Source organism: Xenopus laevis, chromosome 2S (genome assembly GCF_017654675.1).
Source record: "Xenopus laevis strain J_2021 chromosome 2S, Xenopus_laevis_v10.1, whole genome shotgun sequence".
Lineage (NCBI taxonomy): Eukaryota > Metazoa > Chordata > Amphibia > Anura > Pipidae > Xenopus > Xenopus laevis.
This window is the reverse complement of record NC_054374.1, coordinates 66,085,720-66,229,898: the sequence shown is the minus strand read 5'-3', so window position 1 is coordinate 66,229,898 and position 144,179 is coordinate 66,085,720. Positions and strand designations below refer to the sequence as shown.

Genomic DNA, 144,179 nt, shown 5'->3' with positions numbered 1-144,179 from the left:
GCCATCACAGTTAAAACTTTTGACTTTTGGCAATTAAGTTAAGAAACACACTATTTAGCAGCCTCTTTACATTAGGACAATATTCTCATAAAATGAATTTAACAATTAGTGGAGCCATTTATAACATCCTTGTAAAGTTAATCAAGAGGGAAATGTTAATTTTATGAATATCTTAATTGTACTTGCCACACAAATATATTAGGATGAGGACAGATTAATGTGCAACTTGTACAGGGGGAACATTAGTGCCTTAAGTCATTAGCAATACCAGCTAACACCTGGCTGCTGTAGGTTTGATCAATAACACAGCTTGCAAATGTGTGTTCCTTAGATTATAAATAAAAAGCAACAAGTGGGAATGTATGCAGCAGAAACCACACAGGCGTATTAATGATACAGAACTGTTACCTGTTTAATAAACTACAAAACATACAACGACAAAAATATTTTAATAACAACTTCACTGCAACTTCCATGTGATATGGGCACTAACAGATTTGCTTTGGTAAAATGCATGCAAGTTGCACTAAGCAACTCTAAGCAACGTTTCAATTGGTCTTCATTATTAATTCTTTTTATAGTGTAACTTCATCTTGGCCACCCCCCTGTGCCATAGTAAATACACCAGTAATTTCCTACTATCTACAGGTCCTGAATCCCCTTTGCTAAATGAAAGGATACTGGGAATTTATCACAATGGCAGCGCCTCCACCTAATGGGATCAGGGGATACACCTACAGGTGTACCCACTAGGAACAAATGATTAACCACACAATTGCAGTAAAACAAATAGAACTTTATATAACTGGAAAAGAGCAGAGTAAAATACAATCACATATAAATAACCCCTGTCCTGGGGAACTTGCAGTCCAACCCTGGCACAGTCCTTACTAGGCAAAGTACAACACTCCACTCTTGGTGGACAAAGAGAGTCAAAGTCCCTTTTTCTCCAAGAGCTTTTAAACTTTCCCCAGGTAGCGCTACCTGCCCAAAACCCTCCAGGGTTGAGCTCACTCAGGCTTGGGGCCCCATACCCCAAGCCCTCCAGGGCCTCTCAAACTCTTTAGGCGCCTTACATCTTAGCTACAGTCCCTGCACTCCCGACTGGAGTGAAATCAGGAAGTAGACTGGGACTGAGCACATGGCAGCTCAGCTATTTGAAGAAATTGCTCAACATTGACACCTTCTGGCGATATCCGGAATCTACCAAAGCACACTGCACAGGGACAAAGTACTCACTCCCCCTCCCTTATCCAATTTAGGTCCAACCATTAACTTGCCAAAGCAGGGGATTTACAACCATGTGGGATTTCAACACCATAGGGGGACTTAACCCTATGGATCCCTACAATAGTTTTCAAATTATTTGTGTTCTTATGACTCTTTACAGCTTTCAAATTGGGGTAACTGACCTAAAAACAAATGTTCTGTAAGGCTGCAAATGTATCGTTATTGCTATTTTTATAACTCATCTTTCTATTCAGGTCTATTCATATTCTAGTTCCTTATTCAAATCAATGCATTGTTGCTAGGGTAGTAAGGACAATAGCAACCAGATTGCTGAAATTGCAAACTGAAGAGCTGCTGAACAAAAAGATAAGTAATTCAAACACTACAAATAATGAGAAATTAAAACCAAATTCAAATTGTTTCAGAATAGCACTCTCTACGTCATATTAAATGTTAACTCAAAGGTGAACAACCCCTTTAAAACTACAGGCTTAGCCAGAAAAATAAAGCAAATGAAATCAATTCACTGTGCAAGAGCAATTCATTAAAGGTACTTGCATCCAAAGCTGCTCCTTGCCCTTTCCTATAACTGAGATCAGCACAGTTGCCTTCTTCCTGCCTCCTGTATTGAATTTTGCACCCACTGACACAGGGGAACTGAGGCGGTAGCTACAGGGTTTCAATGGCATACGTCAATTGATGCAGTGAACTTGCACATAAAGGATCAGGATGACTACAGAAGTTAATTTGAAGGCAAAATACCCCACAATATGAAAGAGTGGAAGGTGTAAAGGAGAGGATTTGAAAAGAATAAGTAATTACAAGTAACACCAAATAGCCTAACAAAGCGATTTTTTACTGCTAGAGTCAATGACTCCAATTTAAATGTTGAAAAAGGGCAGAGGAGGAAGAAGGAAAAATCCTATTTAATGTAGTAAAATAACAATGAGTGGGAGGCTAGGACCAATAAATAACTTGGGGGCTTTATAGCAGCAGGTAAATGCATTGTAAATTCATCTGTTGCTATTTTTATATTATCAATTGTATCTCTCTTTTTTTTATTAAAGGAGAAGGAAAGGCTAAAATGAAGTGAGTTTTATTAGAAAGGTCTATATAAATACACCAGTAAACCCTTAAAGTAATGCTGCTCTAAGTCCTCTGTCGAAAGCAACACCACATTTCTTTCCTTCTATTGTGTACTCATGGGCTTCTGTATCAGACTTCCTGTTTTCAGCTTAAACCTCCAGGGCACGGCTTTGAGCATGCTCAGTTTGCTCCTCTCCTCCTCCCTGCTGTAATCTGAGCCCAGAGCTATGAGCGAGCAGGGAGAGACTCAGGCAGGAAGAGATGTCACACAAAGCCAATATGGCAGCTGCTATCTTAAACAAACAGAGAATACTTCAAGAGCTGTTTACTCAGGTATGGTAAAGCATTCTGTAAAATAAATATAGTGTTTATCTTGCACTATTGTGGCTAATCTATTGGCAATAAACTGCTTCAGAAGCTTTCCTTCTCCTTTAAATAAAATACTACAATCTTCATGGCCAACAGACCAGGCTATTTTCACTTAATTGCCCAATGAGCTAGTTCAATTTAGCTTATGTTGAAAAGGTGCATTAACACTATCTGAACTTACAAAAATAAATTGCATGCATTTTTTTACAAAGATATCTGAGTCCACAGTTTGAAAGTAAACCATGATACTTGTATAAACTATTTCCCAACTATCTCCCTTTAGGCTAAAAGTAAAATGTAATCCCTCTGTCATCTTGCTGCATTGTGAAGTGATGGATTCTGGGACTTGAAGTCCTGCTTGCCTTTGTTGACAGAATTAATAATTTCACAATAGAACTATAATAACTCACCCTATGTGTTCTAGTGGGGGTGCGACGGCGACACCCGCCGCGTCCGTCTCCTTGGGAGCCGTCTTTGTAATGCGCATATCTTCCGGGTTCGCGCGTTTGCCTATTTCCACCTTTATCTAGAAAATTCTGAATGTGACATCATCGGTTGGCGTTAAATTCGAAAATTTAAAGGGATCTCTGTGTTAAAATCATTGCCCAACAGAAAATGTCTATTTACTTAGTTCCTGGGCTTTATTTTCCAGTGATTCCTGTTCTGTTTTGACTCTGCCTGTCCCTGATCTTGTCCAGTTCGCTGCCTGCCCTGATTTTGCCTTGCCCTTGAATAGTCTTCTGGATTCTGATTTTGTACTGCGTTTTGGCGTTTGACCTCAACTCCGCTTTGTCTATCATTTCCGTAATGCACTGCTCGATTGGTAATGACCTGTACCTTGACCACGCTTCTAGTTCTCCTATCCAGTACCACGTTTGGCTCACTTGCCTGCCTAGAGCTATCTCCCTGGTTCTCTCCCATTAAGACCTGGCAGCACCTGAGTAGTTGAGGGCTCCTCTCAAAGCCAAAGGTGGTTGCTAAAGGCAGAAGAGTGAGCCATGACCTTGGAGTTTGCTGTGGGCTGGGGACTCTGTTCGTAACAAGAAAAGGATAAGAGAGGGACTGAATAACCCTATAAGTAGAGATAGACTATCATGGTGTCTTTGCATTCTGTGGAATTAGTTATGTCTGTAGTATACAACGAAAAAAAAACACCAAGACGAATTAACTTTAAATAGCAAAGCCTTTATTAAGAAATAACTTACTGAAACTCCACTTCCGCTCCTCTTCAGAAACGGCGACACGGCGACCATCCATTCTACGGCGCTTGATTTCTCCTCCCTGGCTGTTTCTCCTCCATGACAGCTGTTCTCTGACCCGATCTCCTTCTCTTCTTCATCCTCCGTCCTCCCAGGTGTCCAACAGCAGCAGTAGGAAGGCGATGTGGGTAGCCTCCCCAATGTCTCTACAAAAGGTGCAGTAAGGTAGAGGAGTGCAGACACGAGTGTGCAGCCTGCGGGGGAGCCGAGCTGAACCGGTACTTATACATCCGCTGAGTCCTGCGCTGCCGATGCAACTTATCATGGACAGATACTAAAACTGGATCCTTCCCATGGAATCGCCGTGTATCTAGAGCCCAGCAGCAGCGGTATGGGGTCGCCTTCCTAGGATCTCCATGGACGTGCAGCTTGTGGGGAAGCCGAGGCAGAACCCCTGCCTATACTTCCTGCGCTGCCAGCGCTACTGGTCATGGACCAGTACCAGGGAGTAGCTGAGTTCACAAAAAAGCGGCCATGGGCGTGAACGGAGGTGTCGGTAAGCGGAGATAGGAGCTGTGGTCGGACTCCTAAAGTTGCATTGGCCCTTTTGCCCGGCCGGAGTTGTGCGCCTATAAAGCAAGGACAAGGAAACCGCAAACCAGCCGACTTACTTATTCTGTTTGTGTCCGTGACCAGTAGCGCTGGCAGCGCAGAAGTATAGGCAGGGGTTCTGCCTCGGCTTCCCCACAAGCTGCACGTCCATGGAGATCCTAGGAAGGCGACCCCATACCGCTGCTGCTGGGCTCTAGATACACGGCGATTCCATGGGAAGGATCCAGTTTTAGTATCTGTCCATGATAAGTTGCATCGGCAGCGCAGGACTCAGCGGATGTATAAGTACCGGTTCAGCTCGGCTCCCCCGCAGGCTGCACACTCGTGTCTGCACTCCTCTACCTTACTGCACCTTTTGTAGAGACATTGGGGAGGCTACCCACATCGCCTTCCTACTGCTGCTGTTGGACACCTGGGAGGACGGAGGATGAAGAAGAGAAGGAGATCGGGTCAGAGAACAGCTGTCATGGAGGAGAAACAGCCAGGGAGGAGAAATCAAGCGCCATAGAATGGATGGTAGCCGTGTTGCCGTTTCTGAAGAGGAGCGGAAGTGGAGTTTCAGTAAGTTATTTCTTAATAAAGGCTTTGCTATTTAAAGTTTAATTCATCTTGGTGGTTTTTTTTCGTTGTATACTAACGAATTTTTTTAAAAATTTTTTTGATGTTACTGGTCCTTTAATCAACCCATGACCCAATGTGTGGAAAAGCTGCTAGAAAGCACGATTTCAAGTATACAAGTAAACAGTATAACATAGTTATAATATATAGGCTGTGTTTAACATCTGTATCATAAAAACATGTGTGCAGGCCAACAAATTATCCACGTACTACTTCAAAGGTTCTCTTTATTTTTATTAATGTCATTAAGAGAATTTCTCATTAGTACATTCCACAACTTCACTGTCCTCACACTGAAAAAAATTCTGTTCATCAAGTCTAAAGGTTGGCATGTTGTCCTTTATTTATCTATCTATAATGTCCTATTATATAAAAAATATTTGCTCAATATTTCCTCAAATTTTAATTGTTCCATGCATTTTACCAGTTTAGTTTAATGTCAATGAACTCTGTTCAGCTTAATATTATCCTTCCTAAGGACTAGACCCAAAACTGTACTACATATTCAAAGTGAGACCTCACTTGGGATATATATAAAAAGGCAAACAGTTTTTCATCCCTTAAATTAATGTACTTTTTATGCGAGACAGTACTTGTTCCACATAAGTGAAACACTGCCTAGTTACAAAGTCTGTTATCCACAAAAAACTAATTCTTCTCAATTGACGAGGTCCTCAAAACATTACTATTTAGTATATAACTAGTATTTATGTTATGTTTGCTCAGTTGCATTATCTTTCTCGGCTTCACCTCCTGACACTGCTCTTGGCACCAAGCACCCTACTTTTGATCCAGCGCTCAGTGCAGAGTAGCATATTTCTGGGATGCAAGTGCTTGGTAAGCAAACACTAAGGTGTATACTCTAAAGCACTTTAGCACTATAGCACTTGTACCCCATGGAATAAGAAACCACTTATGTTTCCGCTAGTGATGGGTAAATTTGACCCATTTTACTTAGGCAAATATTCACCAAATGCATTGACGTCTATGGGCAACATTTTTTTACGCGCGCCAAATTTTTGATGTGCAACAATTTTATTCACCCATTAGAATCCATGTTGCAGTGAAACTTGACGAAAAATTTCGCTCATTACTAGTCTCCTCAAAGTATTTTTGTGTGCCCAAGGGCTCCATAGACTGCACCTATTGTATTTGTATATACAACTCCTTTGCCTACTGACCCTCTTCTCAGAAAAAGTTGGAGAGTCCTGAGTGAAAGCATAGCAGCTCATGACTGAATCTGTTATAATAAATTCACATTATATGAATTAATTTATATTCATATTAATACATATTATAAGCAGTCACGGTCAGCTATGCTTTCACTCTGGAACATATATATCTTTCTATCCTCTAAAGTAGCTGCAGATCAAAAAAATAACTGTTCCCAGTGCAAAATCCCACAGCTTTCTCTAAAAACGAGACAGTACTCTATGGACTTCCTGTTGGAAGTTAAAAATCACAGGTGTTTTAGGTAATATTTTAGCCTTTGTAAAAATAATATTCCCAGAAAGAAAAATTGCTGAATATATATAACATCCCCATACCAACTCTTAAAAGGTTGCCGCACACCAGTGTAGCATAATTATAAAATTACTTTTCTTGCTAATTGCTAACTGCATCAAAAAATATTTTATTTCAATATATCTTAACAGAAAGCCAGCACTTTAATTATACACATTACAAATTAAATAATTTATATCTTTAGGTTGTAAATGTTCTTTTGCAGGAGTCATTTTGTTTTTTCGTATGTTGTCCACCAAAAGTTTGTGTAATCACTGTCTTGGCTCCTAAATTACAAGGAACAGAAATTAAATTGGAGAAAAAAAGAATGATGTTACAAATATTAAAAAGATAAATGTCGTTGTCTGCCCTTATCTGACATTTAAGCTAACTATACCACATTATATTAGTAGAGCTGTTTAACATGAACAATGATAAGCAATAAACAGTTATGAATGGTAGAGAAGCTTCAGTTATCCATGTTTTCTACGCAATAGTTTCTATGAAAAGACTTTGATTAACAGCACTTCATGAGATTTCCAGTAGCTATTTCAGTGCTGTAAAGCCTCTATAACAAGAAATCTAGGGTCCTTTTTAGTTATTCTTTAACATAAAAGCAGGGAAAGTGACTTGCATTGAAACAAAAAAAATAGGCAAGATCACACTAAATGCTCATCCAAAGACAATAGCAAGGAATGTGACCAGTGAATGCAGCATAAAATAGTAATATCTGGATTGCAAATATTGCTTTAACAAGTTTAGAGCAGATATATGGCAAAGGCAAGCTTTTGAGATTGGTGCTACTGACTTGAAATTATGACTGGGGTTAAATGGTATACGATAAAGGTTAGAAAGTAAAATTCTTCAAGTTAATCTATGGTGTTGCTACCAGAAAAACATGGAGAAACAGTAGTAGGTTGAAATGATTTATTGGCAAAGTGAATACATACATAAGAAAATATGATTTTAATATGATTTAATATGATTTTCAAAATAGGATTTTGAGATGAGATGTGAATCAAAAGTAAGATGGATGATATATGGCCTATACTATAATACTTGGGTCTACTCTAAAATTAGACAAAAAATTCTAGAGGGGTGCAGAATAGCGAGAGAGTTTAAAAGAAGGCAAAAAAATTTATTGATATATCTATCACTATCTATTGAACTATTGATATAGCACAACAGTTATGGTGCCCTGGTTCTACAATGAAAGCAAACAAAAATAAAAGTAAATGGAGCACTCATAACTAATTTATGTTTCTGTAGTCAAGGCATCAGTCCCTCAGGTGAGGATCCTCTAAGGCAGGGCTGTCCAACTGGCGGCCCATGACCCCTCCTATATGTGCCCCCCCCACATGAAAGTCTGCCTGCTGTGACTGCTTTCCTTGTGTGAGCTTTAAAAAGTATCAGTACTGAGATTAATGGCCCTTGCATTATGCAAACCTCAAATTCAGACTGTAAATTCCCTCTATTGTTCACACTCCTAAAGCCCTGCACTGTTCACACCTGTAAAGCCCTGTACTATTCCTCAGACGCAGACTGTAAGTGACTACATTGTTCACCTTTTCACACCTCATCCAAACTGCTTGAGGGGCACCATCATTGTATCACTGTATATAGCGCAGTATGAATTGTTAATTTTAGAATCCCGATAGGCTTCCCCCTCTCCTGCTGTATTCTGCCTGCCCTATGCTCCTTGTGTGTGCCATGCTCTGCCTGCCTTATGCTCCTTGTGTGTGTACCATACTCTGCCTGCCTTATGCTCCTTGTGTGTGCCCTACTCTGCCTATGGGACGCGAACCTGGTAGGGTTTGTTCAGGTGTTTGTTAGCATTTGGAAATTGTTGTTAGGGGCCCATAAGGTGTTTAATCATGTGCTGGGGGAGTGCAGTGTTATTCAAAGGGCGGAGGCATATGAATTTAAAGGTATATTTTAATATACTTCAATTTTTCACATATGAGTAATGACTGATATCCCTGCAGTGAGCACCAACCATTTGTTTTTTTGGTTTGTTACCACCATTATTGTGGACATGGACTTGTGGTAACATAGGTGTGGTTTAAAAATAGAAAATGGTCAACACTGGCTTCCATTATCGGCCCTCCACCATGTTCATCAACTGAATAAAACATTTTGTGGAATACACTGCCGCATAATGTTGTGATGGTTGATTTTGTTAATTCTTTTAATAATGGTTTGGATAATTTCTTGGACAAGCATAATATCCGAGGCTATTGTAATACTAAAATGTATAATAAGTATAGATATTGGTATGTGCCGTTTATGGAGGTTTGGTGTCAGTGCCGTAACTAGAGTGGCGAGCGGACTGCCGGGGGGCCCTGAGGGGGTGCGGGCCCTTGTCCGCTCGCACCCCCTGCTCCCCCGGTAGTTCCGCCACTGTTTGGTGTAAGTGTGTATATTTATGGACGCTGGGTTTCATTTGGAAGGGTTCAACCCAACTTAACTATGTAACCTATAGCAGCCAATCATCAGGTAGTGTTTACAGGCCACCTGTTTAAAAGCAAATATCGTATTGGTTGCTATGGGCTGCTGCATCTAGGCATAGTGCCTATTATTACAAAATATTATTAACATAGTTTCTAATATTACAAATGGGGATATATGCTCATGACACAAGGTAATCAACTGAATTGTGCCTACCACCAGCCAAAGTTCTTTATGCCCCATGTCAGCTACATTTGCCTCTTTACTCTCTGCATTCCCATAAAGTGTTTTATTGGTGAAATCCATCCCATTTGTCAAGAGCAAGATTACAGTAAACTCATAGGGGGTATATATAAAAACAAGTTTTTTTCGAAATTTGTAGACCAAATTTCCAACCAAGAATGCCCTTAAATTACTATTTAATCAGAACGAAAAATATAAGTAAACAAAATTTGCGACAAATCGAATCATATGACTTTTTCAAATTTGTCGTTGAAAACCACAACTTTTTCAAATAGTTGGCTTTTTCAGCAGCTCTTTTGGATTTTTTTGTGACAAAAAGTCAGACCACAAAAATTCAACCTATAATAAACGTGTACCTTAAATTTATAGGTAACTTAATAACTATCACTGGTAACAATGTTAATCTAGGAATTAAAATCCTTTATTACATCAAATCCAGATGCTTATTTATATTTATATATGAATAGCTTAATGTTTTTCAAAAGGGTACAGAAAATTCTCAAAATCAAATAGAAACACCAGATGTACTAAATTAGAAACTACAAGATTATGCATTTCTTAATGTACAGTATTATACCTAATTTTTGCATTTGTCATAACTGAGTGGGCCATCCAGCCTCTGCATCAAAGAAAAATTGCATATGAAAGTTCTGAAGGAAAATTAAATCACTCCTACATATTTCATGTTCTTGGGGCTCATAGGAACTGATAACTGTAGTAAATTATTTATATTTTCCAATGCAAATAATTAAAATGGCATATACTGTAATATATTTGAAATAGCAGGCAACCTTTTAGTGATTAAGAATATTACTGGATATTAGTCAGGTACACTTTTCAGTATAGATTGGAAATATGGTAATGGCTTTATGGGAAATCCAAATAACTCTAAATAACATAAGGACATACCTGATTGCATATGAGCTAGGGTTCATCACATCTTTCATTACATCTATGTAATATTGGGCAGAATTTCTCCATGTGTTTAGTATCTGAGAAGCCTAAAACAAAAACAGATATTAAATAAACAGATCTGAAGGGCATGTCTGTTAACTTCAAAGTCAGAAACACAGCAGGAATGGAGAGCAAGACGACATCACTTGAATAAATAATGCTTACGGTAGTTCATTTTGTAGTGTGTGACAGCAAGCAGATATAAAAATCTGCTCCACCAATGGTTCTAGTTCAGCCAAATAAGGGGCAAATTTACTAAAGCGTGAAGATGCTATGCTAGCGCAAATTCGCCAGCGTGACGTCATTTTGTTACTTCGCCGATTTACTTATGTGCGAAGGCGTAAATTTAATGGCGAAGTGGAACGACTCTAGCGCTACTTCGCACCCTTACACCAGGTGAAGTTGCGATATGGCGAAGGGACGTAACTACGCAAATTCACTAACTTGCGCATTTTACTGAACGTTACCTCTTGTGCCAGACTTGCCTTCACCACCTCAGACCAGGCACAGTGCAATAGTGTAGATAGGGCTGCTTCAAAAAAAGTTGAAATTTTTTCTTAGTCCCAAAAAACGCTGGCGTCTTACTTTTTAAGGGTGATAGGCTGAAAAAGATCGTAAATTTTTTTGGGGGTACCCTCCTTCCCCCATATTTTTCCTAACATATGGCACATAAACCCTAAAGTGGGCACATGTATAGGGCAAAATAACAACTCTTTTTTATTTTATGAAGCTTTCCCAGCCTGGTGTAGTGTAATGTATTTGCTGCTACATATACGTCCATTGTACTTTAACTTGGCGCTGTATGCAAATTAGGCATCGTTAGCGTAACTTCGCTTTGCTTGACGAATTAACGCTAGCACAACTTCGCTACCTTTCGCCTCCCTGAGTGCAACTTCGGATTTTAGTGAATTAGCGGCGCCCTGGCAAAACTTCGCCTGGCGAAGTGCGGGAAGGCATCACTAGTGCATTTTTGGCTAGTGAATTTGCCCTTAAGTGTCTAATAACTGTCATTTAACACATTGTCTAATATTATTTTCTGTCTTACAGGGCTCATATGATGTATAATCACTTTAATTCACTGCAGAATGTGTAGACTCTATATAAAAAGGATAATAATATAATCAGATTTAGTGCTTTCCAGCTGAGAAGAAATAGATGGATATGCGGTATGGAAAAAATGGAAACTGATAGCACGTGTATACACAGGGCCGACATTAGAAATCACGGGGCCCCGTACAACAAAATTATCAGGGCCCGCCTGCCCCAGCCCCCAAGCCCCACCCCAGATCCCGCCCACTCCACACAACCGTTAAAAGACCACACAGATATCAGTGCTAAAAAAGGTAACCCACACACACATGTTATAAAAAGCTATTGATGGTTAGGGCCCCCTTATAACTGTGGTGCCAGGGCCCCCCTTTAAATTTTTTTAAAAAATTGGTGGTCAGGGCCCCCCTACAAGTTAAAAAAAATAATTGGTGACCACGACCCCCCTATAAGTTAAAAAAAACATTGGCGCCAGGGCCCCCCTTACAAGTTAAAAAAAATTGGGGCCCCAAAGAATATTTTTTAAAAAAAACATTGGCGCTAGGCCCCCCTTTACAAGTTAAAAAAATATGGGGCCCCAAAGAATATTTTTTAAAAAACCATTGGCACTAGGGCCCCCCTTACAAGTAAAAAAAATGGGGCCCAAAGAATATTTTTAAAAAAAACACTGGCGCCAGGGCCCCCCTTACAAGTTAAAAAAAATGGGCCCCCAAAGAATATTTTTTTAAAAAAACATTGGCGCCAGGGCCCCCCCTTACAAGTTAAAAAAATGGGCCCCCAAAGAATTTTTTTTTTTAAAAACATTGTCGCCAGGGCCCCCTTTACAATTAAAAAAAAATTGGGGCCCTAAAGAATATTTAAAAAAAAAAAACCATTGGCGCCAGGGCATTTCGGCTGATCGTGACTTCAGAAATGGCTGCACGGCTTCGGCGCTGTCAAGGGGGGCCCGGCTCTTTCCAAACTGCAGCACTGCCAAGCTCCCCTTCAGGCCCGGCCCGGGACACCTGTACCCCCTGATGGCGACCCTGTGTATACAGTATATAAATACCCGAAATATTCTTATTTTATAATCTGGATATAATTTGCTGATTAGCAAATTAGCAGGTAAAACCTTGCGGTTTGAATTCAGGGCATATTAAGGGGAGCCTTATTTATCAAAATAAAGTATTTAAATAAAAAAAGTTGATTGGACCTTATTTATTATTTAAAAAAGCACTATTTAATTGGATGGGGCACAAACTCGATAAAATCAAGTGAAAATGCCCGATAAACTCCAATGGGAGAAAAAAAAATGTTGTGCACCAAAGAACAAAATGTTGGGCATCAAAAAAAATTTGACACACAAAAATCTAGGTTTTTTCAGTTCACGGGTCGGGACTATTCGAATTTTAGACATTTTTTGATAAATAACATACTATTTCCACATTGTGAATAATATCTAATTTATTAGAGTTTACAAAAAATCATATAATTTTAAAATTCGACCTTTGATAAATAAACCCCTAAGAAAAAATATTCAGCTTCTTTGTTTTTAGTTGGTTTTTCCCAGAGCCACTTAATGAAATGCAAGGAGGGAAACATAAAAAAATACAAAAATAAATGTGTACGTTACCTGTTCATTTATTGTAGACATTAATGAATTCTCCACATTATTTGGTTCCCATAAATGTTGTGAGAATGCTTGTCTTTTAAGCCTTAGAAACTGATTTGTAGCTTCTTCTGCAAAAAAAGGAACACCTAGAATCCCTGAAATAGGAGAGAATTAGATGTGAACCAGATACTAAAGTTAAGAAAATAAATCAACTGAAGTTACTGTTAAAACACATTTAACAAAGAAGAGCTACTGCAGCTTTCAGTGAAATGGTTAGTTTTATGCAAATAACTCAAAGCTACAATATTATCTTAAATCTGAATTCATTGTTGAATTACAGACCCCTTTGTTAAATTAGCTGAAAAGGTTCTGTAGCTTAACTTCTTGAGATTTCTTTAGTGTTGAAGAAAAAAAATACGGAAGAGATAGTAGTGATTGTAACACTTCAATGCTCTACTTCTAGGGAATGGTCACTATTTAATATGTACACATATGGAATATATATCCCTAAGGATGTATCCCTTTTCTGTTGCAGTCTGTTGAAAGCAAGATTTTTTATACAGGTATGGGATCCGTTTTTAGGAAACCTGTTATCCAGAAAGCTTAGAAACACGGAAAGCCCATCTCCCATAGACTCCATTATAATCAAATAATCCAAATTTTTCAAAATGATTTCCTTTTTTTCTGTAATAATAAAACAGTACCTTGTACTTGATCCAAACTAAGATATAAATAATCCTTATTGGATGCAAAACCAGCCTATTGGGTTTATTTAATGCTTAAATATTTTTCTAGTAGACTTAAGGTATGAAGATCCAAATTATGGAAAGATCCATTATCCGGAAAATCCCAGGTCCCGAGCATTCTGGATAACAGGTCCCATACCTGTACGCAGGTAGGGAGTATCAGCTTAGGGGACGTTTCACCTGCATTATTACATTTGTGGCATACGTGACCTTATGTCCATGTAGTCTTTCCTATGTGGGTGAGACCACTCTGCCATTGAAGACAAATATATCACAAAATTGATCAACCATTAGGAACCATAATACTAAGTTACCTTCTTAAAGGAATTGTTCAGGATAAAAATAAAAACTGGGTAAATCGATAGTATGTGCAAAAAAAGGAAAATGTATCTAATATAGTTAGTTAGCCAAAAATGTAATGTATAATGGCTGAAGTGACTGGATGTCTAACATAGGGTAGGGCAGGGGTCGGGTCTGTGATGTGGAGGGAGGGGGTCCATTACATGGCAGGAGCGGGCAGTGACGTGAGGAGGCGGGGCTATGACGCATGGGTTGGCCGATCGCCGAGTCAATCATGGGGAATCATGCATGCTTTTCCTAATTTGGAAGGTTTTGACCTGGGCAGCCCTTCAAGATACAGGTGGCAACTCTATTCTAACATAATAGCCAGAACACTACATCCTGCTTTGCAGCTCTTTTGGTTTCCACTGACCAGGCAGTAACCAATCAGTTACTTGGGGGGGGCATGGGCCATAACTGTTGCTTTTGAATGTGAGCTGCGTGCTCAGGATCAATTGCAAACTCACTGAACAGTTATGTCCCATGTGGCCCCCTATCAAGTCGCTGACTAATTCAGAATTAGAAGTCAATCTGGCTTCTTTGATTAATTCTCCCTTTTTCACTAGAACGCATTTACAATTTCCCACCCAAAAAAACCCCAAACTACCCCCAAACTTCTGTTTGCTCTCAGTTACGCCTTATAAAGTGTACTTCTCAATTATTTCTGATCTCTTGCTCTTCAAGGGGTAAATTTGCTAAGGTCCAAATTTTCAATTTGGAAAGCTTCGCCATACTTCGCACGACGACATCAGATGTTATTTCGCTATGACTATGCGTATTCATAAAAACTAGAACATTCATCTTGGCAAATGAATGCTGGCATATTTTTGCTATGAAAAATTAGTCAGTGCAAAAGTATTTTAGTGAATTTTCTCTAGTGTTACTTTCTTCCTAGCAAAAGTTTGTTAACATACACTTACGACAATATGGCAAGTATATACAGGGTATATGTATGTCAGGTATATACTGGTCATACGTGTGTCTATAGTAGTGAGGGTGAAATTTCTGAAAGTGGCCACTTATTATTAAAAATGTCCAAGGAAGCAAAATAAAGACAAAAGAGATCCTCTATTGTCCTAAAAATGAGCCTAACCTAAAACAAATGCGGCATGAGCTTCAAATGGATAAAAAAACATATATAATATTACATATATGTAACAGTTACATAATCCCATATTAAAATATGAAAAAACACCAGCATTTTTCTTTTTTTATGACTTTTTCCAATACAGGATATGATGTCACTGACATAGCAATGTTGAGAATGTAACTTCATCTTAATAATTCGCCAGATAGAACCAGGCGAAGTAGACTTTGGCGAAAAGGGTAATTTATTGGAAAGTCTACACCTTGATAAATTTGCGGATTAACAATACTTCACCTGGGGAACATTTGAGAAACAGAGCGGAAATTCTCTTTCCTCAGCTTTTAGTAAATTGGTGAATTCGCTGTGAATTTTAATTTTGGTGATTTTTTGCCAAAAAACCCCCACAATTTGCCCTTTAGTAAATTTGCCCTCAAGCCTTTCTCCATACAGTTGCCTAAGTAGTACAGACTCTAATCAGTTCCTGGCCAATTTGGCCCATTTTCTAAATATCTTTCCAGCAAGCCTAGGAGATCTTTTTTTCCATACTTTGAAGCCATGATACAGTAAGTTCTCTAGAAAACACTTATGCCTTTAAGGTGCTGTAGAAGCTTGATTATCATACATTATGAAGTGTTCTATTAAACTGTATTGTAGATAATTAAACAAAGGCATAACAAATTCTAGGAGCATCTTCCTTATTAGCTAACAGACAATATTCAGAACAAAAGTGATGTCTACTGAAGGGTTAAGGTGTTTTCCACAGGTTCAAGATATATATGACAAAAAGAGTCATTGTGTTACTTATTCCATCCCACAGCTGTCTATGTTATAGTGTAGATGATTTTAGACTAATTTATACACAATGAAATCATTATGAACTGTGCATGATTGTTATAAATATGAGCATAAATCAACTTCTTAAATACTGTGCCATCCACACAAAGGAAATCATTTATCAACAACCTGAGTGAACCACAAAACTCGCCAGAAAGCAATAAAATGGCATCATTATCTTATCTACAGGGCTGTAGAGTAGGCCGTGCAAGCAAGGTGTATATATATCATTTAGTACAAACTTCTTCCTGTAAATAAGCAAAATTAAAAGTACCATCAATCAACAGGATACCCTACAATTACAGAGAAACTAGACAAATTTGTTCTAGCTAGTATGGATTTCCCTCTATTTAATTAACTTACGCTTATTACCAGAGAAATTTCAATTACATTTAAATTGCAATTTCCATCTGCCTTTATGTCAGTTATTTCTGGCTGTAACTTGAGAAATATGCACACAGACCTGGAGTCAGCAGATCACAAACTGAAGGGCAACATTTTAAATTAAGGGGAATATTCAAATGAAGTGAAGAACCTTAGAAGAGGTAGGCAGAAGATGTTGAACGCAAGGCTTTTAAGATGTAGAATTATTTTAACTGCCAGTTTCCTATTCTCCTATAATTTAGATGAATAGCTTATTTGTTTGTGAGTGTATCTGTGTGTATTTGATATATTTTCATTCAATAAATGTTATTACCCTATCTGCTCCTTTTCTTTTGTTTTATTGTCGATTGCCAAATGGATTCAAGTGAAATAGCTTTGCATGTTATTTTGGTGTTAATTCTTGTGCATTACCATCTAAACTTATACTTAGGTACTGGGCATATTGATATTGGTCATGTTCCATGTTATCAAAGAGTTTTATGTGTCTTATCTGACACGAGTGGTGACTCATTACATTTTGTACACACTATGTTATATTAGTTTGCACTTCCTTCTAGGTGTTTAAGTTCTGAGTTATGTTTGGGCAGAAGTTGTTCAATGGGAGACTTTTCAGAAGTAGCAATTTTAATAATATAGTGAATAAAGTACCCCCTCTTGTAAAATATATGAGTTTCATGACCATATAAAAACACGAGGCCGAAGGCCGAGTTTTTTTTATACAGGTCATGGAACTCCGAGGTAACTTCTAATATCCTCATATTTTACAACTGGGGGTATTTTATTTATTATAATACACAAATTTCAATGAGTCATGTGACTGAAATGACATCAGAACTCACCGTTTATAACTGATGACATCAGAACTCACCATTTATAAGGATATCATTTACAAGATATTCATGGCTTTTGTGTATTATAACAGGATACAAACTGCACTCACATTCATGCCAGAGTAAAGACTGGCAATCTGGATATTGTGGCATACTGTATGCCGAGGGCTGCTGTAAGATGCTGTAGGTAGGCTCATTGGTCCTTCTAAATTCTCACTCTTCATCCATTAACCTTGTTCATTTCCAGTTAAACTTATTGGCTGATGTCTTGGCAAAAGGCTTCTGTTTTTTTCTAACACTACTCAATTTTTTTTGTTAGGACCAAAACAAACTAGAATTATATACATTTTATATTACATGTAAAGTGGTCTACACGTGGCTATATTTTATAGCATGTGGGCCTATCAAATAATTTTTTTCTATCTTAATGGTCCTATTCCAGAGGAACGTTGTCAATGGAATTCAGGAAGAACAAAATAAAGTTTTAATTTAGATTTTTTTGGAGGTCCATTGTCTTTTTATGCTGAGTTTAAGACTTTGTGAAGTAATTGTATATAGTTGTGGGTCAGATTAGTGGTTTCTTGCAAAGACTTATTTTTTCTTTTTCACCCGACCCTAACCCTCCCTTCTCCCCAGCTACAACCTGTTATACTGTAAGATAAGTATTAGCTTCTCAGTGGACTGCTGATTTCTGTTAATTGTTTCAGGTTTGTCACATGCTTGTGGTGTTCAGAATCTACAATGGCAAAAACATACAACTCCAACTGATGACCCCCTAACAACATACATGACACTGCCATTTTGAGATTTTGTTTTACTTGATGGATCCCAGCTTTCAGAATTTAAATATATTTAAAGGAATTGTTCAGTGTAAAAATAAAAACGGGGTAAATAGATAGGCTGTGCAAAATAAAAAATGTTTCTATTTTAGTTAGTTAGCCAAAAATTTAATGTATACAGGCTAGAGTGACTGGATGTCTAACATAACAGAACATAACTCTACTTCCTGATTTTTAGCTCTCTTGGTTTCCACTGACTGGTTACCCTGGTGACCAAGCAGTAACCAATCAGTAACTTGAGGGGGGTCACATGGGCCATAGCTGCTGCTTTTGAATCTGAGCTGAATGCTGAGGATCAATTGCAAACTCACTGAACAGTTATTTCCCATGTGGTCCCCTTTCAAGTCGCTGACTAACTCAGAGTTAGAGAGCTGAAAAGCAGGAAGTAGTGTTCTGGCTATTATGTTAGACATCTAGTCACTCCAGCCTTTATAGATTGCATTTTTGCCTAACTAACTATATTAGAAACATTTTTTTAATTCTGCACAGCCTATCTATTTATCCAGGTTTTTTTTTACACTGAACTGCTCCTTTAAGCCAATCTATCAGCTAATCACAGGATGCCCATTGCGTTGCACATATTCTGTCATCAGGATCTTGTCAAAATGCTAATTTCCAGAATAACTGTCAAACCCATCAGGTATATTTCCCTTCATAACTATCCATAACATATCATCTTGTAGAGACCTTTCTGCATATTGTTTCATTTCTGGGCAGAACTACCCCATCTCAGCTTGGCATGCTTTTTAAAAAATATTTTAAACACATTTTTTATTGAATAAAATGTATAGTGTGGCTGGTCAGTATGACACAACAACACAGCACAACCAGTAGCTGATAAAGGGACTGATAAAGGGAAGTACTGAGTGCCCTCTTGGAGAGTAAACTGCCATTTAGCTTATTATCTCCAAGCTTTAGAAAGCTCAGAAGCTTACAGTTACCCCACTGACACTGTATGAAGTCTTCTTCATCTTGGTGTGGCCATCTTTATATATGTTATAAAGAAAGTTTTTCTATGCTCCTGCATTGTGAAAAGTTTTACAGAATTGACTAAACTCACAAAAATAAATCTTTGTGCAAAGACATATGCCTGTGCATATTGTTTGTATAATCAGCCTGCCCTGTCTGCTGTTCAATGTATTGTTTACATTTCAGATGATCTCCCTGAAAAGAAGAATTTATTTCCCTCTTGTTTAAGAAATTTAATTGACACTTTAGTTCTGGTTTCCTCTTTTGAAGACTACAATCTATTGAGGACTATTATTGACAGACTGATCACCCCTAATAACTGAAGCAGTGAGGTTAGATGCTTGTAGTACAGAAAAATGTTGAGGGTGAAACACAGTAATTTTCCAATATCGACATTATTATAATAAAAAGAATATAAACAACATCTTTTTTTACCTCAAAGTAGTATTACAGTTAATATGGTTAACACGCGATACCAAGCATTATGCACATTAATACAGCTATGTATTTATTACTATAGCACACACTGCAACATTGACCTTTGAAAATGTGCTCCTTTGAAAAGAGCATATGGTGGACTTTATATCTCTGCAAGCCAAGATCATGTTCATTCATTGCAACCTTCTAATTAAAAGGGTAAAAATAATGTAATACATCTGATGTTTAAGTACACCAACGCAGCTCCACTACTAAAGGTACACCAATTACAGAATGCTGTAGTAGAAAATAAAGGAGTATCAGACTTAAGGAAATAAAGGAGTAAAAGCCTCTCTGCTTATAAACCTACCAAAACCAAAATTCTAGTTCACAGCTACAACAAGTTTTTAAGTGACCTCATCTAAAAACTATTTTATGCATAATGAAAATAATTTACATGCATGTATTTTTTCATGGTTGTAAAGTTACTTGTAAAATTAAATATCAGGTTTGTATGGTTTGGGCTCCAGATTTCAATTCTGCTCTCCCAGAAAAGACAGTTAACAATGCAGTGCTTCTTCTGCGCATGCATAGTCATCACGTCTTCTGAGTGCGCACGGCTCATTTGTGGAGCCAGGCAGGGAGTGCCGGGAGAGGGGCCCTGTGAAAGTCCGACCCTGCGCCACCCCCTAGAGGCCCCCCTACCCTTACCCCAGCCACAAACCCGCTCGTACCTGTGCGGCAGTTGCGACTGCAGTTAGGGATGGGGGCGCAATCAGGGGACAATGCTGGCTGTAGGCGAGTGCGGGTCTGGGTCGGCGGGGCCCAAGAAGAGCCAGGGCCCAACGGGGTTTTAACCAGATAGGTAAAAGTTAAAAACAGGCATTTCTGGTATTATAAACTTATGAAAAATTGAAGCCACATGGATACTTTCAGCACTGACTCGAGTATAAGCTGAGGTAGACTTTTTCAGCATATTTTGGGTGCTGAAAAACTCGGCTTATACTCGAGTATATACGGTATATGCTCACTAGCGCAATAATTATCCCAGATCTATTGTGTTGTGTATAAGACATGGTTCCACATAACCATGAGGGGAAGAGATCTACACCCCAATAGCAGTGTCCTATATATATACTGAACAATATTAGTAGTCCAAGATTGTTTGTAACACTTGTGTCTTGCTTGTGTTACAGTGCTATCATCAGGAATGATTTCACTGTGCTATATAACAATAGTGGTGAGTATGTAACAAAAGTACTTATTCACCAACACCAGTCTATGTACAAATATTATTTATCAAAATATACATGTTTATTCATATGAGGGGAACAACCATGATTGCTTTGTTGAGGTAACCTCAACCTTAAAGATCTAATGATATAAAGAGGCATCTGCAGTGCTTCCATTGCTTTATAAGTAGAAACATTGACTGATTTAAAACACCAGCTTTTTGTGCCCCCTGGCTCAAAAGGCCTAGCATCCGTGCTTTAAAATCTGGCGGGTGAGCATTGACTTCTAAGGTATTGCATGTAAATGGAAAGTTTAAGAGTGATCCTGGGTATTTGTCCTAGAATTCTTTCTGCTTTGCATATGAATAAAGATGGTGTATCCTCACCCAAATTGTTAAAAAAAAATTGAAAATTTTAATTATTATCATATAATGAACATTGTGACAAATGGCCTTCCTTCAGTGTCGTACTGGGACACCAAGGGCCCACCCAAAAAGCTTAGACCAGGGACCCACTCTCAGTGCTATTATTTTTCCTCTTATCACTCAACCTCTATTTTCCTATTCTGTTTTCTTTATATACTATAACCTATTATTCCATCTATTTAGCCTCTTTGTTCTCATAGAAGTAGGAAACTGCCATGAAATAGGGCAAATATTTAGCAGCAGCAGGGCCCACTGGCACCTGGGCCCACCGGGAGTTTTCCTGGTATCCTGGTGGGCCAATCCAACACTGCCTTCCTTTAATTTGTAGCTTTCAAGATAATGCGTTTCCCAGATAAGGTATCACATATCTGTATATTGTTTGTTTTTTGCTACAAAAGATTGTAATATTTAACAGGAAATTTATAATAAACACAGTGATAAACCATCATATAAATCCTGTAAAGACATGCAGTATGCTTGTATACAAGACAAAATTCTAGTAACTAAACTGCACCAGTGCAGTTGCCAGTAACAACAATCAGAATGTTTGTTTCATGTTTTAACTTACAGTAAAACTGATTTAAGACAATAGTGGATTGGTTGCTATTGGTGCAAAGTATCACCTAAATTAGTAAATTATCCCGTAATTCCTTATCCTTAAAACTGACAACCCTGCAATAATAACATATGTAAAACCATGGAGAACAGAAGTTAATTTGAGAAAATATTTAGGCCATGCATTCTGGTCTAAATAATTCATAATTATTGTACAATATTCCTTACTCTGATATAAAACTAATCATAGTAAGCCTGCTCATATCTGGCTACTAAATATTAGCTCAAAAGGTAGCAATTATAATAAATACAAAAGCATTATTATAAAACATTTTTTCATACCTTTAAGCATAACAGCAAAAACGATTATCTTTTTCATTGTACTCCCCATTTCTGAATTTCTCTTTCTCTGTACTGTGAAAGTAAAGATTCCTGGTCAGTTTCCTTGACAAAGTAACTGATTAATGCATTGGAAATACTAGGGATAAGGTATTACAGGTTTTCTGTTCGTCACTTGATGTTTTATGACCTTTGAGCCTACACGTTGAATTTTATTGCTGCTTAATAACTCTGTTTACAGTGCTGGTGAACCTGAGATTATCTGTAGTAGTGTAGGAAGAGACTGGCTCATCTGGTACGGGCATGGGGTTGATTATCTGTAAAGCCTGGAACTTTAGTTTTTTTCCACAGTTTGGATCACCATACCTTAAAAGGCAAAAAATAACAGAAAATATTTTTCCGTTATTATGTGCATACATGTGACGTAAGACGCATCCCTACTTAAATGTGCTCCTTTACCCAGGGAAATTCTGGTGTAGATTCTGTTGTTGACCATTAGCCTGACATTCTAATCAAACAACAACTCCAGTTGTACAATACTGCTGGTATCACACCTGGCCAAAGCCTGTATCTGACATACTGGGGAAGGACTCACTCACAGCAGGCACTTGGCCTTTCACGACTTCACCACAGAAAGTTCGGTTTTCCCACCTAGATTGTATATATGGTCTTGACTTCTATGTGCTGCCAATAAGACTTTTTTTTTTTTTGCATTTGTATTTGTGGGACTGGTTCCTATCATGCAGGATGTTAATGTACATTATATGCTGATCAAACTTCATTCTTTAGTTCAGGGTTGGAACTAGGGGTAGGCAGAAGAGGCACCTGCCTAGGGGGCAACAATAGGTGGGCGCTGTGCAGGTACCTGTTCTTCCTACATAGATGCTTCCCTATGCTGTCACTGCTCTGCCGCCCCCTTACTTCGACCCTCCCCTCTGCTGCTCCCCCCCACTCCGGCCCTCCGCTCTGCTGCTTCCCCTCCCCAGTGTCAGACTGGGCTGGTGGGACACCGGGAAAAAACTCGGTGGGCCCCAGCCCTCATGGCCCACACCTGCTACCCCTGCTGGAGTTGGAAACATCAAAGGAGATGTAAAGGCAAAAATAAAAAACAATATGAATCTTTACACAGTCGCTCTACAGGGAAACAAACAAAGCTGAGTTCTGCAGGGCTGGGAAGTAAGGTGTGGGGGGTTCCCCCTGCTGTTTAAAAGTATGATCATTTCCCTGCAGTGCAGTTAGGGACTGTCTGAAGTTTCCCATCCACAGCAGTCAGAGCAAGTAAAACGAAGAGGGAATTTTACTGCGTACAGTCAGGTTTCTTATAAAAATGGTACACATTTTATAATTAACGTATATTGGAGATAGGTTTCTTTTTCATTAAAGAAAGTAAAAAAGGGATATTATTTTTTTGTCGTTACATGCCCTTTAACCTTCAAATGTATACATTTCGTAAACAAAGAAAATTAATACATCATTTTTGGAGAGAGAATTTAGGCTTATAACGACATAATAAAGACATGAAACTTGATTTCAGTAAGTAATAAATATCTTTAGAAAATAAACTGTTTCCTCGCCTCAAAGTGTAATATAAATCCTTACCTATGCTATATTTACAGTACTTTTTTGCATGCCTAGACTATTTTTCTCTTCCACATGCCCGTGAGTAGGAATCTGTGCAATTAATTTCCTATAATATTACTCCCCTATCTTCACATATGAAGGCTCAGTAGGTATTGATGAACATGACCTCTATTCTGTGTCACTATAACATCATTATAACATGGGAATATGGTGCTACATGCAGGCAATTTGCCAAGAAGAATTAAAAAGGAAATTTTCATCTTATTGATAACCCTTGAGGATTTCTGTCTGATATCCTTCAGTTAGTGGCGTGCAACAAAAAAGAGAAATCTTGGTCATAAGAATTGGCCTTATATATGTATATATAAACAATGATATCAATGAAAATAATTACCTCAGCAGATTACATGTGAGCAACAGCAGTGCATTTCTTATACAGTAGATTTACATGTTAACCAGTTAACTTTTAGTAGGTTATACAGTGGTTAATGCTAAGCTGCTTTTCAATTGGTCTACATTATTTATAGTTTTTGAATTATTATAGTTTTTGACTCTTTCCAGCTTCCAAATGGGCGTCACTAACCCCATCTAAAAACAGGTGCTCTGTAAGGCTACAGATTTGTTCTTATTGCTACTTTATATTACTCATGTTCATAATTAGGCCTCTCCTATTCATATTCCTGTCTCTTATTCAAATTGCAAACTGGAGAGCTGCTGAATAAAAAGCTAAATAACTCAAAAACCACAAATAATAAAAAATTAAATAATAGGCAAACAAAACCAGTTGACAAGAATGTTTTAACATTTGGTGGAAAGTTTTACAAGATGAGAACAGGCTGGTACAATAACTAGCTTCTTATTGTATCTTCACTTCTGAATGACTGGCACAACCCACAGTAAACAAGCAGCAGTCAGGCAATTATGTTTCACCTTTTTGAAACCAAAGATCCCACTGAGCGTTAAAAGTTACTAGATCTCAATTAACCTTTTAGTTCATGACATTGGTAGAGTATCGGCAGGGTTGCCAGGTTGGTGGTTTTCCAGCCCAATTGGGCTACTAATTTAAAGCCCAGGCTGGTTTTGAAAATACAAACTAGCCAAGGTACCGATTTGGGCTACTTTTTGGGGCTTTGGCTTGGTTTCCATAGCTCGCTTCTCCCAGTGCATTTTGGGTAATGTAGTTTTTGTTTAAAAATTTGCCAACTGCCAAGTTGAATGTAAGACTACAATACCCAGCCTGCTAAGTTGTGTAGAAGTTACCAGATTTTGGGCCCTGTACCCCTGCATTTTCCATTAACTTTTCACAATTTCAGAACATTTGGGGGCAAAAATCTGCTGGTCGCCAAAATGTCTGTTTACCTGTTTTTTTACCAATATTTATTTTTTATGGGCCCCTAAACCTCCAGGGCCCCCCCTCTGTAGTTACACCCTGATGACGGGAAAATCCGTCCCATTTTGCTTCATGGAAAAATATGGGAAACCGTGATCATTTGAAAATCCATATTGTCGCATATATTCATTTATTTTTTAGACTTTTTTTACTCCACGTATTGTTCTATTTTTGGGCTACTTTTGAAGTGCCTCTTGGCTAGGGTTGCCACCTTTTGCAAAAAATTTTTCCGGCTAGTTGGGGGCAGGTACAAAAACCGTGGTGTGACATCAAAGGGGACGGGGTTGTGCCGCAAAGGGGCGGGGCCACGGCGTGGCCAGGACAAAAACCGAAGGACAAGCTAAGTTTACAGGGGATTGGGGGCGGGCCGAGGGGTCTTTTTAAGGGTATTACAAATTTACCAGCAGCTACATTGCCAGTAAATTTGTATTAAGGGCCCCGGCAGGTGTTTTACCGGCTAGGCTGGCAAAATACCGGCCAGGTGGCAACCCTAGCTGTCTTTGGCTGGTTTTGAAAATTAAAACCTGGCAACCCTGAGTATTGGTTATTCATACCTCCCAACATTTTGGAAGTAAAAAGAGGGACAAAAAAATGTTTCACACGTAGTGCAGCAATGTTTTTGACCACACCCCCTAATAACCATGTTTGTTTTACAAAATTTGGCAGGTTATGAAAGTTTGAAAATATTTCTCCTTATCTAAACTTTGTTTTTGTGTCTCAAAATTGTTACAAAGTATCTTATTTGCACCTGTTAGCTGTTCTGGGCTCTCTGCTAAAAGCCAATTAAGTGAGAAACTTTGTTTCTTTTTCTGGCTGTTCAGTGCAGAGAAAAGAGGGACTTTCCAGTGAAAATGAGGGACTGGGGGTTGAGCTGTCAAAAGAGGGACTGTCCCTCCGAAAAAGGGACAGTTGGGAGGTATGTATTATGTGGAAAGGCACAGCTATGGTTGGCACCTTTCTTGTCCACAGACTTTGACTGAAAATTCGTTGCAAATCAAATTTGGTGGCTGTAAATCCCAGTGTCCACTAGATAATCATTTTCCTTATTTCTATTCATAAACTCCACTGTAACACTGTTTATTACTAAATGATTTTCCTTCTATGAACAACAAACAATCCTCTGGCAGTGAGTGACCCCTGACAGTGTAGAGCATTGGGGCCCAGAAGCTGTCTCAGCCTTCCTTCCTCCATAGCCCCTTAGCTAGGCCCACCCACGGTCACGGGTTATGTTTGTGCGCAGACACACAAGCCAACCATTGTTATAAAAACCCCACCCTTTTCTCTGGATAGTACTGTCCGTGTGGTGGCGCTGGCGTGCGCTTGTTAGAGACTCATGTGTGCGCCCGAGTGCTGCGCTGCTTTGAGAATTCCACGCAACGCGGAGATGGCTGAACGCTACAAGTGCTTATCCAGAGCGAACTTGAACTTAGCATATATCCATGCCAACTCGTAAGTAGCAAATATCATCCGAGTTTGTCGCTCTGTTTTTATGTTTTGTCTCATGTAGCAATATATCTTCCATTATTATTACAATTATTATCTCACAAACGTAATTGTGAAGTTTTATTGCACATCAGTGGTTCAACACAATACATCTCCAGCCATCCGTTGTAAAATGCAAACTATTTGCTTGGGTTATATCATATATATATTATATGGTGGGAAATAAAACACAACTGTAGCTGAGAGGTAGCAGTTCAATTGCATGGCTTGAATTCCAATGTATTCTTCATAGAATGTACACTGGTCCAATCAATGGATCATACATGTGTTTTATTATTGTGATGGTAAATATGGTAGCTTCTTGATCTAGTTTATTTTACTTTGAGTATAACATCGTGATGCAACAGCATCTGCATTGATTTAGAATCGTCATTTTTACATTTTACATGTAGTCATTTTCCTGAAAACAGTGTCAATACCAGATGATCCTCGTGGTTTAAAAAGTAGTGTTTCAGGCTGATTTATTGAATATTTCTGCAAAAACCCTGATAATCCTTCCCTTCTTATCAACTTCCTAACTCCCTGAATTCCCAGGGGAGCCGGCTCACTGCACTGTAGGACAAGAACCAATCAGCAGCTAGCAGGACCTGATTGGGAACTGAATTCCTGTCTTTGCTTGTGTGACTGCAGGACTGTGATTGGCTGTCAACCTCCTACTGTGCTTCTGGCAGGAACCGGTAGAACATGCCCACCCCTTATTTGAAACACAGACAGGGACCGGAGAACATCTATAGGGTGGTCCAATAAAGGGGCTATTTTTAAAGATAATAATAATTTTCAGCACCACGTAAAAGCAACTTTATATATTATTTATAATTGCCTAAAAAATTAGGGTTTTTTCATTTACCCTATATGTCTTCTTTAAGAAAAGCCATTGTAAGTAATCTAATCTACAGGGTCTTTTTCAGTTGATGCACTTTTGCATCAAGCATCTCTCCTCTATTTCACGCTTTGCTCTGATCTCTTCTTCTTCATGTGTCTTTACATTGTAAAAAAAATTGTGGTTCATCTTTTTCTGCTTCTTCACCTTCACACCTTGGGGCGTATTTATTAACATTGGAGACAAACATCAATGGTGATGTTGCCCATAGCAACCAGTTAGCAATTAGATTTGAACAATCATCTACAAGTTAGAAAACACAGACAAAGATCTGATTGAATGCTATGGGCAACATATCCCACAACCCATCTCTTCTTTATCTTGTGGAAAATAATATTGGCTGTAGCAAGCAATGTGAATCAGCAGCTGGAATGGCCAGAAAGATTTAGAGATGTATAGATTATGTATAGATTTTCTGGAGCAGAGGTGTCATTCAGGCCCCATCTATATTAGCCAGGGTAGTCTTGGCCTTTATTACTTAAACTGGATATTTTTAAGTTATAAAAAGGCCAGTTTAGCTGAGTATGGAAAGTCTCAGTTATAAAAGAAATTCTGGCCAAGCTGGGAACGATTCTAATGGAGAATAGACACGTAAGGGGAGATATAATGACTCTGTATTGTAAGGGGCACATAATAAGCTCTCCAGAGTATCTGTACATCACCCACTATGGAGAGCAGAGGGATTTAAAAGAGGAGGAAAGGTAAAATTACGGGGTGGTGCCAAAAGCAGGTCAAAAGGGTCCCACATCACTAATGCAGACAGCGCTATTGCTTAAAATACCAGAAATTCAGCTCTCAAAGTTGCGGGAGGCAACTTTTTGCCTCCCCTGGTAACTAGCCTCTCGATGCCACCTGACCTGAGGCAAGTTTCTCATGGCAGGAGAGGCCCTATGAATTTACAGTACTTACCTGATACCCCAGGACGGTGCTCTTGTTAGCAGAAAACTGCCCCAGTCCAGGGTTCCACTCAGCGAGCACCACAGAGCGATCCTCTTTCTGCTTCTTCTTTCTTTGAGTGTGCATGCACAGTAGAGTGAAAGCAAAACTTTAATGAAACAGCCGACTTTTCCACTTGCGTATGTGACAGCCTTGGGTTAGAGAAGAAGGAAGCTGTAAAGAGTTTTCTGATAAGAGGAGAATCGGCCCAGGGTATCAAGTAAGTAAATGCAATCACTGGGGGTGTTTAACTTTTGCCTCCCCCAGTGATTTCAGGTATACTTCACCTTTAATGTTTCAGAATCCATCACTATACCAATAGAGCAAGATGGGGATGGGGATGCTTTACATTGTGAGCCTAAAGGGGGTTAGGAAATGGTTTGTCATAGTATCATGGTTTCCTTGCAGTCTGTGGAATCAGGAATGTGTGTGTGAAAAAATTGGGGCCCCTATATGCCACATGCTTAGGTTAACCTATACATATTGGGCATCAAACTGTTCAGTGGACTCCTGGCAATCATATTTAGGGTGTTCTACATTGGTACCTAATGATGTGTGGGAGATATGATGCTGTAGATTAAAATCTTTGAAGTAATTTTTCAAAAAATTCACCAATTTATTTAAAAAAATATAACTTTAGGAAAGAATTGCAATTTGGTAATTTGCAGGACATAGATATATTTATCAATTTTTGATTTGCCAGAATCTGTTCTTTCTAATAATGTGTAGTTTTCTAGGTTAGACCTACTGTTAGTGGAGTGTTTGGCCTTAAAATCAAAGAATGCTATTTTGTTGAGCGCTGCTTTGGAAATTTGGTAGTGTACTGCCTGGAGATTTTAATTTATACAAATGATACATCTCCATAAAACTATATATATTTGGTAGTGGCGCGTTCAGGAGACATAGAACTTTCCAAATCAGCTGTGTTCTCATTCATAAAATAAATTATATTTCTGATATATGTAATTGTACTATGTGAAACATGATTTTTTTCATTTTATTAGACACTTAGAAGCCAATATCTTTCTACAGAAGTGAAATTACACCAAAATTCTAGCATATTTTGAAAGCTCAGGTTGTCCTTAAAAAAATATTGTTTCCCTGGGTAAACTGAAAGATCTCCCAGGAAAGACCCTTAAAGTGAAAGAGTACAAAATGTCAAAAACTGCTTGGCAGTAGATGTTCGCATTTAGGACAAAACGGCTGGCAGGAAAAGGGTTAAGAGTATCTGTCTTACTACTGCAGTAGAGCATGATGCTCTGTTTTTGTCAGTGAGAAGGATGCCCCCTGCCCAGGCACCAGAACATCCACACCGTCAGATAGTCTAGAGATGTCTCCATAACTAAGCAGCTTTCGATGGCGTAACTAGATATTACTGGGCCCCACAGCAAATTATTTTTCAGGCCCCTAAAATGTCTAGAAGTTGACCTGTTTTACCAATATTTATTGCATTGGTGGGTACCTTTGGCCCAGTTCAGTCTCACGTTTTTTTTTTAAATTCTGTTTATTTCTTCACATAATTACATATTTGCAAGGAGGTATCAGAATCTATGTAGCATTTGCTAAACCCTCTTACTGTATATTGGAGGGCAAGTAATATAAGAGAAATCCATGCTTCTTATACATGCATACATTAAGGGGCAGATTTATCAAGGATCGAATTTCGAAGTTAAAAATACTTTGAAATTCGACCATGGAATTGGAATACTTCGAATATTGAACTCGAAGTTTTTTTACATCGAATTTGGCCATTTGCGGTCGAAGTAAAATCGAACGATTCGAAACATTTCATCCATTGATCGAACGATTTTTCTACGACTTCAAAAAACGTAGAAAACTGCTCTCGAAGGTCCCTATAGACTAACAAAGCACTTTGGCAGGTTTAATTTGGCGAAGTATTGAAGTCGAAGTTTTTTTAAAGAGACAGTACTTTGATTATCGAATGGTCGAATATTCGAGATTTTACTTTGAATCAAATTTGAAGTCGAAGTTGTAGTATCCTATTCGATGGTCGAAGTATCCAAAAAATTACTTCGAATTTCAAAATTCCCTCGAATTCACTTCGACCCTTGATAAATCTGCCCCTAAGTAATTTAGTAACAGCTTATTTATTACATAAAACATTCAGTTGCTGTGGCAATTAATATAGTACATATTCATTACTGTACTTCCTGAGGGAAGATTGGGATGAACGCGTTTTAATATCTTGTGCAGTGCTGTAGTGGCACTGGTGTCTGTAGCATATAGATTACTGGGTCTGATCACCAATGTCTCTTGTTTATTTAGAGAGCAGCAGCTTCATCAATCTCCATCTGACCTATAAGCTCCAAGTTTCCTATAAATGCTTGCACCAGTGACATGAAGTTGCTGCAAAGAGAACCAATTACCAGGGCAGGGTTGTCAGAAGATAATTTGGAGTGTATTGGTGCATTGAGGCTGTGCATATGGATCAGGTTGCTAATGGTTTTTTTTAGAGACATCATCTGCAACTTGTGCTGCAAAATCCTTTGTAAATCTTTTTGTAAAATAATGCTAAATGTGCCAGTTTGGGAACTGAAGTTATAGTATGTGCTATGTAATCGAATAAGGTAATTATTACTGTTTACGATATATTGAAAAACACTAAAAACCTATTTATTTAATATGTGGTATTTCAAAGTACAAGCTACAATGGAAAAGACATTGTTGCTATTTTGTGAACTGTAACGGGGGAATGTAAGGTAACAGAGAAAATATTTGCAATGCAAAAAGTTATGCCTTTGTGCGAACAAATGTTCCTTTGTGCAAATTTAATATAGCTTTAGCGAACCCAAAAACTGTTTAGTAAGCTCTTCTGACAGTGGAAGTGCGCAAGAAATGTGATAAAACTTCTTGCAGCAAAAATTGTTATGTTTGCTCCAAAAGATTATGACACCTGCAAGTGCCAACTATGTATGTGCCAAATACCTCCATGTCAGCGTTCCTTACAGAAGACCAAAGATCCTAGAAGATGATGTCTATAAGCTCCGCTGCATTACTCTGCATAAATAATTGAGCATGATATTCATAGACACTTTTGGAATAATGTACTATGAGGGTAGAAAGCAGGGAGGGGGGAGACTATCTAGTATTGAATGGGGGTTCACTGTTTGGCAAATATACCCCTTATTATTTACTGCTAGTTACATATTCATTTTGAGGTATCGTCAGCATCACCTGATATTACATACAAATTAAAATATTTTTACATTCTTTTACCCCTAACAGCGGTATATGCCACTCTGGTACATAATTTGCAAGCAACAATTATTTGTTTTGTATAGTTGAGTTGATTTTTTTTTACTTAGCTATAATACATTCTGTGATATGAGGCCTCATTTTTTGATATATATATATATATATATATATATATATATATATATATATATGTATACTGTATATAGGTTCCGGCACACAAAGACTCAAAATAAAATAGATGGAAACTGGGGAATGTTTATTAAAAAACTTTTATATGTCACAATTAAAAGGAAAACAGTTCGTTTTTTAGTCCCCGTCAAGGACTTTTCTATAGACACAATCCCTATAAAACCAAGTATATATACTCAACAAGAAAAACACTCAACAATTAGGGGCAGATTTACTAAGGGTCGAATATCGAGGGTTAATTAACCCTCGATATTCGACTAGGAACTAAAATCGTTCGACTTCGAATATCGAAGTCGAACGATTTAGCGCTAATCCTACGATCGAACGATCGAAGGATTATTCGTTTGATCGAACGATTAAATCCTTCGAATCGAACGATTCGAAGGATTTTAATCCAACGATCGAAGGAATATCCTTCGATCAAAAAAACACAGGCAAGCCTATGGGGACCTTCCCCATAGGCTAACATTGAGTTCGGTAGCTTTTAGCTGCCGAACTAGGGGGTCAAAGTTTTTCTTAAAGAGACAGTACTTCGGCTATCGAATGGTCGAATAGTCGAACGATTTTTAGTTCGAATCGTTCGATTCGTAGTCGTAGTCGTAGTCGAAGGTCGAACTAGCCCATTCGATGGTCGAAGTAGCCCAAAAAACACTTCGAAATTCGAAGTTTTTTTAATTCGAATCCTTCACTCGAGCTTTGTAAATGTGCCCCTTAGTGTGCAGTATCCACCCAAATTGTGACATCAGAGAATCCACTGATCAATATTGTAAAGGGGAACCTTGCCACCACAGGTGATATGTGAGTATTACACAGGACACAGTGTAATAAACACCCACAAAAACATTGTTGCCAACTACAATCATAACAAGGATATTCTCATTTACCTCTGATACAGAAAACATGAAAGAACAATGCTCATTCAGACCTCATGGAGTTAGTGTGTTTAGTTTTTTCATCCAAAAAACTTCTCTCTGTAATTATAACTTAGCAAGATCACCTTTCACGTTTCAGTGGGGGTATATGGTCAATAGCAATGCATTTAGAGGTAGGGAGTATATGTCCTGATTCAAGAAAATGTTTATCAACAGGTTTCAACGTTTTCCCATGCCTAAATGTAGTGCTTATTGACATTCTAATTCTAAGGGTTATGTCTGTTTTTCCCACATATGATAGTCCACATGGACACGTCACTAGATAAATCACATGAGTTGTGGAACAGGTGATATGATGTCTTATGGCTAACCAGGCTTATCATTGCTCAGCCATGACTTACATGAGTTACCCTCTGATAGCATTTAACTATTTAACTGGGTCATTCTTACCAAGCAGATCACGTAAATTAATGCCACGTTTATAGCCCACCATTGGTGATTGGGGATCTTAGATACTAGATAATTATCTGCTCTGATAATATTCCAGTGTTTCTTAACACTGTTACAAATAGTCTTAGACGCCCTATTACATACTGTACTGAAGATTATTACAGTTTTGTTTCCAAGACCGACATTCACCACTTATCATCTCCTGTGCTATAATAAAGACCAGTATATTATTAAGGTATCCCCTCTACCTAAAGTGGGACTATATTTGGGCAGATTCCTGATTTTTATTATTCCTCAGTACCCTACAGAATTTTGAAATGGGCAATGATTTCTTAGCAGGCTACGGATGATAGCTTTGATAATGTAATAACACATTTGGATTTAAAGTATAAGGTATATTCTAGCTTACAACCAACCCTGAGTATTTTACATCAAGAAAATAAATGGACTTTGCATCTGCATTATAAGTAAACTTCACTGGGGTAGGTAACAAATTTAGGTGGTCAGACATTACAGAGTATTCCTCCACAGTGCCATGCCAGATGCTAATCATATCATCTATAAAATGTTTTTTAAAAAGCAAGTTTTTCATTGTATAACGGGACTACAAGATGTGCTTGGGCTCAAATTGATGTATTAAAAGATTGGCATATGCCAGTGTCATGGCTGCCCCCCATATGTCAGTGCCCCTTGAACCACTGGTTGTAAAATAATAATCAAGAAATTTACCAATAGACTGCAACAAGAAGTCCTGCCCTGATACAATAGGTCACACAAGGAGTAATGTTAAACGTTTAAGCACCTTTGATAAAGTTTACAAAATAGGGCACTTAAGATGCTCATATATCAAATAATCATGTAATTGTGAAGTGATAATCCCCTCATTGCATGCATTGATCATGTTGGCTACTTTTGGTTTAAAGGAACGGTTAAGTGTGAAAATAAAGGCTGTGCAAAATATAAAATTTTCTTATATAGTTAATTAACCAAAAATGTAATGTATAACGTCTGGAGTGACTGAAAGTCGAACAGAACACTACTGCTTTTCAGCTCCCGAACTCTGAGTTAGTCAGCGACTTGAAGGGAGGGGCACATAGTACATTTCTGTTCAGTGAGTTTGCAATTGATCCTCAGCATTCAGCTCAGATTCAAAAGCAACAGATATGACCCATGTGCCCCCCCTCAAGTCTCTGATTGGTTACTGCCTGGTAACCAGGGTAACCAGTCAGTGTAAACCAAGAGAGCTGAAAAGCAGGAAGTAGTGTTCTGTCTATTATGTTACACATCCAGTCACTCCAGCCTTTATACATTACATTTTTGGCTAACTAACTATATAAGAAACATTTTTTATTTTGAACAGCCTATCTATTTACCCAGTTTTTATTTTTACACTGAACAATTCCTTTAAGCTGCTGAATAGGGTCACCCGGTAGGCCCGCTGATAAAGGAGGTGGGTGGTCTTGTTGAACTACTCAGATTTTTAAGTAGCCATAATGGAGCTATTCTCACAGTCAGGTGTATAAGCGCCTATCGTGTAATCCTATTGAGCAGGTAACAAGGTCATGGCTGATAAGCCTGGTTGTTAATGTTGCCCAAATTGCACTTCTTACAGATACATGACTGGTGATAGTTTTTTACATCCACATACAGGTAAAAGGTTTGCCGTAAGACACTATATCACCTGTTCCACAACTCATGTATGTAACATGCACAAGTGGCCTTTCCTATGTGGGAAAAACAGACTAAACCCTTAGAATTAGAATGGATGGACACCGCTTTGCAGTAAGCACTGCATTTAGGGAAGGGAAAACATCCAAACCTGTTCCTAAACATTTTATGAAATTAGGACTTAGGAAGTAACAGAGGAAGGACTTTTTTTATACCATTCTGCGTAGAGTGGTTAAATGATACATACACTATGCCTTTGTAAGCATAGAGGCATATTTATTCATTTTTGTGGTACAAAAAAACACCCCATGTTTGGCAAAATGTAATCATGTTTTTTTTTCACATTTTTAGAACAACGCATGAGTTTTTATTTGGGGCATTTGCTGAAATTATTGATAATTCAAGGTAAGGACACGTGTTTTCGTATGTATTTATAAAAATATTCGCCTATATACCTATCAAATTACATGCAGGGAAACAAAATAAAGATATACAAAATTATATCATGCGTGTATGATTTAATAAAATTGACTTTTCTCATTTTGTCTGTATTTAATTGCATTTCATGAGGCATTTCCAGAAAATATCAAAATTCCACATTAAGGGAGTTATTTATTTAAACTTGATTTTTTTCTAGTCGAGTTTTTTTAGGGAATTTTTAGAATAACCTAAAACCTAAAAATTTTCAAGATTGATTATGCCCTAAAGCTGCTAAAAGTCTGTGTCCGAAAATTCTGTACTCCATCTAAAACCTGTCGAATTCATGTAACAGTCAACAGCAGCTGTCCCTTTAAGCATTTGAAGATTTTTAGATTTTTCGACAATTCAATGAAATAATTGACCTGAAATATTAGTTTTGTGGATGTTAGGTGGAGTTTGTTTTTGGACAATAGTATTTGGGCAAAATTAATGGCACTTTTTAGAAGTTGCAAGATCTCTATTTACGGGGGGGGGGGGTGTAACATGTAGAAGGTTTGTTGATAATTTGGGGGTGCTTTCCTGCCCCTGAACAGGATGCCTTAGATCTCTTTGTGGCACCATGAAATCAATGGATTACTAAGACATTTTGAGGTTAAGCTTGAACCCAGTGTCTTTGTTTCCATAGATCAGACTTCTTCCAGCAGCATAAATAACAGAAAGCATATTTCAAAAATCACCCACAAACACATACATGTAAACTCACCCGGATTCCCAAGAGTTACCTTGATTTGGAGCCTTCCCCCCCTTGCTGAAATCATTATAGGCCATTATACATTTAATATTGGACTAATAAAGAAATATATTAATATTGCTCTAGCCAAGTACCTGTAACCCATGTTATCCCCCATTATTCTGCATAACTTCTGCATTACTTACCTGTTCTTACACAGTTACAGTTAGTGATAATATAACTACTGAAAAATAAAATTGAACTTCACTATCTAACCACCTCATCTATCCTATCAGTGCTTGTCAGTGATATCCTGTGTCAGAACTTTAGCTTAAGAGGTTCTTTTATTTAAAGTCAACTATGTTGGATTATATATATATATATATATATATATATATATATATATATATATTTATTGAGAGGAGAGTCAGAACACTCTGTATAATTTAGGTGAAAACAAGTGTTGGTTTATTCACACATCTCATCCGACGTTTCGGTCCCACATGGGGACCTTTCTCTTGACTGTGCTGACTCTCCTTTCAATATTACTACAAACTTGGTTGTATATATATATATATATATATATATATATATATATATATATATATATATATATATATATATATATATAAATATATACACAAAGAACTATAAACAATTGAAGTGACACCACTCACAAGTCTTTAAAAAAAATATTCTCCACATTTTGGCACTAGGGTTGCCACCTGTTCAGTGTTACTACTCCAAATTTTATATTCAAGCATCTGAATACACCGCTGTTGCATATATAACATGGGTATGAAAGAGCCTTTAACCGCTTGTGCTCGTAGAATTAGCTAGTGTCCACAAGACAACATACATTGAATAACACGAGGCATCTGAATTGGTTGTGTAACAGCTTCTTCTTCTGCTGAACCCATTTCTGTTTTTTTTTTTTGTTTTTTTTCCCCAGAGATGCAAGTGCCTCCACACTGTACATATATTCTGGTAAGTTTATTTTAGTGTTGTTGAATGAAATATTTTATAAGAAAGAATAAAATTGTGGAGCAACCTAATCAGAATTACTGGTACAGGCAAGGGTAAATTGGGTACCTGTACTAAGTAAGGGTAATAACTTGTAGTCCTGACTTTTTTTTTTTCTGGTTAAAGGGTTAGGGTAATACTGTCACGTGAGCCATGTCATAAAATAAATGACAAAGGGGGGAATGTAAAATGGAGTTTTTCTGAATGTTTAGCACTGCTAGCAATGAAAGAACATTCGCTGGTGAATATTACATTGCGCATTATCACTAAGCAAAGGTTAGTGTTAACAACTGCTCTGGAGTGTCTTTAAATATTTTAATGCAAAAAAACACTTTGCAACAATCATTTGGTCGCAAACTTTGTCTCAAAGTCACTTAAGTTCGCAAAGATGTCTGTAAGCGTTTTTGGTGCTTACGATACATATTGCTTTTAAAATTAACATAAAAGTGGAATAACAAACACATTATGTCATTTTGAGCAGCAACAATCACATATGACAACGGGCTACAAGGGTCTTCAGCCAGAGTCATCTCCTACAACCCCTAATTAATGTATCCACACATTTTTAAACTGCCAGAGCAAAAAAACTTCTTCTTAATTCCGTCCTTTGTTAGAGTTCTGGATACAGCATAGTCTTGTTCAAATTCAGGCAAAAGCTACTGCCACCTGATGGCAGGAATGCTTCTGCTGATCAAACCAAGTATGATGGAAGTAATTATAAATTCTATTCTATTGCAGAAACAGAAGTATACACTTGCAAGGATCTGCTGCATCTGTTGTTTACCTTTAAATGGAAGATGGCTTATGGTTTACCAATTAATACAAACATGCCTTGTGTGTTCAAACTGATTGTTTCGGCCCCTTTTTGATTATGGGTGGGAGGTATGTAGTTATGGTTACAGAGGCAATATTGCCTTTTGAAAATTTTGAGTTTCATTTCCATTGTTGTTGTTAACCCAAGGTGTTCTTGCAAGTCATAATTAAAGTTTTCATTTTTTTGTATGCAAACAGCTTTATTAGGGACCAAGGCAATACAAAAATGTCTTCTGGTAGACAAGGCAAAATCTAGACCATTGTGTTGCTTACAAAGGATCATAGGGACTATTTAGTTATATATGGGCCTAAGATTTGATGTAGCAACCCTACAGGAAACTCAAATGTTTTCATACTATTTAGTTAAAACAATTGTTATATTGGAAAGAGCACTTTAGTGAAGAAATTTGTATAAAAATTATGCTTTACATTAAATATGTATTATAATTTAATTTAACTTTTAATATATTCTGTTTTTTTAAGAGCCAACAAGTGAGTTTCAAGGAGGACAGTTGTTATGTTTTTTGGATGATGGGTGTGGAATGACTCAACGTAAGTTTTATGTTCCACGGCTTTTACATATTATATGAGGAATGAAAGTTTCCTAACCTTAACTATAAAATGGCAGAACTTGTTCATTTGTTTTTAATTACCACTCTAAACGGTGGGAACTGCAAAGTAAATACTGCAAATATTCGAGAACCGCTTGCTTAATTTGCCTGTAGTTTGAACATAAACTATGTATAAGCAAAGTTAAGTGAGGAGAATGTAGTGTTAAGGGTCCATTTAGCATGTTAATTTCAAGGTATACTGTAAAATTTTAAAATATGTAAATATGGTTCAGCTGTTTCACTTGAACTTAATCAGTAAAATATATACTGCCTTTGTTATTTTGTAGTCGCTTAAATACTTGGCAAATCTAATACTGCGAACAATGTTTGCAAGGTGTTTGGACCGTGTGTACATTATTGCCTTATTGCCTTCTCTAATTAGGCCCTGCTGCATTGACTAGAATTTTTATTTCTTCTACTAAACAGGGCAGACAGATACTGTACATCGTTGTACTTCATGTTTGTTCCTTGTGTTACTATGCCACAGATAATATTCCTGTGATCTATATGCCGGTAATCTAATGATCTACCTCACAAGGACAACACATAGGGGCAAATTTACTAAAGGGCGAAGTGACTAACGCTGGCGGAAATTCGGTTGCTGGCGTAACTTCGCTAGCGAAGGAGATAGACTCTAGTGGTACCTCGCTCCCTAATGCCAGGCGAATTTGCGCTCTGGCAAATGGACGTAAATTCAATAAGATGCGGATTTTACTGAACGTTACCTCTTGCGCCAGACTTGCCTTTGCCACCTCAGACCAGGCGAAGTGCAATAGAGTAGATAGTACTTCCTCAAAAAATAGTTTAAAATTTTTCTAAGTCCCAAAAAACGCTGGCGACTTTTCCTTTTTTTTCAGAGTGATAGGCTGCAAAAGAGCGTAAATTCTTTTGGGGGGTAACCGGCTTCCCCCCTACATTTCCTAACATATGGTACATAAACTATACACTGGGCTCATGTGTAGGGCAATATAACAACTCTATTTTATTTTATTACGGTTTTCCCGGGCTTGTGTAATGTATTTGCTGCAAAACATACATTAATTGAGTACTTCACACCATATGCAAATTAGGCAACGCTTGCACAAATTTGCTACTCTTGGCGCAGTAAGGCTAGCGCAACTTCGCCAGTGTTCGGCGTACTGGATGCAAATTTTTAGTGAATTAGCGTTGTCCTGGCAAATCTACGCCTGGCAAAGTGTTGCGCTGTGAGCGAAGCTGTCGTTGCCGAATTTTCAGAGGTTAGTGAATTTGCCCCATAGAGAAGCTTCAGTCTCCCTGTTTGCCCTAATTAGCTTAAGAAATAACAAAAACCATATCTTTTTGTGATTTAAAAAAACAGGCAAAAAAGTATTTCCAGCACAAGTCCTAAGCTTTCCAGATAATAGATCTAATGCCTTTATTCTTACATTCTTCTAGGGCATACCTTCTTATTTGTTTATTTTTTTGCCTTGTGTTTGACAAATCCAATATTTAAAATGATTAAAGGGCTGGTTTACCTTTAAAGTTCAACAAAAACTGGGTAAATAAATAGGCTGTGCAAAATAAAAAATGTTTCTAATATAGTTAGTCAGCCTAAAATTCATCGTATAAAGGCTGGAGTGACTGGATGGCTAACAGAACAAAACACTACTTCCTGCTTTTCAACTCTGAGTTAGTCAGCGACTTCAAGGGGGGAGCACATGGGACATAACTATTCAGTGAGTTTGCAATTGATCCTCAGCATTCAGCTCAGATTCAAAAAATTCAAAAAATCAGTTATGACCCATGTGGCCCCCCCTCAAGTCACTGAGTTACTGCCTGGTAACCAATCAGTGGAAACCAAGAGAGCTGAAAAGCAGGAAGTAGCGTTCTGGCTATTATGTTACACATCCAGTCACTCCAGCCTTTATACATTACATTTTGGCTAACTAACTATATTAGGATTTTTTTTTGTTTTGCATAACCTATCTATTTAGCCAGTTTTTATTTTTACATTGAACAATTCCTTTAAGTTAACTTTTAGTATGGTGTAGAATAGCCACTATTCAAATGGTCTTCTTCTTTTCTTTTGACTCATTTCAGCTACCAAGTGTCCCCATCCAAAAACAAATTCTCTGTAAGACTTCAGATTTTGCTATTGTTACATTTTATAACACATCTTTCTATTCAGATCCCCTTCATTCATTGTCCAGTCTCTCATTAAAATCTGTGCATGGTTGCTAGGGTAATTTAGGCCCTATCAACCAGATTGCAGAAATTGCAAACTAGAGAGCTACTGAATAAAAAGCTTAATAACTCAAAAACGATAAAAAAAGAAAACCAATTGCAAACTGTCTCAGAATGTCATTCTCTCATAATACTAAAAGTTACTTTAAAGGCAGTGTCGGACTGGGACTCCAGGGGCCCACCCAAAAACCTTAGTCCAGGGGCCTACTCTCAGTACTATTATTCTTCCTCTCCTCAAATAGGGAGAAATTTACTAAAGGGCGAAGTGGCTAATTTACTAGCGGTAACTGGCGTAATTTTGCAAAGGAGATAGACTTTGGCGCAACTTCGCACTCTTATGCAAGGCGAATTTTCGGTCTGGTGAAAGAGTGTTACTACGCAAATTCACTAAGTTTTTCATTTTACTGACTGTTAACCTCTATCGCCAGACTTGCCTTCGCCACCTCAGACCAGGCGAAGTGCAATAGAGTAGATAGGAGTTCCTCAAAAAAAAGTCCCAAAAAACGCTGGCATCTTTTCCTATTTAAAGGGTGATAGACTGAAATAGATCGTAAATTTTATTTTGGGTACCCTCCTTCCCCCCCTACATTTGCTAACATATGGCACCTAAACTATACTGTGGACACATGTGTAGGGCATTATAACAACTTTATATAATTTTATTAAGGTTCCCTGGCCTTGTGTAGTGTAATGTATTTGCTGCAGCATATACGGCCATTGTACTTTAACTGCACGCCGTATGCTAATTAGCCAACACTAACGTAACTTTGAACTGCTGAGCGTAATTTCGCCAGCTTTCGGTACCCTGTGCGCAACTTTGGATGTTTGTGAATTAGCGTTGTCCAGACGAATTTTCGCCTGGTCGAAGTGTTGCGATGTATGCACAAAGCCATCGCTGGCGAATTTTTGCCGGTTAGTGAATTTGCCCATTAGCCTCTATTCTCCTAGTTTCTTTACTTTACTTACTATAATCTATTATTCCATCTATTTAGCCTCTTTGTTCTTATAGAAATAGGGAATGGCCATGAAATAGGCCAAATGTTTAGCAGCATGAGGGCCCACTGACACCTGGGCCCACCGGGAGTTTTCCTGGTATCCCGGTGGGCCAGTCTGACACTGTTTAAAGGTGAACAACCCCTTCAAGAAGTGATTCTGTATTAATCATCATGTGTATTAACCATTTTGAATTTGTTTGAAGTTTCTTTAAATAACATTTTTAATTTTTATTGTTAGAAGCAGCTTGCAACCTGGGGTTGGGGTGGTATAGCCTGTTGTCAGAAGGGGATCATATGCAAAGGAAAAACCATGACAAAGCAGTAGCAGGATCAATACCTTAAGTTTGCTTGTAACCTGCATAGAGAGTTAACACTAATCTTTATCAGCAAAGATATTCCCCTGTACTAAGCAAATTCAACAAGATATTGTAAATGCAAGACACTGTACATTTTGGTATAGTGTCCAATTAAGGCTTCTAGCTGTCATCCTGTCATTGTGTTAGGGGAGTTCCAGTTGGATAACTCCATATATTCTGCAGTCACAGTTCTTCATTTGATTCATTCCTCTGTGTATTCCCCTGGCCCAAGGTTATCTTGTTTGGAAGATCCAGTGGAGTTTGACAGGGCTCGAGTCACAGAAATAGAGGTTAGCTGCGTTGTCGCCTGGATTTGTTCCAAAGGAAAAATGCATATACTTACCATATGTTTGGATGGAGAAAATGTTGAATGGAATGAAACAATGACAATAAAAGGCAAGATAAAGAAATACAGGCAAATAGAAAACGATAGCACATTAATTCATACAGGGCTGGGAGCATTAACAAAATATCAAACACTAAATCCTTAAAACTCCAATTTGGAGAGTAAAATAATGTAGAGTAAAATTATTAACATTATAGAGTATTGAGGGCATAATCCAGTATTTCCATTGGTTATCTCTTAATACATATGCCATATGTAGAAAAATTTAATTCTATTTGTAGACATTGCTTTTTATTTAACCGGGGGTCTTACACTGAACTGTGCCATAGATTTAATATTCTAGGTTGTATTCAGATTCTGATTCTGTTCAGTGCCAACCAGACAACTCACAATCATGTTTGAACAAGAGACCTGCAGCATGGAAAGTTTTATATGAAATAGTTTGGGGATATTATTAACACAATCATTATAATCCTTGTAACACATGATGTTTTATATAAGTCAGTTTGTTTTTGGATAATCTTATAATTCCTTTATGATTTAGGGTATAATATTTGGTTATTGCTCCTAGCCAGTTATGATTCAGTATGCTATAAAGCTACAATATGCTATAAAGTGATAGTGAGTATTGATACAGTGCAGCACCGAACAGCAGCAGTCACTGCTACATTGTATTTATTGGTAAGAGTATTGTTAAGAGAGTGAATATGTTTATTTGTCTGGCTATACAGAACCATGCAAGTAGACAAAAAAACCACAGATACAGTTCTATTCATTCTGCCTGTGTTTTGAATCCTGTACCTCATAAAGATGAGTCTGTTAAAGGAATTTTGTTAGAAGGTTGGAGATGTTTAGCGAAGGGCAGCTAATGTATAATCAGTGCTTTGTTGTTCATTTTACAAACATTAGAAGCAAGATCTTGGCTGCATGAATGGGAATCTCAATGCGCCATATACTTTTTTCCACAATAAATTGATGCTTGTATAATGTGAGTATGTACATGGCAATTTGTTCTATATCCTCTGGTTATGTATCCACAGTGAGTGTCAAAACTATATTCTGGAGGAAAAAAATAGCATTTTATTTGTTCCACTCCATAGTTCAAGCTCATGTTCAGTAGTAATTCAGGAATGTGATTCCTGCAAGGGTGATTGAGCTGCTAGTGTGTTTGATTACAGCCAATAACTCTTAAAACAATATTAAACTGCTGCATTCCATTATTTATTATATACACAGTGTGAAAGGTTTGTATGTCACCTAAAATAAATAACTTTTTTTTAAATAGGAGAAGCTTGTGATCTGATTTATTTCGGAAGATCTTCCAAGCGCTTTACAAGCTCAAAGTTTATTGGGAGATATGGCAACGGCCTGAAATCGTATGTATATCTATCCATCCATCTGTCTATCCATCTATCTATATGCAGTATAGAATGTGTAACATACTGTATGTTACTGTCTTTGATAAGATTACATTAAGGAACAACTTATTAGATGGCAGATAAAAACAGTACTATGCAGCAGGGACTCTTCTTCACTGATACTGTTTGCCTGGCAGTGCTACCCTAGTGGTACCAATTTGCTTCACAATTGGGATTTGTCATCTTGTCCATGTTCATTGTCTCCAAATAAAATATAGAACAGGTACCTATTTAGAGGTAAAGGAAGATTGTTCTCAAACTGAATGGGCAGCACTTCTGAGAATACTGAATGTTATTCAAACCCATACTAGAGGCTAGTATTTCTAAACAGCTGTTAGGATCTTAAATTGGATCTCCACATAATGTTCTGCATAGGAAGCAAATGTTATTTTACATTTAAAAAATGTCTATAGGATTATATAGTAAAGTTACCATCAAGTATAGGGTACTGTATAGCAGGAAAGTTAACCTGCAACAGGCAACGCCCAGTGTCCTCAGTGGTGGTTAAAAGGCTCTTACAGCTTGTATCAGAATTTTTTTACTTACAGGGGTTCTATGAGAATTGGAAAAGACTTTATACTGTTTACAATGAAAGGGGATTGTATGACATGTCTGCTTTTCTCACAAACATTTTGTGAAACCGAAGGCCTTGATGAGGTAAGATTTTGTATATTTCTCATGGTTATTTATGAGACATAACCCTTGTTTGAGAACTTTTTGGTCAGTAGGTAACTAGAACCTGCATAGTAACTGCTTGTATCAGAACAATTTGCAGATTTGCAGATCTGCAGTATCATGTTTAGTAACTAGAACGACGGCTGTAATATGAAGAAAGATAAAAAGGGTAAGTGCTTTTATACAAGTCATGGAACTCTGAGGTTACTTATTTTACAACAGGGGGAATCTTATTAATTATAATATATTAATTTTAATCAGTAAATAAGTTATCCCCTATTATCAATTACAAGCGTATCAGAAGTCACAGATCATATAAAATTATAATAACCAATGATCAATGAGTCATGTGATATAAATTACATTACTCAGTACTGCTTATAACTGGTGGCATCACAATATACCATTAATTAGAATATATTTTACACTATTCATGGCTTTAGTGTATTGTGTTCTCTAGTTACATGATACAGAGTACAGTGTTAGATGCATGCCAGCACTGTCTGCCATTAGGCAGGTGGTAAGGACACGGCCACTGTTGCAGCCTGCATCTTCTGCTGCAACACTTTTTTTTTTTTTAAAGTAATTGACCCCTTTAAACTTGCACACGTGCAGTATAGTAACATTTTCCATTTTTAGTACACTGCTACTGCAAACATCTGCACTAAGAATCACTAGGAAACCAAGGTAAGACATCTGCACAGTGCTGCTATACTAAGATTCCCCAGCTGCCAAGTTTTACTGAAAAGAAGTACCAGCCTGAAGGAAAATGTGATTTAATTAACAGTGGGGTGACTTATATATTAGTGCTCTTCAGTGAATTAGGGTTTCCTCGTTCTATTAATTATACAGCGAACACTATAGTTGCTTGGTGCAACATCATAGTGTTGTACTTAATGCCAATGCACCTGTATGTCATAATAGGGTGTTCCATAGCAGCTGATTTCAAGAAAATATGCCATTTGGTTTTGGATTTAAATAGGTTTTCTTGCGAGAAATGTATTTTCGCATGTGGCATTCATATTTTTGATGCAAGCAGAATCAGCAAATTAATTGACTGTGCAGGGAGCTTTTTACCTGCATATTATTTTTCAAAACCCGTTATCCAGAAAGCACCAAATTATGGAAAGCCTGTCTCCCAATATAATCAAATAATTAAATTTTCTTAAAATGATTTCCTTTTTCTCTGTAATAATAAACCAGTAGCTTGTACTTGATCCCAACTAAGATACAATTAATCCTCATTGCAAGCAAAACCAGCCTATTGGGTTTATCAAATGTTTACATGATTTTCTAGTAGACTTAAGGGGGCAAATTCACTAAAGTGCGAAGCGCCAACTAAAGCTAGCGCAAATTTGCCAGCGTGACGTCATTTAGTTACTTTGCCGATTTACTAACGGGTGCTGGCATAAATTCACTAGCGAAGTGGACCTACTCTAGCGCTATTTCGCACCCTTACGCCAGGATTTTAGTGAATTAGCTGTGCCCTGGCGAAACTTCGCCTGGCGAAGTGAGGCGAAGCCTATGCTAGCGCAACTCCGCTGGTTAGTGAATTTGCCCCAAGGTATGAAGATCAAAATTATGGACAGATTTGTTATCTGGAAAAACCCAGGTCCCTGGATAACAGGTCCTATACCTGAACTAGAAGTAAAAATGGTGAACTCATTTAAGTGGTAAGAATAATTCTGGAAATTTAATAATATTTTTGCTGAGATTTTTTCTCACTGTTATATTTGAAATTCTCAGCGATGCTCCCCTTTTTGTTCTTAATTTGTTCTATACACATTTTCTACTCTGTTCATTGAAAAATAAAATTTCTAAGGAATGTTTTGATTTTTACATTATTTGTTCTAGTATCAGCAATACTGTTCATGTGTCCAATTGGTTTTGAAAAAATGCAACCTTTGGGAAAAAAAATATATCTTATTTTGGCAAAACAGTCGCTTTGGCTTGTACAAGTTAGATGAGTGCAACAGTCTGCCCATTGGAATTATGGTCTAAAACACGATGCTAACGTGCCAATGCTTGGATACTAATTTTCATGCCAAGAAATTGACAGTGGTGCAGAATTTTTCACAGGGTTATTTGGCTTCTTCATGTTTACTGAAGCCAGCTTTCAAGAACTGAAATTTCAATTTGCATAGAGTAGGACCGCTATGATGCATTAATGGGAGTTGGAATCCCGTATAATTATTTTCTATTCTTTATATGAATACTGATCATAGTAGCTGTCTTAAATACTTGCAAAGTAAACATACTGTAATTTAATATATTTTTATAACTGAGCAAAGTAAGCATCTGATTATATTGTGATAAATAAACGTTTAAATTACTTTTAATATTGTTCCTTCCATTTGCAAATACTTCATATTTTCTTTTAGCTAATTGTACCGATTCTTTGCTGGTCACAAAGCACCAAAAAGCCTTCAACGGAAAGCTCTGACTTAGTCGACATGCAAATGTCAATTATGAACAGATATTCTCCATTTAAAACTGAACGGGACTTACTGAAACAATTTGATTACTTATACAGTGGTCACGGTAAGTCAAAGAGAAAACACTAAATTATAATACACATTGTACAGGCTTCTAATTTTTCATGTTCAAACTTTTTTTTTAATTTAAGGGACTTTAATAATTGTCTATAATCTAAAGCTGATGTCCAATGGAGAACCAGAGTTGGATTTCTTTACGGACATCTCAAATATTATCAATGCTGGAATGAAACATAGGGATGTGTGAGTATTGGCTGAATGTCTGCCTTTGCTTTATTGTTTTGGAACTTTAATTCAGCTGTAGTTATTATAGGACGATACATCTGTTATGGATATTCTTTCTGCTGTACCTAGGATTGGAGTTTCTTTAAGAATGGAAGACAAGAGAACTATTAATCTTTGAATTGCTAAAGACAACATTTCCTAACCCAATATATTATATTTTGGAAATGCCTGGTTACTGTTAATGCATTACATATGACATATATGTGTAGTGAATAACCATATCACCATGTACTTTTCCCTAGCAATTTCAGTATTCTTTTCCAAAGACATTTGACCTCATGACCAATTAATGTCCTTTAATTTATTCTGTTTAGAAATCCAGTGGTCATATATTGACTGTATGCCATTATTCAGCATTTCTGCTAAATTACGCCAGTCTGTAATTCAGATGCACTGAATCCACTATTTTGAAATTAAGCCAAATCTCAAATCTTTTATGATGGATTCAGTCAAACCCAAACTGAATCTGCAAATGTCTATAAGGGTAAGGAATGGTTAAAAAGAAAAAATAATAATTTTAAATAAACCAAGGAAGACTACCATGTATCAGAATACGAGTACCATAATTTTTTTCATGAATATAATCGGAAGCATATCCTAAAATATCCTGATACATGCAGATACCATTTTCTTTCACATAGAACAAGATAGAAATATCTGTTTGAAAGACTATTCTGCAATAAATCACACTACTGCAATGGTGGACTTGCTGTGGACCTGGGCTGTGAAACGGGGCTGAAATGCTTTTCTGTAGGAGAAGTGGGAATAATCATTTATAGGAAACAATTCGAAGAACTAGTAATAGGAAACAGTAGTTTCTGTATTATATGAACATAAAGGGGCCTCACCTTCCCTTATCTTGCATCATCTTGCACATTTACTAAAGGGCGAATTGTGGATGTGCAGTGAAAAATTTCCAAAATGACAATTTGCTGCAAAGTCGTCAATTTACTAAAAAGGTAAAGAAGAAAATTCGCTAGCAAAAAAGCTCAGTACTAGGGAACTTTTATGCAGTTTCGCCAGACAAATTTTCGTTCAGTTGAACAATCGTTAAACCGCAAATTTATCAAAGTGTAAGCTTTCTAATATGTTACCCTATTCATCAAAGTCTACTTTGCCTGATTCTACCTGCCAATTGTTAAGATGAAGCTACATTCTCAACATTACATTATGTCAGTGACATAATATCCTGTATTCAAAAAAAAGTCATAAATTAAAAACACTGGCATTTATTCATATTTTAATGTGGGATTATGTGACTTCAGTCACTCTTTACTGCTGTATTGCAAGTTGGAGTGAAATCTCTGGAAAAATAATATTGATTATTGCACCACCTAGCTCAGATGCCTTCAATTGTGGTGCTGCACCTCACTGATGAATGACCTTGGTTGGTGTATAGAGCTAAGAAGTTGGTCTAGCAGTGGGATTTTACACATGTAGGGGCAGATTTATCAATTTTTTTTCATCGAATTTGGGCATTTGCAGTCAAAGTAAAATCGAACGATTCGAAGGATTTCAGCGATCGATCAAGCGATTTTTCTTCAACTTCAAAAAACGTAGAAAACTGCTCTAGAAGGTCCCATAGTCTAACATAGCACTTCGGCAGGTTTAATTTGGGGAAGTATTGAAGTCGAAGTTTTTTTAAAGAAACAGTACTTCGATGATCGAATGATCGAATTTCGAACTATTTTACTTCGAATCAAAATTCCCTGGAATTCACTTGACCCTTGATAAATCTACACCTTAATGTGCAGAGTAACTAGCATGACCAGAATAGCCCTTAATAAGATTTTCTGCTTTTTATACATTATTTAGCTATTCTGAACTGTGGTCACTGAAGTCCTATATCTCAGTATTATATGTTGATCCTCGAATGAAGGTCTTTGTTCAGGCAACAAGAGTTCATAATAAGCAGCTGATATATAGTTTATATAGACCAAGGTAGGTCATAGATAACTTATTTTTTTATCAATCAAGTTATTTTGTATGCAAACTATTATTATGTACAGCATATTGTGCAAACGTTTGGATTTGAGCATACTTTATGGGGGATATTATCTAAAACCCCAATTTTTCTCATTAGTTTATTTAAACAGCTTCAACCAAACTCCCACCCACAATTTTACCTTATTTATCAATAAAATAATTCGGGGAAAAATGGAAAAGACAATTTTTTTTGACGCTCAAAAACTTAGATTTTTTCACATTATCTCTCAAAATACAAAGCATTTTCGGATTATCAGACTAAACCCTGCACAGATCATGATATCTTCCAGTTGTAAAAGGAACATCTGTTATTGACTTCTACAAGCCCACCGCAGGTTTAAGATGGAGTATTTTCCAATTGGGATTTTTAGCAGCCTCAGCGTATAAAATCTAAAAAAATTTGATTTTTTTTTTTCCAGGAAAAAAATGTTTTCCGCTTTAAAACTCCAACCAGAAAAATTCGGACCCCCTAAGTGAAATAAACATGATTTATTGTATTTTTGTAACACCCCAATCACTGTCACACAATTTGTCATTGCCCGAAACCTCATTTTATTTTTGTAAGAATGGCACTCTTATTTCATCTTGCTGGATGTAATATTGTAGTCTTCAATATGTAAACAAAGCATGAATGAAGCAGTGTGCTGAAAAACCTGGAAGCACCACACTAAATTGAACACAGGAGTATAACCAGTAGCTTGGCTTAATTTTTAATAACTTTTGTGCTTAAAGAGGCTTCAATATCATTGGTCCTTTGGTCCTAAATTGGCTGAAAGGGGTTGCAGAGAAGCAACTATTATTAGTTAAGGGATGTTCAGTTGTTTGTTTCAGGTTTTGTTTTGCTTTGATGTTTTCAGAATTTGATTGAATTCTAAATAATTCTATGAAGAAAATGTCACAGTACTAAACTGAATGATGGCTGCCTTGATATAAATATTAAAATGCTCATGGGAAGTGCTGCTGATGGGGTTCAGCTGCCAGTGAAAGAAGATAATTAAGTTTGTTTATTGCTTGAGAAGATTCCTGCTACAGCAGGAGTTTGATCCTGATATGTTTTTCATATTAGCTAAACATCAGGATTTGACAGATTGATACCAAGATTAGGCCAAAATATGATGTTCCCAGATATGGTAATACATTCTGCTCTACATACTGCTCAAACATCAACATTATTTTCCGTACTACTTGCCATAGATAAACCTGACATATTCACTGAAATTTCTAAAGCCCTATCTTGTGTTAATCTGTACCTGTTGTTTGCTGTTTTATACTTACTATAGGAACTAATTCAGCAAACATTGGTAGAGTTTATTTGAGTAATTTAAAGGTGCAGTTCCAGTTATTAGGGTTTTTAGCTGCAATGAAATAAGCAATTTGCTGTGCTTATTATGCCCACATTGAGCAAACCTTAATAAAAACCATGTCAGATATTATGTGCTTCAGCTGTTTATGTTTATGTGTAAGGTTTGCTTATAATTAAGTATTGCAAAATAAACAAATGCAAGAAAATATTTATTTACCTTTAAACATTGGAAATATCTTAAAATATACCACATGTTCCTGCAGAACATCTGAAATTCCTCAACATATTTATGTTCTGCAATCTTTAACTGTGTCAAAGAAATGCACATATGTACAAACATACTTTTTCATTTTTTTATTATAGGATGTATCCATACAAAATGCCTTCTCTAAGAACATCTGTTTTGCGTGAAATAAAAAATGCAGAAGTAGCTGTAAAAAATGGTGGGTACTTGCTTGTATATGTTTTAATCAGAGGTATATAGAAAGTGTGCTGTGTGTATATGTATATACAGATTATTGAAATAATGTACCCCTGTTGTAAAATGTAAGCATATAAAAAGTCACATAGAAGTTCTAGGACAATGTAAAAGCAGCTGACTGCTTTTATACAGGTTATGGAAATATTATACGCTATAAAGTATGTGTATAAATATAAAGTACTTAAAGAAAACAAAAAAGAAGAAAACCCACACACGTTTTGTTTAAACCTACCGCTGTGTCTATTAATGGAAGGCTGGGAATTGTAGTTCAGTAACATTCAGAGGGCGCCAGTGCACAATTTGCCACAAATTATCCAATCTCCAGCAGTAATTTTCTCACAAGCTAATTAAAGAAGAAAAAGTACATGCATTTTGTAAACTTTCTCCAGATTGCATCAAGACTGTTATTTGTACAAGTGTTTAATAACCTGCGAACCAAATCTATGAGAGAAGAGAAAGCCTAGAGCCTTAGGGATGAACTTGTATATTAAACAATAAATTTGCTCTTGTCTCTCCAAAATAAACACTCTTTATAAAGGAGAACACATTTTGTTATACTTTCTCCCTACAGCAACATCTGCTTTCCTTCCCAGTCATCAGTTAACACCCAGAAATCTCAATCAGATTTTACATCCAAAACATGCTAGTTCTGCCCATTCCACCCTTATGCAAGCCCCAATAATAAATGATAGGGTGCTACATACATTGTTCAGCTAAATGTGAATTATTATTATATATTTTGGAGTGAAGAGTTTAGTCTGCATCTAACTACATCCTTCACTCATATGTATTGTTCCAGCTAAATTAGCTGTAGCTGATATAGAACAAAAGATGGCTGCACTAAGGAAAAGAGCTGACCATTCCAACGAGAAAGAGGTATGTGACTGATACACTAGTTTGTTTTTATCTTGTGAAGAAAACAAGAGTGGGATTCCTCCTACACATATTGACCGACAAGTTTGTGCCACTACAAAACTGAGACCTCCATATCCCAAATGGGTATAGACAAATGTTATATGTAGAAAATGTAATAAATGTAATCAGGCATCTGCAATCTATGATGTTTAGGGTCCTTGGTATGTTTGCATGTGTTTGGTGACACCAGTTTGAGCCTACTGGTTGGGAAAATGTCTGGTCTTAATTCTCCACCAACTGATCAGTAACCCCTAAGCAGTCAATAAAAAAAAATCTTTGTTTTTTGTATTATAACTGCAATACATGAGTGATCATTGGTTGTAGATTACTGGACTAGGAACCACATCAATACACATTACACTTTACATTGCAAATATATAAAGATGGCACAAACCAGACCACACCACATTAATAGATGCAGTTAAAAAAGTATTCATTTAAGCAAAAAACATCTCAAAAAAACCTTACGCGTTTCATGCCTTGTGGGCACTTAGTCATAGGCTAACACTTTACATTGCCTTATATATGGCTATGAGCACTAAGTGCACCCCTTAATGCTCTTGGCACGTTTACTCCATGTCATCGTAAATGACCCCTAATATTTTTTAACTCATACAAACACATGAGTTGCATTTACAAATCTGTGGTTATCAAAATGTCAAAACAAAATTGTTGGTTATGAAAGTTAGTAAACTATCGTTACTGCAAGTGCAGTTGTTTAACTTGTGGATTTCGGTAGATTGGCTAGCTGAAAAGCTCTAGCTTACCATTAAAAGTGTCCTTTTTGCAGCCTAAAGGTTAAAACTTAAATCTTCATTGCATTAGTATTCTGCAGTATACTCTCAATGAACTGCTTAAAAGAAAATGAAATTGAGCAGATAATGTTATTGTATTAGCTGACTGCTTTGTGAGTGCTTTGTTGCATTTTGCGCAGTAACATCTGTCAGGCTTACCTACACACTTGACATCACCAATGCATGAAATTGTTGGACATTAAATTAGATGTAGAGCAAAAATCATAAAAATCATCCTGTGCACAGTTTTGCCCTTGATAGAGTACTTGCAATGTTTTGATAAGATATGTTGACAAAGTGCTCTCTTGTTGAAAAGGAATATAGTAGCCTCAGTGAATGGTCTACACCTCGAATAATTGTCAACTGCAAACAGAACAGATTCACTTGCAGTAATAAGTTCTGAGGCTTTGTCTCAGAAGGTAGCCATTCTGTCCCTTTGGTTGCCCTGACTCTGGTCACTACACCAATGTCCTTTTCTATTGCCATGATAAACTTTCTACAGATGCTATATGTGAGGCCTGTGACTCTGTGCTGTACTTATTTAGAGTCCTAGAAAAAGATATGACCTGCTGCATGTGATCTTCCACTTTAATGGATTAACATGGATATTTGGGTTCAATCCATCAGTAACAATATGTTAGGACTGTTTTTTGAGAAACACTTAACCATACCAAAATCAAGCAAAAATTCAGTCCTTATATTTTTATTATATTTCGTTGACATTGATAAGTGCTTTCTACAGAGCGCACAAGCATGTGTTAAAGAAAATAATTCTCTATACATGTATATTTGAAACTCTTTGACTGTCATGTTGGCAATGGTGATGTCAGGAATCAAGGCGAGTCTGAAGGTATGAGCCTCCCCCACGCTTCCCACTGAGTTGCGCCCTGAAGGTTGGTACAGGACGGTCCCAGATAAGGAATAGCAGGAGTGCTAAGTGAGCCCGCAGAAATAACAGTTCGTAATAAGGACTCAGCACTTATCTGCAGTTGAAGAAGCGAAGTCAGGAACAAGCCGGGTCATACACAGGAAACAATCAAGAAACAGGCGCCAGTTGAGGGAAATCCAGTAGAGTAGTCAGGGAAGCCAAGGTCGAGATCAGGAGAAGCAAATACAGGAATCCAGGGATAATCAGGAGAGTAGTCAGGAAAAAGCCGTAGTCGTAATCAGAATAAATCATCAGTAGAAATACGCTTAGTGTCAGTAGAGACGATCACCTCGCATTGAGCCTAGGCCGGAGTGACCTTTTAACCCCAGGACGCATGTTGTCGTCAGAACGCGGGCCTGCGTCTGAACGCGCGCGCGCATGTAAATGCGCGCTCGCGTCAAAACACGCCCAAACTAGCAACAGGCGCCGGTGTGGGGATATTGGCCCGAGGAGACGTCGGCTCAGCTTGAGCCAGATCTGCTGGGACCTGACATTGCCCCCCCTCAATATGCAACCCTGTAAATCTCGAACAGCCCGAGTAAGGCCAGCCAATTGCTGAGCAACGATTTCTAAAGGGGAAAGGGCTGGTTCTTCAGACTCCATGGCGAGGTGATACTGTCAGGAATCAAGGCGAGTCTGAAGGTATGAGCCTCCCCCACGCTTCCCACTGAGTTGCGCCCTGAAGGTTGGTACAGGACGGTCCCAGATAAGGAATAGCAGGAGTGCTAAGTGAGCCCGCAGAAATAACAGTTCGTAATAAGGACTCAGCACTTATCTGCAGTTGAAGAAGCGAAGTCAGGAACAAGCCGGGTCATACACAGGAAACAATCAAGAAACAGGCGCCAGTTGAGGGAAATCCAGTAGAGTAGTCAGGGAAGCCAAGGTCGAGATCAGGAGAAGCAAATACAGAAATCCAGGGATAATCAGGAGAGTAGTCAGGAACAAGCCGTAGTCGTAATCAGAATAAATCATCAGTAGAAATACGCTTAGTGTCAGTAGAGACGATCACCACGCATTGAGCCTAGGCCGGAGTGACCTTTTAACCCCAGGACGCATGTTGGCGTCAGAAATCAGAAATAATTTCAGTATCTCTAAGGTATTTACAAATTTGTGTAACCGCCTTATCACACCAGCCTGCACAGTTCATGGATCCCAACACTCACTCAGCATATAGACACACAGCTGCTTGAGGCATAAGCATAGGCGGAGGGTGAATTTTTTGTTTGGGGAGGCTAAAGATGGGCCATTCATAGACTGACCTAAAGCTACTGTGAGGCTTAGTGGATGCACCACTGGAATGAAAATAAACCCCCACCCCAACTACCTCAAGCGGTTCTGTGGGTTCCACAACTCATATTAAATGGATTCTCAATCCATTTGTGTTCTCAGGTGTCCCTTTAATTTTATCAAAGGGGTGATAAATTTGTGAAGTGTTAAACAGTGTTAAGCTTAGATGTGAGATTTAGTCTATATTTACAAAACAAGCACATATATGCAGTGATATGCAGTGGGTACTGGTGGCAGAGATTCATATATTCATGCCCCCACACTGTAACATTTCCACTGAAATACAACATTGGTTTGTTTCCAAGCCAGCTTAAAGGGGTGCTTCACTTTTAAGTACACTTTATGTGTATAGAATGGCTAATTCTAAGCAACTTTTCAATTGGCCTTCATTTTTTCTTTTCTTTTTATAGTTTTTTAATTATTTACCTTCTCCTTTTGACTCTTTCTTTCTTTCAAATGGGGGTCACCTCTTCTAAAAACAAATGCTCTGTAAGGCCATAATTCTATTGTTATTGCTTTTTTTTATTGCTCATCTTTCTGTTCAGACCCCTTTCTAGTTCCTTATTCAAATCTATGCATGGTTGCTAGGGTGATCTGGACCCTATCAACCAGATTGCTGACATTGCACATTGGAGAGCTGCCGAATAAAAAGCTCCACAAATAATAAAAAAAATTAAAGACAATTAAAAATTGTCTCAGAATATCTGACTAACTAACTAACAGACTTAAAAGGTTTTGTTCACCTTTGAGTTAACTTTTAGTATGATGCAGAGAGTGATATTCTTAAACCAATTTGCAATTTGTTTTCATTTTTTATTATCTGTTGTTTTTGAGTTATTTAGCTATTTATTCAGCAGCTCTCCAGTTTGCAGTTTGAACAATCTGGTTGCTAGGGTCCAAATTCCCTAGCAACCATACACTTATTTGAATAAAACACTGGAATATGAATAGGAGAGGCCTGAATAGAAAGATGAATAATAAAAAGTAGCAATAACAATGCATGTTAAGCCTTACAGAGCATTTGTTTTTTAGATGGTGTGACCATTAAAAAGCTGGAAAGAGTCAGAAGAAGAAGAAGAAGGCAAATATTTCTATAAGCTATAAAAATAAATAATAAAGGCCAATTGAAAAATTGCTTAGAATTGGCCCTTTGACTAAAATAAACAAAGTAAGAGAAAAACATAAAAAGCACAATTTGCTTTTCATGGGGAAAGAGTTAATTCAAGATTGGAGCAAGGGAGATAGGGATATTATTGGTGCCAGTTGAGAGAAAAAACTTTGACAAAAGAAACTATTTTATTCCAGATAGTGTTTAAGCCGTTAGAGCTTTTCCAGTATAGTACTGTACCTATGGGAGCAGTAAGTTGAAATCTGCAGCAAATTAGTTACACCTCTGGTGAGGTTCCTTCTAGTCCTTTCTGCAGTGCCTTCCGACGATCCGAATCTCACCCCCACCCCCACCTTTATCTGTGACCTGATTGGCTAGTTCTACTGTCAGTCAAGAGAGGTGCATTCTGATTGGGGAAACCATGAGGAATAAGATCCAATCAGTGTGCAGCTCAGAGAACCGGTTTCCACAATGTTAAAGGTATAAACCAGCAGTCAGAAACGGAGAGAGTTTGTTTTAAGGTGCCAGGTAGGTTTGGGGAGGCTTAGCCTCCCCTAGCCTTATTGAAAATCCGCCTATGGGCATAAGTGGACATGTTCTAGGTTTTCCAACTTTTTATTAAGCCTGAGTGCACTTGGCTGGAGCCCTGTAAAACAGGAACGCACTGCCACAGATATGTATACAGCAAAGCCATCTACATTACAACAGGCAGTTATCACTAAAAAACCACAGGTATCTAGTATAGTGTATAGTATACAGTATAAGGCAAAATGCATTAAACATTAGTAAATAACAATCTTCCTGATTAACAGAGTTCTGCCTAGATTGTGCAGAGCCCTCATGCAGTAGCCATCTTGGGATGCACCATGTGCTCCTCAGGGATTTACTATAAACCTCAGCTAACCTACAGTACAAACTTAGTAAAGTTGCTGCACAATGCACAGTTAACATAGCAGAGCATATAGAACTTGCATAAGAGGAATGAACTAACAGTTTTGAGGCTGACAACGGGAACCTTTTTTGAATAGAGGCACCAAATAAGCAATTCGCCAGTCTCTCGGCACTATGCCAGACCTCAATGAATCCTGAAAAATTAAGTAAAGAGGTTTGGCAATCACAGAGCTAAGCTCTCTAAGTACCCTGGGATGAATACCATCTGGACCCGGACCTTTGTTTATCTTAACATGTTCTAGTCTCTTTTGAATTTCCTCATGTGTGAACTGTGCATCATTAGTTGTATTACTAGAATTGGGACTCTAAAGAAGAAAACCTTTATTAATTGGTTCCTCATTTGTGTAGACAAAAAATATGTGTTCAGAATCTGCACTTTTTTTTGTTTTCATCAACCAGCTGACCCCCCCTCTGATATTAATGGTCCCACCCCTTCCTTCTTAATTTTTCACTATTAACATATTTAAAAAATAATTTAATAATTTGGGATTCTTTTTACTACTTGCTGCAATATCCTTTTCCATATCAATTGTAGCTTGCCTTATAGCTTTTTTTTGCATGTTTTATTGGCCTCCTTGTACCTTATAAATTATCCGGCTTTCACAGCTAACTGGAAAGCCTTAAAAGCACGTCTTTTCTTGCCCACCTCAACACCAACAATTCTATTGAACCAAAAAGGTTTTGCTATGCAACGATGTTCCTTGCTTACAAGGGGAATATACTGACATGTATATTTAATAGGCAGCATTTAAAAGACTTACCATTTTTGTTCTGTGTTTAATCCTGTGAAAAGCATTTCTTACTTAATATGGTGCAGAGATGCCCTTTACTGTCAAATTTTGCACGTCTGAAATTTTGTATTTTAGTTACTTATAGAATTGCTTCTGCAACAGAATCTCAAAGGAGACCATGTTATGATCACTATTCCCTAAATGCTCAACCACACAAATGCTTTGACGCATGTTGTCTGAAAATCTTCCACATACAAGCACCCCCCCCCCTCAAATCAACTCCAGGGTTTTTATGTGCTTAATTGATAATGACTTAACAAAGGAATTGCCCACAGCAGCCCATGAAATAGCCTTTGAGTCAATTGTCCAATTACTTTTGAGCCCCTGAAATGAAGTGTGTCATGAACGGCACCCTAAATCCGGGAAACCAAGCTAAGCTCTAGGGATGCACCAAATCCTTTGCTAAAGATTTGGCCGAATACCGAACTGAATCCGAACCCGAATTTGCATATGCAAATTAGGGGTGGGAAGGGGAAACCATTTTTTACTTCCTTGTTTTCTGACAAAAAGTAATGCGATTTCCCTCTGATATTCGTTCAGCTGGGCAGAAGGATTCGGCCGAATCCGAATCTTGCTGAAAAAGGCAGAATCCTGGATTCGGTGCATCCCTACTAAGCTCCTTGGTCTCGGCTCTCACTTCTGCCTATAACCGCCGCATTTCACCTCTGGAGGAGCCCTCGGCTAATTGGATGCCGCCAGGTCTTATTTGAGAGAGGAGCAAAGCTAAAAGTTCTGGAAGAGCAAAGGGGCACGATCGTATCACCAGGATACTGGAAGGAAGAACACCACTTGGAACAGGCAGGCTGGGCCAGCACATGCAGAGAATAGTCAGACAGGACGGAATCAGGATTGGAGAGCGTAGAATAGTCAGTGGACAGGCAAAAGATCAGATTGGAGAGTTTGGGGTTAACAGGCAGGCAAGGGTCAGTATTGGAGAGGTCAGAGTAGTCAAACAGGCAGGCAAAACACCAGAAGATCAAATGAATCACATAGAATACACCCAGGAACTTTAACAAATAGAACCTAACAACGGGCAATGTGCTGATACCTGAATTCCCCTTTTATACCATCTGAATTTTGCGCCAGGCGCAATGATGTCATCACGCCGCTGCATAAACCCGGAAGCGCGTCGGCGCGTGCGCCATAGGAGAACCGCACTTGATGTGACAAGACACATATGGCGGGTGTCTCTGCTGAGGGCATGGTGAGTGCCCCCGCATGCCACAGAACATGCCTCTAGACCAACAGGGTGAGTCCTAATCTTTACAAAGTGGTTGTGTTAAAAAAAAGGCTTTAGTTCCTCACATTTTTATGCAATCTTTTTGTTCAAAGCACTGAATTAAAGCTGAAAGTCTGCAGTTCAACTGCATCTGAGTTGCTTTGTTTAAAATTCATTGTGGTAATGTACAGAATCAAAATTAGAAAAAAGTTGTCTCTGTCCAAAGATTTATGGGCCTACCTGTATATAGTGGTATTTTACTAATGAGGCTTACCACTTGTTTAGTAAGACTTGAGGCTTTGGATATACATAACTTTTCTTCATCTAACAGTTGGAAAGCACACGTTTCTTCAACCATTCATGATGCCATTGAAGAACCGGCAGTGTTACTTCCTAAAAACTTCAAAATAAAACAGCACGCACTCCTGCGACCATAGCCATGAGGATAAAAATTGTAACTTTATTCCATATAGTTAAAAAGTTAAAAACTTCCTAAAAACTGAATAACTTCCTTACCTTTGTATTTAGCTGGACGTTTTAAATGTTATATTAATCAACAACAAGAAGAATCTAGACGAGAAGTGTCAGATACTAAAAGAGAAGAAAAGGTGAGCAGAATAACTGGCAAAATATTTGCAAAAAAAATTAAATAGTTGCAACTGTATGTGGTTACATGGTAACTACATTCCTGCTGATATATATATATATATATATATATATATATATATATATATATATATATATATATATATATATATATATATATACTGTATATACTGACAAATATTGCATTTATATGTATTGCCTATATTGGATTCATTTTATTGCTGCTTATACCGTTTATCAACTTAACATTGAATTTAACATACTATTGGTTTAACCTTGATTTAACATTGCATTTTGCTCCCATCTATTAGAGAGGAAAAACAGTCAAAACACGTATATATAAAATATGGCCTCAATATAGAGAATAGAAGTCAAGATGGAATGTTTATTTATCATAACAGCCGCTTAATCCGAATGCATGAAAAAGTTGGAAGACAGCTTAATAAAGAACTAAGGTATGTTGGTATTGCAGCTCTGCTATGAAAAGCTGCAAATGTATATAAAAACATTAAATAATTAACATGAAGAAATAAGTCCAGGCATAGAACTAATGATTTATGATGGAATAAAATGATATTAAGACTAGGTTCATAGAAACTGAGCCACCAATCAGATGCTTGCTTTCCAACAGCTTCTGGCGCACTTCGTCATTTCAGGCAGTGGGAAAATGCTGCCAATATTTCTGTGAACAGCCTATTTGGCCTGAAAATGTACATTTATGATCTGACAGGCAGTTCCCTTTCATGTCAGTGACAGATGGCACAGAGGGATTTTATTAAGTAATTATTTGCAAAAAAAATCTATGTGTGCCATTAACCCTTATGCTTTCTGCTTATAGAGATATTTGTTATAGAAACAGAGCCTGACACATACCCTGTTATAACATCTGTTTAAAAGTTCCATTAAAGTAATGGCATTTTGGGCTGCTTCTTAGAGCCTAGAGTCAGGGCCAGGCCAAGCCGACCGGGCACCCTAGGCAACCCGGCTGCAAACCTCGTTCCATTCCCCAGTGCACACAACCAAATGCAAACATGAGTGCACATTCATCTTAGCAGAGGAGAGAACAGGGGAGGGAGGGGAGAGTGACAAAGGTGAGAGAGAAGGAGGGTGGGAAATGTGAAAAGGAGAAGAAGGGGAGAATGAAAGGGGAGAGACAGAGGGAGAGGAGAGCGACAGGAAGGGGACATTGACAGAGGGGAATGAGGGGAGAGTGATAAAAAGAGGGGATAGTGACAGAGGAAGTGAGGGCGGAGGGGAGAGTGACAGAGAGCAGCGAACACTGACTAGGGGAAGGCAGTAGACACTTCTGCCTACCCTGAGTTCCAGCTTTTCCTAGAGGTATCAAGGCATGCATTCTAGGATTCCAAAATTATAGTGATTGAATTTATGTGAAGTTGTCCTCTAAACACTTTTGCATTTTAAATAATTGTTTTCTCCTTTAGGGATGTTAGAGTTTTTAATTTGTGACATTGTTACATCCCTAATAAACCCTTAATTTAATAATTGTTAAGCTGGTACATATGCTCTTAAATCCTTTAAGAACCTACTGTAATTTGCAAAACTTCTGACAGCTCTTATTCGTGTAATCATTCTTTGGTCCCACTTACTGAGCTGTTTGGAAGGATTCACCTTAAGGTGGCCATAGACGTAACAATTACGATCTTTCTTGGAAAAGATCTTTCCAAGAAAGATCGTTCATTTCAATACACACGTGTAGAGCTGAATCGTCAGATATACAGGTAGAAACAATAGAATTCTACCTGTATCTGACGATTCAGCACTAACAATGGACGATGTTTGGGTGCCTTCAATGGCAGCCGATCAAAATTTTTCAATCCAGTCCGATCGACAAGCCGACCAATATCCAAGTCTTCTGCCGATATCGGTCGGCACTTTTCCCACCATACACGCACCGAATATCGTACTAAAATTAGTTTCGTACGATATCTGTGGGCACCTTTACACTGTTCACACACTCTCAATAATTTGGGCTCTAGTTTAAGGGGCCGATTCACTAAATTCGAGTGAAGGATTTGAAGTAAAAAAACGTCGAATTTCGAAGTATTTTTTGGGCTACTTCGACCATCGAATGGGCTACTTCGACCTACGACTTTGAATCGAGGGATTCGAACTAAAAATCGTTCGACTATTCGACCATTCGATAGTCGAAGTACTGTCTCTTTAAAAAAAAATTCGACCCCCTACTTCGGCAGCTAAAAGCTACCGAAGTCAATATTTGCCTATGGGGAAGGTCCCCATAGGCTTTCCTAAGTTTTTTTGATCGAAGGATATTCCTTCGATCGTTGGATTAAAATCCTTCGAATCGTTCGATTCGAATTATTTAATCGTTCGATCGAAGGAATAATGCTTCGATCGTACGATCGCAGTATTTGCGCTAAATCCTTCGACTACGATATTCGAAGTCGAAGGATTTTAATTCCTAGTCGAATATCGAGGGTTAATTAACCCTCGATATTTGACCCTTAGTGAATCAGCCCCTAAAACAACTGTAACAAATTTGTAGTAGGATCCTTGTATTATGTATGGTTCACAGCTATATCACAGTTAATTTTGTTACTATGTCAAATGTTATACAGGGTATTAAATACAGTTGGGGTAATTGCAGGTCTTTGAGCTCCATTCTGCAATACAATGAACTGTGCCCATGGTACACAAGAGCAGGGCTTTGCGCTTTTTATGAATAAACCCTGCATTTTATGAATAAACCTGAAAGTGCGATAAATTACTAGACTAATATAACTGTAAGTAAAATTCAGTGTAGTGCATTTTTATATAAATTGCGTATTTTCAACAGCACTGGTGCAGGAGTTTTAGGACTGGTGAACTTACCACCTGGAGCACTGATTCCAAGCCACAACAAGCAAAATTTTATTAAATCACGGGAATATATTAATCTATTAAAACACATGGGCTACTTCCTTGACCAGTTTTTGAAGGATTCCGGGATAAGTATGTATTTGTTTATTTTTATTTGTGATATTGTATAAAGGCACAAACTTAAATATACAGTATTAGTAGTAATAAAGGTGGTTTGTAAACTTATTAAAAAATCCCCATAATATGCAAAACATTCATTTAATTAACATACCTGTATATTTTTTAATAAAGCCAATACTTTTTTAATATGCTATGTTATGTTAATCTAAAAACAAAAGACATAGTTGTAGAAAGAGATATTTCAATCTGCTGCAGCTGGACTCTAACTACCCCCTTGCCTTGCTGTACAGCCAGCCCATGTGCCAATCATGGAAGAGAGGGGTAGAGGCTCCTCAGATCTGATACCAGATTTAGCCACAGGCATCTGGCAACAGGTTGGGGAGAATTTTTTTTATATAACCACTTTATAAGAGTCTATATATAGATACAGCCCTGCTCTTCAACAGAAATAATCCAAACAACTTTGTAGTTGGCCATTATTTTTAATCATCCATTTCTGTAAATTATTGTTAAACTTTGTACTCTTGGAAGTGAACAATCTCAGACCTCTTCACCAATGAGTTTGCCATCATCCCTAACCTACTTAATGTTGCATTAAACCTTGACATAATCTGGAGAGTTTCTGCAAAGGAAATGTGTGTGTTTGTAGTGGTGTTTGGAGGGTGGGTATAAGACAAGTCACGTTTTTAAACAATTAATTTAGAACCAGATAAAAGAGACAAGGCAAAATAATTCAACATACATCTTACGTTTAGTTAGTTGTAACCCATTATACCTAAAATCATACAGGCTTTTCATTTTAAACAGCAAATCTGCTGCTGTACAGGTCTTGTAGTTTTCTTTATAAAAAATGTGTATATATCTCTCCAAAACAATTTAGACAGGTCTAATGCCAGTTGGTGCAGAAATAACAGACATTTCTTTCGTCAAAATAATCAGGCATATTGCTTTAAAATCTTTAAAGAACTGAGTATTAAAGAACTAAAGTACAGTCTTAATTATACTTCTTCTTTGAACACCATTCTATGAATCATATTATAGTAGCTTTTTCTGTCTTCCCTCCTGGTCCTTTTGAATCTCTAGGCTGTAGGTCTAAAGAATTGTATGATAAATTGGACCCTGGAGAACTTGGTTGTCTCTAGGAAACAGACTAACCAAGAACAAAACTCTATAGCATCAGAATGGTACGCTTATGTTGTATGTGCTTGCTGGCACTCAAATGTCTCAGTTATTAACAAATTAGGGGTCAGAATAGGGAATGCATATGTCCCACCTGCCACTCATTCATATATACTGTATGTGTATATGGAATTTTCTAGAAAAAACGCTGTGGATAGGGCACAAGGTATGGATAAACTAGGTGCAAAGTGCAAAAAAGGGCTTGCTTTGTGCCCATTTTTGCATTTTGCACCTTGCCTACATATGATAAATTAAGCTTCAGATCTGGAGTTGCCACCGTTTTGGAACAAAATACCATCCTTAGTATATTTTTATATTTCTTCCCTATTAAAAACATTAGCATCAATCTTCATTTTTACTGGCCGGGCTGGTAAAATACCGGTCAGGTGGCACTACTCTGTATGTACATATATGGTGTTAAAAGTCTGATTAAAAAAAGTACTCCAACTCAGACCTGCCAAGAACATGTAAAAGTCAATGGCATGTCCCATTAACAATTAGAAGTCGAGCTGGGTTTCAGAAAAAATTGTAGCTTTTGGGCGATATTACGATAAAATCATAGCTTTCGGCACAAAATTCGCACCGTTCAGATTTTTTCACAATTTTATTGTGACTTTTTCTTTTTTAGGGATGCACTGAATCCACTATTTTGGATTCGGCCAAACCCCCGAATCCTTCTCAAAAGATTCAGCCAAATAACAAACCAAATCCTTTTTTGCATATGCAAATTAGGGGTGGGAAGGGGAACATTTTTGTTACTTCCTTGTTTTGTGACAAAAAGTCACACAGTTTCCCTCCCCAACCCTAATTTGCATATGCAAATTAGGATTCGGTTCAGCCGGGCAGAAGGATTCGGCCGAATCTGAATCCTGCTGAAAAAGGCAGAATCCTGGCCAAATCCCGAACCGAATCCTGGATTCAGTGCATCCCTAAAATTTATTGATAAATAGGTGGGAAGTACATGCTGATTTAGTAGTTTTCAGAAAATAATGAGAACTTTTTGGATTTTGAGTAACCCCCTTAGAGTTTTACTTGAAGTTTCGGCACTCATCCAAGTAGCTTCTTCAGTTCAACGGAAGTGGTAGGGAATTAAGTATGCAATATTTTTACCCATGCAGCAGATTTCCATTGTTATTATGGCTCTAAGCATAGATATATGTGTAGATGTTGCATCCTTCTCTAAATCATGTGAATATTAGATCATTGTCAATGTGGTCATCTCTTTGGTGTGATGCCTTTTTGATGCTATGCAATAGAAAGTGTTTAGGGGCAGGTGTAAAGTAAATGGTTCCTTTGTGCCCATCATGTTGCACATTGCACCTGCACCTTAGTCGCAATTAGTACTAAGGCATTGGGATGGTAGGTATTGGCGCGGAACTTCACTTGCTGTTACTAAAAAAAGCTGTATGCCTGTTAAATTATTTAGCAGTTTGTAGATCAGGTGAGTTCATTCCTTAGGTGGTTTTAGTATGTGCACTGTAATTTGGTGCACTGTGACTGATCATGTTTTCTCGGTAGTTACTTTACATATGTTATACATATTTCTTACATTTTGTATGGTTTATATTTATTTACAGTGACAGGTGGCATTGATGATGCGACATATGGGTTAGAATATCATTTGTATTTTATTCTCATAGTTGTTATTTACCAGATATATGGGAGTGAGTGTTGGCATCTTATCAATCATTTATAACAATAATGTATATATTAAAATGAAGCTGAATATACTCGAATATATAAGTAAATGATATTAATATTTTTTTCTAAGTGCAACGTGTTCTTGACAAGTATAAATCAAATTGACTAAAGCCAGATTGATATTTATATATCACTGACACATTTCTGCAGCCCTTTACTGCAGTTATACAACATTCACATCAGTCGTTGCCCCAGTGGATCTTAAAATTTACGTTAAACACAGGCAATGTTTCCTTCTACACATTAACCATGCCTGACTTTCCTTGTAGATAAGAAATTGTGTTTGAGAATCGACTGTAGTATTAGCTCTTTGCTTTGGGCTAAAGGTATTTCTGATTTTGTTAAAGGGGTTGTTCACCTTTGAATTAACTTTTAGTTTGATGTAGAGAGTGAAATTCTGAGACAATTTGCAATTGGTCTTCATTTTGTATTTGTGGTTCTCCAATTTGCAATTTCAGCAGTCTGGTTGTGATGGTCTAAATTACCCTAGCAACCATGCATTGATTTGAAGAAACTGTAATAGGAATAGGAGAAGGCCTGAGTACAAAGATAACAATTAGCAATAAGAATGCATGTGTAGCCTTACAGAGCATTTGTTTTTTAGTTGGGGTCAGTGACCCCAATTTGAAAGCTGGAGAGAGTCAGTTTTTGAATTATTTGCCTTTTTCTTCTATTAAAAATAAATAATGAAGACAAAGGAAAATTTGCATAGACTTGCCCATCCTGTAACACACTAAAAAATAACTTAAAGGTGAAAAACACTTTTAAACATTTAATTTGGAATAAATATGTAATTCCCCAACTCCTAAAAGCCCCAGTAAACTCCATTGTAAAAAATAGAGGGAGAAAATGGAGAATAGCCTTTGTCCTTTGATAAATATGTCCTTCTGTCTTCAACACATTCCTCCAGTAAAATTACCTTTTAATCATGTCACTATTAATATTTAATGCTTTCTATGAATGTTCATATTTTAATAAGCTATTGCTGCTTCAGATTAATAATAGGAAACAATATGATTAAACTTAACTTTGATCATACATAAATAATGTCTAACTACCCCAGATTTACTGTTACTTTAAAGTATCTTTTGAGAGATATAGCTGTATCTGCCTAAATATCATGTTTCATGTAAGACTAATGAAAATGTGTGATGCTTGTCTTAGGTGAGAAAGAAACAGTTTATTTCTGGAGTGAGTTTGGATATATCAGTGGTCTGAAAGACTGGTTTGAAGTTCCATCTGATACTGTGCACTTTGTACGAAGGCGTGCAATAGAAATCCCTAAAATCATTCAATGTGGTAAGTTGCAGCGATGATTGATAAATATGTTCTATAAAATTAACAAGGTCAACGATTCAAAATCCATGTATAACATCACCTTAGCAATAAATGTTTGGAGGGAAAATTTAGTTATCAAAAACTGAGTCTTTCTGAATGGAGTCCTGAAAGTTAAAGTGATACCGACACTAAGGGGCAGATTCACTAAGGGTCGAATTTCGAAGTTAAAAATACTTCGAAATTCGACCCTCGAATTGAAATCCTTCGACTTCGAATATCGAAGTCGAAGGATTTAGCGCTAATCCTGCGATCGATCGATCGAAGGATTTTTCGTTCGATCGAACGATTAAATCCTTCGAATCGAACGATTCGAACGATTTTAATCCAACGATCGAAGGAAAATCCTTCGATCAAAAAAAGGTTAGCAAGCCTATGGGGACCTTCCCCATAGGCTAACATTGACTTCGGTAGGTTTTATCTGCCGAACTAGGGGGTCGAAGTTTTTTTTAAAGGGAAAGTACTTCGACTATCGAATAGTCGAACGATTTTTACTTCGAATCGTTCGATTTCGTTCGAATTCGAACGAATTTAACCAATTCGATGGTCGAAGTACCCAAAAAATACTTTGAAATTCGAATTTTTTTCATTCGAATCCTTCACTCGAAGTTAGTGAATCTGCCCCTAAGGGGCACATTTACCTAGGGTCGAATATCGAGGGTTAATTAACCCTCGATATTCGACCGTCGAGTAAGATACTTCGAATATCGAAGTCAAAGGATTTTGCGCTATTCCGACGAATGAACGATCGAAGGAATAATCGTTAGATCGAACGATTAAATCCTACGAATCAAACGAGGTATATGATTGTGGTGTATTCAGAATAACAGCCCATCTCCCATTGCTAAAAACTGATAAGTAATACAAGCAGATGTCATATCAGATATACTGTATGCATACAACTGAGGGTACCAAACCACTAGCAATTAGCCAGAGAACTATTACAATAATACAATCTATATATACAAGACTGTTGGGGTCATCAGCAGGGAAATTCAGTTCAGAGTTTCCCCTACCTGCAGGCCCCTGCTGACATTATTCACTTATTCTATCAGTCACACTTCCCAGCAGTCTGATTTTATTGCAGCAAAAAAAAAAAAAACATTAAAAACAGTATGACTTAAGATCGGTGATTTTTTTTTTATACTAAATAGTGGGTGGTGATATTATTAACAGTATCTTAATTGGTGCTTTTTAGAGTTATTTAGGTGACAGAATACTCAGAAGCTTTTACTAGTATTGCAATAATTGTGCTGCCTTTCAAGTCTTAAAATCAAAGTACATGTAACACAGGTTTAATTCTATCATACTGTCATTTTATGCAAAGAATTGAGAAGGTGACTAAAACAATTGAAGATCAATTTTACCTTAGTTTAATATTTTGTATTTTTTTAGCATTCGTCACTACTGAGGGTTCTAGACTTTTTATTTTGCTTAGTAGATTAAACTGCTGCTATTCTAGATCCCACAGTATAATCCATAGGGGGTTATTTGTAAAGTCGAATGCTAATGACTCTAAAAATTCGAGTTTTTTTTATTATAAAATCCGAATTTGCAGTGGTAAAAAAAGTGGAGGCTGCAAAAAGTCAGAATCCAAAAATACTCCATCTTCAACCTGTGAGGGCCTATAGAAGTCAATGGCAGAGCTATTTGCAATTTGAAGATATAATTATATGTGCTTTTCCGTTGATTTCATGGAAAATTCAGACTTTTAGGGCCTCAAAAAATAAATAAATAAAATTAATTTTTTTGTGTGACAATCCGAAAAAGTCAAGTTTTTCATGTTACAATCCGAAAAGGTCATGGTCTTTGTTGATGCGATTATTTTTGTCTCGTTTTTTTATCGATAAATAAGGGTAAATCACAGATTCTAGTTTGGTCAGACTTTTTTTTATTGAAAAAAATCTGAAAAAATAACCCCCTTAATATTCTTCTCAAATTTCCACCAAAATAGTGTCCCCCCTGCCACTGTTTCAGGCCCCTTCAGCCCCACAGCTGTAGACTGATTAAACTGTAATTGGTATAGATGTTTTGTTTTAGATCTGATGTTTTGTTTTAGTTTTAGTATTCTAAAAACAATGAAATGTGTATTGTTTAACACTGATAAAAAAGTCAAGTTGATCTAGACAGGTCTAGTAACTCTAACCTACTGTAACACAGACATTCGGGGGGGGGGGTTCCACAAGGACAAAGAAAGAATAGTCTGTGGCTAAGAAATCCTAATTTACAGTGTAGCTCCATCTGTTTACCAGAAATGCAAGTAACCAAAATTATATTTTGTAACATTTATACAGTATTTTTGGTGTTGTGGCATATGCAGATAGGCTTAAAAATAAGAAGTTACAACTATGGCTGAAGGAATTAGAGACAGTTTGTAAGTTATTTCCCATGTGAGGTTTTTTTTCTTATTTAATTTATTGTTTTGACAGACATTACCATCCCTGTCACATCACAGCCAAAAACATAATTATCACTCCATCAATATTTTCATTTTATTTGGCTATAAATGTGTCTTACATTCACCTTTAATGGCATTTAATATAGAAATGCATGTATTCACACATCAGTGTCCAGCCCTCTGAAGACACTGGAAATTATAGTTCACCATCAAGTAGACCAGGGTTTTTGAAACTAAGCGGCATTCTAGTGAATGACTTCTTGTTCCTTATTTATGGATCCTGATTTTACACTAGAATAGTCTTGTATGAGTCCTAACATTTTTGTGAAGACAATAACTATAGACTTTACAAACACGTATTTAATATTGCTATTCCAGTTAGTTCACTGATTTCATTACAAAGAGTTTGTAAGGCCTTTTGGGGAGTTAACAATTACAATGACGATGCCTTCGTTGACCAGGATTTTGTTGGCTCTAACCCATTTGGTTTATTAGAAACCCCAAGATAACGCTGAAACTCTTTTTGATGTTTCATAGACTTGTGCCTGAATTGGAGGGTGCTACCGTTTTCTGAGAGCAGTTTTGATCAACCTGATAGCTGGATGTGTGCAGACCACCCAGATCCTGCAAAAATCAGGTACAAAAACATATACATTGTGCCTTTTTCATAAATGTCAGGGAGTTATTAATTAAAGTCCGAATGTCAAAAACTCGAAAAATTCAAGTTTTTTTTACTATAAATTTTGAACTTTTAGTGGAAAAAAACATATTTTTTTCAGCATTTATGATACCCCGAGAATGGAAAAAGTCTGCATCCGAAAATGCTCCATCTCAGACCTGCCGAGATTGTATATAAGTCAATGGTAGAGGTCCCTATCCTATTTGGAAGTTTGTGTGGTCTGGGCTCGAATTAGCCCAAAAATAACTATTTGGGACTTTTACGGGCTAACATCTAAACAATTTGAGCTTTTTGGAAAGAAGCCCAAAAAAGTTGAGTGATTTGGGAAAAAAGGCCGAAAAAATCATACGATTCGGGTTGATGCTGGATTTTATCAAGTTTGTCCCCAATCCATTTAAAGCGATACTGACACGTGTCAGTATCAAGTATGTGCAGCACCTGGAATATTTTCCCTGAAAGCTCCCCTTAATGCTGCCTGCGAACCTTTGCGCAGCCAACTGCTCACACTACTGATGGATCTTCTGCCTTGCTTCCGTGACGCTGGGGGCAGAGCGATCCTTCATAGGCTGAAGTCCTGTTTTGATTTGTAATTAGCCTATGGAAGGATTGTGCCGCCCCCAGCCTTGCGTCGCTGAAACTGCACAGAAGGTCTTTCAACAGTGTCGGAGGGTCGGGTCTGTGCAGGTTTGCGGGACTGGAGGGGGGCTTTGAGGGAAAATATTCTGGGTGCAACACATACTTAATACTGACACGTTCCTATGATTTTTATCATGTGTCAGTATTACTTTAAATCGTGCTTTTTTTAATCATAAATATGGTCCAATCGTGGATTCTAGTTTGATTGGACTTTTTTATTTTAAATACTCGATTACTTGATAAATAAGCCCTTTAATGTATACATGGGGTCTGTACCATATAGTACTATACAGATGGGCATAATAATAGTAATAATAATAAATGTAGTACTGATACAATCAGCACAAAGAGCATAATATTAGCTTACTACATAGAGTAGCCATTTCATTTCATAGATTGTAGAATCAACACTACTGCCACTCAGAATACAAGGGTCATGGATTTTACATTTTTAAAGTGGTAATTCGGGTACAGGATTGTGCAGCTCTTTCATGTCAAACATATTCTGGAGGGAGTTTGAATTTTGCACAAAATGGAGTGCGGGTCTATTCAATGATTATATATATATACAGTATATCATCAGCGATTGTAGCAAATGTCCTTCATTACTGTGACCTTATTTGTGAATAGTATTATTTTCGATTAGCAAAGAAATCTTGAATTGATTGCACAACTTAACCAGTTGGTTTATCTTAACACTTTTTACTAAAACAATCAAGAGTCTGTGTGCATAGCTCAGATAATCAGAATAATATGCCATTTTGTGGGAGCTGCCATGTATCATCATAAGCACCTGCAGTGAACACACCAAAATTGATGCAAGCAATATGGCATCCCACATTCATACATCCAACTGAGTACAGAGTAATGGAAAAAGGTCTAATCCACTTAAAGTTTGAAACCTGCCATTCTACCTAAATCTATAATAATAAACATTTGTTCATACAGTGACACGATTCTCTGAAAATAGCAAAACAATAGAACAGCCATGTGTTTTCCTGGATTTACTTTTCATAATTTCTTTCTTCTGTAATATCTAGATGCACAGAACCAGAGCAGCTCCCCACTATACCTGTTGGTACTTTGCCCAGAAAACCTCTACAGTTCACTGACAAAGAAAAACACCTAAGAGATTCCATTGAAAGATACAAGAACAAACGCTTGTGGTCTCAGGTAGGTTTCTTTTCTTCTCAAATTAACTTTACATTGCCAATACTTTTCAATTGGGTGTTTTATAAAACTGATATCACCCTTCTGCAAGTCCAGAGAGATTTACCAATTTTGAAATAATGCTCCACAAAAAAATATTACTTCCATATAAATGAACCCTTATTCTTCAGCGTGCATGTTCTTATTTCTGCCAACAACTGAATGGCAGTAAGGTGGTGAGATAATTAGCAGATCCTTCTATGGTGGATTACTTCTGTTTATTTGGTGGGATATTCATGGTTCTATTTTCAGCCTAGCTTTTCTTTCATAAACTGTTCCCTATTGCCAAACAGTTTGATCTGTACAGCAGTTTGTAAAAAGGAGGGAAGTAGATGGCGCTTGAAGGGAACACCTCCCTAAAGGGCAATATTCCTCTCATCCCTTCATTTTAATTCCCCAAGTAAAGCATGGGAAGCCAGTTTTGTGGAGAGACAATAGTATAAGCTCTGGGCAAATCTGAAACATATTTCCATCAACATGGTATTGCTGGAAGCAGGATACATGGTGTTTTTTAGATGGTATCTGACTCCAGCTAGAAATGAGATGTTTGCTTTAACAACTAACGGTGCAGGGTTTTCCAGATAACAAATCTTTCCATGCCCAAGACGCAAATGGCAAGGACCAAACTCAATTACCCGCCAGCAGCTGTGACAAAAAAACGCCTCAAATAGCAATACAAACAACACAATTTCAAATATGTAAATAAGTTCCTTGAAAAATATAATAAAAAACGAATGTGCCGGGTGCGGGGGTTGTTCAGGATGATTTTGGGAAACCTGCATGGCGCTCCAGGTGAGGTCCAAAGAGGGGCAGATTAAGTGCCTTTCTACTTATATATTCAGGGCCAGTACTGAGTCCTGCACCCCACATAATCAGTCCCAGGGTTCCCTCCCCACAATCCCAGGCACCCTTTGGTGCCAGACAGGAAAAAGTGAGGGGAATTTTGCATGATATGGAGAGGGCATTATGGCTGCAACGGTATTAAAAAGGAGGACTAGATAAGTAAGCAACCAGTAGTGTTCTGCAGGTGCTACACCAGATTTGCTTGCAGCTAGTGAGTGACATAATCAACATGTTATATTAAACCAAAATGGTATAGGTTGAGACAGGTATTTCTGGCTAGGATATCAGGGGAGAGAAAGCCTAGAGCTGAATTTTTTATGTATCCTTGCCAAAAAGTGCCCTATGCAGTTTCCTGTTCCAGTTAATGGTTTGGAACCACCCAAGAAGTCCAATTTGTTACTTTGTTATATTGTAAAAGAAAAATTATTAAATTAAGAGGCCGATGATGTAGTAAGGGTTGAATTGAAAATTCAAATTCGACTAGGGAATTATCCAATCTCGATTCTAGTTTTTAAACAAAATTTAATTTGATTTCCAAGATTTTTCAAACTCTGGTTCGTTAAGAATTTGAATTTGATTAAAAACCTGCCAAATTACTGTATGAGTCAACCGGAGAGGTCCAGTAACCAATTTGGAGATGTTTGTAGCCTTCCTGACCGAGTTTTTTTTTCGGAGAAAAAACTAGAATTGAGTTGAATCAAATTTGATTAATGTTATCAGGTCGGTAAAATTAGTGTGAGTTTTAGATATTTGATTTTTTATTAAATAATAAATATTCAAATTTAAGGGAGTTTAATAAAATGTGCCTCCAAATGTTCAATTGCATAATAGAAGTTAGACAACATTTAATGCTATGTAATGTAACACTTTTTTTACTGTATATATAGGTGCTGGACTTTTATCCAGCTCTCCTCTCCCTATGTGTAAATTGCAATGTATATCACTGTAAGGGTAGGGGCACACGGCGCGATTTCGCCGCGATTCTGCGCTAAGCGAGTTGTCGCTGCGTTTTTTAAGCCGAAATAGCTTTGCTAACTTTGGCGCTGGCGTCAATGCAAATCGCGGCGAAATCGCTGCGCTAATTCACACGCGGCGATTCATTTTCTATTGTCGTCCGAAGTTGCCTCGCTGGGCGTTTCCGGGCGACAGTAGAAAAAGAATCGCCGCGTGTGATTCTGCCCAGCGCAGAATCGCAGCGAAATCGCGCCATGTGCCCCTAGCCTAATGTAGGTAGTAGAAAGTCATGGAGATATGTGGTTCTTGTTAACAGAGAGAAAATCATTACAAGGTGCATAGTACCTTCCTGCTGGTCTGCAGGTCAGGTTACAAACATTGACTGTAGCTTTGCAACCAGTTGGCATACAAGCATTTGATTGGTTAACTGGGAATTGGCATTCACTAGACAAGGGTGTCTAGTGAAAAGTTAATTCTGACAAAGCTCAAAATCATAGTATAGCTTCATGTTAGCCAGTTAGTTTTACAAAAGTAATCAGAAACGTATTTCCAATTATGACAGTTCTGCTGTTTGTGTGTGTTCATGTGTGAGTGATGAAAGGAAATCTGAACCTTAAATACCCATTTAACTTATCAGTAAATAAACATTTGGTCAAGGAGAACTGTGATTTCTGTTGTTCATTAACAGTAGCACATACAACCTATTTGCAGGCAGAAACATCAAATATGCCAAGGTAGTATAAATGCTTCTGTAGGAAAATCTGTGCAGAACAATAAAACCATTCAGTCTGTCAATGAAGAAACAAAAAAACGAAGACTGGTCTACTGCCAAGTTATTAGAATTAAATCATTATAGCATTGATGAGGCTTGTAATTTATGTCCAATAACACTGATGTCATTGGCCTTTTATTCTCCCCAAATTAGTCCGGAGGGGAGATTAAAAATTTGCATAGACGTTTATAGCAAAGCAAGATTTGTTGCACTTTGCTTTTTTGTTATAACAATCACCCTTTATTTTGTCCTTTAACATGTATTATTTTCTCCTTTTCACTTACTAACCAAAATCGATTGCCTTTTATATGGCCAGAACATTCTTGTTTGGTACGTAGAGCAGATGGTGATGGTTTTAAGAGGCAGAAGCACTATAGACCAAATTAATACACCAGCCAGTAATATAAGCAGCAGGGTTTCTGCATGTAAAGGCTATTCACGTAACTAACAGTTCCTGCTTGACCTCTAGCTCCACTCCAGAATTCTTTCTGCTTCACTGGACACCATCAAAATATCTTTGCCAGCAGGGTGGTCAGTAAAATAAATCAGCGTGGCTCATTAACTTATGAGCAGCAACATAAAAGCCTTAATATCAACACTGTTGCCATTTTGACGCTGAAAAGATTTGTGAGCCTCAGTACAAAAGGTTCCAAGACTCAGATTAATGGGTTTCTTGGGCTGATGGAACAACAGATTCTGACAATATACGTACATTACTGGGGTACACTGTTGTGGAGCTTGAGTTCCACTGTCTCTGTAAACTCCTCCCTTTAAATCACATTACCAGAATTGATAATTAAAGGCATTCTTATTACTAAAACCATAACAATGGGGACAATCATTTTTGACTGTAGATTTTGCCAGCAGGAAAAGGTAACCTCCTGGAGATTCCTTAGTTCATTTGGGGTGCATGGGAAACCCTGCTTTGGTTTTTTAAACAGCATCATACTTCACTGAGAGAGTCAATATGGGGCGGCTTTGTTTGTTGTTTGTTTGTAATAAGAAAATGATTACATCTCAGCAGGTTACCAGGGGAGCTGCAGAACCTATTCTATCCTGTTCCTATATGATTAAAATCATTGCAGAACATAATAGTATTTCTTTGTAGCTGAATATTCACGTAGTTATTCTTCACAATAGTTTTATTTACTTCATTATTAAATTACTACGAGATATGTGCTTGTGGATTTCCTCCAGGTACTCCGGTATCCCCCCCCACACACACACACACTCATACACACACCCCAAAAACATACAGGTGGGTTAATTGGCCTCTGATAAAACTGATTGTGGAGTTTGTTTCCCACTGACTAGAATAGTAAATGACAGATTAGAATGCCTTAATCTCAATCTTCTTCTTCTTTAATTATCAAGCAAAGTATATATATAATTCAGCTCAGTGCACTAGGTTCTCTTGCAAAAATACTCTCAGGCTGTTTTTCAGAATGGACTAACATAACAGGAGAGAACTTGCCATAAGAGATACAAGGACAATGTTCTTAAGGCGTCACACCCACTATAGAGTTGATTAACACCCACTATAGAGTTGATTAAGCTTGCTAGGAATATAAAGCAGAGCCCACCTTTCCTATTATAATTTATAAGTTATAATTCAACTGGTTCTTGATGCATTGTAATTATGCTGGGCAGGACTTGACTGAGCTTATCGCATTCCTGTAAAGTGAACCTCAGCATTACTGAGAGTAAGAAGCAAGAGAAGCAGCGACAGACTGGGGGCAGCAGCAGCAAAACCCCCTCTACAGGATCTGCAACCCAAGCCAAATTTAGTGTTAATCCTCGTTGATTAAACATACTTTGCCTCCAGATGTCCCTTAACTTTAGCCTACTTTAAATCTCTACGCTCAGTTTCACAGCAATTTACAGTACAACACCCAGCTGATTCTGTTGTCAGAATCAGGGTCTTAAAGGAAAAGTAAAGTTTAAAGCAGTAGGCTTGAAATGTTGTACTTTATGTTTTGGGCTTCTGTACCAGCCCAAGCCAACCACAGCCGTTTAGCAGTAAAGATCTGTGTTTTCAAAGATGTCCCAGTAGCTCCCCATCTTCTTTTCTGCTGATTCACTGCACATGCTCTGTGCTGCTGTCACTTACTGAGCTTAGGGACCCACTCACAATATACAGTACACAAAGAATAAAAATGTCAATATAAAGCTGATTAGTAATTAATACAGATAATTACTACATGTCAGCTCAGAAACCAGTGCAATTAGCATCAGAACAGCCTTGTAGCATCATCTTATATTACATTCCAACCTCATTTTCTGCTTGATAATTTGTGACGAGCCCTAAGTTTAGCTTCTCAACAGCTCCTCAGAGCCCACTGAGCATGTGAGTGCCGCAGACACTTTCCGAGATGGTGACCCCCTGTGACAAGTTTGAAGTCCTGGATCATTGCTGGTATTTAGAAGCTGAAACTTTAGGCTGGTGAAATAAGTGCAGTATATAAAATATGGTATTTTGGCCATATTCATTTTTAGGGGTTAGTTCTCCTTTAAACTAGCTGCTTAGGGGTCATCTTTGACCAGTCCCTCCCCTCTCCTTCTCTAATCATATTAATAATACTGCCAAAACCCCAAAATTCCTCCACAATATAGCCAAGAAACGCAGTTTTTTTCACAAACAACAGCCAAAACACTAATCCATGCCCTTATGTTATCCCATTTAGACTATTGCAATCTCCTCCTAACTGGTATTCCTGACTCCCATCTCTCTCTCCTCCAATCAATATTAAACTCTGCTACCAGGATCCTTCTGCTCTCTCCTAAAAGGGAACCTGCTCAACCCTAACTAAAATCCTTAGTGTGGCTGCCTGTTAAGCAAAGGATATCATATAAAACCCTTCTACTAACATTCAAAGCACTTCACTCCTCTGCTCCTCACTACATTTCTTCTCGTCTCACTCTACGTTCCTGGTCCCCTTCTATCTCGCTGCTCCTTACCTCTGGAATTCCATCCCTGAATTCCTCCGAAAGGAATCCTCTCTTAATCTCTGCAAGAAAAAAGAGTCTACTTTTTGGATGACTATACCATAAGCCTAGTCCTGTCCCAACTGACTATGCCTTACCTTGTGCACTTCTTTATCTCCAATTTGCACCTGTATGTTAGCCTCCCATCCACTTCTTAGACTGTAAGCTCTACGGGGCAGGGACCTCCTTCCTACTATGTCTCTTACCACATAGCACTTAAGCTCTTTGTCCTATGATTCTGTATATATTTATTATGTGATTTGTCTCCCCTATGTATACTTTTATATATATTGTACTTTTATGCACTGTACAGCGCTGCGGCTCCTTAACAGTGCTTTACAAATAAAGTTATACATACATACATACAAAGGGACAGACATCAATTTCACTAAAGAGTACTTCCACTTCAACTCACTAAAGAGTAGACTGTGCTGTTGACACTAGTATATTGTTAATTAATCAAATAGATCTAGATATGATTTTGTTTCTTTATATATTATATCTGATACAAAATGAAGTCATTGTTAAAACGTCTTTTTTTTGCCAACAGAAATGTAATCTAACTGAGCCTCATTTAGCTGTGACAGCATTACTAAACAGATCGTCTTTACAGGTATGAAATCTTTTTTTAATAAATTTTTATATGTAATTTTAACTGGAACTAGTTATTATAATATTTGAGAAGCTAAAGGAGAAAGCACATGTGTATTAAAAAAAACAGGTAATAGTCTTGTATTTTAATTTGAATGGCCCTTTTAAAAAGAAGAACATACATTTGTCTCGTGAAGAGCTTATCCTGAATGTCAAGCACATATAGACCTATAAACATATTGCATCAAGAAAATTACACTTACTTTCTTTGTGAGCATTCCTCTTTTCTACACTGGTTTGCACAATATCAGTAGACTAAATTCAAGAAATATGTAGAACATGGTCCTTTTCCAACAAGAAACCAGGAAAAGCCTCAAATAGAACTCATTTTACCGGAATATGTTAAGTGAAAACAGATGTTGAAAATATTTCTTAATTAGAACTCCATTCTTTCTTATCCTGTATAATTGCACCAATGCTTGATTTGCTTTGTGTTTGCCTGTATTTTCTGTTTGCACATGATACAGATAGATTCAAAGCTATCTAATCACTTGGCACCATGGGCTTAATGGAGGACTGGTCATTGCTGTTTCATAGAATAACTGGAGCCAGTAGTGATGCAATAATTTAATAAAGAGTGTGATTCAGTTGTGTCTTTATTAAATATTTGCTGAGGTAGAGAGCTTAAGACAAAAATGGTATTCAATTCTACACATTAATCCTCTATCATAGCAAATACTGGGGTACAATGAAATAAAAAAACATCTCTGAGCTAAATTTGTGATAACATTTTTGAATCGTTAAGCAGTGAAGCTGCATAGTGATTAAATTACATATTAAACTGACTAGCTTTACCATGTGAAATCTTACACCAGCCAAAGAATCTAGATTTTTTTAACCAGGATGGAAATCATGTCCCCATACCCAGTCTAGTGGGTCATTCAGCATTGCTGACAAATATTTGGGTGAGGATATAAGACCTAAGTTACAATGCTCCAAACAGTGTGCAAAAAAAGTCACAGTTGGCCATGTTTTTGCACTTTGCCCACTGTGGCATCCCCCTACCCATGCCGTACCTTGCTGAAGGCGCAGCCTGTATTGATGCCTTGTCCTTACTGCCTGCTCTAAAGCAGGAGGCAAAGACAGGACTGGGGTGCACCTCCTGACACTGTTGTTTGCAAAGAGCAGCAAACAACTACAGAACGCATAGATGCTCCTTAGTCCTCTTGCACTTGGACCCAGAGAACTGGTAAACTCCTTAAGCCCTTATATGTGATAAGCCAGGGTGCAGGGACTGGGCAGTAATAAGGCAGAGTAGAGTGCAAAATCTAAGCAAAGTCAAATGGCATATAAATAAATGCATAAACATTTTTTACACCCCATAACATATAGCATACATGTTTATTAGCTTTTGTACCTTTTATCCCACAATGATCCCATGGTATTACTAAGAGTATGAAAAGGTTTGTAAGAACCACACCTTTGAAATGAAGTAACATATTGCACCATCTAGTGGTAAACTGTGAAAATATTTTGAATCTGAAGTGAGCTGAAGTGAAGTGAAAAATTTACACTAGGAAAATGAGATTGGTGGTAAGTAAAACTTCAGAAATATAAAAATATTTTCATATAGCTATGGTAGAGGCTTAAGTACAACTTAAGTATTTGCAGTAAACGTGGTCAGAGCAGACTGTTGTCTGATCTATTATAAGTGCCATTACGTGTGTGTGATTCGTTTTTTTCGTACCCCTTGTGCCACCCTTTTAAAAGGAGAACTAAATCATTGGGATACCAAATTTTAGATACCCCCATTTTAGATACCCCCGTGCTCCTGTTAGGAGAGAACTGCACTTGCCTGGAGTATTTCAATAGAATCTGTCTTATTTTCTCTGGGCCCAGGAAGACACATTCATTCTCCTTTACATGCTAATCTGAGCCCTGCACATGGCAAGGGTGCTTTGCTATGGTACATATGAGGGTCATCTAAAATTAGATAAGTGGAAGGTAGCTACAATAATTTAGTTGGGCCGAACTATTGCATAAAGGATGCTGTACATTGGAAATCATGCAGCAAATTAATTCAAATAGATAGGTTTAGCTGCCTTTTAAAATCACTTGGATTTCAAAAGTAGACATATGATATTTAGGGCAAGCTTGTATCCTGTATGTAGTGCTAACATATTACACATTATACTGTACATCATGCACATGTATCCCTTAAAAATTATGGATTTATGTTAGATTATGTTAGTTAACATGAAGAAAAGTCCTGTATTGTCACAATAAAAAAGTAGTAAATGTTAAACTTTCTGCATAACAGATTTAGAGATATTTCCCATGCCTATGCTGCAAAATCCAACTAACTAACTAACAAATTAGGGATGCACAAAATCCTAAATTTGGGGATTTGGTTAAATACTGACTCTTCCACAAAAGATTTAGCCAAATCCAATCCTTAATTGTCATATTTAAATAAATAACAAATGAGAAAACTGTGAACAAAAATTTGCCAGACCTTTAAAGTCATATTATTTTCAGATTCAGTAAATCCCTTTGAAAAAAATGAACTCTGAAATTATGTAGAAATATATTCTTGGAATTTGATGAGGCAAACTGCCAGAATAAGATTAAAGGTGTTTTAATGTTTCTTTCTTGCGTTTATTACTGCACAGGGAATAGCAAAGTGATGTAGGAATCTTTTTTTTTTTCATCTGAACATTTTATTGATTTTCAAAGAATGATAGGTTAAACAATCATTAATACTAAAAACACGGTACAAATAAACGTTGCACAGTATCACTTCGTATGTCATATTTACACATTTGTATGCATTTAGTTATTGAGATAGATATGATTAAGTATTGCGCCCATTGGCAACATATTGCACTACAGTTTAGCTCTTTTGTCAAACCAGTAGGGGAGTAGGGTAGGTTTGGGAAGAAGAAATAATAAGGGTTAGGGTACAAAGTTTTGTACAGGTTCCATAATGACTTCTAAAAGAAATACGCTTTTTATATTGGGCGCCCTAAGGGAGGTTATTGGTTCTCTGATGTATGTTTTCCAGATAATGGGTCCACGGAAGCCACTCCAGCTCTCCCTCATAACTCCTCTCCAGTAGGTGGTCTCTGATCGACTCCATTGCTCTGATCCAGTTCACTTTTGTCCTGGTATTTGTGACATGACTTGGGGCAGCTGGGAAAATGACAATATGTCTAGCCCCATGTCGGATTTCAAAATTGAATATAAAAAAATCTGTTTACTCTTTTGAGAAATGGATTTCAGTGCAGAATTCTGCTGGAGCAGCACTATTAACTGATTCATTTTGAAAAAAAAATTATTTTCCCATGACAGTATCCCTTTAAAGATACATTTATGAAGGCGTGTATTTTAAAATACATGATTGATTTATGATTGATGTATCCTGTAGAATTGACATCCTAGAAAGGTACCCCAGAATTCCACTGGGGCATGTTAATCTGCTCAAATCCCCTTGAAAATACAAAATGTAAAGATACAAAATATAACCCCCTCCAATCAATATCCTGCTTAGTTGCAAAGCTATATTTTCATTTCTCTGGATAGATGAGTAAAGCTGGCCATAGATGTTGAGATTTTTAAAAGATCAGATCCTGATCGTGAGACCACGATCTTCTCAGAACGATCGTACGATCGTACGAATCTACCATCAACTAAAAAGACCAATTTACCAGGAAAACAAAGGGGAGCTGCCTGCTTGGCCCTGCAAACATAGAGAGATTGCACTGGGACCGACAAAGATTTTTTGACCTGGCCGATCAATTTCCCGACAGATGTCGGCCGAAAAATCGTAAGATGTACGATCGTTCGAATACCACTAACCGCACGATAATTTCGAAGGATTGGTCGGGCTTCCCTAAAATCGGTCGTTCGGCAAGAAGAATCGTCGCGTCTATGGGGACCTTTACTAAGATAGTAGATCTCTGTAGCAAGGGTTAAATAACTCTGATTGCCATCTTGTTTTTAAAGTGCTTAAGAAAACATGGATTGTCATGATTTATTACAGTAACCTCAAATTTTGCATTTTATCATAAGCATCTTTAATGATTATTCTATCAGCTTCATTGTGTAGCCTAAAGAATATTGCTCATTATGGACATTGTTACCTGCTGAAGATGCATTACATTGCAGTAACAGATGCAAGTTAAATATAACATCCATTTATTCAGTTTAAAAATAAATGCAAAATAGTTAGCTTAGTATTTACATTAAATCTCTTTAAAGCTGTTTTGAATAAAATAGGACTTGCATCACTAGAGATTTTCTTACACCTATATATCACACAACTTCAACAAAGAGGCGTATTTAGTAAAAAATTTGAATGAATAAAAAAACTTCAGTACCTCAAACTAGATTTTTTTACTAATCAATTTAAGTGAGTTTACAAGTTGAAAAGAAATTCTCAAATTAAATAATAAAAATTTTGGATAGGACAGCTCCAATTGACTTCTACATGACCTTGTAAGCTTTTACAAATTATTCATTCCATTTTTTTGTATTTCTGTCACGTGACAATTATCAAAAATTTGTTTTCTAAACCATTATTTGCGTTCATGATTTTTAGCACAAAGAATCTTGAATCCCAGAAGAAAAAAACAGCCATTCTTAAATAACTCTCTCATAGAGCTAAGGATTTATTTAGCATTATTAATGATTTTTAAAGGACACGTAAATCCTATATTTTCCTGCCATGTATATAAGTTGAGCATATCTTTACCACCCAAGCCACATCATTTGTACTACATATACCCCCTTCATTTGCCACCATCATTTTTTCCTAAAACAAACCACAGCTTTCACCATATGGCCATTTTCCCTGTGACACACTGACATTTGCAAACAGAACATGTATGCTGTAAAGTTCATGTAATGCAGAATGCAGGTTTACACATGCACAACAAACTTTGATAAAAAAGTACTGCTGGGTTTGAGCACTGTAATGGTTAAGCTGAGCTCAGGATAGGTGGTTGGGAGAAAAAATAGGATCAGACAGCTAGAGTTTCTATGGCAACGAGTAATGCTGTCTCATAATTGACTGTTAGACTGGAGGATGGGTTTAGTAATCTGAGCTGAGAAGAACTGAGCATGCTCATGACCCAACAGACAAAGTAAATTCCTGAGGAAGGGAGCAGAGTGGGTTAGAGGTGTAGAAGGAATTCTAAGTGATTAAGGGGATGCTGTAGTCTTACTGTTAACCATTTAAGTGGCAGTTATTTAAAGATTTCAAAGAGGCTGTTCACTGATTAAATTTTTGTGTGTGGGGGTTGCATGTCTTTAAAGCAAGTTATTCCGTAAATAAATGTTAACCTTTCTACAATTATGTATAATGTAGCCTGCATTATAAGGGACAATCAAGATGACAATCTTACAGTTTTCCCTATTACATGTGCTGCCACCTAAAAATATTAAATTCCATTGACGATGGTGCCCTGGTTCATCTGTGCAAAGTATATTCATAGCTTTTGTGGTTAACACTAAGGGGCAGATGTATCAAGGGTCGAATTTCGAGGGGTTAAATCGCTCGAAATTCAACTGGAGAATAGAATCGAATAGGAAATTTGGGCGAATTTATGCGCTGGCGAATTTACGCGCTGGCGAATGGGCGAATATTTGCCCAGCGAATAGTCGAGCGATCGAATATTCGATCGAAGGATTTTCATTCGATTGAATGCCTATTTATTCGATCAAAAACGTAGAAAAAAAGCCTATGGGACTTTCCCATAGGCATTTAAAGCAATTCAGTAGGTTTAATCTGGCGAAGTAGGCAGTCGATTGATTTTTAAAAGAGACAGTACTTCGACTATCGAATGGTCGAATAGTCGCAGCGTATTTTCGCTCGATCTATTCGAATCAGTCTTCTCAGGCGAATTTACGCCAATTCGATAGTCGAGGAGCACAAAAAACTCCTCGAAATTTGAGTTTTTTTCCCTCTATTCATTCACCCGAGCTTAGTGAATGTACCCCTAAGTGACCTTCCTCCATAGTTTATGTATAGCAAAGAGAGACTGCATCACCAGCATTACGCTATATTTTTTTATCTTGTCTATCTGCTTCCATAATCTGCTCAAAGAGATCAGCTTCTTCGTTTTGAGAATACCCTACGATTGGGGCACATTGCCTAATAGGCTAATAATAGCAAATTTGCACTACTGAGGTAATACATGGCGACCAATCACATTTGTTTACATTTGTTCAGTGACCTTCCTACTGTTGTCTGAACAAAGTTCAGCTTAATTTCATAGCAGCATGCTTTGTAACTTTATGATTTGGATTTCATATAGGTTGTGGTATTCTGAAGTGGTGTCTTTTGTCAGGGATTTTTAACCTGCAGCCAATAGGTCGTATTTCAGTTCTAGGGTAAATGGCAATAACAAACACTAGTAGAATTTTTAATAGTTAATAGGCTTCACAGCAAAATGATATTAGGCTCTACTATAAAGCTCCCCATAGACGCAACGATTCTTCTTATTGAACGACCGATTTAAGTGAAGTCCGACCAATCCTTCGAAATTATCGTGCGGTTAGTGGGATTAGAACGATCATGCTCATTATGCACTTAAATGTGCCCAGCATGGCCACCCACACCGTAAGCTGTCTCCTAGAACAGATCTCATAAAAAAATTCTATAGTTCCCCATCTGGCAGTATTAGGTACCTACATGGTTAAGTCATTTGTTTTGCTGAAAGTAGGCATTTATCAGTTAGTAACTCATATAGCCTGCCTAGATCTGAAGTTATTCTTCCTGGTTTCATGAAGCACCCATATGTAATCAATATGCATAAAATAAATACACACAGATGTTACATAAAAAAAAATAAAACATAGATTTAAATACTGAAATGGTAAAAAAAAAAAAAAAAGTGTTCACCCCAATCACCCTATGATTGATAATAAGTGCACTAATGCATCTTGCATAAGCAAGATCCTGAACTCAACATTGTCAGCATATTACTAGTGAGTGCTGGTAAATATATTCTTTAAATCCAGTCTTGATGTTTTCTATTCAGAGGGGTCTATTCGAAGATGAATACAAATAGGCAGAGGTAAAAGTGGAGACATTCCAAAGCATGCAATCAATAAACATACACTTGTTATTAAAAACTTGTAATTATGTTCATCCCTTTAACATAAAAAAAAAAGGATTTGTTTAAGCGCTTCTTATCATCTCTTCTTTTTTAACTGTGAATAAAATTCCCCCCTGGATCCTTTCAAGCTGTTAGCAATTACTGTAGGCATCACAAATATGCAGGACAATACAGTTAGTTCTTATAGTAACCATGGTAGTTTGATGTCACCTGACGAAGGGGGAGTTGCCCCCGAAACGTTGTGTCGACTTAATAAACACATAAGGGTTAAGCCCCCTACTTGAATTGCACCTGTGTGCCGGTACCTGTTTTCTTCGTTCATGTTACATAATAAACCCATTCCTTAAAGGTATGGCCCTTTTGAAAAATGATATTTAATGCCTTGAAACCATGCACAGTCTGTTGTGGTTAAAGAACATATTCAGCAAAGCAGTTATGGGGGCAAATTTACTAAAGGACGAAGTAACTAACGTTAACGAAAATTCGCTAGGGTGACGTCATTTTGTTACTTCGCCGATTTACTAATGGTCGCTGGCATAATACTCTTGCGCCTGAACGTTACCTGTTCCGCCAGACTTGCCTTCGCCAGCTCAGACCAGGCGACGTGCAATGGAATGTATAGGACTTTTTCAATTTTTAGTGGAAAAAATTTCTAAGTCTCAAAAAAGGCTGGCGTCTTTTAGTTTTTTCAGGGTGATAGGCTGCAAAAGTCCGTAAAAATGTATTTGGGTACCCAGGCTCCCCCATACATTTCCTACCATATGGTACATAAACTATTCACTGGGAACTCGATTTAATTTTATTAAGGTTTCCCTGGGCTTGTGTAGTGTAATGTATTTTCTCCAACATACGTCCATTCAACTTTAACTTCCCGCCATATGCAAATTAGCCAACGCTAGCGCAGCTTCGCATAGCGCAATAACGCTAGCTCAACTTTGCCAGAGTTCGGCGCCCTGGACGCAACTTTGGATTTTAGTGAATCAGCATTGTCCTGGCTAATCTACGCCTGGCGAAGTATTGTGATGTGAGCGAAGCCGTCACTGGCGAATTTAAGGAGGTTAGTGAATTTGCCCCTAAGTATTGCTAAAATCTAACATTTTGTGTTTTACTGTATTTATCTATTTACTTTTGTTAAACTGTGTTTTGGAAAGACATTGTGAAACAAATAGCCATGTCAACATTTCTTGGTTTCCTGGTGGATTTTTTTAAAAAGGGTCTAGACCCTACAGTTTTTTGTAATGAAAGAAAATGTAATTCTAAAAAACTTAGCAATTTACATGACTTAATTAAAAGTTATTTGTCAATGAAATTACTTTTAAAAGCAACATCTTTGTCTTTTGAGGCAAAGTAGCAGAACCCAAATGATTTACTTATCTGGGGGAGAAATGATCATTTTGCTGCATTGTTTAAAGAGTCAGAAGTAGATCACAGAAAGAAAAAAACAAATGCTGCAGGGGGCCAATGTTTTACGATCAAGGATAATCTGGACAGCAATTTTTTTTCTCTTTCTGCTGCATTACCACTTACTCTTGGGTAGGTGAGGCAATATCTGAAACCCTTACAAAGGACCCACTTATCACTGGGTTTTATGGTGACCCATGATCTCATCCCTGGCATGATGGCATCTCTGGTAGAGAGGAAACAGAAGGGGAAAGGACAGTGAGGTGGTTGAATTGAAAGGAGAATGGGAGATAGTTAGTTATGCAGAAAAAGAAGAAAGTGAAGGAGAGACATGAGAAAAAGAGAGGTAAGTAGTGGAGAAGAGAGGATGGATTGACTGCAGAATATAGAGGTTAAGTGAAATGGTGTGCACTGTATATATACAGTAACTGGTATATGGCAGGGGTAGGCAACCCGCGGCCCAGAGCCTCATGCGGCTCTTCATCCTGCTTGCTGCGGCTCGGTCTTGCGGCTTTGTCTGTCACGTCGTCTATACAGCCCTCACACCTGCTGGCGGCTTCTTGAGTGTGCAACCGCAGTATGCTTACGACAAGCTTTCCGCGGTAGCACACTCAGGAAGCCGCAGCTGGTGTGAGGGCTGTATAGACATCCCAGGAGTGACAGGCAAGACCGCAAGAGCAGCAACATGATTCATCATGGTCCTTACGAGGTCACACACTCAAGGCAATAGAGGGAAGACCAGCATGGAGCTTTAGAAACAGAAGTCACATTAAACAGTTGATACCACTAGCATTTAATAGGGCTATTCAGTGTTTAATTTATTTCAAAGTAGGCCTACACATACACACTGCAATTATGTTTGTTGTATTCTGTTGTTATAGCAGTTAAAATTAAAAAAAAGGCTAAAACTTTTAAAAGTTTATAACCTGTGTTATAATTTATTCGGCTACAGACTATTTTTCTTTAGTGGAAGAGGGGGCAAAATGGCTCTTTTGATAGTAAAGGTTGCTGACCCCTGGTATATGGTGTGAGCCTGTGCCCTGGCGCACCATGGCAGGTCAAAGATCCTCTGTCAGAAAATCCAGGCTTTTTGTTACGTATAGCACTATGAAACATTGGGGTATTACCAGAGATAAAAAAAATTCAATGGCTGCCATCCAGAATAAGTTAACAAAGGAAGGTGAAAGCATAGCGAGTAAGTACTTTTAAAATACATAATTTTATGCAAATGATTTATGGTGCAGGACTCTCATTATGTACAGCTTTTATAAATAGCTTCCCTACAAATGAAAAAATGTAGTTCCCCTTTCATTGTACTGGTTTCAGTGTGCAGTCTGGTGAAAAAGGCAGCTTTTATTCTGTGGCTGAATTCTTTCTTTACATCAAATTTTAATTGAATATATCGCATTTATTCCAGCGCAGCAGTGTGAAAGAGCCATTATTTGCCATAAGCAGGACAATCCCACAGAATCGTGTGAACATTTTACCCTTTTATGCTTTGTAAAACAAGCTTCCAATGCACTGACAGATGCATTCTCAAACAAAATGGCAATTGCGCAGTGCGTTGCTACGGCTACTTGCAATAAATCACAGAGGTGCTATCCTCATTTAACATCACATATTAAGTAACATCGATCCCTCTGTGAATTTACGTTGTGACATGCCACTGGCCTGCACATGCACTTTTATGGGGGAATTAGCGTTTGGTAGGCAGGTAGCGTAGGATTTTTGAGCTTAGAGACAGGGACACCAAGGCTTCAGACAAAAAACACAGGTTTATTAAGCACTGGGCATTCCAACGAAAAGGCAACAGAAAAATGTTCAGGTTACAGTTCAACTTCACTGTAGAACATGCAGGGTACAGTTCAGCAAATACACTGCAAAACATTCAGGGTTTCCCCCCCCCCTGGTCGCTCACCATCAAGGGAAACTCTCACCCTCTTGTACCTTGAAGTATTTGGGCTTCACACTCAGCCCTGCTGGCTTACCCTCCTGGGACTCAGACTCACTAGCCTCTGCCAGTCCTTTCCTCTTTCTTTCCCCACAAGGGATTTAGGCTCCAAGCTCTGGAACTTTCTTGCTGGCAGCAAAGCTCCTTCTGCCCAGCTCTGTCTCTCACAGCCCCTCCACTTTAGGAGGTGTTTGGAGAGCCCTGAGTTGTGCTCACACAGCCCTTTTACATTGTCAGGTAGCTCCTCTCCCAGCTGCCACTTAATTACCTGGCTGATAGGGAATATTAACCCTACCTGAGCCAAATATTCCTTTGCAGCACATACAATGCAGTTTAAATGCACTCTTTTATGTGCCTTTTGCTCTAAGACAGTGGTGTTTCCCAAACACCCTGTCACATATCCTCCCCCTCTGTTTCGACCCAGGGGCGGAACACATTGCCATCCCAAAAGAAACTCTCTTAAAGGGATTTCTACCTCCAGTCTTTCTTTGGTTGAAGGGCTAGATTGCCGCTTCTCAGTTACACAACCCTTTAAACATGATTTTGACCTTTCTTTAGCATGTGAAAGATCCAACACATACATGTCAATCAGAGTATACAGACCCATGCTCTCTTGTAAACTTGAACCTTTTATCTTTAAAGGGCTCACTCTGCCTTTGAAATGCAAGGTTTCACTCACTTTGTCTTTCACTAAAGGGCTAGGGACCCGTTTGTCCATAGCGCATCCCTTTAACAGGGATCTTGGCCTTTCTTTAACCTGCAAGACATTTAACACATGTGTTCCTATGGAAGAAGTCACACACCATTCAGTCTCCTGCTTCTGATCCAATAGGGCAAGATCAGACACACATGCTTCAGTGTCTTTGTCCACACCATGAACACTTTGCATTTTGCATTCATGGGTTGTAGGGTGCTTTTTACCAGAGATTTGTGTCACAAACTCTGACACACAATCAAACACACATTCTGTGTTAACAGGCAACCCACACTTGACCTCTTCTGTATCAGGTCTTAACTCACATACCTCTTTAATAGACTCAGCTGGTGCTGAATCTGTCACTTTCACTTCAGTGGGGACAGGCACAAATTTTGCTAAAGGACTTTTAACTTCCCCTTTAAATATGCCTTCACGTACATTTTCCTCTCCAGTACACTGTGTTTCAACTCTCACACAGATGGGCTCACTGGAGAACAGTGGTGTAGTTGGCACCTGCACACACACAGATTCAGGAGGCAGTTGTACATTTTCATCACTCACCTCCTCAGACACTGTCTGGCTTATCACCATTAACACTCATGTTACTAGTTTCTACACCATCATTTGCACTGGCTATGTTCACACACACAGCTTGGCAGTCAAAGATTTCAGGTCTCTCACTTAACACACTTTTAGGTGTCTCATTCCCACTGTTCTGCTTGCACTTTTGCCTTACTTTACTCTCCCTAGTTATCATGCCTGAACCATGGGAGTCACATTCGGATGGACACTTTAAGGCCAATTTATTATCGCTACTACATGAATCCGACACATGTTTCTCTATGGAAGCAGCCACACACACTTCCAACTCCTGAATTTTATTTACTAGGGAAGAAACACACACTTTGGCATCTCTGTTACCATCATGCACGCTTTGCATTTCATTTTTACCCACTGCCTGGGATAAAGGGTGTCCTTCCACAACTGGCAATGATGGGTTTTTAAACACACCGAGGGCTTTCACTTCAAGCCCATGGCCAACAGTTTTAGTCTGCTTTCTGGTTGCATCTTGCTCACAGACTTGTGTTATACAACCAGACACAAACTCGGTCACACGCTCAGGGTTAGCAAGCAACTCACATTTGGCATTACTTGTATTGGGACCCAATGCATCCTCTGTCAGACAGACAGATTCTGACTGCAAGACACCTTCCAAGGAATGTAACACAGGAGTCATGACTTTGCTTTCAACCACAGTCACTCCATGTGGCTTATCCCCATTGACAGCCATGTTACCATTCTCCATATCAGCACACTCAGGTCTGTTCTCACTCACTACACACTCAGTGAGCCGGACATATCCCTGTCTCTCTAAGGGATTGCTCTCAGTAGACTGGGACTCTCCACCTGAGTTGAGTTGCAGACACAACTGGTCATAGACGTTGATCAGCTCAGTTATTGCCGCAGTAGACCTTTCAATTGGGCAATTATCAGCCATATGACCTGGGCCAGAACAACTACTGCACTTTACAGGCTCTGTTTTGAACACATTTGCAGATTTGTACACATTCACAGACAAGTCACACAAAGTGCAGGGCTTAGGTTTTGCCTCACCTTTAAGACATTCACACTTGGAATCACAGATATGCCTCAAAGAGTTTTTCTCCCTTTGCTTTAACCCTTCAGGTAGCAAAACATTAAGGCACATTTTACTCAAGACATTTTCTCTCTCACTTGAGCTACTTTGTTGCAGACACGCCTGCTCTACTTTTTGGTGTTCCCACTGTGAATTACCTCATTCACCTTCTCTAGGGACACATTTACATTGGGGGTCCCCCTTATACTTTTTACTATGGGTGTTACCTCACACCCCACAGTCACACACATAGGATACATAGGATTCCCATCTGGACATTGGACAGCAAAATTACACATAACATTTTGCATAACACCAACATTATTCACCACCTGGTTTGATTGTTCCACATCCATTGGGTTGTTGTTTCCCCACAACTCCCAGAATAGGGGAAAGTCTGTTCCCAGAACAATTTCCACTTCACCGTCACTCGCAACCATAAGTGAGTGGCTAACAGTCCCTTTGGTGGTTTCAAAATTTAGACATACAGTGGGTTTGAGTTCTCTTGCATCTCAGGGACCTCGTGCGGTAGTATAATAAACATTAACAGTTCATGCAACACCACTGACTTAGTTGAGTTAATGTCCAGTGTGACCCACAGTGAAATCCCATTCACTTTTACCTCTACTGACTTTTCAGCAATAGCTTTAACAGGCACAGTGCATTCTGATTGCACACTTAACTCTTTAGGTCCCAGGACCTTGCCTTTCCTCCCACAGTCCCAGTCTTTTATCCCCCCAGCCTGCCGTTCCCTTTCAACCACCCCTTTAAGAACAGTCTCACCATTCCTGTAGGGCATCCGGTGTGGAACTGCTGGGGATGATCTCTGGCCAAATATGCCAGACTGGACTTGGAAATCAGCATAGCCTCTCTCCTTGGTATTCTGCCGGAGCTCCAACTTTGGGGTACCCCCTCTTTGGAACCAGTTTCCTGCCTTAGATCCAGATGTAGGGGTCTCCTTTCGCACAAGCGAAGTTGCTCTCACTTCCTTGGCAGTCTGTTGCAACCCCACAGGCCACTGCACCTTTAAGGAAGCCTGCTGGTAGAACTTTCTTTGTGGTAGACAGAAAAAACGAGTCTGTTTTCCTACAGACTTTACAGGAGCTGCCACTGCTCCTTGCAACTCACAGAAATGCTCACCTTTCACTTGTGAGGCATTTAACGGTCTCTTTCCCAGACTTGGCTCGCTGACTCTTTCCCAGTCACGGTGGAACTGCAGCCACCAGTCGCCATCTTGCTGTTCCTGTTGCTTTCCAATAGCACTCACAGCCTCCTGCTGAACAGCTGTAGCATGGCGATTTACAGCACCAGTTGCCATATTAGTACAGTCTCTTAAGGGTAATGCTTACCAGGCTTTTAAACAGGTGTATGTCTCTTTAAGCTCTGTCCGCATCCGAGCACCAATTGTGACATGCCACTGGCCTGCACATGCACTTTTATGGGGGAATTAGCGTTTGGTAGGCAGGTAGCGTAGGATTTTTGAGCTTAGAGACGGACACCAAGGCTTCAGACAAAAAACACAGGTTTATTAAGCACTGGGCATTCGAACGAAAAGGCAACAGAAAAATGTTCAGGTTACAGTTCAACTTCACTGTAGAACATGCAGGGTACAGTTCAGCAAATACACTGCAAAACATTCAGGGTTTTCCCCCCCCTGGTCGCTCACCATCAAGGGAAACTCTCACCCTCTTGCACCTTGAAGTATTTGGGCTTGACACTCAGCCCTGCTGGCTTACCCTCCTGGGACTCAGACTCACTAGCCTCTGCCAGTCCTTTCCTCTTTCTTTCCCCACAAGAGATTTAGGCTCCAAGCTCTGGAATTTTCTTGCTGGCAGCAAAGCTCCTTCTGCCCAGCTCTGTCTCTCACAGCCCCTCCACTTTAGGAGGTGTTTGGAGAGCCCTGAGTTGTGCTCACACAGCCCTTTTACATTGTCAGGTAGCTCCTCTCCCAGCTGCCACTTAATTACCTGGCTGATAGGGAATATTAACCCTACCTGAGCCAAATATTCCTTTGCAGCACATACAATGCAGTTTAAATGCACTCTTTTATGTGCCTTTTGCTCTAAGACAGTGGTGTTTCCCAAACACCCTGTCACAACGTTGTAAAATGTATTTTTATCTTTGTATGTAGCACACAGAACAATGAAATACCTATGGAGTTTCAAAAATAGCTAATACGCAACTGCTTAATGTAAAGCAGTGCTGTCGATTGTGGTAAATAAGAAAACCTTTATTTTGCCATTTTTACATTTTACTGAATGTTGTCATGTGTCTCCATACAAATGTTAGTCATTGCTGATGCCTAAACCATAGATGGCCTTAATTTAAACCATGTCTCTTTGATCTTGCTAGACTGCGTTTTACCATAGCTAAAGAGAAACTAGAATCAGAGAGTCTCCAGTATTTCCATGATGGTATTTGTATTCTGAAGATGTAGAATATACATCAATGTATTCTGAGATGTAGAATATATGAAATCCTGTAACAGCCTCGCAATTCGTTTTTTCCCACAATGTGAATACAAACAATTATAATAAAAGGCAAGCAGAGTACAGTCAATATGTGCAAATCTCTTGGGATCAAGCACAATACATAAAGCTTTTTATTTAATTAATAATATGTATTGAGAACAAGAGCTAATTTTTGAGAAACTCAAAGCCATAAAATCTGGTGGCTTGAAGATATACATATTCTCATAGGACTAAAGTATATTCCATCCTAAATAGATTTACAGATTTGTACTAACAGATACTTTTTAATATAAAAATATAAATGCATACAAATGTAATTACAGACAAATAAATTCACAGACAAAACAAAATTCTCTGTGGATTATTCTCAATATGTAAAACTCTTCATTCAATTAAAGTATAGAGAACAAAGAAGGTCGTTCCATGAAATTTCACCTTTAGCTACATAAATTGATCTTTACATTGTCAGCAGTAAAACAAAGAATTCATAGTTATGGCATGCTGTGTTGATAGTAAAGATAGTACCTTTCATCAAATGCTTCCAACTTGGGCAGGGACTGATATGCATGATGTAGGATTTCTGTGTAATATGACAGTGCTGTTTAAATAAAGAATAATGCAAAAAAAATCCCCACTTGTGTCAAAGAGGAGAATCCACATTTTAAATGCTAATCTCTAAAAGATGAAATGATATTTTAATTTCATGAACATGTTTCCGGCACAATTGATATATCCTAGCAAATTTAATTCTATAAAATTATTGGGATAAAACTATTTGAGCATTACTCAGAGTTGCTGATGCACAGGTAAAGGCTATGTCAAAGGATAAATGGAAAATTGATATGGACAGGCATGATAACTCAGAATGGTTGAGGACAATGCCCCGTGTCAATGTAAGCCGTGCTTAACCAGGCAGCAGGCACATTTTGTGACAGTCAAGCCTTTCGATGTGGGAGAAACACTCCTTGAATGTATGTCACATGAGATGCATGACACCTGACATAGCAGACAGGTTTATGACAGGGATGACCTTTGTATTGTTAGATTCCTATAAGTTGATCATCTGTATCTTCTTACAGTGAAACCTGTAATGCTAATTCCAACTTTTTTATTTTGTTTGTCTGCAGGACAGATGCCTAAGGATTAGTACATATTCTACCAGTGCACATTGCTTATGGGGCAAAAACGTGGGAAAGGGGAATGGTATTAGGAGGATATCTTGGCCATAAACAGCTAGGGTACTTTGCACCATGTTTACTAATGTTCAGGGTCTAAACAAACCCTGGTAATAAAATTAGGGGTTAAATACTATTATTGTGCAGGACTTCAATTCATCATCAGTCAAGGTAGCACATCTTAGCAAGAAAGAATAAAGTAGGAATCAACTTAATTTATATTTTTGGGATTTTCCCATATATAGTGCCATATCCTTTAAAAAAAAAAAATTGGCCAAATACCAAACTGATTTACAAAACTTCAAAGTGACATTTAATTGATGGTACCAGTGTAGACTGAGTTTCACCGAATGCTTAAGATCCCAAAAAAAATCGAAATCCTGTGCAATCATTAGTGTTTGGCTGAACCAATCCTAAGCCAAAAATGTAGTGTTGAAAGGCTGGAGTGAACAGATGTCTTAACATAACAGCCAGAACACTACTACTACTTTTTTTTACATCTCTAACTTAGTTAGAATTAATCAATTCAGACTTTGTTTGGGTTTTCTGATTTTTTTGCTAGTAATTATTCAAAAACCCGATTTTTTTTTTAGAGGTTTTCAATTTTTGCATTGTTTCCATTTGTACTTTTTATCTTGTATATGGCATTTGTAGTTTTAGAAGAGTAGTTTAATCGTAAATGGAGCATCAAATGCCTGAAAACTCTCTGTTTGGGGGATGAATTGACTGGTTTTCTGTGTCCCCTGCCTCTGTAGAGCTTACAGCCTTATTATTTTCTGTTATACAGTCCTATTAACATATGTAGTGCTATATAAATAGATATACATACTGTACATGCATACACTTGCATAAGGCAAAAGGATAGAATGAGAAACAAGTGTCATCTTTAACATGTTTGAAATGTATATATGGAATATTCTGTCTTTATGTATTATCAGAGGAAAGAGGAAAAGTCAAGAATACAATTTTTTTCAAAAAGCGGTGCCAGTTCTAAAAACTATAAAGAAAGCAACCAAAACAGTAAGTATAAAGTAAATGGTAATTACATGTTTACTTATCTTATACTGTGTTGCAGTATTTTATATAGTTCTGCAGTGTTTTATATAACTATACATCTTTTTTGTCATTTTAACCTAATCCAAACAATGAATACACAAGACAACGAGTTTTTCTTATTAATTTTCTTTACACATTTATTATGAATTAGTTGTTTGTTGATTTTTTATCTAATTGGCTAAAGGTTTTGCCAAATTCTCTAACATCTGGAGAATGTTATGTATGCCCTATCTGTAGCTACTCCAACTTAGAAAATAGACTTCTCCTTCCAAACAAGTTTGCAAGGATTTTTTATTTTCTCCAAAATATATTAAGCCTCATGTCACCTCTGTCGAGTTTGAATTTATTTACTTACATGATTTCTGCTGGTACTAATTATTTGTCTTTCTTGGTGTCTCTTCCGTCAGTTCTTTTAATTTGTCTTGGTTAAACCAAATCAGATCAAATTAATACATTTTCCTTTCTCTACCCACCCATTCTGTGCTGGTTGAAACAGGTTTGCTACCTACTGTCTAAACATTAGTAATTGAGCTATTTAAAGGAACAGTAAAGTCAAAAAATAAAAGTGTTTTAAAGTAATGAAAATATGATGCAGTGTTGCCCTGCACTGGTAAAACTGGTGTGTTTGCTTCAGAAACACTACTATTGTTTATATAAATACGCTGCTGTGTAGCAATGGGGGCAGCCAAAGGCTCAAGTTACACAGCAGATAACAAATAAGCTCTGTCTGTATAATGTTGTTATCTGTTATCCATCAGTTATCCTGTGCCATATAGCCGTTTTTCAATTTCCGCCGTTGCTACACAGCAGCTTGTTTATATGAACTATAGTAGTGTTTCTGAAGCAAACAGACCAGTTTTACCAGTGCAGGGCAACACTACATGATATTTTCATAACTTTAAAACACTTACATTTTTTGGTGTTACTGTTCCTTTAAGCTGGCTAGCTCACAAATAGATCTATACAATTTAACCTTAGTAGCTAGAGTTTGTCCAGGGAAATCTGAAAAGTTGTGGGGTTTGCAAATAACTTGTCATTGGAGCCATAGAGTGTCAGGGAAAGTAGAATAGATGATATAGGGTGTGTGTGTGTGTGAATAGTCAGTAAATACCTTTATAAATACCTAAAAAATAGTAACATAGGTAAGGCTGATGGCTTAATGGCATATAGGATTTAAAAAACTATAGAAAGTTTACTTGATCAGGAAACAACACATCTGTACAAACATTTGAACAATTATATTGTAAATCGCTTAATTGCAGGGGGGGGGGGTTATGTGCTAGCATGTTGTGCAAAGAGAATAGTTTGCTGTAAAACATCAAAGCCAGACATAAAACACCTTTGTTACTGATCCTGTGAGAAGTGGTTTTCCCAAAAAAACTATTAAGTAAAAGGATCCTGATAGTAAACCTCAGACATATCACTTTGCATCTTCCATGTAAACCTGTGTCTCAGCACAGTCACAAGATTAATTTTCCTGAACCTACTTTACATTCTAAGCTGTACCCTGTTCATAAAACAGTACAGTAAATACACTTTATTTTTATAGAAATAATGATGAGCTTGAAGATTATCATTAAACCCCTAGACAAACTAGTCTGCACTTTATTACTAGTTGTAGTATACTTCTAAGTCAGTAGGTAGTAGTTCATCTCAGTGTTTGAAACAACAAGCTCTTTTGTATGGTTCGTCCTAGTTTCATATATGCTTGTAGTTTCTTTTGAGCTTTATACCTTCTCTGAATAGTTGTGTTTTCCAGTACACTGGACTTTTCCACCACATGGTTGGTGGATGAGAAAGGCTCTCAGTATGCACGCAGGTAGATTTCCCTTACTTGCTGGGAAGCTTTAGTGGCTGCTGATAATAAATAAAAAGGATTTATGTAGGATTGGGTCAGCGATAAGCTGTCCTGAGCAATAATAAATTGAAGGAAACCAAACCAAAATAAAGGGAAGAGCACCAGATGGTTTTTAACACAACACAAATACACAGGGATATGGGACCAAAGAGTGTAAAAAAATCAAAAGATGAAGGTCAGAAGAAAAACAGGATAAAAAATAAGGAGAGGTGGATGACCGTGATATTATAGGGGTAAATGAAGAGAAAGTAGAAGATTATAAAAGAAACAGGAACTACATAAGATGGGAAAGGGAAGATAGATGGTAAAATAATGGAAAAGAGAAAACTGGATGGGATGAGTAGAAGGAGGAAAGAGTAGACAGTAATAAAAACTGAAGTCAACTGGAATGAGAAGAAAAAAAAATTTGGAGAAACTCATAACATGAAATTGTTAACCAAAGAGAAAAAGGAGAGGAATGATGAAAGAAAGGAAAGAGTAGCAGTGAAACTATAAAATAACCATGAAGTAAAATCTTACATATATATTATATATAGATACCAATATTCAACAATAAAATTGTGTTGTTTTAAAAAGCTGTTTTGGCTGTTTTATAGCAGAAACATTGCTATTCTGATGAGCCTTCAGCATTATGTTACAGGATATGGCTCTATTTCTCTATGATATTGGACAATACTAGTTTTATGAACACATTCTTTAATCTCTTTATACTAATTCAATATGCAATTTCAGCATTTATCTTGACAATAACCCTCTATATTTCAGGAGTGATTACAAGGAAACAGACTAGAGACAGAAACAGTCTGAAGGATAACTATAACCAAATAACCAAAGTACCACACGCCTCCAGCAGGTAGAGAAACTGTATTATAGTGTTGGATTTCCATACAGAATATAAAAGTCACTTGTTTCCTACTGTATTTTCTAACAATTTTACAGCCTCAAAGAAAATTATTGTGTGTGTTTTGTTCTTAAGAAAGAATAGGTTTTATTAAAGAAATATTTGCATAATGTAACAGTGCCTAGTCCTAGTGACGTCATATGAACCCTATTTAAGGTTCTTTCAGGATACTGTGGAAATGGTTGTTTTAGATCTTTAAAAAAATTGCATAGAAAACAGAAAAAGGGCATCTTTACATCTAAATATACATACTCGTAAAACTTTTTATTATAAGGATATACACTGTATGTAGATAGATGTGAAGGAGCTTTTAGGAGGATGATCACCCACCCTCCTAAAAACTTGTGTTCTCTTTTCACATCCACAAATATAAGTGCTAATGTGGTTCATAGTGCAACTCTGTTTACAAAACTTTACTCTTTGGGCCCTATTTATTAATTGCGTTGTTTTCCACAAATCTCGAAAAATGTGCGGTTTTCCTATGTTTCTAAAAAGCTCTAAAGATTCTAGATAACCTTTGATGACAAACTTTGCCAAGTAAAAGTTGTTGAGGTCCTATAGAAGTCCATGGGAGCTTCGCTGATCTGATTGGACCACTTTAAATCAATTTTTAGAGGTTTTTGGAATTTTTTTCGCTAGGAATTATCAAACAAACCATATTTTTTTTTTAGAGATTTTTAATGTATTTGTATTAATTAACGCATCATGCAGCACTTTTTATTTATACTTTTTATATTCGGATATTCTAATCAATTCAATGACAATCTTGTATTTGGTTCGTGAGTTTGGTTGTGGTTTCAAATACCTCTAAAACCACAAAAATCATACCTTTAATAAATAGGTTAACTATAAATAATTTTTTTCTGAAAACCTATTGTTAATCAAGATTCATGATTCAGATTTATGATCATAAAGTGGTAGAACAATAACTCTTTTGTTGGGTGCTAAAGGTGGCCATATTTTACACGATGTCAACAAACGAGCGGATCTCTCCCCGATATGCCCACCTTGAGGTGGGCGATATCGGGCTGATCCGATTGTGGGCATCCTAATGATGGGTAACAGGTGGGACTGCACAAACGAACAGATGCGTCCGCCATCCAACAGGATTTTTAGTCCCGTTCGATCAACATCTGCCAGATATTGCTCGGGGAAGCCCGTTGGTCTGTCGGCAGCTTTTATCGGCCCGTGTATGGCCACCTTAACTGTAAGTTCAGGATTTTCTCAAGGGCTATCCCTCCTCTTTATACCTTTGATATTGTAACCAGCTACCAGGTTAATCATTTCAAGAAACACTTCTGGAGCACATAAAAAGGGGAGATGGTGCTACTAACCAACATGTGTAAGCATGGGCATATATTTTTAAGCAAACATATATGTAACTTGGGGTGCACATTGCCGTTCTTCTGCATTGAGTAGACAAATTAATGGTTTTTATATACAACACAAATTAATTTAGCTGAATTCAATGGCTAGTGTTGAGCTGCGGCTACGCCTTCAGTTTTTCAAGGATAGCACTTGGACAGCATCAGAGGGCACTCTTTGTTCCCAGTAAAAGCTGTTTTGGTATCAAACATCCTCAGACAACCAAACCACAGACTTGGATCAGTATTTTATTACTGAGGTGCTGCAATACACAACCTCAATGTGTCTGCAGCACTCTCTTGTCTGTGTGCACAATGTCAAACCCTCGCCAAGAGTGAACTACATATAAAACAAAAGTCACTCCTTGAATATGCAAAAGTCCATTTGTATTAAAAAAAAAAATTAAAAGCGGCATACAAAAATAGATGTGATGTTTTGGTACTCCCTTTCTCAAACATGATATCCCTACCTTTCAAATCATGGGCTTTATACCCATAAGTCCCATTTTTCCTGCTTACAGCACCACTTACTAACTTTGCCTTAAAGGTACATGGCCATATAATTTATTAAAGTTGAACTACAACTCACGATGACACAAAATAACAGCAATATATTTGACAGAAATTACAAAAAAACATGTAAGTTATAATCATGATTCATCCCACGGGGCTCTTATGTCCTCAGAGTATCTATCCAAAATGCTTCACATTTTTTTCAAATCTAACTCTCTATTACCTCCACATCTAATTACCAGAATTGATTCTATGACAACATATCACAATTGAGGCGCTATGTCCTGCTTGTTTAAAATTATGTGGAACTGGAAATTTCATTTCATTCCTGATTGTGGAGGGATGCTGAGAAATACAATCCCTAATTGGTTGTATTCTCTTTCCTATATACTTTAATCCGCATGGAGATTTAATACAATAAACAAAATAATTAGTGGAACATATATAATATGCTCTTATCTTATATATTTTACATGACTGTTGGTGACTCAATGTGGATCCTTTTATTACCCTACGACAGTTTGCGCATCACGGATACATACCATCTTTCTTTGGTGCAAGTGTCATCTTTCTGTCCTTATTAGATTATTCACTAACATATCCCTCACATTTCTGAATCTCCTATATGATGGCATAGGAGGCTGTTGAAATTCTGCCACTTGTGGATAGGCATGTGATAAATCACTCTGCTTCATATTTGGATGATAAGTATGTATGAATGGAATCCTAGATAATTTTGTCTGTATTTATTTCTCCCTCTCCTTCTTTCTGTCTCTTTATTTCCTTCACCTTCTGAATCCCCACATCTAACTCACATTTTGGAAAACCGTGTGTAACAAATTTATTTGCCATTTCCTGTAACCTTTCCTCCACTATATCTCTATCTGACACTATCTGTTTAACTCTAATCAACGTGGCTGGTGATTGCTGGTATATGTGGAGATTGTTACAATCAGTATGCTTTATATGTAAATCCATACACAGTTTTCCATTCACCAAACCTTACAGAAGTATCCAAAAATGTAACCACAGTAAAATCAAACTGCATCGTGAAGGTAATGCCAGGAACACAACCAAGTGTATATTGTTTACATTCGCACAATGATCCAACGTCTCCCCGCCACACTACACACAGATCATCTACAGTATATAGTTCCACCAATGTAGCACCTCCAGAAATCTTGAATTGGAATACACAAACCTCTCCTTAAAATCATTCATAAATATGATTGTGAAAGACAGGGCAACATTGGATTACATTGCCATAACCTTGTACCTCCAAATAAAACATATCATGAAAAAGAAAATCATTTTTAGTCAAAACCGATTGCATCAATGATACCAAAAAGTAAACCTGTTGTGAGTTACAGTTGGCCTTTTATAACACCATTTTTACTGCTCTTAATCTACCTTCATTTGGAATCAAAGTAAATAACATATTAATATCTAATGCCACCAGGGTTATTCCCCCTTTAATTTCTGGAATTCTTTCCAACTCCAACTGAATTATTACTTGCCACTATCAGTTGACCTAAGAGAATTAAGTGTATAAAGTGCAGAACTCGATTTGTATGTATTGCATGTTTGAGAAAGGGACGTGAGTACAGAAACGTCACATGTATTTTTGTATGCTGCTTTGAATTTTATCAATAGAAATGGACTTTATTGACTTGTGCATATACAAGGTGTGCCATTATATGGAAACCTGTTATCCAGAAAGCTCCAAATTATGGAAGGCTGTCTCCCATAGAGTCCATTTTATCCAAATAATCCATCTTTTTCTCTATAATAAAACAGTACCATGTACTTGATCCAAACGAAGATATAATGAAGCTTTATTGAAATCAAAACCAGCCTATCGGGTTTATTTAATGTTTACATGATTTTCTAGTACATTTAAGTTATGAAGATCCAAATTACTGAAATATCCGTTTTCTGGAAAACCCCAGGTCCCAAGCATTCTGGATAACAGGTCCCATACTTGTATGTATGTGTGTATACATCAGTTATAAACGGTGAGTTCTGATGTCATTTCTGTCACATGACTCACTGAAACTTGTGTATTATAATAAATAAAGTACCCCCAGTGGTCATGAAACTCCTAGGTAACTTATAATATCCTTATATTTTACAAGAGGGGTACTTTATTCACTATATATTTACTAATCACTGTACCTGTACTTATGGATCACATGTTTATATGTTTTACAAGCATACAGGAACATTGTGAGAATGGTCCAAGTACATGCACTGCTGATGCTGGCAAATTCACAGAATCTACTTTGTGCTCAATCAGAACTGAAGTAGAAGAAGGCATCAAGTTTACTTTACGGTATGTTGTTGATATGCAGATGATATCAATGACATTAGAACTTATGTGCTAGGGGACCCATTTACTAAGGGTCAAAGTCAATTTTCAAATTAAAAAACTTTGAATTTCGAAGTAATTTTTGGGTACTTCGACCATTGAATACGCCAAAAATCGATTCAAATTGAAAATACTTCACAAATTCGACCATTCGAAAATCGAAGTACTGTCTCTTTAAAAAAACTTCGACTTCAACCCTTTGCCATCTTTAACCTGCCGAATTGCTGTTTAGCCTATGGGGGAACCTCCTTTAACCTATATGAGCCATTGGCTAAGTTTTGAGAAGTCAAAGGTTTTTTTTGTAAAATCGTACAATTAAATCGTACGAATCGAACGATTCGAATTTAGTGGGAAAAACCTTTGACTATCATCATACTACACCTATTTGGTGGTTGAATTTCAAAGTTTTTTCACTTCGAAATTCAACCCTTGATAAATCTGCCCCTAAGTGTGTACAAAGTGCAAAAGACTGGTACAGTTAGCAAAGTTTTCAGCCTTTTGCACAGTTTAGCAAACTGTAAACTGCAGGACATGCATGTGCACTTACGTCACCTTCAGTTGCCTCTGACCTGTCACAACAACAAACTAAAGGCACAACAAACCTTGTTTTGCCAAAAAAATAACATTTGTAAAATTTGCATAACTGATAAAAACTTAAAGAAACAGTTCAGTGTAAAAATAAAAACTGGATAAATAGCCTGTGCAAAATAAAAAATATTTTTTTTCTAATATAGTTATGCAAAAATGTAATGTATAAAGGCTGGAGTGACTGGATGTCTAATAGATCAGAATACAACTTCCTGTTTTTGGCTCTCTAACTCTGAGTTAGTCAGTGACTTGAAGGGGGGCCACATGGGACATTGATCCTCGGCATTCAGCTCAGATTCAAAAGCAACAGCTATGGCCCATGTGTCCACCCCCTCAAGTCACTGAGTGGTTACTGCCTGGTAACCAGTAAGTAGAAACCAAGAGAGCAGGAAGTTGTGTTCTGGCTATTATATTAAACATCCAGTCACTCCAGCCTTTATACATATACATTTTTTCCTAACTAACTATATTAGAAACATTGTTTTTATTTCGCACAGCCTACTTAACCAGTTTTTAGTTTTTACACTGAACAATTCCTTTAAGTAAACATAAATGCAATCCATAAAAAATTCAAAGCTGTTTCATGCCACCCACATATGAGTTTTGAAACATTATATAGTTAATTGATCTGCCCAGGCCACATCCCAAATCCCAAGTCATTTCAGAGAAACTATCCCTTTTAGGGCCTGTGATCTGGGTCCATTGAGAGATATGATAGTTACCAGAGTATAATAAGCCATTAGGTCAATGTTGAACACACTGCATTTGAGAAAGCTGCAAAGCAGAAAGTTTACCAGTTTTGCACAGGTACTGCAGGCTACATAGAATTCCTACTTTAATCATATGCATTATACCTATTTTTCTTCTTTCACTGGTGTATTTTTATATGTGACGGAATTGCAGTGAAGCTTGTTGCATTTCCTTGTGAAATGGCATCAAAAGGTGATCTTTTTTCCCAAATATATGGGATAATACAGTATATAAAGTGCAATTATTGGATGCAAATAACCATGTTTTCTACCCACAATGTAGGGGACATCCGTTCAGTCAAACTACATCAATTATTGACAGCACCAATCAGTTGTTTCTTTTCTTAAAATGCCTTTATTAGGACATGGGCTCTGACTCAAAACACAGTGTTTGGGGTCAGAGCCCATGTCCTAATAAAGGCATTTTAAGAAAAGAAACAAAAGATTGGTGCTGTCAATAATTGATGTAGTTTGACTGAACGGATGGAAAGTGGAAGCCGTTGGACGTGCACCAGGTTAAAGCAATTTGGAGGTGAAGGGTGCTGACTGAGAAACCTGTGAAAGTTTGTGTATCACCTTAAATCAATGTGTCATTAGTTATAAAACAGTTTTGAATTAATTGATGAAAACATTACCTGTATTAATTTGTGAATATGTATTTATATTTTGTGTGTATATATATATATATATATATATATATATATATATATCTCTCAATACCTTATTATGCTGGTTTATTTGGTCACATATTAAAGGGGATCTTTACCCTTGTAAAGTCCTACCCTACCAAAGTTCAGCCTGGACATGCCCACAATGCTGAATTTTACCCACTGACAGTCTCTGTATCTTCACTTAGAGTAACTATTGATACTAACCATCTATTTTTGATACAATAATGTATTTAGGAAAGTGCTCATTTTGAAAAGTCCTACCTTTTCATAAGATGAGCCCTCTTTAATGCAATTTGGAACACATAGGGGCAGATGTATTAAGGGTCGAATATCGAGGGTTAATTAACCCTCGATATTCGACTAGGAACTAAAATCGTTCGACTTCGAATATCGAAGTTGAACGATTTAGCGCAAATCCTGCGATCGAACGATCGAAGGATTATTCGTTCAATCGAACGATTAAATCCTTCGAATCGAAAGATTCGAAGGATTTTAATACAACGATCGAAGGAATATCCTTCGATCAAAAAATCACAGGCAAGCCTATGGAGACCTTCCCCATAGGCTAACATTGACTTCGGTAGCTTTTAGCTGCCGAAGTAGGGGGTCGAAGTTTTTCTTAAAGAGACAGTACTTCGACTATCGAATAGTCGAACGATTTTTAGTTCGAATCGTTCGATTCGAAGTAGTAGTCGAAGGTCGAAGTAGCCCATTCGATGGTCGAAGTAGCCCAAAAAACACTTCGAAATTCGAAGTTTTTTTAAATCGAATCCTTCACTCGAGCTTTGTAAATCTGCCCCATAAACTTCATAACACATAAGCTTTCTTTTCCTTTTCATTTCCGATATTGAAATTCAGAATATTATTTTTTTTCCTGATTTATGTATTAAGAACTAAACTTCCACTGAGTAAAACTAATGTGAGAATATGCACAGCCAAAGTTGGCAAAACCGTTGTGGAACCTTTGTGCCCAGCCAGTCGAACAGATAAAGGAAAAAACTTTACTTTAGGGTAAGTCGTTTCGTATTCAAACAGAAGTTATATCTCAATATTATATATACCTACATATTTTCTTATTTCTATGACAGATACATATCCAGAAAATCCAGAAAAGCTTTTAACTGTAATTCATCTAAGCTATTTAATTGTTTTAGACTGAAATGTAATAATTGTCAGTAAAGACTCAGTGAAAATTCTGCAAAGTCAGCAATGGCGTTACTAGAGCTCACCTACTGGAGCACCCTCAATCTTCTTCAAGCAACTTTATGCATATGCTGAGTTTGCCCTTAAGAGATTAGCTAGGATTTCATCAGAACTAACCACATAAGACAGGGCCACTGTAAGCAGCTTTATTACTTATGTGGACCTGTGTGTGTCGTGGCTTGTAGATCACCACTCTAAATGCAATTGTATTTAGAGTGGTGATCTGAGTAATTAATTCAGATGCATACAACCCCATTGTATGGAAACGTGTACCGTGCACAATTTCTACACCATAAGTTATAGTTATTTAGATTTAAATTTTTATAAATAATAGGACTACTGTAAAAATAATTTACATGTTTATTAATTACAAAGTGTTGAATTTAGTGATTATAGCATATGCATCTTTAAGAATTAAGCACTGAGAAGAGAGCTGCTCCAAATGTCTTACTTATTCTGAAACTAGCTTCGTAAACCAGCAAAATCAGAATTACAGCATGGGTACATTTGCTATAAAAACACAACTCACAATCTTACATTTCGCAAAACATGAAGCCTCAGTGTTAAACACTGAATTTAATTCACTTGTGTAAATATATTATTTTCTTAAGGGCATCTGCACAACCAGCTTCATCAGTTAGTGAAAATAATGTTGCTAATTGCATTGCTGAAGCTGTCAGAACTCTTGAGGTGCCTTCCTTCTCAAGAAAGGAAATGGAAGAAAAACTAAAGCTAACTTTAGGGTAAGCTATTGATATGACAGTATAAAGCCACTTTCTAAATTACATTTGTACAGAGACATGAAGCCTCAGTGTTAAACGCTGAATTTAATTCACTCATGTAAATTTTTTATTTTCTTAAGGACATCTGCACCCCCAGCTACATCATTTAGTGAAAATGTTGATAATTGCATCGCTGAGGTGCCTTCCTTCTCAAGAAAGGAAATGGAAGAAAAACTAAAGCTAACTTTAGGGTAAGCTATTGATATGACAGTATAAAGCCACTTTCTAAATTACATTTGTACAGAGAGCCAGAGGTGTAGCCCCAGGCATTGCAAATAAATGAATTTTTACCACATGTTCATTACACTAAGGCAGCAACATCAGAAGAGCCATGATAGCCCTTGTTGTCGCCATTGCATCACAATAAGCTAACAGTAGAAGTCCACCTACCCTAGCTACTGTAGCTAACAATGGAAGTCTAGTCTGTCCTAGTTACAGAAGAACATTAAATGGTACCAGATCTAAATGATGGGACTGTCAGGTTCAGTCTCTGAACTAAAATATCATTCACTTTATCTGGAGACTTACTAAACCTGAAACCGTAGCTGTTTCATAGAATAATAAGCTGGACAATTAAGACATAAGATTTACAGAGGTCCACGTAGCGAACCTATTCCTGTATCTTTGCTTGTGTAAACCCTATAAACGTGACTCTGTCCCCAATAGAAGCTTGCTGAAATACATGCAATACATATGGTGGTTGGGGGACCACCATAAATAACCCATAACACTAAAAAGAAAGAACTATATCTTGTATGACTTCAACAGTTACAACATACAGGTTGACATTTTTATTTTCTCATTTCATAGAGAGGTAATTTCATATTTTGTACCGGATTGTCAGCTGCCAATACTTGAGACTATATATGAAGGAGACCAGACACAGTTGAGATCACTGGTAAGAAAATACTTCTTAGTATAAATAGTTTAAATGCAGATTATTAATGAAGTAATGGTTGACCCATGTGACTGTAGTTTAAGTTGGCAGAATTTTGGACTTTTCAAGATTTGTTATTTATAATTGTATTTAACAGTCAAAAGTAAGTCAATTTTTATTATTCTTAAAGTGAAATGGTTTATTTTTGGTACAGTAATAGCTAACAATGTTTCATTATTGTAATAAGAGAAGAAAAAATAATGCAGGGTCTGAAAGCAACATTAATTATCATGCATGTTCTCTGAGGGCGCTAAAATTGTCATTTATCCCCAGATTGAAGGAGTGATTTTAGTGGCAACAGTTTCTCACAGTCCAGATTATGAAGATAAAATGATGATAAAAGCATTTGCTAGATGGAAATGTAACTTCTAAGGGTGCCCCAAATCCAGTTTTGTATTCAGCCAAATCATTGCACTTTTTTCAAAATTCATATTTGGTTTGGATTCTGTTCAGTTGTCAAGTAACTTCTGGACAAATTAATACAGATATGGGACGTGTTATCCATTTTTATAAGAAACCTGACTGTATGCAGTGAAATTCTCCCATCATTTATTGCTGTGGATAGGAATTGTCAGACGGTCCCTAACTGCTGAGCAGGGAAACAATCATACTTATGAACAGCAGGGGGAGCCCCCGCCTTCCCAGTCATGCAGAACTCAAGCAGCTTTGTTTGCTTTCCTGTAGAGCAGTCGGTGACTGTGTAGATTTGTATTGGATTTTATTTTTGCCTTTACATCCCCTTTACTGTTTCCAACTCCACCTGCAGGGACAAAGATCAAAGAGCCAGAATTAAACAGATAAACTGGAATTCTATTTGGAGGATTATTTTGCTGCAGCCACTGGTTCTGCAGACTTGGAGAAAGTTTATATTAAACAATGCAAAAACTATAAAATCCACATTAGATTACATGACAAAACAGGACCCAGTGCAGTCTGCCTATTCTGATTATTAATCAGTCTTGCTGTATTGGGTTCTCGCAGAAATTCTGTGACTTGTGCTGTTTTGATAATTTATGACAATCCCTAAGCAGCCCAGACCACACGGAGCATGTGCACAGTCTTGGTCTTGCAAAGATGTTTAACAAAATTACAAGATGGTGAACCCCTGTGGCCAACTTTGAAAGCAAATATCAAATGATTAGGTGCAGTAAGTTCATGTTTATGTTTAGTATACAAAATACAGCATTTCTAGCCTTATTCTATTTTAGACTGTACTTCCCCTTTAAAGAGATACTGACACCAGGAAATAACCTTTTTTTAGATCTATCATAACATCTAATGCTTACAGTAGTGCAGTGGTTCATTAACTGTAGGGCTGGCCCCCCTAGGGATGCCCAGAGCTGTGGCTGTGGACAGTCTCAAGGCCAGTTAGAGTGAGCTTTTGTAAGAATAGCTATTTGTTCTGCTAGATACTCCTGGATAGCCAGGAGGCCACTCAGAGTGGGATTTGCAATATTATTTGTTTTACTGTATATAGTATTTGAACTATAAGTAATTGTAAAACGCTTATAATTCAGTTATGTGGGAAATGTTTTTTTCTCTTTTACTGAAAATTGAATCAATACATTTTTAACAGGTAGATGACTACTTCAAGGAATATGAAGAAAATGTCCTGGCAATATATTTGAATGCTGGAAATGACCATATTTCAGCCAAAACTGAACTAAATGTGATAATGAGGGAAGCCTGTGAAGAACAGATAAAAACGGTGGAAGAAAAAATATCGGCATTAAGCAAAAAAGCCACAAGGATCCTTAAAAAGTTGAATATTGTACGTGCATTTGTATTTTTTACCCTCATGTGTCAATGATAGCATGTGTTTTGGAGGAGGAGGTTTGTACTGGACTGTTGCATTTCTTTCTATGCCCCTTTTGCATGCATGATGATTATTCTTTGCAACTAGTCCTGAAGTGCTAATAACTCATTCCAAATATGAAATTGCTCTGCACACTTACATAATCACAGCTAGACTAGAAGAAGAATTTGTAACTGTTGCTTAGGGCATATGTTTGTAGAAGTAACCACAAGTAATGTTAAGCTAGACACTATGGGGCACATTTACCTAGGGTTGAATATCGAGGGTTAATTCGAATATCGAAGTCCAAGGATTTTGCACTATTCCTACAATCGAACGATCAAAGGAATAATCGTTCGATCGAACGATTAAATCCTTCAAATCGAACGATTTTAATCCATCGAACAGGGGATATTCCTTCGATCAGGAAATTGTTAGGAAGCCTATGGGGACCTTCCCCATAGGCTAACATTGGCCTCGGTAGGTTTTAGGTGGCGAACTAGGGGGTCGAAGAAATTTTTAAAGAGACAGTAATTCGACTATCGAATGGTCGAATAGTCGAACGATTTTTAGTTCGAATCGTTCGATTCGAAGGACGTAGTCGAAGTAGCCCATTCGATGGTCGAAGTAGCCATATCCGACCATTCGAAATTTAAACTTTTTTTCCTCTATTCCTTCACTCAAACTAAGTAAATGGGCCCCTATATGATGGCAAATGCAATCAACTCTTATGAAATATTGGGAGGGTTACAACTAGAATTAGATAAATGAAAACATGATTTTAGGAATATGGTTCTCCTTTAGATTGAGTTGCTAAACCCAGTCACTGAGCAAAGCATCCACATCTTCCTCTTTTTTTATTTACCTTAATGGCACGTAGCAGGAAGGGCAGGAATCACCCATGTGACATTGGCCTAATTTCGTCACTATTATTTACTAAACTATACCATGGGGCACATTTACTAAGCTCGAGTGAAGGATTTCGAATGAAAAAAAACTTCGAATTTCAAAGTATTTTTTTGGGTACTCGACCATCGAATAGGCTTCTACGACCTTCGACTTCGATTCAAACGATTTGAACTAAAAATCGTTTGACTATTCGACCATTCGATAGTCGAAGTACTGTCTCTTTAAAAAATACTTTGACTACATATTTCGGCAGTTTAAACCTACCGAGGTACAATGTTAGCCTATGGGGACCTTCCCCATCACTTTTCTAACCTTTTTTTGATCAAAGAAAAATCCTTCGATCGATCGCTTAAAATCGTTCAATTCAAAAGATTTTTATTTCGATCGATCGAAGGATTTGCGCTAAATCCTTCGGATTCAATATTCGAATTTGAAGGATTTAAATTCAAAGGGTCGAATTCGAGGATTTATTAACCCTCTATATTCAAGGCACTCTTCTACAATGTATTATTACAGAGAAAATTAAAAATGGAGAATTAAAATGGAGCCTATCTGAAATGGCCTTCTCATACTATGAAGCTTTCTGGATGATACAGTATAAATATTTATATATATAATATACAAAAAATTCAACTGCATTATTATTCTGTATGTGTTTGAATAAAAACTCCCAATTAGTTTCCTTACATATTTAAATCCACTTACAATTCAGTCAGATATATAAATCATTCTGTTTTGCAATCAATGTATTGATCTAATTAGCTTAACAAGCAAAGTATACACATGGTTATGGATACCTTAGCAAAATGTCATGTTTATTTCAGTACTCACAAGAAGGAGTGCCTAGTAGAAAGATGTCTAATGTTCAGACTTAAAAATCTTTCATTTAACGGCAGGCAGATAAGTGGTCATTAATTGCCATGCAAAATTATGGTCTGTAAATTAAGATGTAGTATGAGGAGAATGTGATTGGATAGAACGTTTTTCAGAGGACTTTTAAAGTGTACTTGACAATTAAAAGTGTAAAATAATAAATTGAATAACATAAACATCCCAATATAAAATCAGCACTTTGGTTCAGAAAAATAAATGCAGTTTTATAAACAAAGCTACATACGAACTCAAAAACATTAGCTAACTACAACAGATAATAGATAAAACTTTGATTAAAATTATATAGAATTCCAGTAATGGAGTTTTAAACATCTGGTGCTGATGATGGTCTGTTTCTTCCCTAGAATATGCCAGAGGAGATTGGTTTGGACACAGAAAAACTTCTGCTTCAAGAACAAAGTGAAATCTGTGAGACAAAAGCCGTCACAAAAGAGTTTTTCCTGAGCGGCTTCCATAAAATATAGATAAATATTATCTTCTTTGATTCCACCAGCTTCGACATTCTACAAGCTGGAAGCGTTCTAATAGTTACTTTTTAGATACAGGATATTTTTTATAATTGTATATTTTTTCTTTTAGTACTTGATATAAGACTTTTGTGTGTGTGTTTATATATATATATATATATATATATATATATATATATATATATATATATATATATATATATATATATTATATTTGTTATTTTCAGGTCTTTCCACTTGTACACAAATATGTACATTTACCCTAGATCATTGCAAACTGCAGCTGATTATTTACATAATTTTAGGCCTTCTTCCTTATGTTTAAGACTAAAATCTGTTCAAGGTTTTTGAAAAGGTTCTGAAAGTGTGCTTTAAATATTGAACCAATAAATGTTGCAGTTCAACAGTACATTTGTGCGTTTTATAAAACATGATATTTCTCACTCTTACCCCCTCTTCCCTTCCAGTCCAAACCTGACTCTCTACCTGTTGTAAAATCACAATCCTTACATATCTGCATGAGCAGATTTCATAAAAATACAACTTGCCATAGATGGTGTTGTGCTGTACCCACTAAGTGGAACAGTAAAGGGTGACCTGTTGTGTTGTCCTCCTTCATTGTATTATGGAGCCCTCAGCACTGTTTGAACTACAGGTAAGCACCAGGTGAAAGGCAAATGTATCCCTTCTTCCCCAGGTTCTGGTTTTGAGCAAGAGTCAGTGTTTTGCACCTTGCTCTGGATCAAAAAAATACAGTTAGGTCCATAAATATTTGGTCCATAAATATTTGGACAGAGACAACTTTTTTTCTAATTTTGGTTCTGTACGTTACCACAATAAATTTTAAATGAAACAACTTTCAGCTTTAATTCAGTGGGTTAAACAAAAAAAATGCATAAAAATGTGAGGAACTAAAGCCTTTTTTAAAACAATCACTTCATTTCAGGGGCTCAAAAATTATTGGACAAATTAAAAAACTGAAAATAACCCAGGGGCTAAGAAAGAGTCTTTCCAGTGGTGGAAACAAAACAATCTCCACAACATACATGCTTTGACCAAAACCAACAAACTATTGTTGTGGCAACAGCTACAAGACTCTTACAATGCCCCACAGAGCGAATATTATAGATACTTGCAAATCAGAAGCTACATATCTTCCCTTTGGCCTGACAAAAAGTTTCCTAACCCCACCATGTTTGAGAAGATGTGCTTGCAAATACTTCCATGGGAGCGGGCTCTTGCTACTATATATGATCACTTGATCCACCTGGCTCCTATCAAAGACTTAAGATTTATTCAACTATGGGAGAAAGACTTGTGTATCTGCATGGAGGCAGATCAATGGTCTGATATAATTAAAGACAATATACACTGCTCGGTGAACATTTCCATCCAGGAAACCTCCCAGAAGGTACTACACCAGTGGTACATGGTCCCCTCTAAATTGGCAAAGTGGTACCCTACATGCTCCTCCCAGTGCTTTGGGAGCTGTGGCCACCACGGATCGTTCTTACATATATATGGTGGGAATGCCCCAAGGCAGTCCGATTCTGGATACGAATATACACGATGATTACAAATGTGACAGGACTTTCACTTAAGAAGGATCCGGGGGAAGCATTGATCAACAAGCGAATCCCAAAAATTAACAAATTCACCAGGAAATTAATAACACATATCTTCTCTGCCTCCAAACAGGTCTTGGACTTTCCGGAGGTTAAAAAGAGGCTAGATAATGTCCTCATTCTGGTCCCCCTGGTTATCATACCGAAATATTTCTTTACTATACTAGAGTGCTAAAAAATTATTACTATTTACTCCAATGGAGGTCTGAAGTGACAAAGCTTAACAGTGTCAGATATGGCATTCAGATGGCATAAAAACCTTGATAAATTCAATATTCACAGCTTTTACACCATTGTTTCAACGATATTCATTTATACAGTAGAATAATTATGCAGCATATTGTAGTTCTCCTTTAATTTGATCCTATTTCTACAATACTTGCAAGATTACCATGTTCTTAGCATGATCTTATTAATGCTATGGCTTAATAAAATTGCATTCTTATCAATGACCTAAATCTTGACATTGGCCTTAAAAATTAAATAAGGCTGACATTTGTTCCAGCTCAGTGACCTCAGCAATTAGCTTTGATTTAATGTGAGTACTATCAGAGTACTGCAATGCAGCAAACATGTCCCTTTGATGCTAAATATGTTATCAAATCTTGTGTATATATATATATATATATATATTCAGCTAAAATCTGATAGAATTCCGTTTCTTTACCTTTCTGTATTTGCATAGAAAAATATCTTTAAAAAGAAATGTAAACTTGCTGGGTTAATTTTAACTGTTTCTTTCTCTTATCCAGTATAGACATTAACTATGCTCATCTAATTAGAAAACGCAGGGAGTAAAATTTAAAATTAATATTATTACACAACAATAATTATTTAAAATAGACTAAATTATCCTTCGTAACAAATGTTCTTAATGAGGTTTGCTCACAACATGATTTCCATTTTTAAAAAAATCCTACTGCATTATGCCATGTGCTTAAAGGAACAGTAACACCAAAAAAATGAAAGTGTTTTAAAGTAATGAAAATATCATGTAGTATTGCCCTGCACTGGTAAAACTGATCTGTTTGCTTCAGAAACACTACTATAGTTCATATAAACAAGCTGCTGTGTAGCAATGGCGGAAATTGAAAAACGGCTATATTGCACAGGTTAACGAATGGATAACAGATAACACCATTAGACAGACAGGGCTTATTTGCTATCTGCTGTGTAACCTGAGCTTTTTCTTCTCTGAATGGCTGCCCCCATTGCTACACAGCACAGCTTATTTATAAAAACAATAGTAGTGTTTCTGAAGCAAACACATCAGTTTTACCAGTGCAGGGCAACACTGTATTATATTTTCATTAATTTAAAACACTTTTATTTTTTGACGTTACTGTTCCTTTAAGTAACCATGATCTGCATTATTAATTAATGTGGATTATGCAGTTTTTTTTCCAAACATATGGAATAATCAGTAAGCAATTCACAAAAACACAGAACAGAATTGGCAAAAAAAAGTTTCAGAAGTCTCAGAACAAAGTGTACCATTTTTCACTACATGAATCTTGTTGCTCATTAATAGATTATTGGTGTAGTTATAAAGAAATAACAGAGATCCGCACTGTAACAATATGGAACAAAAAGCATACATGGGTGTTACCATACCATAATTACTCCACGTGGAGGCTTATTTATTATGAGTCGGATTTTAGTGGTTTTTGAGGTTTTTGAAACCACAACTAAACTCACAAACTCTAAAACCACAATTGTCATTGAATTTATTAAAAGATCTGAATATAAAAAGCACAAACGAAAAAAAAAAGGCATTGAGCAATGTAGTAACAAATACAAATACCTCAAAAACCTTGAACAATTACTAGGGAAAAAAAATCTGAAAACCTAAAAGTCCGAATTGCTTTAAAGCATTTGAATCAGATCAGTTTAGCTCCCAATGACTTCTGTAGGACAACTTTTACTTGGTGAAGTTTTGCTTAGGGGTTTTCGTGGTTTTTACACTTAAGAAAACTGAAATTTGTAGAGCTTTTTAGAAGTATGGGAAAACTTACATTTTTTGAGATTTGTAGAAAAAACAATTCAATTGTTAGTAAATGGGCCCCCTAATGTGTTTATATGCTGGGAGTTAGTAACATCTGCTCATAGCTGAATAGTAATTGGTTAAATGTTTTAATTGAGGCAAGACAATTTGAACTCTATTCCTATTCAGATACAAGTAGCGCTACTAATTTCCATGTGGGATTTAGGCCTCCCAGTAAGGCTTTCTTATGATTATATTTCCCTTACTACAGAGGCATTAATAACAGAATCAAGGAGTCTTTTAGACAGACAAGTAATATCCAGCACCCAAACTCCCCAGAGACTTTACAGACATTAGACCAGATTCTATTCTGTGAGGTTTGCCATGTGATACTAAACTCATGAGAGAGATTCAATTTGAAATGCAATTCTAATCAGAAAAACTTCTCTCGCAGTTCATCATGTGAAAACTCTGTTGATGTCTATGGGAAAAAGCTGAAACTGAATAAGGAGTTTTATTAGAAGTTTTTTTCTCCTCTAATTGAATCTTATCTATGAGTTTTCATGTGATAAACCATGAGATATCTTTTTCTCACTGAACTGAATCTGGCCAATTGTGATTCACTATATCAATGGCATTTAACCCCTTGAATAGCTGTTTATGGGCTGTTTTGCTGAGACACTCCTGAAACTAACTGCACTATAAAATAGGAAAAAATTACCATCAGTGACATATGATGTTTACAAAAGCATGGTGGCATTCTGCTCTCAAAAACTTATGACGTGTTATTTGTGCTCTTATATTTTATCAATCACATCACACATTATTTTTGTCACATTTTCCTTAATATGTATGGTATACACATGTGTATACTTAAGGTGGCCATACACGGGCAGATTAAAGCTGCGGATATTGGTCCTTTAAACCAATTCGGCAGTTTATCTGCCAATGTATGGGGACTTCTTACAGGTCTCCCTGATATCTGGCTGGGGAAGTTAGACGTTTTTTTGCTGATCGAGGACCGCATCGGCTAGCTGATGCACAAATTTCAAGGGGATTGGAATTTGAGTTATTATTTTGTTCTGCATCTTAAAGGGGAACTCCATACAAACATAACTTAAGCTTTTTGAAAAGTAAACATAATTTCAAGCAACTTTGCAATATACATCAGTTAAAAATATGCAGACTTTTCATGATTTTTAATGGTTTCGAACAGTTCCCGAAGCCTAGCCCCCCACACTCATGCTGATCTGTCTGAATACTTTGCAGAGCTGGCTGACTACTGTTACTTTATATCAACAGCTATCTGTCCTTAGCCTGCATCCTCCAAACCCCACAATTCCCTGCACACATGATTTCAATAAGGAACATAGTGCAATGCATTGTGGGTTATGTAGTGCTTGCATGCTGTCTGTAAGCTGTGGAGAAGTTGTTACAATTTGTGTTTTAGTCCCTCCTTCCCTGCCAGGATTTCAAATGATGCAGAAAGAGAAGAACTGTCAAACAGCTGGATTTCAGCATAGAAAATGGCATTTATTTATACTTTTTGAAGAAACAGGTAGTTGTGATGGGTATATTAGGGGTTTCTTTGTTATGCAGGCCTCTTTATCAAGTTTTGGTTTGGAAGCCGGAGTTCCCCTTTAAGGTTTAAGTTTCTATGAATTTCTAAGCTGGAAATACCCTAGCAAGCTGGTAGCTGTTTGTAAATAAGAGTAGATGATAAACAGAAGAAGGCCGTAATAAAAAAATAAAAGCATAAACATAACACTGAAGGCCTTTTATTGTACAAGCAAAGCGAAATCAGCATGCACATGGGCATTACTTTCATATTTTCTTGCTGTATCATCAATACTTTCCGTTTTGCCATGCAATGTTCACCTCGGATGCAAAAATAGATGTCCTTATGTAAATAAACTGAAGTTAGCACCACACAGAAGATTTCATTTATTTAATTTTTTTAATATTGTTGAAAGAAATAAAGACCTGCACAGATTATTATTACATTCTCTCCAAGCATCCCCTTTGCTCTTATGTTTAACAACCTGACAAACTCTTATAATTCAAGAAATAGTCAAGAAATTATGCTGAAATTAAAATTCAATATATATTTAATTCAAAATAAAAAAAGATGTGTTTTCACAAAAAGAGTGTGTAGATAGTTTTGGGATCCATCAAATATAGACCCATAAAACACCAACAATGTTGATTAAAACAGCCATCTTCCTTATATGTTTTCGTCTTTCATTTTTTTTTCACTGTCTAACACATTTCTTGACATTATAGAGAAAAGATTAACTGACATGGAATACATGATATTTGGGCACCTAGGCTGAGGATTAGAAACGTTCGTTTTTATAGACATTGAGACAATCATGTCCCAGAACATCCCTGTACTTAACCGGCTCATTACCTAGAAAAAAAGCTTAATTGAGAGGGGTTTTTTTTTTTTAAAGCTGCTTTTGATTGTTAGACTGTCACATGTCATTTATGTCACTCAGTGAGCTACTACAAGATCCCTGACCTCAGTACTATGTAATTTTGCTTCTTGTCTGGGAAGGTTCTGCTTCATATACTCAAAACCACAGCAAAAATCACTTATAAATAAATGTGTAACTTATTTAAATGCTATGTTTGGATAATCTTTCTAAAGACAACTGTGTAGATATTACTTATTTGAGCCATAAAGAGTACTGTGTGGCAATCCCTTATTCAAATAATAGGTGCACATCCATCTGCTATATCTGGGAAAATTTAGATCACTTTCCAGCTAAAAACCTGTGCTTAAAAAACAGTTCATCCCCTCATTGTGAAACTTGTTCTGTTTAAACTGTTGTGGATTGGTTCCACAATTCCTCGGGTATTTCTTAAAATGGGTTATTGTTCATTTTTATATTTATTTTGAACCTGCCTATGAACTATAAGTTACTATTTTGACATACAGTATCAAAGACTCATTTTTTTTTTTTAAAAAAAAGTGTCTCCAAACCCTCTATGACTATAGACTTCTGATATGAAGGAAATCAGAAAATAAATGAATGTGTATTATGTCGCATTCTTGTCTATTCTGAGAAATAGAATCTCTCCTTTTCATGATTAATTACTTGCCAATGTGTCTAATCCCACCATGTTTCTATTTTTACACTAACGGTCTTTCTCGGTAACAAGCTTTAAGAGGTTTAGAAAAAGATCTGTAGTCTGTAATGCTGATTTGGGAAACATTGAGTGGCAAGTAGATGAAGCTGAACACGGCTAGTGCCTGTTGGATTCATAAAATTCAAAAACAGTCCCGATAAGCAGAATGGGAGCTAGCAACTCAACAGCAGATGATATTAATGCTATGGAGATCCATCACTGGTACAGGAAATTTATGAAAGAATGTCCATCTGGGCAGCTGAGCCTTCATGAGTTCAAAGGGTTACTTGGCTTGCAAGGAATGAATTTTGAAGCAAACAGATACATTCACCAAGTGTTCGGTACATTTGACATGAACAAGGTAAGTTAGTTGAATGTGAATATACTGGTTTTTGGCTCTTGTAGTGCTTACTGCTGCTCTATAGAATTCTTGATCCCCAAAGATAGTCTAATAAAAATAAGTAAACTGCATTATTATGCATTCATCTACTAAAAATTCTCATTGAGAAAATGTATATTCTTCTGTTCATTTTTTCTTTACAATCTCTACAGTAAGTAAAACCCCTCATGGACAGTATAGAGAAGTGATTAACTAATTATTTTTATCCTAAGGTAGATACCTGGCTTAGCTAAAATATATGTTTGGTTTTTTTTGCAATCGATATAAAATATAGAATAAAACTGGATTAATTTTTGTTAAAAGGAGATTAAAAATGTTGTCTCGACCAAAAATAGATTGATTCAGTTCAAGATCCTACATAAACTCCACTTAACTCCAAATAGGCTGTTTCGTATGAACAGACTCGACTCACCACAGTGTCCTAAGTGTAGGGCCTCAGAGGCGTCTTACCTACACCTCATCTGGTCATGCCTCCGAATCAAAGCATTCTGGTTTAAGGTTCTCAACTATATTCAGGATAAAACGGCACTACCCAACCTGATAACCCCTCAGGTTTGCTTTCTTGGGGGCTGATTCACTAAGCTCGAGTGAAGGATTCGAATGAAAAATACTTCGAATTTCGAAGTATTTTTTTGGTACTTCGACCATCGAATTGGTTAAATTCGTTCGAATTCGAACGAAATCGAACGAATCGAACGAAAAATCGTTCGACTATTCGACCATTCGATAGTCGAAGTACTTGCCCTTTAAAAAAAACTTCGACCCCCTACTTCGGCAGGTAAAACCTACCGAAGTCAATGTTAGCCTATGGGGAAGGTCCCCATAGGTTTGCTAATCTTTTTTTGATCGAAGGATTTTCCTTCGATCGTTGAATTAAAATCGTTCGAATCGTTCGATTCGAACGATTTAATCGTTCGATCGAACGAAAAATCCTTCGATCGATCGATCGCAGGATTAGCGCTAAATCCTTCGACTTCGATATTCGAAGTCGAAGGATTTCAATTCGAGGGTCGAATTTCGAAGTATTTTTAACTTCGAAATTCGACCCTTAGTGAATCTGCCCCCAAGTGTAATAGATGAGGTAACCCCAAGGGTGGCCATGAGAATTATTTTTCGTACATTACTATTCTATGCCAGGAAATGTATTCTCCTGAATTGGATGTCCCCCCCAACCCCCCCACATTTAATGGCTGGTTGAACTTGCTAAAAACAACACTCCCCCTAATACAACTCACCTATACTGCAAGAGGATGTCCTCAGAAGTATGATCTGGTGTGGCAGGACTGACTGGAGGCCACAGAGGAGCCTTAAAGGGGAAGGAAACCTAGTCGGCGCAGGAAGGAAGGAGGGTGGGCAACAAACGGGAGGGGGGGGTGGGGGGTTTGCGCCGACTAGGTTTCCTTCCCCTTTAATGTTAGAGATGGCAAGATAACAATGGCATATATATCTATATCACCTACTTAAGTGCTCTAGGGGCAATAGATCCAGAATTATACCTGAATTAAGGTATATACAAATGTACAGGAGTCAAATATTTCAAATGCTGATATACTATGTGATATATTTACAATAAGAACCATGCACAATACAATATTTGTTTGTTTATTGTTGAAAAATGCAAAATAAAAACCTTTTAAAAAAAAAAGAAGGAGATGAAAAATTTAAATCACTGGTGGTACCAACTAAACCAACCAAAAGATTCAAAACATTCCACTGTCAGTGACTAAAATAGTTTACTTTTCCCTCTAAATCTGTTCATTCTACCAGGGATCCCTTGCTGAGGGCATTCATGTAGGACAGCAATGGGAGAAAAAGTACTATAAAAATTACTGCATATACCCAAAGAGGTGCACAGGTTCCCATGGAGAAAGGAGAAACATGGTGGCATGGAGATGTTCTGGAGTTCAGGTTTGGGATCCATTATCCGGAAAGCTCCGAATTACAAAAAAGGCTGTCTCACATAAACTCCATTTTATCCAAACAATACAAATGTATTTCCTTTTTATCTGTAATAATAAAAAAATACCTTGCACATGATCCAAAGTAAGATATAATTAATCCTTATTTGAAGCAGAACCAGCCTATTGGGTTTAGATAATATTCAAACAATTTTATAGTAGACTTAATTATGGAAATATTCATTATCCGGAAACCCCCAGGTCCGGAGCATTCTGGATAACGTCCCATATGTGTACCTGAGCCAGTACAAATTTAGAAGAAGACAGCCCAGAGTAAAAAGTAATTGTATTCTCTTGGTACAAATTGGAGCTTCACAATGATTTTGAGTTTCTTTAACTTCAGAACACCAGAACCTCCATGCCTGTAATACAGTGTTAGTGACACAGTGGAGTTTTAATTCCAGGGTCACTCTGTGGCCTATTGGTGTAGCTAGTATAGTATGTTGCTGCATGTTATATAGATGTGATATACAATAACAGTTTTGTAAATTATATTTCTAATATCATATCTTTGTATTTGTCCCTGTTAATGTTATGAGATGGTATATATTTGTATGGATCTGCCCATTTATAAGTTTCCAATAATATGAAGGGTGTTATTTATCAAAATCCGAAATTTTCTCACTATTTTCTGAAAACCGCTCTGAACAAATCCGCACTTTTTCAGCAAAAATTTCTTGGGTGGAAAAAGACTATCAAGTCATGAAAAAATCCAAATTGTACACATTTTTGGGATAAGTTTCCAAAAACTGACAAAACCTCTGACTTTTTTGGATTTGATGCCTGAAATCTTCAGATTATTGAACGAAACCCAGTGCAGATCAGGATATGTTCAGAATGTTATGGGACATCTGCCATTGACTTCTACATGAACCGAGCAGGTCTAAGTTGGACTACTTTTTTTATTCGGGGGTTAAATAAATCTCGAAAAATTTGAGTGGCCATACAAGATCCGCTTGTTTGGCAACTTTGTGGAGTTCAAAGTTGCCATCTTCTGTCTTTGTTCTCATCCTCTTCTGTAAAGCGCGACATGGATCTTGGAGGAGCATGCGCAGTTAAATCTATGTCCTGAACATGTAACTAGCTGGGGGCAGGGCCGGGTGCGGACCATGCAGCCCATCCCCCTCAGCATGCAATTCACTTCCCCGCTACAGCCAGCTATAGCCGGCTGCACCGGTGTGCGATCTGCCGGGGGCCCTGAGGGGGTGGGGCCCTGGTCCAATCGCACCCCCTGCTCCCACGGTAGTTCCGCCACTGGTCCTGAATCAGCTTCTACAGTTCATGCTCCCGCACGATCTGTATCTGCAACTGTCAGAAGAGCATAAGAACAGACAGAAGATGGTCCCTCTGAACTCTGCTGTGTAACTCTGCAAATTTATAGCAGGTCAGCAGAAGGGAGACTTCTAGAAAGAATACATATTGGGGGCAGGGAGCTTGGAGTGAAGGGGGGCATACAGCGAGCATTGTGGAGGGGGGTCAAGGGTTTAGTTTTCCTTTAAAAAATTTGTAAGCAGGTATGCAGCAGTGGAAATATAGGTTTGCAAATAAGATTCAAATACACTGCCAGGGGCTGTAACAGAACTACAGCTGGAGACTATTGGCCTCCCTGGGGCTTACATAAAGTCTTGTGAATGTTTGGTAAAATATATATATATGGCACATAAAGCCATTTCACAGTAAGTACCATGTGTAATTTATTTGTGATTACAGATATTTGTATTTGTACACATGAAAGCATGGCTTGCTTGGAACATTCCACACATGGCAATTTTAATCTGAATTGTGCACTTCTTACATTACTCTGAGCTAGTAAATAAACTTTATTATCGTTATTTGCTTTTATGTCTGTTTTTCTCATAAGTGTATTTAAAGGAAATAATATTATATGAAACTGACTCTACCTCATGTTGATTTAGACATTCGCCACTAATAAATGTGATCAGATTTCCCACTAATTAATTAGTAGGCCAAACAGGATAAAGCTCTGATCCTTTCGCTGTGGAAATAATTTGTGTCATGGGCAATGAGTCAGTGTCCAGAGAGAATTCTTTGGGTTTCTATTCTTTCAGCCTCAGTATGTTGCCTGAACAGGGAGCTGCAGGTGCTTTTACACATTAAAAAAATATATATAAACATTGTATTTTAAGGGTATAGTGGAAACCATAGCATATTCAGTAATGTTACATGCTGCATTGTCTTCTCTGAAGTTAGTGGGTCTTATGGGGATTCTGCAGTACTGGAATTGAGCATCCTTCCAAAATGCCTATAGGGTGTGTGCAAACTCAGAGTATGCATGCAAAGTGCCTGTGAAGTGCACACTGACAAATCTAACAGCGTCTGTATTATACAGAAAAAAACAGACGTGGAGCACAATAAGTACTTATGCAATACTAATAAGTATTATTAAAGGATGTTAGGCATAATTGGTTTTCTTTCAAAAACAGTATAAGTGGAATTTCTCAATGTATGTCCAGTAAAATATGTTGGCATGCTACTCAGAGAGCCAGAAAATGTGTAGATGATTGCTTTTTAATCATTTAAATATTTCATCCATAGATTTAAATCTAAATATGGACAAGTGGGAGGGGAGATGTACAGTATGTAAAAGGATTGCCAATGCTTATTTAGCATTAAACATGTGTTAAGTAATCCTTAATACAGGCATTCCGTTACACATGAGCATTCATTATGTGCTTTTGAGAACTATCGCAAACTATAGTCAAAATGAAAATTTAATATTAACTTCCTCATACTGAAGTAAGAAATTTTCTAAATACAATCAATGAAAAATTCTGCATTTTTTCTGAAATAATCACGTTTATATTCACTGTCCCTCTCTCAGCATCTGTTTCTCTTCATTCTGTCTTTATGCAGGAGTTGCTGGAGTCAGATGAATGATCCAATATATCTTATAGGAGGGGGCTTCTTTACCAGCAGATGTATAAGAGCTCACTCAAATAATTGATTCCAGTACAAACAAAATCTAACAAAATAACTGCCTTTTGCACAAATTCTGCATGTAGAGAGACATGACGATTTTAATAGATTGAGCTCTAATACATATAGGCAAAAGGAGCCCCCCTATAAGATATATTGGATCATTCAATCTGACACCCAACTGCTGCAAGAAGACAGAAACTCCTGAATGAATAGGTTTCTTATTTAAGTATGCTGAAGCTTATATTAAATTTTCATTTTTGCGATAGTTCCCCTTAAGGTTTGCCTTTTCACTAAATGGCTTAGTAAATGGCTTTTAAGTGGCTTTTTTAATGCATTTGCACTTAAGTATTAAACCCATGAATAACTTGGAGGAATTTTGCTCAGATCCTAGTCATGCCTTAAACTTGCAGGTTGTGGTAAGCTGTAAGAACTAGTGAGAAGTTTGAAGTCTTGTGATTGGCAGTTGCGCCAGAAATATGCTGTAGATTAAGAAGCTTTGGAAAATCTTCAAGAGAATTGTCTTTTTACCCTGTGATAAATATCCCTTGTATTAAGCTACTGTATAAACTGAACCATGCACTGCCATTCTATAATACTTAAGGTAACTGGATACTACATGATATTATGCTTTTTATGTGTAAATGCAGATAATGGCATTTTCACTTTCAGATGACACAAACAGCCACTTCTTTTGTTAAAGAGCTAAAGAATAAAATATGTCAATCAGGATTATCTAAGGGAAATGTTGACTGTAGAATGTATTACAATAATATAAAATCATCTTTATTTCTACTTTGAGCAAAAGTTCTAAAACCCTTTAGTGTTAGTGTGTCTGCTAAGGAGATAAAACTGGTACTTAAAAAAGAATAAGCTTCCAATGTGAATCACACAACTCTTTCATTGTCTCATGAATGAAATGAAGCCTTAAATGCCATCCTGTTTGTGTTAGTGTTAATGTGTATTGCATGTGCTATGGCCAATTGGAAATGTGGTTTGTCACAGTTAATAGGGTAGAAAGAGAACCAATGGCTGTATGATCATCATGTGTCTTTCTGCTGTTCTTTCTGTTCCTTCTGCTTCTTTGTATTCCTTCTTCTACATGACCAGACACATCAAACTGATATAGAAATACTCACTTTTACAGATAACCACTGATTTAAACTTATTTTTCAATTCTTAACATAAAAGCACAGGCTTCTACCTACAGTATATACAGACAAGTGTGCATTTCCATTCTCATTTTTAATAGATTTGGAAAAATATTCTAGTTATGACAGTTGTTACAAGTTTTGAAAACTGCACTTATTAAGCCAAGTTTCATTGTTCTGACCAAACTACATTAGTATCGCATGTTAGTTTAAATAACTAGTACTTTTACAATACCACATTAGGAGTAATTACATTTTCCAGCATTTAAGATTTTGTGATGGGTTACACAATTTTGTTATTTAATATGCAATCAAACCACAATCAGGGAGGCCCATTTATCAAAATTCTAATTTGAATTTTTCTGTAGAATCACAAATGCCATACAAGTTATTAAATGATCAAAACTGAAGAAGCACGAATGGAAAAAAAAAACGCTGAAAAATCCACAATAGAGTACAAAAACCCAAAGACCTCTAAAAATCTAAATGGGTTAAAAATGGTATGATCAGATAAGCTCAGCTACCTTTGACTTCTGTAGGACCTCAACTGCTTTTTACTTGTTGCAGTTTGTATTAGGCTTTTTTGTGGTTCTTAAACTTAATAAATCTTGGAATTTTTAGAGTTTTAGAGAAAAAAATTAATTAATAAAAATCAATTTGTGAAAAAATAGAAAATCAAATATTAGTAAATTGGCCAAGTGCTCTCAGCAAATGGGTTTGCAGTAAGGAGTGATATTAAAGCAATGACTACATACTGGTCTATGCAGAGATTGGCGGTAAATTCATTAATGTTTTATAGCTTTTACTATCGCAGATATTTCTGATAAATTCGATAGGTATAATGTATTTAACATTTGATCGAGTCTATCTAGACCAGGGTCCCGAAGCTTTTTTTTTTTTTTTTTTTACTTGTGAGCTGCATTCAAATGTAAAATTATGTAAAAATGTAAAAAGAGTCGGAGAGCAACACAAGCATGAAAAAATATGGATGTGATTGGCCGTTTGGTAGCCCTCTATGTGGACTGGCATCCTACAGGATGCGCTGTTTAGCAGTTTTAAGTTTTATGGTTTTTAAAACTTGCCCTCAAGCCTGGAATTCAAAAATAAGAACCTGCTTTGAGGCCACTGGGAGCAACATCCAAGAGGTTGGTAGACCCATGTAGACTGGGGGTGACATGCCATTGAACCTTGTTACGCCACTATTGTGGACACAAAATATTAACTGCACTATTTATTATAATAAATCTGTCCCTAAATGGTTTTGACATTGAGGTATAATTGCATTAATTCATTTATATACCTCATTCCCGATTCAAGGGGATGAAACTGGGGACTCATAGTATAAAAGTTTCTACTTTCTATGTTGTAATAAAACTCTACATAAAGAGAATCAACCTAACTATATTGCTTGAAAGTCCTTTATACAATACTTCCAAACTAGTATGATTGTTTTGTGTCTTCGCAAAATGCAACCAGTAAAAGCCATTTTCCTGCAAGCTCTTTGATCAGTTTCCTGTAAAATATACATATTCATAAAAGTGACAGAACCTATAAAACTGTTTCTTATCGATGAGGCTCATTGTAAGTTGGGCATTTAGTTGATTGCAATGCCAGTTATCATTAGCAGGGGGTCATCATCTTGGGAAGTGTCTGTGACACTCACATGCTCAGTGTGCTCTGAGCAGCTGTTGAGAAGCTAAGCTTAGGGGTTTTCGCAAATTATCCAGCAATAAATTAAGTTTGTCTGTAATATAAGCTGATGCTACAGGGCTAATTATTCAATTCTGATGCTAGTTGCACTGGTTTCTGTGCTGCCATGTAGTGATTATCCATATTAATTACTAATCAGCCTTATATTGTGACATTTGTATTCTATGTGTACTGTATATTGTGGGGCAGATTTACATAGGGTCGAATATCGAGGGTTAATTAAACCTTGATATTCGACTGCCGAATGTAAATACTTCGAATATCGAAGTCGAAGGATTTTCCGCAAATAGTTTGATCGAATGAAAAATCGTTCGATCGAACGATTAAATCCTTCGAATCGTTCGATTCGAAGGATTTTAATCCATCGATCGAATGATTTTTCTTCGACCTAAAAAACATTAGAAGTAGCGAAGGAGGGGGTCGAAGTTTTTTTTAAAGAGACAGTATTTCAATTATCGAATGGTCGAATAGTCGAACGATTTTTAGTTCGAATCGTTCGATTCGAAGTTGTAGTCGAAGGTCGAAGTAGCCAATTCGATTGTCGAAGTAGCCAAAACAATAATTTGAAGTTTTTTTTATTCAATTCCTTCACTCAAGCTAAGTAAATGGACCCCACTGTGAGTCGGTCCCTAGGCTCAGTAAGTGACAGCAGCACAGAGCATGTGCCGTGAATCAGCAGAAAAGAAGATGCAGAGCTACTGGGGCATCTGTGGAAGCACAGATCTTCCCTGCTAAAGGGCTGTGGTTGCCTTGGGCTGATATAGAAGCCTAAAGCATAATGTACAACATTTCTAGCCTACGTCTACAGTTAAGCTTTAGTTCTCCTTTGAGGAAAGAAAAGTATTGGCTTTTCAATTTTTATAACAGAAAAACACATATTTTTAGTAAAGCTGATATTGCCTTTTCATGGATGAGACAGTATAAGGAGAGGACTACAGTATTGCTTATTTTTCAAGGTTATGCTTTACAATTGTGACTCTGTCCTTTATATAAATTACCAGTTGGGGGAGCATGGTGTCCATGTTGGATGTCTATTATACAATAGGCCTATAAGCTATTAGGTACAGTACTTTACAGATGAATACTGATTAGCACTTAAGTCAAGAAAAAGATCTGATCTAACTGTAGCAGCATTTGAATGGCCAAAATAAAAAGGGTTTGTTTACATTTTGTGTCTATAAAAAAATTAAGTACTGTAAGGAAGAGCATCATTGAATTTTATAAATAATTTGTTGTGCTTTGAAGGAAGACTTTTATTTTCTAATAAAAAAGAAGTTGCAAAATTCAATTTGGTATGAAAATAATGTAAATTCGAAGGAGAACAATTCAAGTTTTCCGGACCTCACTGGACATTTCTCCTGCCTTTATTTAGTGACCAATAACACTGGCTTTAACACACTAGTTGGCAAGCTATTTTTTTTTAACTAGGACTCACTTTCATATTAAAATGAACAACCATGCAATGTGGGAAGAAGTAGTAACAGCTGCTGTCCTGTGTGAGGAGAGAAGACTCTGTTCCTCACTCTGTTTGCAATGTGCCTTGTAGCTTGACACACTGCACTATTTATTCATCTTGCTTATATTAGCAGTTTCTCCTATCGGAATATACTATTTACTCTATCCTGCCTTCACACTGTTGCTCTGACCAGTACTTATCCCTCTCAACTAATCAGCCTTGTACCCTACCCCAGGCTTGCTTAATCCATGGCCTGAATAATTTTTTAAACTTTATATTTATGCTTTTCTACTACATACTACAAAATAGCACATTCACTGGATATGCCAATGACATTTTCTCACCTAATCTGCTTTATCTTTTCTAAAACGAGCTATAATTTGCTATTTAAAAAATACTCCCATCTATTTTGCGCAACCTTTTCTCAAGAACTCACTGCTCAAGGCATTGCTATTTTATTTTTCACATGCTCAGTCCAGTATGTGGACCACATTTATCTATTTACACTTATCCGGCAGTATTTTGTCCCATGTCTAATTAGAGAATATATGAATCCTTCTGGCTTGATCTATACCCACATCATGCTCCCATGTTCTGAAATAACCTGCCCAATTATTTCAACCACACAGACTTAAAAGCACTTCTATGTGCCCTAAATATTGTCTTTGCAACCATCTGGTTAGTGCAACTAACCAGACCAAAGATAACATTAAACATGTGTATATTGCATATAACTATATAAAAATATTGTTTTTTTTCCCTTGTGCATTATTGTATGTAAACATTGACATCAAGTTTAATTGAATGACCATGCAATGCCAAGTGAAGCCACTTGCTCATAAGTATCCTATTTTAGAGGTTCATATATCTACTTCACTGTACAGTTCAAATGCCTTTTTCACCTAAGTCTTATATTTTTTTATGTAACAAGAGGCTGCACGCTGACATACAATTTACTGGGTTCTCAAGTGACATGGAGATGGAGAGTAGAGGCCTTAGAACCTAGAAGGGCGTGCTGGTCAAGTATCCCCATAAGGCACATACAAAAAAGCGCTTTGGTAAGCAAACCTCAATTTTTTTTTATTGTTACTGGATTTATTTACGCAAACTTCAATTAATTCAAACTTGAATTATCATTTCACTATAACTCGTTGCCAAAGAAATCTCTGTTCACAAGATTTAAAGAGCAACATGGCATGTTTACTTTGTTATATAAATTTCTCCTAAAAATGGAAAACCTAAATCTGCAAAGTAAATTATTTCAGACGAGTAATGAGAAAACCAGTTCACCTACAGAAGGACAGATGAGAGAAGTCAGTGCCAAGTAAGAACTAGGCTGTAGAAAGGTATTACAGGGTGTACAGCATTACCCATGTAATTGTATTTCTTTCCAATGATGAGAGCAATGTTATTGCTTTACAAACTGAATATTTTTTTGCCAATTTCAGCTAAGATAAAAGTAAATTACTGCACTACATTAAAGGCTGACAGCACTGGAACCAGCCTTACTCTACAGGCTTTCCCCACTCAGTAGAAGGAGAAAGGCTGTACTCCTTAATTTATTTTATTTCATCCTAAGCCTGTGCACTTAAAGGAGAACTAAATCCTAAAAATGAATATGGCTACAAATGCTATATTTAATATACTGAACTTATTGCACCAGCCTAAAGTTTCAGCTTCTAAATAGCAGCAATGATCCGGGACTTCAAACTTGTCACAGGGGGTCACCATCTTGGAAAGTGTCTGTGACACTCACATACTCAGTGGGCTCTGAGCAGCTGTTGAGAAGCTAAGCTTAGTGGTCGTCACAAATTATCAAGCAGAAAATGAGGTTAGCCTGTAATATAAGCTGATGCTACAGGCTGATATTATATTCTGATGCTAGTTGCACTGGTTTCTGTGCTGCCATGTAGTAATTATCTGTATTAATTATTCTATGTGTACTGTACATTGTGAGTGGGTCCCTAAGCTCAGTAAGTGACAGCAGCACAGAGCATGTGCAGTGAATCAGCAGAAAAGAAGATGAGGAGTTACTGGGGCATCTTTGGAGACACATATCTTTACTGCTTTAACTAGGCTGTGGTTGCCTTGGGCCAGTACAGAAGCACAAAACATAATGTACTACTTTTCTACCAACTTTTTTTAGTTAGTTCTCCTTTAATGAATACAATCCAAAGAACTGTGGATAATGCAATCCGTGAAGCCATAACCCTCATCCAGGAGCCATAAAGATAGGCAGTACAGAGACTGAAATTAAAACATATAATAACCCCTTCAGTGCATACTTCCAGGCTAATATTTAATAATAGCTCAAAGTCAAATAATAGCAGCACTCCCATCTTGTAAAGATAAAACCGCCTTTATTATTTCATACGGCAACTCCACCAACGTTTCAGACCATCCAGGTCCTTTCTCAAGCTGACTGCTGGAGTTGCCGCATGAAATAATAAAGACAGTTTTATCTTTACAAGATAGGAGTGCTGCTTTCTTTTGACTTTGGGCTATAAGGTATGTGAAGGTGAACACATCTTTTGCGTGCACCCTCCAGAAGAAAATACATATAACGTGTGCTGGAAGACTGCTGTTTGTGGTGTGTAATATTTAATTATACCCAGATAACTGTAGGTTTCCAATGTAAAAAAGCTTTATCACTTGTAGATACACCTCCACATTGACCTTCAGTTCTTAGACCCTAACTCGGCCAATGCAGAAATAACCCTTACTTTCTAGTAATGAGTCCAGGGCTGTATTTAGGTCCAGTCACCCCAACGTACCAATGTGATGTCACACTCACAGGTGTGCAATAATGTCACTTCCGCCCTACCATGCTCCGAGGCCTGTACCCATTTTTTACTTTTCCTTTTAAAATGTATTCTGTTATTTAGACACCCGTGGGCGTCCACACAAAAGCTGCCACCTTAAGTAAAAGGCCCCCATTCCGACTGCCTGACAAAATGAATTTGTCTACTTGCTCTAGTAGTAGCCAAAGCTGACAGCACCAAAACATATAAAGTTACAGAACCTTTAATAAAAGTTTGCTATGGAGGTTAACAAAAACTGTGTCTATAGTAGCCCAGCAGTTTTCACACAGTGGTACCGAAAGGAGTCCTCCACCCAAAACCTGTTTTTGCACAGTGAAAGGCTGTGTGATTTTCATTAACTTTCCAAAATATAAAGTTAGTAAAATTTGCTATTAAAAGCAGGATGTTACTGTTTTCTGTACTCCTGGCTCTGACTCCTGAAACAATGTTGCAAGCCATTTGATTCAAGTTTATCAAAAGACATGGAGTAGAACTGACTCCTGTTATACTATTTAAAAAGTCAAACATTAGAACAGAAAGAGATAAACAAAGAGGTTTCAGTTGCAATTAGATTTACAAAGACCTTTAAAACAATTGAAAATATTTCATAAATGTACAGAGGAAATCTTCTAAGATTTTTTTTTCATTATGGAAAAAAAACCTGATTTTGGGTGGAGAACTGCTTTAAGCACCACTGTGTGAAACATGCTGGGCTACAAATCCTTTCAATTCTTGCTGATGGTCACTGGTATCCTACATATTCAAAGACAATGCACTACCTAACAATTGCTGCCTGCAGAATTTAAAATGTAACAACCTACTAGGGAATAGAAGATTATATTCTAATGATTTCTTTCCTTGATTTCCTTCAGTCCCTATCTACTTAGGGCTGCATGCGTTCTGCAGTAGTCTTCTATCTGTTTTCCTTTCCACCATACAGCTATGTGATCACTGGAGAAACGTTTCTGCTTGGGGTTTAAACAGTGATGTTGGGCTCTTCTTAGCAAAGTGAACCCAGTTAAGCCAGCTAATGTCAGAGAAGCTATTGATATAACTATAAGTATTTTTCATACATTGTATACAAATTTCCCATGGATTAGTTTCTATTAATATTGCATGGAAAATACAACTGCTATTTTATTAATGCCCTCATTCCATTTTCTTTGCCTATTAATCATTGGATTGGATATTAGTGCTGAGTGCTGCTGCTGAGTTGCACTAATTGCTTATACTCCACTGAGAAAAGAATGTGTTCAATTGTTTTAAGCAGTTGATGATGTACTGCTTGTATTGCTGTCATAGAAACATAAATGTATTTATCTTTTAAGGGTCCAGCTCAGCAACTGATACAAATTGTATATTATGTCAAAATCCAGCAGTTGACCAATTGTTATGAGCTGTTGACCGGCGGAATGCTTTGCAGCATTTATTACGCAGTAAGGAAGGTCCCCAATCCTACCACATATCAGATTGGAATATTTGGAGACTAAATAATTATACACGTTTGGATGATGTTTGTCCACTTTGTTGTAGACACAATAAATTAACTATACTTCTAATTCCTTAAAGCTGCCTTTATCTTAAATGAAACTAGAAATTACAGCTGCAACAACCCCCACAACCTGGAACACAAGACACAAAAAAGAAAAAACCTGTGGAATCAATGCCTACACCAGCAGGGGGTGTGAACAATATGATCAATAAATCACAACAAATATAGTGAACTGCATACCAACAAACAGAATGGTAGACTGGATTACTTACACACAACTCAAAATCAAGTTTAATATCCTGCTCCATAATTCTCAACCCAAATTCATCCCGTTTTCTGTTGATTGTATGGAGAATAACTCACCCTAATGCTGTACCATATTGCTTTAGGGTTTTCCTTGTAATACGAGCTGTAATACTCGTAATGAAAGTTCTTTATTGAAGGGTGCATGGTACTATATTTGATACAGTAATTTTTAATAGTAATGTAAATTTAATGTAAATGTAAACGTGTTCTTATAAGCATTCGATTTAATTTATCCTTCGATGAAACATGTTAGTGACTGTGATCTCAGCTACAGATGGGCTTATGGTTAATGTGCCCATTGACTAGAAATGGTGCCAAAATCTTCTAATAAAAGAAAAATAATTTCCATTACAAGTGATTCCAATAGCAAATAGCAGTATCTCACTGAATAGTTGTTGTAACTATTGTGAGGTTCCTATGGATGTTTGTACAATAAGGAATACTATATTTGTACAATAAGGAAAACTATATGCAAATCATAAAGGTACAAGAACTGTGAACTCATCTGTAGGTTTGTGTCTTGTCCTTTCATCTAAGCATTGTGTGCCACCACTTTATACATGCACTGCATGGGCAGATGGAAGTACTGGGGTGTTTACTGTAGTTAAGCAATACTCCCAGAACAGATCCCATTACTCTAGACCAGTGATCCCAAACCAGTGTCTTGCAAGCAACATGTTGCTCACCAACCCCTTGGATGTTGTTCCCAGTGTCCTCAAAGTAGATGCTTATTTTTGAATTCCTGGCTTGGAGGCAAGTTTAGGTTTCATAAAAATCAGTTGTACCGTGTTTATAAAATTAATTAATAAGAGAACGGACCGCCAATGACAGGTAAGATTCTGGGGCAAAGAAAATAATATAAAATGATGATGGCACTCCCCAAACTTGTTCCCTAATACGACAAGACTCACCTAAGTAATTGTGGCCCTATAATGTCTTATTACATTTTGCTCATATAATACCAAAGCCCTGATACCAGAGATTAAAGGGATAGCTTCAATAGGAACATGAGATAGAATTGTAGCTATAGAACTGCAAGTACACATCCTGGCTATATTTTAGTAACGTTCGTTAGACCACACAGCTTGCAAACCTTTACTTGTGCAATGTTTTCCAGTAATGCTTGCACCTGCTAGGATGTAAGTTCTTTCTTGACCGTGTATAGGAATTCTGTGTACATGTTCTTTATAGTGAATGCTCTGTAAAATGTTTATAAACTTGGTCAAATGTGTGTGACATTTGAAGCTCTCCGCGCCATGCAAAGTGTGACATTGTGACAAGCTTCCCAAGATTCCAATGTTTTGTCTAATAAATAAATCAGTTATTCTGAAGAACCTTCCTTGTCTTGGTGTCTTGTAAACAATAAGGTTCTCAGGCCCAGATTTGTGGCAAGGCCACAAAGGCACAGGCCTAGGGCAGCAGAAATTCAGGGGCGGCATGCCCCCCAGCCGCATTCAAGTAAGTTGCTCCCCTTCCTCATTACCTTCACGTCGTCCTCCCCGTCTCCTTGTGCCCGCCTGTATATGCGCATGCGCACATCTTGAATATGCGTATATGTGCATGTGCTAGGGTCAGAACTAGGGGTAGGCAGAGTAGGCACGTGCCTAGGGCGCAAAGCTTGATGGGCACGTATCTTTCATTGTTGCCTACCCCTAGTCCGGTCTGCAGTCCTTGACGCTGCGCTTGTTTAATGCATCCGGTCAGTTTGTATGCTCAGGTTCGAGTGCGAATGTGGAGGGGGTGATGTGGGGGTTGGGATGCCTGGGGCGCCCAGCCGGTTCGGCCTGGCCCTGGCATGCACATATACGTGCAGGCGCAAGGAGACCGGGAGGACGACGCGGAAGGGGAGGGGAAGACAGAGAGGGGGATGCATACGGGGGGCGATGAGCAGAGACAGCCTAGGGGTGCACCATTTGTAAATCGGGGCCTGAAGGTTCTGGTAAGCAAATTACTAACAACTGCCAAACAGAGCTTCCTGTTGGCTGCCCGTTCACATAAGGACTACCAAATGGCCGATCATAGCCATTATTTGGCATCTCCAACTCTTTCTCCATTTAAATGTGACCCACGTGTAAAAAAGGTTGGGGACCCTGCTGTAGACCAAGGTTAATTATAACTTTTTAGATTTTTTTTTACTGATAGAATGTGTGTGTATTCTCCTGAAAATATTGTGTTCATTTAGACTAATGAAAAGTTAATTTTTTATCATGAAGGTATAAATATTACTGTATGTTTGTTTCATTTTAAATCTGGTGCAGTTTTGCATTTGCTATATGTTAATGCACCTACAGTAAATATAAGCAACAAAATTAATTCAGTCAAAATAGATACACTCGTGTTTACTCCTTCAATATGCTTACTCTTTGTTTTTCCATTCACAGGATGGATTTATTGACTTCTTGGAATTTATTGCTGCAATAAACTTAGTTCTAAGAGGAAAAATTGATCAGAAATTAAAGTGGTATTTTAAACTGTATGATGCAGATGGAAACGGATCAATTGACCGAAAAGAATTGCTAAGCATACTAACGGTAAGGATAAAAGTTCCATAATATGTAACACACTCTCTCTTGGAATGAAATGCTGTTTACTGAAAGAACGATATATCATTCTTCTTTGGCTAGTCATCCTTGTTGCTTCTGTAAATATTCCATCCGTTGGTTTATATGACCCTGATGCCACATAAATTGTTTGACGTGATTCAAGCAGCCTGCTGTGTTCAGTTGGGAGTAAAGGGCTTTGCAAAGTTCAAGCTAAACTAAATAATACAAAGACTTTCTATAGCATTATTTCCACTGCAATGCTTCATGAAAGTCCTGAATAAGCAATTTGGGCCTGTCTGCATTTTACATAAAATTCCATTTCCGTGATATAATGTGTATGCTTTGTAAGCATTAACGGCAAAAACAGAAGTTTCAAATAAATAGTAGTTAAAAAAAGCCCAATGGCTATAAATAACATGTATATGCTTTATATTAAAATTTAACATCCCCTACTATGTATACAATAGAGATCACTAAAGGGAAATTTGTATGTAAGTTGAAACATATACATTTACTTATTAAATGCAACTTAGACAGATGACTGCCTTAACATAGTATTTATTTTTACATTTCTGTGCATATGTATTTTTACCTTTCTGAGCTCTACACTAGACAACACAAAGCAGAGGGCAGGTGGTTTATTAAAGTTAAATGCTAATAAAATTCAAGAAAACCATAGTATGTTACTGTAACAGCCCCGGTCTGTAAGTGTGAGTTGTATGAAAGTCGGGTGTTTGTAACTTGAGGACTCCCTGTAATGTGAATGATCATAAGATCAGGAGACACCACAAACTGCCCTTTCTTCAATTAGCAGGCTATAAAAAGGCTGTGTTTGGGGCCAAAATGGCAACCTGCCCAATTATTATCTGGCCATGTGTCAACTAGTTTCATTTCAACATTGTTATACGACTTCCCGTTATGGGTGGCCACATTGGGCAAAGATCCTCTCATCTATAATATGTAATATGAGATTTACATATTTGTGTACATATATATATATAAATATACATTATTGTAACTTATAAGAATATTATGGGTCCCCAACTAATTCCATGATCATATGAAGACACTAGTGGCATCCCAAGTGCTTTTAGGGTTCATAGAACTTCTAGGTCAATTGTAATATCCATAACCAGATTAATATCCCATGCAGTCCTATGCATTTACTCTTCAACATCTCTACTACACTATAGGCAAATGTGTCAAGAGAAGAACAGGCAGGGGAGCTTTAAAAAATCCGAAATAATCATTTTTTTTATATACAATAGCCGAAATCCAGGGGCCTCCATGAAGCTGCCTAGGTTTCTCACCTGTGATGCCTATATAGAAAATATGGCTCTGGTAATAACCTTAAACTTTAATTGGCATGCCATGGGCAGCACTACCTATTACAAGTCAACACATTTTTTGTTCCATAGATGTAACTCAGAAATGTAGAATTTATTGTATTGACACATTACAGATACTTATGGTGATGGTATATCACCGTAAAAGTAGATACTTTTCACTTAAATGGTTAAAAGTGTTGCATATTTATACACAGATATGTGTCTCCAATGACACCCTGTTCAAATTTGTTATATGAAGTATTTTTAACCTTTCTATTTTTTTAGCAGCTAAAACTAAAAAGGAAGATAATTCCTTTTTAGTTTTAAAAAACTGCACATGTGCTTACAGTGCTGGCAAATAGGGTCTATAACTATGGTGATACACTTGGATGACAGCAGAGCAAAATGAATCAATCCTCAATTGGCTCTTTCTAAACATAAATGTGGTTTCAGTTCTTGTTCATATGATCTAAAACTCTGTGCGTTTGAAAATACAGCTAATTATGAATAATTACTTCCTATGCAAATGATGGCTATTCTTGTAAGCGCCTGGATATTTGAATTAATGGAAACAGATTTTTCATTGCTAAAGCATAAACAAACAGGAAACTGGTTACAACAGTGTAATGGAGCTTAATATAAGGCAATATAAACAGGGACCATATTGCTCTTTAGAAGGAGGCTTAACAGGTTGCATGTTGATCGGGAATTATCACAGTAACACCTACTGTTGTACAATTTGTGCACAAAGTATGTACCGTCAATCACAGCAGATGGCTAACCTAAGAAAGTTAGGGGGGAAAGCATCTGATCTGAATACTTCAAGTAAACAAAACTTAAACATTCAATATGGAAATGTAAAACACTTTAGCTGTATCTATTGAATACATTTTTCCATAATTAAAAAAGCTATGCATAGCTGTAATTATTAGACACATAGTTTAGCATACAATAACACCCTTTTAGCTTGAGGTTGTGTAGAGGAATAAGAAGGTGCATGACACAAAACCTCTGAGTTGGTGGCAGAAGGACATAAAAAATACAAAGAGGCCAAAATAAAGTGCGCTAGATTGTGTCAAATTACTTACAAAGTGGGTGGAAAGGATATACTGTAGGAATTGGGAATAAATGGCAAAACGGATGTTGGGTCCTGACTGGTACAAGAGCTAAGAGGTATATTTACAGTCTACAGGGGACCCAAACTTTTATTTACCTGTGAGCCACATTCAAATGTAAAAAGGGTTGAGTAGCAACACAATCTTGAAAAAAGTCCCTGGGGTGTCAAAATGGCTGTGAATGGCTATTTGTCAATCCCTATGTGGCTGGCAGATTACAGGAGGCTCTGTTTAGCAATGCAACTAGTTTTTTTGCAACCAAAACTTGCGTGGAAGCTTGGAATTCAAAAACAGGCACCTGCTTTAAGGCCACTGGGAGCAACATCCAAGGGGTTGGAAAGCAACATGTTGCTCAAGAGCCACTGGTTGGGGATGACCGGTCTAGAATGTTCTCTGACCATATACTGTAGATGATGCAGTGGGAAGAAAGCAATACTTTTATATATATATATATATATATATATATATATATATATATATATATATATATATATATATATATAAATGTATATAAAGTTCAAGGGACCCGCACACCTTGGTTAGTGAACCAAAAATGTCTTTATTTTTCAAACTTGTGCATCCAACGTTTTGACCCACATTAGGGCCCTTGATAAAGGCCCTAATGTGGGTCGAAACGTTGGATGCACAAGTTTGAAAAATAAAGAAATTTTTGGTTCACTAACCAAGGTGTGCGGGTCCTCTTGAACTTTACATAAATACTTTGACCCAGCACCCACGTTCATGGAAGACTGGTTCAGAGTGCAAGCGTCTGATTCAGGTTATATATGTATGTATATATATATATATATATATATATATATATATATATATATATATATATATATATGATATATTTGCTCCTGAGCCCCGTTAGAAGTACACATCACCCTGCTTTTTGGTTCCCTCTCAAACTCCACTATCTTCTAATTAACTGGACACTCCCATAATAAGCGGAATTTAGCATAATCAACCTGTAAGATCAAAACATTGGTTAGGAGACAGTTTCCTCAAGAAATGCAACCAAGCAGTCCATGGAAAACATGGAGCAGAGGACATTTCTGGATTGTGATTCAAAATAGTCACTGGCATTTCTACATTGAGGCCCAACAGACTCCTCAAATATCCACTAACATACACCTGTCTATTGCATCTCATAGCAGCCCCCTTTGCATTTTGTCAGAATATACTGATTGCCAGTCAAGGCCTGATAGAGGTAGATAGGATCAGCATATAGGTTTTACTTTAACATGGGCATTGTGGTTGGCAATGTAAAAATCATAAACCCTTGCCTAAAAACCCCTGTTTGCAAAGAATGAATCACTAGCCGTACACTGGCCCAATAAATGTGCATACAGCAATGCCGTTTTGGTCAGTTTAGTAGTGCTTTATATAAAGCAGTGTGTATGACTTTGTATTTGGACCACACAGGGTCCATCTCAACTGCATATTTACTGCAATTTTTTTAGAGCACCAGAGTGTGTCTGTTTTTGGATTTTCTTTGCACTGTGGTTACAATAGAGCAATACGTGGTGGAGGACTGGCTCAGAACAAATGTGATGCCTGCACCAGGGGAAGTAATGCCTTTTTGGTTTAGATGTCTCATTTATACCAGACAAGAACACCTGTAGTCAAAAAGGCTTATTTAGTAAAGGTCGAATTTTAGTGGTTTTAGAAATTTTTTAAACCACAACTAAAGCCACAAACTCCAAAACCACAAAAGCCTCAGAGGTTTTCGTGGTTTTTAAACTTAATAAATCTTGAATTTTTTAGAGCTTTTCAGAAATATAGGAAAACCACAAATTATTTGTGATTTGTGGAAAAAAATGAAATTAGATTGTTAGAAAATGGACCCCATAGTGAGCCTAGCAGCCCACAAATGTGACACGTCACTATTAGTGCAAGGGGAAAAAGTATTCCTAATTCCATGGCGATAATCCCTTGGAAGATAGATAAAATGACAAAAGTACTGCTGCGGCATATTTGGTGTTATCTATTCTCAAGCACTTTTGTAAGAAAAACTCACGTTTTCGCCATGTCTAGAAGCCCATAGCACCCAAGAAGAACAAGGCTGCTCAGTAATTCAAAAGCAAAAATCTGAGCACTGTTACTTTGTTTAAAAAGTATTTATTATTACATACTTCTTTACCTGTTTTAAGTGGAATTTAAACCTTAATAAAGCTTTTGTTTTTATTTCAAGCTGTAACCTTCTACAGCCACTCCCCTTAGTATTGCTTAGCTTGTCTGCTAAATATATCTAGAGGCATGAAATTGCTTCAAACACAGAATCAAACACAGACACACTGCCGATGAGGTTGCTAATTCTAAGTAGGAAATAGAAGAGCTTAGTTATTAACATAAGAGTTACATAAATTAGTTCAATTACCCATAACAACCAGTGATTAGCTTTGATAAATCTATGCCAAACTGAAAAATGAAAGCAAATATACAGTATATTATTTCATTGCTATGGGTTACTAGAACTGGTGTAGTTAGCACCTAAAGTATGAAAAGCAAATCATCCCCAAAAAGGCACCATAAAGGAAATGAGCAGTTCATACTACTGATCTTAAATAATGATTTCCTAATCTTTTTTATTTATTTATTTATTTTATTTTAGGCAGTGCGAGCTATAAACGGACACCGGGGTATGAGTCCTGATGAATTTACCTCCATGGTATTTGAAAAGATTGATGTCAATGGAGATGGTAAATATAAATATTTTTACAGTAAACACTGTTTTGTCATTATTACATTATTTTTATGTTTTGTCAATATGTAGAAGGGTCACGTTTATAAAAATGGTAATATTTTCAGTTTTGAGTTTTCCAATATAATTTACTAGTAACAGAAAAATCTTAAATATTTAAATGAAAGTATTCAGCAGCGAAAAGATGCTGAACTTTTATATAAGTAAGTGAACACTGTATTTTCAGCACAAGTAAAATTAGCAAGTAATCAGTGGATTTGTTGAAGGCTTCTTTCAACCTGTTAAAGACCTGCAAAAAATCACACCCAAAGCTTCTTTAGCTGTCCAGACTTGAGCTTCTAAGACTTGTAAACTACAGACTTGTAAACTACTGAGTATGTTCTTGGGGGAAAGTAAATACCAGGAATTGACCTTGAGATAAGCCTATGTCCACTACTGAGGTTATGGCTCAGGTAAGTAATTATTGACGATATTCATGGTTCAAGGGTACAATTATCTGTTTGTCATAAACATAAATATTTTTTACTATCAAGTTTGTTAAGGGATTAATGTTTAACCAAAAACATTGATATACAGTGCATAAAGTTGTTGTTTATCAAATACGGGCTTTTTAATGAGAATTTCAATATTAGACTCTGTTTTGTATTTAATTTTGTAAAATTATAACAGCTATAATCATTGCCAAAGTTACCATCCAAACCCTATAGGCTTGATTGCAGAACCCTATGTGCCTTTGAGGAACTGCTAAATCTTGTTGTGATTCCTTAATGGGGTGGTTCACCTTTAAGTTCAATTTTAGTATGTTATAGAATTTCGATTGGTCTTCATTATTATTTTTTTTTTTTAATTCTTTTAAATTAATTGCCACTGACCCCATTTAAAAAAAAATGTTCTGTAAAGCTACACATTTATTGCTATTGCTACATTTTATTACTGCTATCTTTCTATTCCTTCCTCTCCTATTCATAGTCCAGTCTCTTATTCAAATTAGTGTATGGGTCATGGATGGGTCCCCAAGCGCCCACGGTACAAAACTGGATAACGTTGGTGAATCAGAATCTGCCTCTCATTAAGCTCACCTTACTAGTCAGAGGCTCACTGAAAAGATTTGAGAAAATATGGAGTCCATGGTGGGAAGTGGGACTTGGGGGTCAGGGCTCCCGAACATGAACAGAAACGTTTATTTATACTGTAAAAGACAGAAATCCTTAATTCTATTTAATACCTGATATTACTGTCCAATATGTTGATGATTGGAATCTTGGAGGCAACATTTACATATCACTGTACGACTGTTTTGAACGGTGTTTTAATTCTTGAGTGTATCAATCAAATTACTAAACGAATTGGTATGTAAACGTATTCCAAGCTGTGTAATGGTAACTCAACTGCATTTACGGCATATACTTTGTTTTATGTTTAATGTGTTATAAAACAATACAATTTTACCTTTAAAAAAAAAAATTAGTGTAGGGTGCTAGGGTAATTTGGAAACTAGCAAACAGATTGCTGAATCTGCAAACTAGAGCGCTAGCGGATATAAAGCTGAATAACTTGTAAACCCAAATAATCAAAAAATGAAAACCAATTGCAAATTGTTTCAAAATATCATTCTCTACATCATACTAAAAAATCATATTTATATTATGGAGTACAGGCCTATCCAATTTTTTGGCTAGGGGTCTTATAATGATTTTACTTTTGATTTGTTTATATCATTTTCTATTTCTTGAGTACAGCTCAAAGTGTTACAATGCTTTTTAGCATAAGAATACAGGCTATCCAAATAGGAAGAAGAATTTAACAGATTACATCTTATACCTTACATCTATTTTTTCTACTAGAAGTTGAACTGTATGCCTGTTGAGATGATTAACATATAATTCAAGGTTCTATGTTAACAAATGTTTAATGGGATATACAGGAGAATGGATTCTGTTGACTTTATTATAAATGATGAGCGAATTTTTTTACCTAGTTTCACTACGAAAATTATGACCATAGACTCTAATGGGTGAAAAATGTTGTCAAAAAAAAAATTATCGCCCATAAACTTCAATGTATTTCATTGATAATTTTCGCCGTTTCGCAAATTTTCGGCGTATCGAAACAGGTCAGATTTGCCCATATTATCTGGAAACAATTGAAATTTAAAAAATTACAAAGCAGTGAAATAATGTACATTATTTCCTCCATTGATGTAATATCTTAACTCATCAGAAGTGTGTTTTTATCTAATGTACACTGAAGGTGAAGCTAGTCATTTCAAGAATAACTCTTAATAAAACATATGCAATTGTGTTTCTTGTTTCTAGGTGAGTTGACTTTGGAAGAATTTATTAATGGAATAGAAAAAGATGAGCAGCTTCTGGAAATTATTTCAAAAACTTTTGACCTATCAAATGTACTGAAAACAATTCAAAATGGAAGGAGGCGGAGTATTCCTTGACAAGAGATGATACGTTTTCTGTCTGAAATTTATGTTCTCTCTTGGAGGGACACATTGAAGAGAAGAAGTGCAAGCATTCTAATGGCCTTCACTTACTCAGGTTCGGATAACTACAAACTTACATAATGGACTGTCCTAAGAAGACCCAAGGTATTACTCTGCAACCTAATCCTTAAATCTCATTTAAATTACTTGGGAGGGATTGACTTGTGTTGATTAAATGAGAACAGAGAAGACATTGCACAACGTTTGAGTGAAACTAATTGCTGCTAACAATAGTAACCTGTTTCTTATGGGTTTTGAGGTGAACATTATCAGGGAGAAAAATGTACAGGCAGAAAAACATTAGTAGAATGTTCTTTCTATATTAAGATTTTTATGAAAGCTTTTTTTATTAACTATAATAGATAAAAATTGGGGTCAAATATACCAAAATTATCTGGATAATCCACATATCAGGCAATGAAGAAACACAAGGAATCCACCCTCTATGGGAATTGATAACATATATTACTTGACTGTACTTTTTTGTATCAGAAATTTGTCAAGGATTTTTGGTGCTGAAACCTGAAATGACCTATGGCAAATATTTAAAAAATTGAAATGAGACACAAAGATCAAACATTACCAACAGTAATATCTTAACAAGAACATTATGAACATTATGAACATTATGAACATTACAAAGCTAAGCTGCTAGTTGTAAACTGCTTGTGTTTTTGAAGAATGATATATGGCTATAGGAATTTTTACTCTTCTGCACCAGTTATTATTGGAAAAGCTAAAGAAAGATTTGAGCTCAAAATATCTGTTCTTAACTGTTCAGAATGGCGATGTTATGTGTTGGCCTTCAATTAGTGGACATACAATATGGATTTTGCTATCAGTAAGAATGGAAGAATTACAGAGGGATGCAAAGCCATGATATGACCAAACATCACATTGCATTCACAGAATGAGTCCCGCTTACCAGCTTTATTATGAAACTTTTCGGGACATTCCAAAACATGGACAGCTGGATTGGTTTTCACCTCTTTCTTTTCTAAAACTACTAGGTGCTTTTTTTCTTAAAGACTTGTCTTATATTTTTATTTAAAAAAATGGAAAAAAATATACATATTCTTGTCTGAAGGCAAAATGCGAGGTTGGACTGAACCTCCAGTATAAAAGAAACTTCTGATGAGCAAAAAATCTAGTGGTTGAATAAAAGGACAATCCAATGAAATCCTACTGGAGCCACCTGACCCATTCCATTTAGGATGTTTTATATTTAATGGTTCTAAGACTTTGTCCTGGATATTTGGTGGGTCACAGGAGGTCCAGTTCAACACTTGAAAATAGCAACCGACCTCCTAAATGTTTAACAAATAATGATACTGTATATTATTTTTTAATATTTTCATGAAACTGGGCCTTTGCTGTCCTATTTCTTTGAACTAACATATTACTTTTCAACAAAACTATCATGTAAAACATGCATTTAAAATGGAAGGGAAGTTTTTTTCCCATTTTCTTTGACAATTTGCTTGGAGAATTGTTTTCAAACAAGGCATTTATTATTACTATTATTGCAGATTAAATATAGACATTTGGGGTTGATTTTACCAAGGCCAAAAAGTATATTTTTTTTTACTGTTTTTCAAGTCACATTTTAGCATTTACCTATAACAGTCTTGGTTTTGCTTCTTGACTAACAAAGACCTTGAAAATAACATTTTATGTACCATATACTTTCACCATAGCCCTTCAGAGTTCCTTCTTTTTTTTTTAAAATAATGTCATTATTATTCTATTATCCAGAAAGTTCTGAATTATGGAAGGACATCTCCCATAGACTCCATTATAATACGATAACTCTAATCTATGATTTATGATTTTCTCTGTAATAATATAATAAAGTATTATCTTGCACTTGAATTAAGCTGCATGAATCCATATTGGTAGCAATTCGATCGAATACAATGTTACTTCGATTCGTATGTTTCCAAATCGAGCAAAAACGGCCTATTCACTGGA

General features: G+C 37.1%; 3 protein-coding genes across 5 annotated transcripts; 2 read left to right on the top strand and 1 right to left on the bottom strand.

The window, feature by feature from the left end:
* Positions 1-5,331: 5,331 nt before the first annotated feature.
* Positions 5,332-22,035, bottom strand: LOC121400557 (uncharacterized protein C3orf85-like). Its single transcript, XM_041583895.1, has 4 exons — positions 21,900-22,035; positions 12,922-13,055; positions 10,218-10,309; positions 5,332-6,904 (listed from the first exon to the last, which is right to left on the bottom strand). Exons 1-4 carry the CDS (start codon positions 21,946-21,948, stop codon positions 6,847-6,849), a joined length of 333 nt encoding a protein of 110 aa, XP_041439829.1. The 5' UTR covers positions 21,949-22,035; the 3' UTR covers positions 5,332-6,846.
* Positions 22,036-26,013: 3,978 nt separating this feature from the next.
* LOC108709508 (MORC family CW-type zinc finger protein 1-like) lies at positions 26,014-111,203 on the top strand. Of its 3 annotated transcripts, XM_041583892.1 has the most exons (27): positions 26,014-26,316; positions 34,933-34,986; positions 36,684-36,718; positions 38,051-38,119; positions 43,366-43,456; positions 44,047-44,155; positions 46,555-46,714; positions 46,800-46,911; positions 48,769-48,894; positions 50,606-50,685; positions 51,523-51,599; positions 59,245-59,324; positions 59,634-59,777; positions 62,138-62,292; positions 66,325-66,459; positions 69,431-69,530; positions 71,249-71,381; positions 77,522-77,584; positions 94,953-95,034; positions 97,694-97,781; positions 101,919-102,038; positions 104,974-105,093; positions 105,897-106,028; positions 106,148-106,258; positions 106,878-106,965; positions 108,581-108,775; positions 110,947-111,203. In XM_041583892.1, the coding sequence occupies exons 1-27, from the start codon at positions 26,201-26,203 to the stop codon at positions 111,064-111,066; spliced, it is 2,895 nt and encodes a 964-aa protein (XP_041439826.1). In that variant the 5' UTR covers positions 26,014-26,200; the 3' UTR covers positions 111,067-111,203. The 3 variants fall into 3 exon arrangements, with proteins under 3 accessions (XP_041439826.1, XP_041439828.1, XP_041439827.1); XM_041583894.1 differs by lacking the exon at positions 48,769-48,894; XM_041583893.1 differs by lacking the exon at positions 101,919-102,038.
* Positions 111,204-117,922: 6,719 nt separating this feature from the next.
* Positions 117,923-142,356, top strand: guca1c.S (guanylate cyclase activator 1C S homeolog). The gene is made up of 4 exons (XM_018248730.2): positions 117,923-118,171; positions 134,403-134,552; positions 139,625-139,712; positions 142,030-142,356. Exons 1-4 carry the CDS (start codon positions 117,977-117,979, stop codon positions 142,161-142,163), a joined length of 567 nt encoding a protein of 188 aa, XP_018104219.1. The 5' UTR covers positions 117,923-117,976; the 3' UTR covers positions 142,164-142,356.
* Positions 142,357-144,179: the final 1,823 nt, after the last annotated feature.

Coding starts and splice junctions, on each gene's coding strand:
- LOC121400557 (XM_041583895.1), bottom strand. CDS start 21,948: ATGGGGAGTACAATGAAAAAGATAATCGTTTTTGCTGTTATGCTTAAA. Junction 13,056..21,899: donor TTTTGCTGTTATGCTTAAAG/GTATGAAAAAAT, acceptor CTCCTATTTCAG/GGATTCTAGGTGTTCCTTTT. Junction 6,905..10,217: donor CCTAGCTCATATGCAATCAG/GTATGTCCTTAT, acceptor CTTGTAATTTAG/GAGCCAAGACAGTGATTACA.
- guca1c.S (XM_018248730.2), top strand. CDS start 117,977: ATGGGAGCTAGCAACTCAACAGCAGATGATATTAATGCTATGGAGATC. Junction 134,553..139,624: donor AATTGCTAAGCATACTAACG/GTAAGGATAAAA, acceptor ATTTTATTTTAG/GCAGTGCGAGCTATAAACGG. Junction 139,713..142,029: donor GATTGATGTCAATGGAGATG/GTAAATATAAAT, acceptor TCTTGTTTCTAG/GTGAGTTGACTTTGGAAGAA.
- LOC108709508 (XM_041583892.1), top strand. CDS start 26,201: ATGTGTGCGCCCGAGTGCTGCGCTGCTTTGAGAATTCCACGCAACGCG. Junction 26,317..34,932: donor GCATATATCCATGCCAACTC/GTAAGTAGCAAA, acceptor TCACATTTTTAG/AACAACGCATGAGTTTTTAT. Junction 105,094..105,896: donor GGAAAAAACTTTACTTTAGG/GTAAGTCGTTTC, acceptor TATTTTCTTAAG/GGCATCTGCACAACCAGCTT.